The sequence below is a fragment of the Schistocerca piceifrons genome, chromosome 5 (genome assembly GCF_021461385.2).
Source record: "Schistocerca piceifrons isolate TAMUIC-IGC-003096 chromosome 5, iqSchPice1.1, whole genome shotgun sequence".
Classification (NCBI taxonomy): domain Eukaryota; kingdom Metazoa; phylum Arthropoda; class Insecta; order Orthoptera; family Acrididae; genus Schistocerca; species Schistocerca piceifrons.
This window is the reverse complement of record NC_060142.1, coordinates 384500442-384620542: the sequence shown is the minus strand read 5'-3', so window position 1 is coordinate 384620542 and position 120101 is coordinate 384500442. Positions and strand designations below refer to the sequence as shown.

General features: G+C 43.5%; 1 protein-coding gene across 1 annotated transcript; it reads right to left on the bottom strand.

Annotated features, from left to right (window-relative positions):
- Positions 1-37003: 37003 nt before the first annotated feature.
- Positions 37004-108866, bottom strand: LOC124799006. The gene is made up of 5 exons (XM_047262542.1): positions 108857-108866; positions 94367-94687; positions 80756-81007; positions 52347-52526; positions 37004-37134 (listed from the first exon to the last, which is right to left on the bottom strand). Exons 1-5 carry the CDS (start codon positions 108864-108866, stop codon positions 37004-37006), a joined length of 894 nt encoding a protein of 297 aa, XP_047118498.1.
- Positions 108867-120101: the final 11235 nt, after the last annotated feature.

The window sequence follows — 120101 nt, the reverse complement described above, 5'->3', positions numbered from 1 at the left end:
ACATGTGATGAATTTTATTGAAAATGAAAAATTTCCTCCAATAACCAAGAAGGATTTTGCAGAGATCTGTGAGATAGAGAGCAGCCTAGACAACGGTGTCTAGGTTGATGCAGTGTCCCACGACTTTCGAAAGTGTTTGACACAGTTTGAGCCTTATCCAGAAGCTTAGTTGTGAGAATGCGTGTTGAACAATATATGCAGAAACCTCGTAGATAGGGCAGCCACAGCTATGAGTAATCACTGCTTTAGCTGTTAGTGAATCCTATATTTCTAGATCACTGTCTGCTTCATGGAACTCATCTTCAGGTGAGCAAATAATTAGAACATTAGAGCTAAAAAAATCTTGGGTATTAATAAACAGCTTCAGTTGTATTCAATCTGAAATCTAGTCTAATTATTTTTACTGAACACTAACCTACAGAATTTTCCCTGAGAAAGAAAAGTCGAACTTAACCTATTCATTTACTGCTCACAATATACAAGCCTAACACAATCTGACTGCTATACATTGGCAACATGACTTCAAATAATTAACAGAAAAGAATGTCCTTGAATTGCTAGAAATCCTAACAAAAACACAAATCCAAAAAACATGAAATTAAAGAAATAAGAAACTACCTCCAACCTCTGTTAATTGCCTACACTCATATCAATCACAAATCCTGATAGTGGAAACCCCATTCTATTTTTATAAGTTACTTACCTCACAGAAAATCTTCATAACATGAACTAAAGCAATTACAGCAAGTAGCAACAATAACCAGCTAAATAAAAAGATATGAACTACTATAGATTCTAGCTACTAAGAGGCATATGGTTAGCAAAAGAAAGATTTTATTGAAGAGCAAACAACGTATTTAGAAAATTTTACCTTAATCATGTAACCTCCAGTTCCAAAAATTATGTAATTTTCAGTAATTCCACTACCCAAACATTATCAATAACATCCATCACCTTACATTTCCCTGCATATTTTCTTATAAACACATAATTTCATCTTACTTTATATTCCGTGTCCTACCAACCCAGTGTCTCCATTGAGAAAATCATGTCCATATACTTCCCTATCCACTCGCTAACTTCTAGTCTGTCCAACCACAGAACCCCTTGTTGAGGGCGCAGAGCGCTGTTAGTGATATTAACACAGTCTACAGCGCTGCCAACAAACAAACAGGTTACTTACAAATCTTTTATTTTTAGGTAACTAATGGATCATGATGCTAAGATCCATATCTTCAGGTGAACATATATTAGACCTAAAAGCTTGGAGCCAATGATCCAACATTCGCTGTTCAGTAAGAGACATTATGCAATCACTTACCCTGTTCTGCAACTGTGTACAGTCCGAAGAAAAGGCTCCGTACACAGTATTGGACTGGAATCCATGCATGAGGCTGTTTTATTCAATGAGGTTCCAAATTCCGAGCTTTTTAGCTCTATCATTGTAGTTAAATGATCACCTGATGACGTGGCTGTTAGTACCATGAAACTGGTAGTAATCTAAAAATAAAAGATTAAAGACAGCTGAAGCAGCTTATTAATACCCAAGATAAACATTATCTACCTGCTTACCTGTCTGTCTTGTTGGTGTGTGAGGCTATGCTCAGGAATGAACATAAATTGTGCAGCGATTCACCTTAACATTACAGCTGCTGCCATCAAGCAAATCTACTAGCTAAAGGTAATTTAAGCCAGGGAAGGTGATTGTCAAGCCTACCAGCAAGAACAGAACCAAAAATTTTACAGTTTATCATGGAGATCTGGTGACCACTAAATTCCTGGCTTGACAAATGATATTATCGCTTCGACTTAGTGTGTGCCTGGCACCATATCGCAAGAAGCCAACGTGGAAAACCATACCATTTCTTGGGTGTTCTGCATGAAGTTATGGAAAACAAGATCTGAAACTTACTCGTACTAATATCACTCTGTAAACGTTTTTTCTCAGCCATGCAGATCTCGAAATATAGCAATTCGAACACTTTAACTACCAGAAAAGAGTACACTGACCTAAAGGCGCCCATACTAAATTTTGTAGGAGAGGGGGGGGGGGGGGCTAGAACTGGGTGTAGGGTACATTATTAAAATGTTGGAAGGCGAATGGCGACTTCTAAGTAGCTATAAAAATTTTCAGATCCGACCATGTTAAAAACTTATGCAATACTGATTTTCAAATCGTTTTGTTGAAACAGAAAACCTCATTTCCCTGAGGGTTAGGGGGCGGCCGCCCATAGGTATGGGGGCCTTTACAGTGGGTGAAACAGCGTGAGAATAATACTCTGATGATCCATAACATTATGATGAGCTGTTTAATAGCCTGTTTGTCCGTCTTTGGAACGAAATGCATCACTGATTCTGCGTACCAAGTATCTGACAGTTCGTTAGTGGGTTTGTGGAGGTATGAGGCATTAGATATTTCGCATAAATAATGAGCCCCTGATGTGTGAACGCGGTGATGGCGCCCGATAGCGACCCGGATGGGTTCCATAGAATTTACGTTAGGAAAATGTGGCCACGTGGAGTGGCAGCACGGTTAGACGCGCCATGTCACGGACTGCGCGGCCCCTCCCGCCGGAGATTCGAGTTCTCCCTTGGGCATGGGTGTGTGTGTTGGTGTTAGTGTAAGTTAGTTTAAGTAAGTTTAAGTAGTGTGTAAGTATAGGGACGATGACCTCAACAGTTTGGTCCCTTAGGAATTCAGACACGCACACACACACACACCTTAGGAGCATGTGGTCTCGGAGACATCAACGTGAGTTCACTATAATGCTCCTCAAACCACTGTAGCACCTTTCTGGCTCCGAGACAAGGACAATTAGACTGCTGGAAGGTGACATGGCCATCGGGGAAGACAGCAAGTGTGAAGGGATGCAAGTGGTTCGCTGCTGTCAGCGTGTCTTCGATTGCTAACACAGGTCCCATGCATGCGCAAGAGAATGTCTCCCTTAGCACAATACTGCTCCCATCAGCCTGTGTCCGTGTCGCGCTGCACGCTTCGAGTCGCTGTTCGCGTCGATGACGACGCAGAGTGTAGCAAAAACGTGAATCACCCGAAGAGCCGAGATGTTTCCATTGATCGACGGTCGAATCGAGATGGCCCCGTGCCCACTGCAATAGTAATTGATGATGTCATTGGGTAAACATGTGAACACATAGGGATGGTCTGCTGCAGAGCTCCATGTTCAACAATGCAGTATGAACGGTGTGCTCTGAAACACTCTGCGTGCACCAACAATGTGTTCTTTTGCCAGAGATGCCACAGATCACCATCTTCCCGTAGATGCTCACGACAGCATTTCGTTAACATTCGACCAACTTCGTCGTTTTCGAGATACGCGTTCACGGGCTTTGTGTAATAATAATCTGTCCTTTGTAAAAGTCTCTCATCTCAATGGATTTCCCCTTTTGCAGCCCATATCTTCGCTAGGATGATCCCTCGTCCGTGTCTGCTCTGCTTACATACCTTGCCCGTAGCGCCACCAGGCGATCACCAACGTCGCAGCGGGCAGTGGTCATAATGTTTCGGCTGATCAGTGTGTTACGCATTCAGAGGGCGCACTGTACTCTTACCGTCTAGTCATAAATGGTGAAAATTCTTCTTCTTGTTATTATTCTTCTTCTTTTTATTTGCGTTGTCCCATTTCTCCGTGAGGTCGGTAAGTTGTATGGGTTGTAGCAATGTTAAGTAGTTCGTGGCCAGGGGCCCTTACTTACGTCACTTCTCCCCTGGGAATGGAATTTGTATCTCCCATCTGTCTCTGTCTGGAGTGAATCTCACGTTCAAGTGTGGGACTGCATTCTACATGTTGACATATCGTGTATCTAAGGTAGGATGTCGGTACCAGTCTGGTATTTGTCTAGGTAGATGTGGGAAATTGCTTAAAACCATAACCAGGCAGACCGACACCCCAGGTTCCGTCGACAACGCGGGGCCGGCTTGTCTCCCCGTCTCCCGGAAGCGGGTGGTATAACGCACTCCGCTTTTCGGGCGGGCCACCAGCGGTAAAGACACTGACACTGAAGAAAAACGACGTAAGCCAAAGTGTATAGCTATGCGTACTGTCTTTGTTAAGAGGAAGAAGTCTTCAATGTGCAGTTCCATTTCTAGCCATATTATTCGCTTTTTCATAATATACTGTAAACAAAACAAAACTCGCGAACTGAATCTAAAAGTTAAAGGCTATTCACCCTTTGAACTTGAGCAATGATACGGCGTGCATGTTGAAACAACTGCTGCATAATCTGTGCAGCCACTTGCCCAAACTCAATGGCAATTCCCCTCCCCCCCCCCCCCCTCCACGAAGGCGTCTTTCATCATTCTGCATTACTGCCTCAGATATAAGTTTAGATGTTTCTAACATCTTTCTCAGATTTCAAAACCTCCAAATGAAGTTATCACAGGGTTTAAACACCCAAGTTAGATGGACATTTCTATTCGGTTGGCTGAGAGATCCATAATACTTCTACAGACCTAAGTCCACCTACTTGGAAGTTTTTGAATCTTCTTGAAGCTCATATATCCCCTCTACGTGACCACCTTCCACTCACACACTGAGTGGGTCTCTCTTCCTCCTCCAGCGGTTCCCCTCTTACGTCATAAACATACATGGTTTCTGCTCTTTCGGACACATACCGGAAGAACGGACACCATTTTGATCCAGCAGCCATTATGAATGCAGACACAAAGGAATTACATATATCGGCTGCTTTCAATGGGGAAAGCTGAAAATTTGAGCATCAGAGCATGGGCTGCTGATTGTTAGTTAGGAGAGGAAGAACTTCTTAGTCGAGATCTCTACAAAAAGCTTTATTGTAGATAACCGATTTCGGTAAATCTAAGTTATCATCTTCAGATCTTCAAAAAGGTTATCACAAACATCTTGTGCCAGCTACAGACAAAATCTTTCCTTTTAATTTCCAGGTACGTAAAAAATGAAATGAGCGATGCGTTGCCACGTCAAAATTAAAACTACTGTGTACATCACAGTTTGCCAAAACATCTTTCCCATCAGGCGGGACAGCCAATACTGTCTTCAGGGCATATGCACACCAGGCCATTATGGGAATCGGCGAAATGCCGCGAGTAATGAGGATAATGGGCAAGTGGTGCTACATTTGTAGTGTGGGAATAGGTTGAGAATTTGGGTCCGCCAGGAGGTGAGCTAGGGTAGTCCACGCAGTTGCAGTGATTACTGTGTCCGGGTGGCTTAGTAAGCAGGAAATCCGGGTTCAAATCCCTGTTTGGCACAAATTTACAACTTTCCCCATTGAACAATTTTAATAAACATTTTTGGAACAGCGACCAAAAAATTTAAAAAATTTTTCTTTTTAAAATTCAGTCTTGATCGCACCACGTATGCTACAAGAACATAGGTGACCAGTTTCGGTCATGTCACATGACCATCATCAGACCTGTATGTGAGGTCTCATGATGGTTAGAAATACTAAATACCTTGGTGATGGGGACTCCTCTTCGTTCAAAGCTGTAACAGATAAAATCAGTACAATACAACTACAGAAAAGTTGGAATGTGTTGGCCACATCCAAAAGAGGCTTGGTGGTAAGCTTGCTGAAAGAGAAGAAAGGATGGAAAACCACTAGGAGGAAAAGGCAGGCTTACTCTGAAAGAAATTAATTCTCTTCAGTTATTTTATGGGAGAGCAATCAGGAAAACGCACATAATTTAGAGGCAATGAGGAGTGCTGTGCGGGCAATTTTTTTCCACAAACTATCCACTGGCCAGACACCAATGCACAATCTTAGTCGGGAAGACGATTTGTGCAACTTCAGAAACAGAAATGAGACACATAAACACACATTACTAGAACGTGTTATGAATGCAATTAAGCCCTCAACCAGGATTCTTACAAACCCTGTTTTATTGAGGAAGTCTCTTCACGGAAAGACACAAAAGCCAAATGAAAGCCTCAATAATTTAATTTGGATTACATGCTAAAAAAGGACATTCTGTGCACTTGAAGTGCTCAAAATAAGTGTCTATGAAGCAGTTTTATGTTACAATAACGGAAATAATGGCAGGACTGAAGTGCTATAGAGAGTTGGTATAGATCCTGGTGTGTTCACAACAAAAGAATTTTACACCATCGAAGAGAGCAGGTTCAAGAAAGCTAACAGTTCAGTATCTTATCTGCAAATACATGCCAGGAAGATTCGAAGAGGAGAGAAGATAAACATGGAGGATGAGGAGAATGGGTAAAGAGGATTTTAAAATTTAGGTAAGCTTATTACGTGTAGAAGTATGAGAAAAAAATCTTTGAACCTCATTTTCTCTGTTTTACATTTTTTACGCTATTGGAATCCTTTTCTCAAAGAGTATATGCACTAATGCCATAAAGTTTTCAGGAACTATTCGCAATGTGTTGCTGTCTCCCTGGAACTAAAAAATATGAGATCCTGCAATTACGTTCTGATTTTTAGATGACTGTATGTAGAAAAAAGTCAATTTTGGAAGTGCAAAATTAAAAACTATGTTAATGATACAAATTGTACCATAAATTAATTACTGTAGTTCAGTGGCCTTATAACCTTCTCATGACATTGCAATAAAATTTTCAGATTAATTGCTTGGTTAGAATTTCAGTTATGGCTTTTTATAAAAAAACACAATAAAAAAATAAAAATTCAAATATCTGGCAAAATATTAATCCTGCATGTTTTATTATATTTTTCTTTTAAAAGAGTCTCTTTTGCTATACACGTGCAATATTTTAGATTTGTACATTAATAAATATGGCTGTAATTATTATTTAAATAAATGTTTACATTTTCCGTTACATCTCCCTTAAGACATCTTGTGTATTTGCCTGAAATTATTTCTGTGGCTACTTCTGTCGTTACACATAAAAATGATTACATAAATCGACTGAGCAAAATGTAATCTTTCACAGAGATGCACAAAAATTGTTACATTTATTACTCTAGAATAAATATTAGTACCAATACGATTTGTTGAGTTCAGAATGCACAGAACGGACACTAAGACATTTCGAAAAGCCAATTCGTGAAAATACCAGAGTTGCCCCACTTCAAGTTGCGCACTTTCAATTAGCGAACAAAACAAGAGTTTACCAAATATCGGACCATGCCAGTTATTTGATTCAGAAATTTTTTCAGGTAGCTGGAAGAGACAGATGTGAAGGTTTATATAGGGTTTACAGTTTATATAGGGTGATTCACGAAGATACGCAAATATTTTAATACGTTATTCTACAAGTAAAACTAAAGAAAAAAGTTCGTATAAACATAAGTCCGCAAACGTTTAGTTATGGAGTTACGGCTAATAAAAAATTTTTCCTGAAATTTAGCAACGTCGCTAATATGAAGCCATCGCAAAACCGTACGAGGTTAAAGTAAAGCACGATTTCCATTCATGTTTTCTTGTTATTGATCTGCTGAATCTAATAAAATATGTCCCACACGTGTATCTGCACTAGTTTTCCAGAACTTCCAGAGAAGCAAAGAAAACTGAGACGAGCAACTTAATCTGTACATACACGTGCAGCTAAATGCACTGAACTCAGTGGAGACATTTTTGAACATTTATTGTGGATGTATTGTGAAATTGTATGTACATTGTACAACTTCCTTAAGACTGAGCTTTGTTTTTTTCCGGTTTTACATGAATTCACGTGTACTACGGTATTAATAAAAGCAGATCTGACACATTCATAGAGTTTCAACTAACGTTATTACCACCATTTACCGAAAATTAAATTCTCTACAACTTCTGTTGAAAACTTTGTGCAATCGTCTGGAATTAAAAAAAAGAAAACAAATTGGGTCAAGTAGCTAGTAAATTAAAAATTTGACGAAATTACTTCTTTGCTTCTCGAAAACTACTGCAGATACAAGTCTGGGACATGTATTATTGACGGCCGTGGTGGCCGACCGGTTCTAGGCGCTTCAGTCCGGAACCGTGCGACTTCTACGGTCGCAGGTAAGAATCCTTCCTCGGGCATGGATGTGTGTCATGTCTTTAGGTTGGTTAGGTTTAAGTAGTTCTAAGTTCTAGGGGACTGATGACCTCAGATGTTAAGTCCTAGAGTGCTCAGAGCCATTTGAACCATGTTTTATTTGATTCATCGCATCAATGACAACAAAATAAATGGAAATCGTGCTTGCAGTGACTTCATATTAACGAAGTTGCTAAATTTCAGGCATAATATTTTATTAACCGTAACTCCATAACGAAACATTTGCGGACCTATGTTTGTATGAACTTTTTTCTTTAGTTTTACTTGTAGAATAACATATTAAAATATTTGCATATCTTCGTGAATAGACCTGTATGGCCCGTGTGAATGCGCGGGATCGATAGTATGTATCAGAGCGTCTTTTATTAAATGGCGGGAATGCGTTTACCTTCCGCACCTCCAGGGAGCAACCGGCGCAACTTTGACGCGAGCGAACTCGCAGTCTGAGGCATATACTGGAGTGAGTTGTGACATAATCACCAGTGATGAGCTATGTCTGGTACATCGCCATTTGACTCTACGTTGCAGACGAGTGAGGAAGTTTCTCCTGGCGCCTTTCTACATCCTTGCGTTTCTTGCAGTCCGGGCCTGGCTGTTATAAACTTGGTGGATCACGTTGAGAAGGAAGTCAACTTGAGTAGATTAAGTATGGCACACTGGCACACGACATCGAAGGCTTTGAATCCATTACTCCAGGACGATCACAGAGGAAAATTATTTTGTGAGGACTATCTGTTAAACTTGTCTTTGTCAACGCTTCGGAACTCATCCGAAAACTGGCAGTGAAAATTTACGTTTTCTGCTTGCCATGGTTAATATCTAATCTGTGGGTATAATATCATTTGAATGTTATTATGAGTGATGACATTTCACCGATGTTTTCCGTGTACGGCTAACCTTCCTCTGGTTCGGTTCTAACGGCTTTGATTCGTGTTTAATGTTTTTAGGTTATTACCTCAGTTGGGGGCCATTAATACCAGTTTTTCCTTACGTTACTGTGATAATTCAGATAGTGCCAAAGCAGAACATAGTTTTGTGGTACTTAACTACAACTACCTTTTACTCATATCCTTTTGCAATCTTTTAAATGTTTTCAGAGAATATCTGTCATATTAAGCCTTGTGCTGTTTAAGCAAGAGTATTTTGGCATCTCTCGTGTTTTAGTGTAGCCAAATGTTACTACTTGTCTAAACTGGTGTCAGCTCTGTTTATCTCACTGTTATAGTTCTGCATCGTATGTTATCCTGAAATATATAACGATGTAAACAGGGGTTTTCCGTAAGAGCGTGAAAAAATTTAACAGAACATAGAGGATGCTCCACTGAACAATTTGAGGTAAGGAACCTGCAATCGGGGAAGCCAACTTAAAGAGATAATGGGAATAAAATCACATTACTGTGTATTTTTTATTTACATTAGTTACAGTTAACTGCAAATATCATCATTGACACAATAAACGTACCATTTGTACTGTATCTTACAAAAAACGCTGAAACTGACGGCCATCAACTTCAGTGCAACCATGACATCGGTGGTTCTGACGCATCCTGACAAATATCCCTGGTGTGTTTCGAATCACATCACAGTCAGCTATAGTTCTAGCAACTGATTCAATTTCCATATCCACCGGGGTCTCATACGCCAAGAGACTTTAGATACAGGAAATAATCATGGGGATTCAGGTCAGGTGACCTCTCAGACATGGAGTAGGACCATCCCTACCAATCCAGCGACCAGGAAATACGGCATTGAGACGGTTGCGGACATCCACACTGAAGTGAGGCGGTGTACTGTCGTGTTGTATCCACATCCTCTCAGAAACAGTCAACAACTCAGGTAGAATTCTTTCAGCAGCGAGAGCTCTGCAACGTACTTCCCCACACACAAGGCTCATGTCAGTGAGTTCTACGGAACTGTACCGGCACTGCTCAATCCTTTGTAATGTACGTCTCTGAACAGTACTGAATAATGAATGCATCTGTCGTCGATTCATAGCATGTTTTGTCATGGGGCAATGTACACTACTGGCCATTAAAATTGCTACACCAAGAAGAAATGCAGATGATAAACGTTTATTCATCTGACAAACATATTATACTAGAACTGACATGTGATTACATTTTCACGCAATTTTGGTGCAGAGATCCTGCCAAATCAGTACCCAGAACAACCACGTCTGGCCGTAATAACGGCCTTGATACGCCTGGGCATTGAGTCAAACAGAGCTTGGATGGCGTGTACAGGTACAGCTGCCCATCCAGCTTCAACACGATACCACAGTTCATCAAGAGTAGTGACTGGCGTATTGTGACGAGCCAGTTGCTCGGCCATCATTGACCAGAGGTTTTCAATTGGTGTGAGGCCTGGAGAATGTGCTGCCCAGGGCAGCAGTCGAACATTTTCTGTATCCAGGAAGGCCCGTACAGGACCTGCATTATCCTGCTGAAATGTAGGGTTTCGCGGGGATCGAATGAAGGGTAGAGCCACGGATCGTAACACATCTGAAATGTAACGTCCACTGTTCAAAGTGCCGTCAGTGCGAACAAGAGGTGACCGAGACGTGTAACCAATGGCACCCCATACCATCACGCCGGGTGATACGCCAGTAAGGCGATTACGTATACACGCTTCCAATGCGCTTTCGCCGCGATGTCGCCAAACACTGATGCGACCATCATGATGCTGTAAACAGAACCTGGATTCATCCGAAAAAATGACGTTTTGCCACTCGTGCACCCAGGTCCGTTGTCGAGTACACAATCGCAGGGGCTCCTGTCTGTGACGCAGCGTCAAGGGTAACCGCAGCCATGGTCTCCGTGCTGATACTCCATGCTGCTGCACACGTCGTCGAACTGTTCGTGCAAATGGTTGTTGTCTTGCAAACGTCCCCATCCTCGGGGATCGAGACGTGGCTGCACGATCCGTTACCGCCATGCGGATAAAATGCCTGTCATCTCGACTGCTAGTGGTACGAGGTCGTTGGGATCCAGCACGGCGTTCCGTATTACCCTCCTGAACCTACCGATTCCATATTCTGCTAACAGTCATTGGATCTCGACCAACGCGAGCAGCAATGTCGCAATACGATAAACCGCAATCGCGATGGGCTAAAATCCGACCTTTATCAAAGTCGAAAACGTGATGGTACGCATTCCTCCTCTTTACACGAGGCATCACACCAACGTTTCACAAGGCAACGCCGGTCAACTGCTCTTTGTGTATGAGAAATCCGTTTGGAAATTTTCCTCATGTCAGCATGCTTTAGGTGTCTCCAACCTTCTGTGAATGCTCTGAAAAGCTAACCATTTGCATATCACAGTATCTTCTTCGTGTCGGTTAAATTTCGCGTCTGTAGCACGTCATCTTCGTGGTGTAGCAATTTTAAGGGGCAGTAGTGTATATTCGATATAATAAAGACATCTTATGGGCAATTAAAGCAAACAAATCCTGCATCACGACTTCCGAGTAGTCAGGCTAGTCTTCTTTGTTTCCTTGCAGGAAATAAAGAATGTACATGTAAGTAAACAGAACAGTATGTGTAAACTTGTACGTTAGTTAGTTGTAAATAAGTTGGGAAACAGTAATGGTAGACGGAGTGGTAGACAAGTTTTTCCTCTACATCTCCTTAAGCTGGCTTTTCCGACCCCAGATTCCCTGCCTCAAATTGTTCACGGAAACACGTTTATGCAGACTAAAGTGACGAACGAGAATATTTACCAATGCTGGGATTGGAACCCGGGTCTTCTACTCTCTGGGATGATACACTAACCACTATGCCGCCCTGTCACAGTAGCTTTGGCACAAAATTTCGTTCGTCACTTCAGTCCGCATACACAAGTCATAGATGTTTGAGACTAGAATAAAGCACCTATGCCTGAGTTTCAGGCTGGCTACCCCGTTTAGTTCTATGCTAAGATGCTATTCCAATACAGCTGGCGAACCTTTGCAATGCTGTTCGAGATTAAGGTGGAATACAAAGTGGGTTGAAGCGTGAATGGGAATATGGAAAGAGGAGGGAGGCATGCTGGGATAGTCAGTGCTGTTGTGCAATGTTACAGTGTCGGGGTGGCGTAGTGGTTAGCGCATCTGCCTAGTGAGCAGGCGTCCTGGGTTGCAATCTCAGCCTTGGTACAAATTTTCATGTGTCGCTTCAGTCTGCATATATACATCATAGGTGTTTGAGACTTGAAAAGGTCTCTGGAACCACAAAGCTTTGTTTAATATAAAGACTGCTGTTATTGTTATTATTATTGGCTTGTTAAGAAGCAACTTATCATCAACAGGTTTCCTGGTTTAATGGTTGTGTCAATGCCCGTGAGCCTAATTATTTCAGAGATCCGTCTGTTTTGACTCAAATGGCTCTGAGCACTATGGGACTTAACTGCTGTGGTCATCTGTCCCCTAGAACTTAGAACTACTTAAACCTAACTAACCTAAGGTCATCACACACATCCATGCCCGAGGCAGGATTCGATCCTGCGACCGTAGCGGTCGCGCGGTTCCAGACTGTATCCGTCTGTTTTACCCAAGTATTAATAGAATTATTTTGCTTTCTTTGTGTTGAAGTAAGGTTTATTTAATCAAATGAAGTAGTCATTTAAAGACCTTCACTGCTTATTAATTCCAAAAATATTGTCAAACAAATGAACATAGTAAATGTTGTCCTATTCATTTAGTAAAAGGGAAAGCATTCTTTAACAAATTCTGTATAGACAAATTTCGTTATTTTAAGAAGGCGAAGCTAATTTCGGTTAGCAAATTTGTTTGTGTCGATATCCTGATTAAGAACTGTGCTCCTTTGTGCTCTAGCACTTAACAACTCCAACCTACCTGCCTGCTCCCTACCAATATAAATATGGATAATGTATGAAGCTCCCTGCGGCTGGTCGTGGAAGATGATGTTGTTTATAGGACGGCTGCAATACCAGAAGAACATGGCGAAATGCAGAAAGACCTGCAGAGGATCGGCAGTTGCGACAGAGACTAGAAGTTGACCCGGAAAGCAAATAAATGTAACGTACTGCGCATAAATAGGCGACACTATCCATTACTTTTACATTGCGCCATTGGTGATAAATCACTGGAAACGGCAACAACCTTAAAATCCCTAGAAGTAGCCATCCGGAGCGACCTAAAGTGTAATTATCACTCAAACTAGCTATGGGAAAAGCATATAGCAAGCTGAGATTAATAGGAAGAGTCTTGAGGTAATGTAATTCACCGACGAAAGAATTAACTTACAGAACACTCGTTCAGCCGGTTCTTGAGCATTGTTCGTCATACTGGGACTCTGATCAGGTTGGGTTAATATAAGAAATAGACAAGAGTCAACGATGAGTGTCGTGTTTCGTCACGGGATCGTTCAGTGACTGTGAGAGTGTTAAGGAAACGCTCAACAGATTCCAGTGGCAGGCGCTACAACACGGCCGTTATGCATTACGGAGAGGTTTACTGCTATGTTGCAAAAGAACCGGACACCATACTACGTCCTCCCACACACTCCTCGTGAAATGACCGTGATGAGAAAATCCTAGAAATTAGAGCACATATGCAGTCTTACCGATAGTCATTCTTTCCAAACATCATTTGCGAAATGAACAGGGAAAAAGGGCGGGGGGGGGGGGGAGGGGGGCGGGGCGAGGTTGCCAATGGTAGTGTTTCCTGAAGTTCCCCCTCCCAGAGTCCATATGGGTGTTTCCGTAAAAGCGTGCAAAAATGTAACATGACATAGAGAATGTTCCACTGAACAGCTTCAGATAGGGAACCTGGGGTCAGAGAAGCTAGCTTAAGGAGATATTGTCTACCTCTTCGTCTAGCATTACTGTTTTCCAGCTTATTTACAACAAACATGCGTGCAAGTTTACACGTACTGTGCTATTTATTTACACATGCATTCATTATTTCCTGCAAGGAAACATGGAGGAGGGGACTGATTACCAGGAAGTCACAATGTAGGCTTTGTTTGATTTATTTGTCCATAAGGTGGCTTTGCTGTATTGTATTTACGCTGTCCCATGACAGAACGTTCTATGAATCAACGACAGACCCATTCATTACTCACTGCTGTTCAGAGACGTACAGTATATTACGATGGAGCAGTATCGGTACAGTATTTCCTGGTCGCTGGGTTAAAAGGAGGGGGGGGGGGGGGGGACGGGGTCCAACTCCATGGCCTGCGAGGTCACCTGAATTGAATCCCCTTGATTTTTTCCTACGGGGATATCCAAAGTCATTTGTGTATGAGACCCCAGTGAATACAGAGATGGAATTAACTGCCAGAACTGTAGCTGCTAGTGATGTGATTCGAAACACACCAGGGATATTTGTCAGGGTGCGTCAGAACCGCCGATGTTATGCTTGCATAGAGGTTGATCACCATCAGCTTTGTAAGATACAGTACAAATGGTACGTTCATTGTGTCAATGATGGTATTTGCAATTAACTAATGTAGGCTCTGAGCACTATGCGACTTAACTTCTGAGGTCATCAGTCGCCTATAACTTAGAACTACTTAAACATAACTAATGTAATTAGTAAAGTACACAGTAATGTGGCTTTATTCCTGTCATCTCCTTAAGCTGGCTTCTCCGACCATAGGGTCCGCCTGCTCAGTAGGGTGGTAACGTGCATGCCTCCATGCACTGGGCTCGGGTTTGATTCCCGGCCGAGTTGGAGATTTTCTCCACTCGGGGACTGGGTGTTGTGTTGTCATAATCATTTCATCCCCATCAACAGCAGCAAGTCGCCCAATGTGGCGCCGAGTGAAATAAGACTTGCACTTGGCTGCCAAACCCGAATGGGACCTCCTGCCCAACAATACCATACGATCATTTCATTTCATTTCCGACCTCAGGTTCCCTACCTCAAGTTGTTCAGTGGAGCATCCTCTATCACTGTTAAATTTTTGCACGCTCTTATGGAAACACACTGTAGATGTAAATCATTGCTGATTCTTCCACCTTTTGCCACAGTTTCCCACCTGGAGGGGGAGAGAATGCTCAGGATTTCTACCAAGTGCTCTGCGTACAGTCATAATATTGATTGTTTGCTATAATACTGGTGCCATCAAGCAAAATAAAATTATTTGTTGTTTTATTTAGCGGTAATTAAAATCTATATCTGTATCCAAACTCTCCAAGCCACCATGAAGTGAATGGAAAGGGTTATTTCCATTGTTTCACATAATAGGGTTTATCCCCGTTCCACTCAAATGTGGAGCACGGGAAAAACGACTACATAAATGTGTCGCTGTGCTACGCAATTAACCAAATATTGTCTACAGCGGAACGATGTGTAGGGGCACTGTATTTCACAATAATAGTTCTAACAGTGTACGCTGTCTTTAAGCAGGATACTTGACATCTCTCTTTAGTCGTCTGCCAGTTCAGATTTTTCTGTTTTTAGTAACGCTTGCTAATGATTCAAACAGACCTACGACCGTTCGTGCTGCCCTACTTTGTATAGTTGAATATTCTCCATTATTTCGCGTGGGTCCCGTGCACTTGAGCAATATTGTGCGGTGGGGCACACTGGCGTTTTGTAAGCTGTTTCCTTTGTAGATTGGCTGCATTTCTCGCAATATCCTGCCAATGAACTTTAGATAGAAATGACATATAAACCAAGATGGAAGAGGAAATAAAAGTGTGGAATGTTCAGTGCTTCCAAAAAACATCCAACAGTTAAAATAATCTATGGTCTTTGCGGATTTTATTTTAGCTGAACTAACTTTGTTCTAAAGTAGTGTGCACTGAGATTGGCAATGCCAAAAGTTTTACAAGGAAATAAAAGGGAATTAACTATAAATGAAACGGTGAAAAATCGGGATTTGAGCAGACCTTTTACATTGTCTATGCTAGTGTGTGGAGATTTGAGAAATTTAAAAATCATCTAGTACAGGTGACTGCAGTTATGGCATGTTATAGAGAGAAAATCAGTATGCGTCCAAGCATGGTGTGCATGTTGAGTCGAGTTGCTAGAGATTTTTTTCCCTTTCCTGCATCACGATCCAGTTAATTTTCTATCCTTTCAGATGTTCAACTATAACTGTGGAGACATAACCAGATGTGTTATTACATTCCTGGCGATTGTTGTAGGTGAGAAAATTGTGAGGTATGGGTAGGAAGAATTAACTGGCGTTGTGTGGTGATAAATGAATTGTATGACCTACGCAGTGTTCGTCAACTATGTGTATAGATAAGCATAATATAATATTTTTCTAATACATCACGTATCTTATATTTGAGCTGTGTGATTAAAGAAATGAATAATTTTGTGTGATTTATTATTGCTTGATTGTGTTTGGTGAAGTATTTCGGAAAGCAAATGCTTACTTATGCATAATGTATAGCGAAGAAAGAACAATGAGTGTCAGTGATGATTACTTAAGTCAGCAGAGCTGGAGTAGTGGTGGCAATAATAAGGAAAATGTAAGCAAATGAGTGAGTAATACTAAAAGGTTGAATAGAAAGGGGGGGGGGGAATGAAGATGAAATAAAGTTGTTTCTGTTTACTGGTAACGATGTGAGCGTGCCAGGATAGGTACGTAAAATGAGAAGCTACAGATATTAAAATTATGATATGAGGTGGAAGAAATTGTATCATTTATAGCCCAAATTTGTTGTTAGGCATCTTGATGCAATGCAGCCAAGAGGATTTCAGGCTTTTCTATGCAAAAGTAAGAAACGCTAAAGATTAAGTGTTGAAGACTTAGAAAAAATGGAAGAACAGGGATTAAATGTAATGAAATCAGCCACGAAAAGTTTAAGGATGGTCGGTTCCCGTGAAATGTTCAAGTATGTTGCACAACAAGATAAAATTCCGTTGAATGACACTAGTAATGTACGCCAGTAAAAATTGGCGTGCTGATCACTAATGTCTGTGTAACCGTCTGGAAGCATTAAAACGAGTGGACCGACGGAATAAGATGGTAACATGTTAACTGAGACTTCAGGGGATTCACAACTCTGTTATGAATACGTTCTCGGCGAGTGCAGCGGCTTTAGCAGCGGTAATGCTATTTCTTTCATTTCGTTTTGTTCACTGACACTAGTTCACATAGTATTTTATACGCCTTTTAAAATGTCTTCAGCTCTTATATCTATCTTACTTGTAAGGACGGAACCCGGCCGCTGTGGTCGAGCGGTTCTAGGCGCTTCAGACTGGAACCACGCAGCTGCTACGGTCGCAGGTTCGAATCCTGCCTCGGGCATGGATGTGTGTGATGTCCTTAGGTTAGTTAGGTTTACGTAGTTCTAAGTCCCATAGTGCTTAGAGCCATTTGAACTATTTGAAAGGACGGAATGTAGCGATGATTTAAAACTACCACTGTCGCTGGAATGATGCTAATAGTCCTAAAACTGCTAACGTCGTAGGGACTGATTTTTCACTTTTTGTCCTTGTCAGGAGCCAGTAACTTGAATGTTTTTGTACCTTACTGCCTATACTGAAAGTGAAGGCAGCGTGCCAGCAGACCCAAAGGTCTGGTCAAGGTCCTGCGAGTGCCTTAGCACTGCCAGAGTAGCACTGGTAACGTCCCTGTTGGGGAGGGTCGATACACACGCGTATCAAAAGTTACACACTAAACTATTAAGGCAAAATGATATTCATATTCTCTCACTGATAGTTAAAGCTTCATAAACAATAGTGGGAACTTCTTACTAAACATTTAATAATGGCAAACTGTGCGAACGCAAATACACTCCTGGAAATTGAAATAAGAACACCGTGAATTCATTGTCCCAGGAAGGGGAAACTTTATTGACACATTCCTGGGGTCAGATACATCACATGATCACACTGACAGAACCACAGGCACATAGACACAGGCAACAGAGCATGCACAATGTCGGCACTAGTACAGTGTATATCCACCTTTCGCAGCAATGCAGGCTGCTATTCTCCCATGGAGACGATTGTAGAGATGCTGGATGTAGTCCTGTGGAACGGCTTGCCATGCCATTTCCACCTGGCGCCTCAGTTGGACCAGCGTTCGTGCTGGACGTGCAGACCGCGTGAGACGACGCTTCATCCAGTCCCAAACATGCTCAATGGGGGACAGATCCGGAGATCTTGCTGGCCAGGGTAGTTGACTTACACCTTCTAGAGCACGTTGGGTGGCACGGGATACATGCGGACGTGCATTGTCCTGTTGGAACAGCAAGTTCCCTTGCCGGTCTAGGAATGGTAGAACGATGGGTTCGATGACGGTTTGGATGTACCGTGCACTATTCAATGTCCCCTCGACGATCACCAGTGGTGTACGGCCAGTGTAGGAGATCGCTCCCCACACCATGATGCCGGGTGTTGGCCCTGTGTGCCTCGGTCGTATGCAGTCCTGATTGTGGCGCTCACCTGCACGGCGCCAAACACGCATACGACCATCATTGGCACCAAGGCAGAAGCGACTCTCATCGCTGAAGACGACACGTCTCCATTCGTCCCTCCATTCACGCCTGTCGCGACACCACTGGAGGCGGGCTGCACGATGTTGGGGAGTGAGCGGAAGACGGCCTAACGGTGTGCGGGACCGTAGCCCAGCTTCATGGAGACGGTTGCGAATGGTCCTCGCCGATACCCCAGGAGCAACAGTGTCCCTAATTTGCTGGGAAGTGGCGGTGCGGTCCCCTACGGCACTGCGTAGGATCCTACGGTCTTGGCGTGCATCCGTGCGTCGCTGCGGTCCGGTCCCAGGTCGACGGGCACGTGCACCTTCCGCCGACCACTGGCGACAACATCGATGTACTGTGGAGACCTCACGCCCCACGTGTTGAGCAATTCGGCGGTACGTCCACCCGGCCTCCCGCATGCCCACTATACGCCCTCGCTCAAAGTCCGTCAACTGCACATACGGTTCACGTCCACGCTGTCGCGGCATGCTACCAGTGTTAAAGACTGCGATGGAGCTCCGTATGCCACGGCAAACTGGCTGACACTGACGGCGGCGGTGCACAAATGCTGCGCAGCTAGCGCCATTCGACGGCCAACACCGCGGTTCCTGGTGTGTCCGCTGTGCCGTGCGTGTGATCATTGCTTGTACAGCCCTCTCGCAGTGTCCGGAGCAAGTATGGTGGGTCTAACACACCGGTGTCAATGTGTTCTTTTTTCCATTTCCAGGAGTGTATGATGACTCTAAGATGAGGGTCGCGGGAAACTGCGGATAAATAACGCAAGTACCGAGTGATCGTCGATAAATTAGTTAGGATAGAATAGAACTACTGACGGTAATTAAAATAACTGTTGAAGGTAATACGTAGAATCCTTGAAGGTAATAAGTGAAATCTGTTGTGGATTTAGGAAGACAATTGTTCATAATTTCAAAAGGCAAATCTTAATTGTGAAGCTCTGAGATTACAAAATTATGAACTGACTTGACATTCACTAGAGCCCTCGCAGCAGCACCTCGCTCTCACCATAGTGTAGTTGTTAGTGACTGATGTGCTGCAGCCTGAAGCGCTAGCGCCCTCTCCTGCGGCTAAGTGTTGGATGACCCAGAATTTTCGAAGTCCCCCAAACGCCTCAGATCAGCTGATGGCTGAAGCTGACGAAGATGACAGAGCTGGAGGATGGGAGGAGTGACGACTAGATCTGGAGTTGACTAATACGGAGTATAAGAAGAAGTGAAGTGAAGTGGTTCCTGTGAGAGAGTGTCTGACATGCTCAATTCGATTGTCTGGGCTCTGAATCTTCCGAGCTTCGTCTGATCCTTTTACCATTCTCCTGTGAAAAAAGTCGTTTTTCGCAATCCCGTCTCTCTCCTTGGCAAGTGGGGCAGCTTTACTCCCCCACCGCCGCTCTTCTCTGTCACTCAGTGGCGTAGCGAACATAACTGGCGCCCGGGGCACGACACCTTATTGGCGCCCCCACCCGTCAATCGGTGCCCGGGGTGCAATACTTTATTGCAGCCCCCGCCGCCCCTCCTCAGTGCCCGAGGTATGATACTACACTTTATTCGCGCCCTCCCTCCAGAAACAGATGAAGTAATGTAAACCAGAATCAGAAGTTTGGAAGGTAGGAGACAAGGTACTGGCGGAAGTAAAGCTGATAGGACGGGGCGTGAGTCGTGCTTGGGTAGCTCAGATGGTAGAGCACTTTCCCGCGAAAGGCAAAGGTCCCAAGTTCGAGTCTCGGTCCGGCACACAGTTTTAATCTGCCAGGAACTTTCGAAGTAATGTAATATTCAGAATTTACTCTAATAATAATATGTTTCAAATGACACAATTTCAGAGACCTTACTCGTCTCATACAGATATGATTTTATGTATATAGATTAAAGCGGCGAGTGAAAATTTGTAGTAACGCCAGGAATCGAACCCAGGTGCCGACTGTTGTGGCCGAGTGGTTCTAGGGGCTTCAGGCTGGAACCGCGCGATGGCTACGGTCGCAGGTTCGAATCCTGCCTCGGGCATGGATGTGTGTGATGTCCTTAGGTTCGTTAGGTTTAAGTAGTTCTAAGTTCTCGGGGACTGATGACCTCCGATGATAAGTCCCTTTGTGCTCAGAGCCATTTGAACCATTTGAACCCAGGTCTCGTGCTTAATAGGCAGGTGCATTAACCACTAAGTCACCTTGGCACAATAGTTACCCTGGCACGCCTCCCTCCTCGAACCAAACTCTCACTGCCGCCCCACTCTAAATTCCCCAGATTCAGTCTATGTACATAAAATCATATGTGTATGAGACAAGTACAACCTGTGTGTCACTTCATTTGTACGAGTACCTGCACCTGTGTTGCAGGCTGGATCTCCCATTTACTTTCGATTCTGAGGTGCTATTCCAGAACATGGAGAGCGTCAGCAGTGCTATTCGTGTGTAAGTATCAATTTGGACGTAGGAGGGAGGCGTGCCAGGGTAATCCATGTAGTTCTGTGAACCGCTGTGCCAAGGTGGCTTAGTGACTAATGCACCTGCCTAGTAAGCAGGACACCAGGGTTCGATTTCCAGCTTTGGTACAAATTTTCACTCGCTACTTCAATCTATATACATAAAGTAATATATTTTCAGGAAAATTGTGTTTGTGTTGGGGACCATTTGGCGTCCGCTGCAACCGGCGCCCAGGGCGTGATAGACTCCCTCGCTATGCCACTGCTGTCACTCTGGAAAAAGTTTAGGTGAATCAGTGTCCATAGTTTTTTAGGTCGATGGTGGGTATCTACTATAAAGTTATGTAAATTTGCATGTGATGTGTGACTGTTGCTAAAAAGTGTCCTTTAACACACTTACCACTAATATAATAACCAAGAGTAGTTCCACAGTCTGCTCTAACTTACAGGCGTAATCAACTCTGGAAAATACTGCAAAAAATTGGGCCACACAATAAAATGATGAGCTAATGAATGACGTTGTCAGAATTAGCAAATAAAATGGTTTTCACGGGTGAGGCACGTGATCCTCTCACAATTGGCAGTACATCAGTATATTACTTTTGTAATTACAGACATGTGCAGGACCAAAGTTATGATAGAACATGCAGGACGTTGATCTTAGGCATCCACATTTTCAATGCATCTTGACAAGATAGCCACCAAACATACTTGTGAAGTTATAAACATGATACTCCTAGATGGGAGATGGGGGAAGTTTGTGTCGGACAGGGTTAAACTAAAAAGACAATCAAAAGAATGGAAACCCTTAAATTAAATGAACTTGAATTGAATCTACCACCTACATCTACATATACATCTACCATGTAGGTCCTGTTAACATTCAAAAAGGACAGAACATGCACATAAGCAGTCTACAAAAGCTTTGATTCACGTGCGTTTTCTGCAAACACACACAGCAAAAAAAGTTTTGCATCACCTCGGTTCCGAGAGTTCCGGAACCTGTACAGAAAATTGGAATAAAGATCATCCAGCGAGACTGTCAGAGATGGTGGTCCAGATTACTGTACACACCGGTACATCTAATACCCAGTAGCACGTCCTCTTGCATTGATGTATGCCTGTATTCGTCGTGGAATACTATGCACAAGTTCATCAAGCCACTGTTGGTCCAGATTGTCCCACTCCTCAACGGTGATTCGGGGTGGATCCCTTCAGAGCGGTTGGAGGGTCACGTCGTCCACAAACAGCCCTTTTCAATCTATCCCAGGCATGTTCGATAGGGTTCATGTGTGGAGAACGCTGTCGGGCGATGTCGTTATCCTGAAGAAAGTCATTCACAAGATGTGCACGATGGGGGAGTGAATTATCGTCCATGAAGACGAATGCCTCGCCAGTATGCTGCCGATATGGTTTGCACTATCAGTTGGAGGATGGCATTCACGAATCGTACAGCTGTTACTGCGCCTTCCATGACCACCAGCGACGTACGTCGGCCCCACATAATTCCAGTAGTAGCCCTTGGGCGGCCTGAATGAGACATGTCATCGACAGTTCCTGTCTCTGTACCTCCTCCATGTCCGAACAACATCGCTTTCGTTCACACCAAGATGCCTGCACACTTCCCTTGTTGAGAGCCCCTCCTGGCACAAATAACAATGCAGACGCGATTGAACCGCGGTATTGACCGTCTAGGCATGGGTGAACTACAGACAACACGAGCCATGTACCTCCTTCCTGGTGGAATGACTGGAACTGATCGGCTGTTGGACCCTCTCCGTCTAATAGGCGCTGCTCATGCATGGTTGTTTACGTCTTCGGGCGGGTTTAGTGACATCTCTGAACAGTCAAAGGGACAGTGTCTGTGATACAATATCCACAGTCAACGTCTATCTTAAGGAGTTCTGGGAACCAGGGTGAAGCAAATTTTTTTTTGATATGTGTATATATGGTCCGTCTCGATAGCTGAGTGCTGCCAGCACGGTTGCTCAGCGTGTTCGGTCAGAGAGCTGGGTGGTCTCTGTAACAAAAAAGCTGAGTGACAGGATCAACAACGAACTTCACCGGATGTCATGTGACGTCCGCTACGACTAAATACAACGAACATTAAGGAACAAACTGAAAAAAAGTGCTCAGCGTTATGGAATGACATGCTAAGGGGTTTGGGTTCGATTCCCGCTATCTCCTGATTTTCTCCGTGTTGTGTCTAGACAAGACAGCCTAGACACAATGAGAGGAAGCCGAAAGGCACGCGCTTAAACTCACGCAGGCTGGCGTGAGGTCTGAAACAGGATACGTAATGAATGCTATAAAGAAAAGTACGTAGCTTCTGGAATACTTAACTTCAATCCATAATTGCAGAACATCGCTCTTGATGATACATGCTTCATACAATAAATATCAATTGAATACGGCGCCTTGCTAGGTCGTAGCAATTGACTCAGCTGAAGGCTATGCTAACTATCTTCTCGGCAAATGAGAGAGTCTTCGTCAGTGTAGCATCGCTAGCAAAGTCGGCTGTACAACTGGGGCGAGTGCTAGTACGTCTCTCTAGACCTGCCGTGTGGTGGCGCTCGGTCTGCGATCACTGACAGTGGCGACACGCGGGTCCGACGTATACTACCGGACCGCGGCCGATTTAAAAGCTACCACCTAGCAAGTGTGGTGTCTGGCGGTGACACCACACTCCGCTGAGGGAGCGGGTGTTGTGTTGTCTTCATCATCTCATTCCCATCGACACGCAAGTCGCTGAAGTTGTGTCAACTAAAAAGACTTGCATCAGGCGACCGGTCTACCGACGGGAGGCCCTAGCTACACATTTCATTTCATCTTCACATGTTGTTTTATATCAACAGTTTTTTATTTTTATATTAAAATATCTTGTGTTGCTAATTGTTGTTATTAACAAAATCGTAAACACTCTAAAAGTGCCGGAAAGAAACATTCTTTTAGGGGGTAGTGATGGGGGAGGGAGGAGTGGGGGTGTGTTGGGGGTGTGAGGGGGAAGGAAGGAACAGTAATAATCTGTGACCGCACCCAAACCCGAATCTAGATTGGCCTGGCAGTAACAACAGCTGGGCAGTCTCTGTTGAATGAGCAGTGCTCATGCAGCATGTGAAGTAAGGAATATGGAAGTATGTACGAGTAATGTACCATTGCAGACTACATTTACCGAGAAAGATAAGTCGGTGTATAATTTTGCGGTGTTTTTATTTGGCGTGCTGATACGCAGGTTGCTATAAATGTATTTATAAATCGTCATTTTTGTACCTGAGGTTTCAGTAAACTTTTTCGATAATGCATGGAATGCTGAACATTTGAATGTTACTAGAACTGTTTTTTAAGGACCAGAAAACTGAGGTTCGAATGGGAAAATATTTAACATTTGTAATACTTTGTTTAAAGGCAACGGAAACAGCTCGAAACATCTGTGCTGTAGGGCGAAAGATACTGAAATATCTGCATATATTTTCAGACATGGTATACTGCTAATGACCTTTAGTCATAAATTTTCAAGCAAGTAAGAACAGAAATAGAAGAACACAATAGCAAGCATTAGGAACAGTATGCAGTCATATTGATATAGCGTTTGAGTTACATAAATGGAGTTTCCGCAAGTTTCATTCGATTTCACAAGACTATCTTCAACGCGAATAAATACAGAAACTTGAAGTAATGTGTAACTATACCCTTACTTTGGCGTCAGTTATAAGTTTCCGGTACTTGATATTTGAGGTAGGAGTCTCTATGCAGCATCTAGCTCGCTCACTCCTTCATTACGTACTGTGCGTCGAGTAGAGATGGCGACAACACAGCAGCAAAAGGCGTTTTGCGTCCTCCGTTTCAACAGGTGCCATTAATTTGCAACTGTGAGGCGCACCTTCTGTGCATCTCGCATTTCACAACTGGTCTTCGAAGTCGTCTGGTCTCGCGGTATGGTTTTCCTTTCCATGTTGATAGTGGAGTGGGACTTTGGGTTGCAATGTCAAGAAATAATTATCTGGACCTGAAGGACAAATTATCAACTCAGTTCTTCCTTTAATTACTCTTATTTTGTCAAGGAAATGTAATTAAATTAATATGAAATGGTACATAGATGTAGTCAACTTCACCGTGAGGACGCCAGAGAAAACAGTCCTGTCACGGATTAAGAACGACCTGCGAGTAGTCTTTGAATAAGATACGTATTTCTCCGAGCTGAGCTCTTTTGTAGTGGTGGTTGTGCGTAGGCAGACATCACGGACTGTCAGTCGTGAGTTGTCAGTTAGAGGTGCTTTATGGAGATGGGAGGCAATGTCGCTTCGTATTACGTATAACCGCCATTGTGCGTACTGTTGTGTAATTAATGTTACAAGTGTGTACTTCCATGAAGTGAAATAACAAGTTAGTTACAGAAGAGAAAAATTTGTATCAGAAATTATTTCAGTTGTGTTCCAAAAAAGCCTTACAGAAAAAAATGATGCAAGTAGGAAACAAAGTCCATACAACTGCGCACTGACCCAACTTCCACAAAGGATCTGAGGAACAATACAGTACATACGTCATCGCCTCTTTGACAAAATAAGAGATACAAGGTACTGTCATAACTGATTAGCAAACCTTATAACAATAGAAAACAGTTCTTATTTCTAAAAAATGCTATTTAGGAATAACATCTCTTTAGCACTTATTTTTTTGTAATTTAATTGCATTTTTTAGATACTGCTACAGGAGGAGGGGTTTTCAAATTCCATATGTGAATCCCCACTTCTAAGAACATTTGGTAAACTGCGTCGCCGCATAACGAAAGCAATGAATGCGTAGCTCCAGAGATGCTATGAGACGAGTTCGACCGCAGACTGGACATTTATCGTGCGACGATTGAGTATTTGAGAAACATAAATGTGACTTTGATCCTAAATGTAATAAAATTGTAATCCTATCTCAAGGCTGTATGTGCAGTTTGATGTGTATTTTGACAATAATTACTTTGTCCTCCGTTTAAGTTAAAATCCACCTCCAACGAGCGAGGTGGCGCAGTGGTTAGACACTGGACTCGCATTCGGGAGGACGACGGTTCAATCCCGCGTCCGGCCATCCTGATTTAGGTTTTCCGTGATTTCCCTAAATCACTCCAGGTAAATGCCGGGATGGTTCCTCTGAAAGGGCACGGCCGACGTCGTTCCCATCCTTCCCTAATCCGATGAGACCGATGACCACGCTGTCTGGTCTCCTTCCCCAAAACAACCAACCAACCAACCACCTCCAGTTTCTATCTTCGCTTAAATAGAAGATACAGTATCGTGAAGTCGGATGAATATTTTTGAAACACCGTGTATTTATTTCTTTGATACACAATAACCAAGATAATGGAAAAATTCTTTCAGATTATCGTATTGTTTTTCTGATAACCGTAAATTGTAAACAAGTTTCTTTTAATATCACGCTAAGTGAGTACTCTTCATTAAGCACTTACTAGAATCTTTTCAGCATTATGTAACCATTTTGATGAGTACATCAGTACACTAATTTTGGTGCCTTTAGTTTTAATATAACTAGATTTAGACATTGGGTCGTGTAAAGAAACTTTGAACATAAATATATTTAGCAACTCACTTGTGTCATTTTTAGCGATAAATGTAGATGAAAATCTGGTATGGATGAAAATTAATCTGGAATTCGTAGATTATTAAGAAGAGTTTTGGAAACTTACCGGCACAACTTAACTTTTAATTATCACTCGCTGTGACCACAATTAAGCACTCAACTGTAGAAGTTTGTGGTTTTGTTTAATGTACACTGGGCAACGGCCTTGCCGCAGTGGATACACCGTTTCCCGTGAGATCACCGAAGTTAAGCGCTGTCGGGCGTGGCCTGCACTTGGATGGATGACCATCCAGGCCGCCATGCGCTGTTGCCATTTTCGGGGTGCACTCAGCCTCGTGATGCCCATTGAGGAGCTACTCGACCGAATAGTAGCGGCTTCGGTCAAGAATACCATCATAACGACCGGGAGAGCGGTGTGCTGACCCCACGCCCCTCCTATCCGCATCCTCCACTGAGGATGAAACGGCGGTTGGATGGTCCCGATAGGCCACTCGTGGCCTGAAGACGCAGTGATTTTTAATGTACACTGAGTAAACTGTCATATTGAACATTAATTCGTCGTGTGCCGCCTGAAGTCAATGAAGCCACGATCTTACATTTCTATAATTATAAGTTTGCAGTTTAGGTGGTGCGATGTGACGTCAATGCAGTGAAACCTATATTATATGTTCACTGTTCGTTTCGTAAGGCCTTTATTAACTCAATTTCTCTTTCATCCATGCTACAAGGGCTTACCGATCATTCAAGTAGGTAATCTGAAAATAATCTATGATGTTCATTTCGACTGTCGACATTTCATCTCCAGTTGCTAAAAATACTGCCAATTGCAACAGTTAGGTATGCCTTGTGATAAATGGTGTAAAGTCAGTTCTTCTACAAGTTTTTATATTACGTCCTCTTAATTCGTTAACAAGAGAAAGGCATTTTACAACGAAATAATTCACAGCATCTGGTACTCTTTGTTGTGGCGTAACAAGACAGCCACGCCACTCTGAAGTAGGCGAAAGGCACGCGCTAAGCTCACGCAGATGGGCGTGAGGTCTGAAACAGGATACGTAATGAATGCTATAAAGAAAAGTACGTAGCTTCTGGAATACTTAACTTTAATTCATCCTTGTGGTACATCGCTCTTGATGAGACATGCTTCATACGATAACTATCAATTGCTATGGCGCCTTGCTAGGTCGTAGCCATTGACTTAGCTGAAGGCTATTCTATCTGCTCTGCAAATGAGCGAGGCTTCGTCAGTGTGCATCGCTAGCTATGTCGTCCGTACAACTGGGGCGAGTGCTAGTACGTCTCTCTAAACCTGCCGTGTGGTGGCGCTCGGTCTGCTATCACTGAAAGTGGCGACACGCGGGTCCGACACGTACTAATGGACCGCGGCCGATTTAAAGCTACCACCTAACAAGTGTGGTGTCTGGCGGTGACACCACATTCCTCCCCCGCAAATCGGCGAACGGTCGTGTTATAAGGCTTCCGCCCGCCGTGGGGAGGACCCCATGTTGACGTATGCGATGGGGTGGGGAGCCTAACAACAGGCGAGGCTGTGCCACCCGCTCCCGGCCATTCGGTCCGAGGGGAGCTAGGAAACGCCTGAAAACCTAGTCCAGGGTGCACGTCAACATGCGGTGTTTGCGCCCTTAGAGATACAGGAGGGGCCAAAGGGTCGACCTCCATGTGGGCGGGGAACCCGACTGGCGAAGACGACATCTGGTCCGGAGCGGGCAAGAGTTCCATGGCGGAGGACATCTGGTCACGGGAAGCGATCGGCGGCGCGTGACCCAGGGAGGCGCCAGGCGGTTGCAGCGACGCGTCCACTGCGGGCGGCGCCGGCGGGAGAACAGGCGGCGGCGGCGGCGCTTCGCCATGGGGCAAAATGGAAGGCAGCGTCGGTTACACCTGGGGATGAGGCGAGCCAGTAGATGGGTCCCCAGGGCGCTGACCGGAGCGGCAGAACCCGCGCAATTCTAATTAGTTTAAAGTTCTTGCGACCTCATCACGCAATGCGTGGGGAACATTGCGCGCTCTAAAAAATTTCGGTTGCGCGTTTACTTTCAGTTCCAAATGTGCTTCATAGTTCGTAGCGCAGCCAAGGCCCGGTGCAAAAATGTCTGCAAATTCTTCACATAGACGAGAAACACTGGCTGAAGGCACAGTCTCGTTCACTGATAGTACCTGATTGACTATAGACATGTTAAACAATTGAAATAAATCTAAACCGAACAAGTTTACCGCAGTAGAAGAACGAAGAACGTAAAATGACACCAGTTTTGTTTGTCCCTTGTATGTTGCAAGAAGGTGCACTGTCCTAACACAGGGATAGGCTGTCCTGAATAACTAGTGAGCGGAACATTTGCGGCACACAACGGAGGTTTGCCCAGTTGTTTGTACGTGTCGTGATTGATCAATGAAACTGCAGCTCCGGTATCGAGCTGGAATGGTATCACTTTGCCTTCAAAGTCCAAGTCTACAAAAAGTTTATTGTCCTGCTGACGACAAGAGCGACTGTCTCGTGCAATTTGAACTGATACAGGTACAGAAGCACTTGCAACCTGACGGGATTTCCGTCGACGTCGACGCACACGTTTTGTGGGACGAACACAGTCACTGTTAGAGAAAGTGACACTGGACGGAGTGGAATTAACTACATGAATGTCCATGGGCGAAGGTTCATGAGCCTGATTATTCTTGGTTCGATTCCGGCGCGAAGCAAAGGGCCTGGAATGGTAGTGAGTGTCTGATCTGAGCTTTTTCTGGCAAACACTCTGAACATGTCCTTTCTGATTACAGTAAAAGCAAATAGCTTGGCGTGATGAGCAATGTTCACGAGAATGTCTAGTCGCACACCGCGGGCATGATTTCACTGCATTTGCTCGCTTACGCGGCACACGTGGAGAGCTAGGCGGCAGCTGCGCGGACGAGCGCGAGGGCTGTTTATCGTTCCGTGCAGCGCGCCCGGCGGGCCGGTTAATGTAACACACGGCTGGCGAAGGTTCAAATGATTCCTGTGCAAAGTCAAGTGTGTCTTGCCTATCCAATATGTCTATCACTTGTTGAAGGGAGGGATTAACTAGTTTCAAAATCTGTTCCCTTATACGAACATCTGAAACGTTCTGTGCAATTGCATCACGTACCATTGTATCTGAATAAGGGAGTCCACATTCACACTCAAAAGCACAATCCCTAGTAAGGCCTTGCAATGTTGCAACCCACTCCCTATTAGTCTGACCGGCCGTACGTTTTGTACGAAAGAACGTATACCTTTTTGCAACGACATTGACTGTTTCTTTGAAATAGGCATCTAACGCCGACAAAATTTCTTCGTAGGACAGAGTCGCTACGTCGCGTCGGGGAAACAATTTCACTATCACACGGTAGGTGGACACACCTACAAAGGCCAATAAAAAAGGCTGCCGCTCGTTACCTTGAATTCTGTAGGCGGCGAGATGGAATCCAAATTGGCGCGACCACTCCGTCCAGCCTTCCATAGTTGGGTCAAATGGCCAGAACGGGGGTGCAACAGCATGTTGTGGCTGTGGTAGCAGTGGAGCGGTGGCTGCCGCATCATTTTGCATTGCACGTTGACCCTGCACGAGCTGTCCAAGGGCATCCAATAACGCCTGCGTCTGCTGATTCTGCAAGCGATAAAATTCGGGCAGTACATCTGGAGATTGTGGCGAAGCCATGACACAAGCAAATGTAAGCAAAGCAAGTATAAAGAAGAAGACCGCTTTTACTCTCGTCGCCAACTGTTGTGGTGTAACAAGACAGCCACGCCACTCTGAAGTAGCCGAAAGGCACGCGCTAAGCTCATGCAGATGGGCGTGAGGTCTGAAACAGGTTACGTAATGAATGCTATAAAGAAAAGTACGTAGCTTCTGGAATACTTAACTTTAATCCATCCTTGTGGTACATCGCTCTTGATGAGACATGCTTCATACGATAACTATCAATTGCTATGGCGCCTTGCTAGGTCGTAGCCATTGACTTAGCTGAAGGCTATTCTAACTATCTGCTCTGCAAATGAGCGAGGCTTCGTCAGTGTGCATCGCTAGCTACGTCGTCCGTACAACTGGGGCGAGTGCTAGTACGTCTCTCTAGACCTGCCGTGTGGTGGCGCTCGGTCTGCTATCACTGAAAGTGGCGACACGCGGGTCCGACACGTACTAATGGACCGCGGCCGATTTAAAGCTACCACCTAGCAAGTGTGGTGTCTGGTGGTGACACCACACTCTTAATATTAGAAAATCTGCTATTGCGCTCATTTTCATCTTTGCGAATTTAATTAATTATCGGCCGGTTAGCTTCGTCGTGCGTTTGCGCACTCAAAAAGCGGAAAACTCTAGTAATCCGCTCGCCACGTGGTAGTACAAGTAGGCACCATATAACAATTTACTTGAGATACCGAAATCTGATATACCTCAATTTGTACCACTTTACATCTCCTTCAAACCAAGGGCGCCTATACCCGGGGTCAAGCGCCCCCTTCGCCCCCCCCCCCCACCCAATAGCTCTTAGGGAAAGGAAAAAAATATAGTGTAATCAGATATCTTTCTTTCACGAGAATCATTAAAAGTCGGTATTGCGCATGTTTTTAACAGGTCGGCACTGGAACTTTTTTTATGGATACTTAAAAGTCGCCATTCGTCTCCCAAAGTACTAAAAATATCTCACAACTCCCAGGTCCAGACCCTCCCCCCTCCCGCCCCACACATATAAACTATCGTATGGGCACCCTTGCTTCAAACATCACCCAACATTCAGTTCTGTAAATATCCACTATGGTTAACATTGTCATCCGGGATACCATAGTTCTCAGAGACAGCTATCCAATGTACGTGATTTTATCTCCGACCACGAATAACTAAACTGTTTTCACTGTGCCGACAGTCTGCTTGCTCTTCTCCGACGGGCTAATAACTTAATTAACAGAGACAGAGCATTTCAGCTCAGTAAAGCTTGGTAACCAGTACTGGCAGTACTAAGGAATCGTCGGTCGCAGACAAACGAACTCAGCGACATAACGACGGTGGGGCACCGAACGTAGGGCAGTTTAACCGACCACCACCTCATCGGCCGCGCGCGTTCTCTAGTGTCTGTGACTTGGCGACAGCTCGACTCGGCGACATGGGGCTCTGCGTATCAACCTTGTAGTTTTCGATGACATTACAGCCCCGCTTCTTGGGGACAGCGAACCAGTGTATAAACTGGCGAAACACAAGAGTCAGCCATAGCACCACTTGAAGATGACGGGCAACTGTATCGTAGAAGTATTGTGCATTTTACACAACACCATCCGCCGCAACGACCATGAACTATAAAAGCATATTATTGTGTAGTACCACGCGCTTCTAGCAGAGCTACGTAATACACTTGTGTGAACATTCTTCCAAACGTTCCTCAATCTCATTTTTCGTCATTTAGTCACGATCCAATTTAAGTGTTGCTCATCTGTAACTACCGTCTAGATCTCAGTCGTGTTGTAATTTCTTGTAAATTAATTTATAAACATTAATTTCAGAGTGGTGTGCAAATCCTGTTTGTCAAAGCTATTGTCAATGTGGTCTGCTAGAGCAAAAAGAGCTCATCACAGAATGGACGGCTGTTTTCCACTGTTTTCCTTGTGCGGTTTAGGTATCTCTATCACTTGGATCATTTGACGAAAATGGAGTTGGAATGCTTATGCCTTGGTTGTAGACGCTGGAGAAAGGCCATTACAACTAGCCACAATGCAGTGGCTGGCCTAGAGCTCCACCAAAAGCCCATTCTATCTCCTGACAGTTTCCCCCAGTTTATTTCATTGCTGTAATCGGCTAACGTGACCTTCCATATATATTCTCAGCTGATCCCAGCATCTTCTTCTTCGTCTTTTTACTATCACTTTTCCTTTCAGAGGTTTATGCTTTGAGCTGAAGTTGCTGCATCTGATGAAATGTCCTACAAACTGGCATTTCAGGGCTTTAGTTTGAGCATGTGTCCCTTGCTAACTTTGTTACCTACATTATTATTTCTTATTTTGACTCTGTGACCTACATTTACCAAGCTGTTCCCTAATGGCCTCTGTGTCAGCCTGATGACGTTTCTACAGGGTGTTTCAAAAATGACCGGTATATTTGAAACGGCAATAAAAACTAAACGAGCAGCGATAGAAATACACCGTTTGTTGCAATATGCTTGGGACAACAGTACATTTTCAGGCGGACAAACTTTCGAAATTACAGTAGTTACAATTTTCAACAACAGATGGCGCTGCAAGTGATGTGAAAGATATAGAAGACAATGCAGTCTGTGGGTGCGCCATTCTGTACGTCGTCTTTCTGCTGTAAGCGTGTGCTGTTCACAACGTGCAAGTGTGCTGTAGACAACATGGTTTATTCCTTAGAACAGAGGATTTTTCTGGTGTTGGAATTCCACCGCCTAGAACACAGTGTTGTTGCAACAAGACGAAGTTTTCAACGGAGGTTTAATGTAACCAAAGGACCGAAAAGCGATACAATAAAGGATCTGTTTGAAAAATTTCAACGGACTGGGAACGTGACGGATGAATGTGCTGGAAAGGTAGGGCGAACGCGTACGGCAACCACAGAGGGCAACGCGCAGCTAGTGCAGCAGGTGATCCAACAGCGGCCTTGGGTTTCCGTTCGCCGTGTTGCAGCTGCGGTCCAAATGACGCCAACGTCCACGTATCGTCTCATGCGCCAGAGTTTACACCTCTATCCATACAAAATTCAAACACGGCAACCCCTCAGCGCCGCTACCGTTGCTGCACGAGAGACATTCGCTAACGATATAGTGCACAGGATTGATGACGGCGATATGCATGTGGGCAGCATTTGGTTTACTGACGAAGCTTATTTTTACCTGGACGGCTTCGTCAATAAACAGAACTGGCGCATATGGGGAACCGAAAAGCCCCATGTTGCAGTTCCATCGTCCCTGCATCCTCAAAAAGTACTGGTCTGGGCCGCCATTTCTTCCAAAGGAATCATTGGCCCATTTTTCAGATCCGAAACGATTACTGCATCACGCTATCTGGACATTCTTCGTGAATTTGTGGCGGTACAAACTAAATTAGACGACACTGCGAACACCTCGTGGTTTATGCAAGATGGTGCCGGCCACATCGCACGGTCGACTTCTTTAATTTCCTGAATGAATATTTCGATGATCGTGTGATTGCTTTGGGCTATCCGAAACATACAGGAGGCGGCGTGGATTAGCCTCCCTATTCGCCAGACATGAACCCCTGTGACTTCTTTCTGTGGGGACACTTGAAAGACCAGGTGTACCGCCAGAATCCAGAAACAATTGAACAGCTGAAGGAGTACATCTCATCTGCATGTGAAGCCATTCCGCCAGACACGTTGTCAAAGGTTTCGGGTAATTTCATTCAGAGACTACGCCATATTATTGCTACGCATGGTAGATATGTGGAAAATATCGTACTATAGAGTTTCCCAGACCGCAGCGCCATCTGTTGTTGAAAATTGTAACTACTGTAATTTCGAAAGTTTGTCTGCCTGAAAATGTACTGTTGTCCCAAGCATATTGCAACAAACGGTGTATTTCTATCGCTGCTCGTTTAGTTTTTATTGCCGTTTCAAATATACCGGTCATTTTTGAAACACCCTGTATGTGCTAAAAATATACCGATTCACACCTTCGATTCACAATGAAGAGCCGGAATGGCAAATAAACTTTAGATCTTTGTTCCTTTTTAGGCAGAGAGTCTGCTTGCTTTCCGATAAAATTCGAAGATCAGTATAGTTTCCAGCTGGTGTTTATGCAGTCAGCAATTTCCAACTAAGTAATATAAAGCGTATAAGGTACGGTACGTCAATTGTTGTGTGACTTTTAAAGGGATTTTTTCGGTTAGTTCGCCTTGTGTTTAGTTTCTCTGATTTTCAAATGAAAATTAAATGCACTTTTAAACAAATTTTTGTCACTGAATGGACTGACTTTACACAACACTGTCTACCACTTGTGGTCTAGTATTCAGTGTCGCTGGCTATAGACCGCGGGATCGCGGGTTCGATGCCCGCCCGAATCAGAGATTTTCTTCGCTCGGGGACACGGTGTTTGAGTGGTCCTAACCGTTTCATCCCATCCTCATCGACGCGCAAGACGCCGAAGTGGCGTCAGATACACTGACGGAAAAAATCGTAACGCCAAAAAATAATTAATATACAGTAATGAAATTTCGGGAATACTTTTGTCTAGTAATATATTAACATCGCAAATATGAAATGGTGATACATTAATAACCGGTGCAACCGCTAGAATGTTGGCTGCAAACATGCAGAAGTGCATGCATTGTGTTGTACAGGTGGCGGAAGTCAGTTTATGGGATGGAGTTCCATGCCTGTAGCCTTTGGTCAGTTAATGCTGTTTGTGGATGACGCTGGAATTGCCGTCCGATGATGTCCCATATGCGGTCGACTGGAGACAGATCTGGTTGTCGAGCAGGTAAAGGCAACATCTCGACATTGGCTCCGAGCACTATGGGACTCAACTGCTGAGGTCATTAGTCCCCTAGAACTTAGAACTAGTTAAACCTAACTAACCTAAGGACATCACAAACACCCATGCCCGAGGCAGGATTCGAACCTGCGACCGTTGCGGTCTTGCGGTTCCAGACTGCAGCGCCTTTAACCGCACGGCCACTTCGGCCGGCTCATCTCGACATTCTGTACAGCATTGTAAGTTACAACTGCGGTATATAGACAAGCGTTATCCTGTTGGAAACACCCCTTGGAAATCTCTTCATCAGTGGCAGCACTACGGATCGAATCATCAGATAGTCATACAGTTTTGCAGTCAGGATGGGCGGGATTGCCACGAGGTTGCTCCTACTGTCATACGAAATCCATCTCAGACCAAACGTCCAGTGTGTCTAGCACGAAGGTTGGTTGCAGGCCTCCAACTAGCCTCCTTCTAGTCAGCACACGACCATCATTGGTACGGAGGCAGACCTCCATCTGCCCTCCAAATAAATCTCGCTTGACACGACTGAAGCCGCAAATGTCTGTGGTTTGGAGTCAATGGAATGCACGCTAAAGGGCGACTGCCACGGAGCTGTGCTTGAAGCATCCGTTTGTAACCTTACGTTGTGTCATTGTGGTGCCAACCGCTCCTCAAATTGCTGCTGCAACTGCAGTACGATGCGCCAGAGCCAAACGCCGAACACGATGGTCTTCCCTCTCGGTAGTCCGAAGGCCGATTTTCTTGTGACCGTATATTCTCGTGACCATCACTGCCAGCAGTCATGTACGCTCTTGCCAAGTATTTCTGCAACGTCGCAGAAAGAAAGAGCAGCTTCTCGTAGCCCTATTACACGTCCTCGATGAAGCTCAGTGAGGTGTTGATTTTGGCGTCTTTGTCGCCTTAAAGGCATTCTTGACTAACATCAACTCACCACGTCTAATCTTAAATGTAACTAATGCTCATGACCAGTACAGCGTTTATTTAAAGCAGATCTGATTTGCGTCTTCACAATGGGGCTACTAGCGTCGCACTTATGCCACTCGCCCGAAATTTAAATAGACGTCGTATTTCACATGTAGAAACACGCTTACTAACTTTCGTTTATGTCGCACAGCTCCTTGGCGTTGCGATTTTTTTCCCCATCACTGTAGAAGGACTTGCCCCAGGCGGCCTAACAACCCCAGTCATCAGAACATTAGTAATCAGAATCATGTAATGATATACTACAGGAGGCTGTGGCAGTATTTACAAATCAACCCCAACGTCTCTTCAAGGTGTTACTGTCTGGAGAATGGAAACTTTAAATATGGTCCCTCTTCATGATTTTGAACCGTAGCACATCACTTACCAGATTTGGGCTTCACACAGAGCATTAGTTTCAGGTCAATCGAGAAATCTGCGTTTCAAGAACTGAGAAAGTTGACAGCGAGAGTTTGAATACGTCAGCCCTTATTTGACCACTTGGCGCAGCCCCAACTTAATGTGAAGGGCATAACTTGAAGCGCAAAGTTTTTTTTTTGCTTCTGATAGTTTCTCAGATCGTTCTCATAAACTGAAATGACTTCTTTGAACCATCGTGTTTACTATCGATTGTTATATCGTTCACACACATTGCCACAACAGACTCTTGAAACATGTACCATTTGCTGACGTTACTTAGATTTTTTAGGAATGAGCTGACGATACATAGACAGTTGACACCTGTGTTACTCAGTGTTATGGTTACCGCTGGACGTCAAACTACATTTTGCTTTTAACTTTGATCAATTGTAGACCAGGAAAAAATCACGCTGCAGTGTAACACTGAAATTTCGAGGTCCCTATCTGTGAAAATTCATAGCACTGCCAGATAACTTAAGATTCTGTTGGTCCTTATCTTTTTAGACCAACGCAGCAGCACAGCAATCGGTTTATTCGTCCGGTATATCAATGAAAAAAGAGGTAGGAGCGACAATCAACAACTATTGTACCACAGTTTTTAGCAGGAACGTATCTTAAAGGCAATTTCTTCAGTTGACTGAAAATGTTGATCGTAGAAATTGAACACATTCTTAGGAAGTATAGTATTTCAACTGTTTTGGAAATGAATATGAGAACAAAGAACAAACTGGATCGTCTTTATTTTAGCTCTTTGGCCCATAAATCTGGCTCCTTTTTTCTCAACAGTGAGTCATTTTTACTGCAGTAATCCAGAACTGTTACGTCCTCAGAAGTGATTCCTCCCGCTGTCAGGTCACCTTTTACAGCACCTAAAAAGAAAAAAAAGGAATCAGTATTGTACTTGTGAGATCTTAATCCAATATGTTTCAATTTTTTTTTAAGGAACATTGCCATTTGACTGTGCATTACTATATTTATCTTCGGTGCTATCGAGATTTTGGCTTTTATTCCACTATCAAGCACAATGCTAAAAGTTGTTAGATCATTGTTACGTCATGTCTGTTGGGGTAGTCCAAAGCAAGTTTACCCACTTTGGACTGACATGACAGACATGATATCTTTTAGCATTATACTTGAGAGTGGGATCAAAGCCGAAATCTTGGTAGTACAGATGATAAATGTAGTAATACAGTCAAATGGCGGTTTACCGTTTCAAAGAATATCGCGTGACTGTGGCTCGACGCCATCGAAAATTTTTTATGTTTAAATGTTTTATCTGCGTTACCACAACCACAGACCAACAGCGAGGAAGGATATATTCTAATTTGCGGTAAACCGCCAATGCCCTTCGATAATTAATCTGTATCGGTACGTAGATGCCCAATGAAGACTGTAAACTACGATTTGTTACGCAAGGATTTGTTTTTATTAACGCTGAATTATGGCCCTTCAGATACCAGAAAGTGGTGGAATAGTGACTTTGTAATTTAATTTTGTGACCAGGCGAGATATGTGTAAATATTCCATTGTGTATTGTAAATACCCACAAAAACGAGTGCAGTAGTTGCGCTGAAGTACAACAAGAACATGTTTAATAACATCCTATTCACAGACAAATCATCGCAAGAACATGAAACAGTTACATGTAATTAAGGCTGGTAGAGATTCAAGACAAGGTGGGTTACTACATTATTAGCAAACTGATCCGTTTCCGCGGCACCCGCAAGCACGTAGAAGTGCCGCAACATGACGTGGCCTGGGCTCGACTAATGTCTGAAGCAGTGCTGGAGGGAACTGACACCATCAGTCCGGCAGGGCTGGCCATAAATCCGCAACAGTACGAGTGGGTGGAGATCTCTTTAACAGCAGGTTGCAAGGCATCCCAGATACGCTCAATAATGTTCATGTCTGGGGAGTGTGGTGGCCAGCGGAAGTGTTTAAACTCAGATGAGTGCTCCTGGAGCCACTCTGTAGCAGTTCTGGGCGTTTGGCGTGTCGCATTGTCCTGCTGGAATTGCCCAATGGACATGAATGGATGCAGGTGATCAGACAGGATGCTTATGTATGTGTCACCCGTCAGAGACGTATCTAGACGTATAAGGGGTCCCGTATAACACCAACTGCACACGCCCCACACCATTACAGCGCCTCCACCAGCTTGAACAGCCCCTGCTGATGTGCAGGGTCCATGGAGTCATGAGGTTGTCTCCATACCCGTACACGCCATCCGCTCGATACAATTTGAAACGGGACTCGTCTGACCAGGCAACATGTTTGCAGTCATCGACGGTCCAATGTCAGTGATGACGGGCCCAGGTGAGGCGTAACGCTTTGTGACATGCAGTCATCAAGGGTACACAGTGGGCTTTTGGCTCCGAAAGCCCACATCGAAGATGTTTCGTTGAATGGTTCGCACGCTGCCACTTGTTGATGGCCCAACACTGAAATTTGCAGCAGTTTGCGGAAGAGTTGCACTTTTGTCACGTTGAACGATTCTTTTCAGTCGTCGTTAGTCCCGTTCTTGCAGAATCTTTTTCCGGCCGCAGCGATGTTGAAGATCTGATGTTTTATCGGATTCCTGATATTCACAGTACACTCGTGAAATGACCGTAAGGGAAAACCCCCACTTCATTATTAGCTCAGAGATGCTTCGTCCCATTGCTCTTGCGCCGACTATAACACCACATTCAGTCTCTCTTAAATCTTGATAACGTGCCATTGGAGTTCTCACGGAAAGGACAGGTACTTTATTTCAGTTTCTATAGTCATGTAGCACATCACCAACAGCTTTAATCTTGGCACAATTCAGTGCACCTTTAACCCACACGGACACAGAATGTGATTCATTTACTTTACGACAATTCCTTGTCCTGAGAACCAACGGCATTGTAGGTATATAGTAAGATGAACCACGATCTCTGGCTCAAATTGGTTCAAATGACTCTGAGCACTATGCGACTTAACTTCTGAGGTCATCAGTCGCCTAGAACTTAGAACTACTTAAACCTAACTAACCTAAGGACATCACACACATCCATGCCCGAAGCAGGATTCGAACCTGCGACCGGAGCGGTCAGTAGATTCCAGACTGTTGCGCTCAGAACCGCACGGCCCCTCCGGCCGGCCACGATCTCTGTTATACACTTCACATATCTGAAATGTACGATAAGCAATAACTTATCGGCTTTTAGAAGTCTCCAGCCCTGATACAGTCTCCACTTCACCACCACGAACTAGTGCCACAGTAACCTAACCATTACCACGTGCACTAGCATCAGCATTAGTAAGTGTAAAATTCAGTTCGCATCCACAAAACACTGAAGGACCATGAAGAATAATTTGCGAACCTACTCCGCTCTTCGTAGTAATAGATATATTGTCAATAGCTTTATACACTGTAAGGAAGGACAAGGAATCGTCGTAAAGTAAATGAATCAGAGTCTGTGTTCGTGTGTGTTAAAGGTGCAATGAATTAGGCCAAAATTAAAGTTGTTGGTGATGTGACACTTTACTATAGAAACTGAAATAAAGTACCTGTCCTTTCCATGAGAAAATAAAAAAATAATAATAAATATTACACGATAGCAAAAAAGAAACCTATTGGGTAAATGACCCATCCCAAGTCATCCAGATACTGATTCACCAATAGACCCTGACATCTCAGAGAGGGGAACCATGGCAATGGGGGGAGCTGTGCTCCCATCTTTGATTTATATATATATATATATATATATATATATATATATATATATATATATATATTCATTTGCTGCCAGTTGCCACAATACATATCTTCGATATGCTAGTGTACTATGTGCGGCGCTCTAGGTACTTTACGTTGCCCACTGGGCGTTCTGGAAATGATCAAAGATATAATCAAAGTAGCAGCAGAAACCGATCTAATAACTGCGCCAGACACTTGTTATCTTATACAGGGTGGTCCATTGATAGTGACCGGGCCAAATATCTCATGAAATAAGCATCAAACGAAAAAACTACAAAGAACGAAACTCGTCTAGCTTGAAGGGGGAAACCAGATGGCGCTATGGTTGGCCCGCTAGATGGCGCTGCCATATGTCAAACGGATATCAACTGCGTTTTTCTAAATAGAAATCCCCACTTTTTATTACATATTTGTGTAGTACGTAAAGAAATATGAATGTTTTAGCTGGACCACTTTTTTCGGCTTGTGATAGATGGCGCTGCAATAGTCACAAACGTATAAGTACGTGGTATCACGTAACATTCCGCCAGTGCGGACGGTATTTGCTTCGTGATGCATTACCTGTCTTAAAATGGACCTTTACCAATTGCGGAAAAGGTCGAAATCGTGTTGGTGCATGGCTATTGTGATCAAAATGCCCAACGGGCGTGTGCTGTGTATGCTGCTCGGTATCCTGGACGACATCATCCAAGTGTCCGGACCGATCGCCGGATAGTTACGTTATTTAAGGAAACAGGAAGTGTTCAGCCACATGTCAAACGTCAACCACGACCTGCAACAAATGATGATGCCCAAGTAGGTGTTTTAGCTGCTGTCGCGGCTAATCCGCACATCAGTAGCAGACAAATTGCGCGAGAATCGGGAATCTCAAAAACGTCGGTGTTGAGAATGATACATCAACATCGATTGCACCAGAAATTGCATGGCGACGACTTTGAACGTGGTGTACAGTTCTGCCACTGGGCACAAGAGAAATTACGGGACAATGACAGATTTTGAAGTGGTATTGAATAGCATATTTCATGACAGGTGGATTGGTCGTCGAAGCACCATACCATGGCCCACACTTTACACGAAACTGACGTCCCCGGATTTCTTTCTGTGGGGAAAGTTGAAGGATATTTGCTATCGTGATCCACCGACAACGCCTGACAACATGTGTCAGCGCATTGTCAATGCATGTGCGAAAATTACGGAAGGCGAACTACACGCTGTTGAGAGGAATGTCGTTACACGTATTGCCAAATGCATTGAGGTTGACGGACATAATTTTGAGCATTTATTGCATTAATGTGGTATTTAGAGGTAATCACGCAGTAAAAGCATGCGTTCTCAGAAATGATAAGTTCACAAAGGTACGTGTATCACATTGGAAGAACCGAAATAAAATGTTCAAACGTACCTACGTTCTGTATTTTAATCAAAAAAACCTACCTGTTACCAACTGTTCGTCAAAAATTGTGAGCCATATGTTTGTGACTATTACAGCGCCATCTATCACAAAACGAAAAAAATGGTCCAACTGAAACATTCTTATTTCTTTACGTACTACACGAATATGTAATAAAAATGGGGGTTCCTATTTAAAAAATGTAGTTGATATCCGTTTGACCTATGGCAGCGCCATCTAGCGGGCCAACCTTAGCGCATCTGGTTTCCCCCATCAAGCTAGACAAGTTCCGTTCTTTGTAGTTTTTTCGTTTGACGCTTATTTCGTGAGATATTTGGCCCGGTCACGATCAATGGACCACCCTGTATATTCGTTGTCGACCGCACTGCCGTATTCTGACTGTTTACATATCTCTTTATTTGAAAACGCATGCCTGTACCAGTTTCTTTGGCGCTTCATTGTATATATGAGGGGCCAGCTACAGGTATTTTTGGGATGAGAATGTAGCAGTCTCACACTTATAGAATCCTCACATCTCACCTGCCGTGTTCTGTCGAGGGCATAGAGGCAAAAACACCTGTAGCTTTCACAGAGCAGAGTAGTGTCCACTAGTACATCGCTCTCCTACCGGCAGACTGCCGCCGTCTTCTCTGCATTTTCCGCCCAAGGCTTAACTGTTGGCCGTCTTCCGGGACCTTTAGCGTACGTTACAGCGCCCTCATCGCGGAAAAATGCTTTAGGAACGCGGGAGCGGTGATCATCTCGTGCAGAATTCCAGCGACTGAGTTACCTGATGTCAGAATTATGTCGGCTTCGGCTCACGACGGGCGTTCACTCAGTGTGTTCAGTGCACGCGACAGCCTTCGGCGTCACCTTTTACAACCTGCGTTAAGTTAATCGTGTCCTTCGGCCCACTTTGATCTGCTGTCTTGTCTGTGAAACTGCGAGTCCAGTCAAACATAATTCTCAAGAAATAAAACGCCTACAAGTACTTCATGTATTAGCAATCGCTATCGGATAAGCTTTCATAAAAATAAAGGACTAAGCTATTTTCGAATCAAATTAATTCGATCTAAAAATCATTATATATAATTTGCATCTCAGACATCGATAATGTGAAAATCGACGAAACCCTCAGTTCCACCATCTTTCAGCTTTTATGGTTTTTAACACATTCCTCCTGATAAAAGGCGAATCGTACAGAATAAGAATTAAAACAAATTTCTTTGAGGAGTTACTATGAGTGTCGAACCAATTTTTCCACACGCTGTAACCGAAAACTAAGTGAAAGACGTTGCACAAACATATATCAAATATTATAGCTCGAGAGAGAAGAAAAAAAGAATAACTGACAAGATACTAAAGATGACAGAAATGAGACGTGAGATGACAAATGATATTACCAATAAATAAATGGCCGTATATAGTAAAATAAAGTGATAATGCAAGATGAGAAAGGAAGAACGGCTAACATCATAGTAGCTAAGACGGACAGCACGTGAGATGAAAACAGCAATCACGAGTAGCCAAATAGAACGAAAAACCAAGAAAGCAGAGGAGCAGTAGTCGACACCAAAATGTGAAGAACTCTGAATAAGAAGACACTATCTGCTACCCTCATAACATATTCTAGAGCCAACGAATAATCGCCCCATGACGTTACATCCTACGACATTAATGGAAGAAGTCAGTCAAAATGACTCAATGCTACGACATATGCATTTGCAAAGTTAACGATTACATATAAAACAAAACTCGTTGAACGTACGCGGTTTTGAAAATCCTGTTCAAGCCTCTCATCAATGCGCACTCTAACAAATTTTGCAAACTCTCTTTTGTTTATTGATTTCTCTTTATGTAACACTATTGTGGTCAGGTCTAGTGCTGACCAGAATTGAATCTACTGAGTTTTATCTAATTTTGATGAAAGTCGAACCAAGACTCGCTGAACATATGCGTCTGCGAAGATCCTGTTAAATGTGCACTCTCACAAACCTTGTAAACTCTGCTTTGATACTGACTTCTCCCGATGCAGCATTCTTAAATGGGATGTGGTCAGGGCTAGTTCTGACCAGAATTGAATATATTGCGTTTTATCTAATTTGGGTGACAGTCGATTTGAAGAGAACACTTCAATACTTTTTAGCAAAGCTTCTACATCTACATCTACATCCATACTACGCAAGCCACCTGACGGTGTGTGGCATAGGGTACCTTGAGTACCTCTATCGGTTCTCCCTTCTATTCCAGTCTCGTATTGTTCGTGGAAAGAAGGATTGTCGGTATGCTTCTGTGTGGGCACTAATCTCTCTGATTTTATCCTCATGGTCTCTTCGCGAGATATACGTAGGAGGAAACAATATACTGCTTGACTCTTCGGTGAAGGTATGTTCTCGAAACTTCAACAAAAGCCAGTACCGAGCTACTGAGCGTCTCTCCTGCGGAGTCTTCCGCTGGAGTTTATCTATCATCTCCGTAACGCTTTCGCGATTACTAAATGATCCTACAACGAAGCGCGCTGGTCTCCGTTGGATCTTTTCTATCTCTTCTATCAACCCTATCTGGTACGGATTCCACATTGCTGAGCAGTATTCAAGCAGTGGGCGAACAAGCGTATTGTAACCTACTTCCTTTGTTTTCGGATTGCATTTCCTTAGCATTCTTTCAATGAATCTTAGTCTAGCATCTGCTTTACGGACGCTCAACTTTATAAGATCATTCCATTTTAAATCACTCCTAATGCGTACTCCCAGATAATGTATGGAATTTACTGCTTCCAGTTGCTGACCTGCTATTTTGTAGCTAAATGATAAGGGATCTATCTTTCTATGTATTCGCAGCACATTACACTTGTCTAGATTGAGATTCAATTGCAATTCCCTGCACCATGCGTCAATTCGCTGCAGATCCTCCTGCATTTCAGCACAATTTTCCATTGTTACAACCTCTCGATATACCACAACATCATCCGCAAAAAGCCTCAGTGAACTTCCGATGTCATCCACAAGGTCATTTATGTATATTGTGAATAGCAACGGTCCTATGACACTCCCCTGCGGCACACCTGAAATCACTCTTACTTCGGAAGACTTCTCTCCATTGAGAATGCCATGCTGCGTTCTGTTATCTAGGAACTCTTCAATCCAATCATACAATTGGTCTGATAGTCCATATGCTCTTACTTTGTTCATTAAACGACTGTGGGGAATCGTATCAAACGCCCTGCGGAAGTCAAGAAACACGGCATCTACCTGGGAACCCGTGTCTATGGCCCTCTGAGTCTCGTGAACGAATAGCGCGAGCTGGTTTTCACACGACCGTCTTTTTCGAAACCCATGCTGATTCCTACAGAATAGATTTCTAGTCTCCATAAAAGTCATTATACTCGAACATAATACGTGTTCCAAAATTCTACAACTGATCGACGTTGAGATATAGATCTATAGTTCTGCACATCTGTTCAACGTCCCTTCTTGAATACGGGGATGACCTGTGCCCTTTTCCAATCCTTTGGAACGCTACGCTCTTCTAGAGACCTACGGTACACCGTTGCAAGGAGGGGGGCAGGTTCCTTCGCGTACTCTGTGTAAAATCGAACTGGTATCCCATCAGGTCCAGCGGCCTTTCCTCTTTTGAGCGATTTTAATTGTTTCTCTATCCCTCTGTCGTCTATTTCTATATCTACCATTTTGTCATCTGTGCGACAATCTAGAGAAGGAACTACAGTGCAGTCTTCCTCTGTGAAACAGCTTTGGAAAAAGACATTTAGTATTTCGGTCTTTAGTCTGTCATCCTCTGTTTCACTACCATTTTGGTCACAGAGGGTCTGGGCATTTTGTTTTGATCCACCTCCCGCTTTGACATAAGACCAAAATTTTTTAGGATTTTCTGCCAAGTCGAATTCATTGAACGCCTCTCGCATAGCCCTCCTCACACTACATTTCGTTTTGCGTAATTTTTGTTTGTCTGCAAGGCTTTGGCTATGTTTATGTTTGCTGTGAAGTTCCCTTTGCTTATACTCATCTAACGCGCATTGTACGATGGTTTTGAACTTTGTCCACAGATCCTCAACACTATCTGTACTTGAGACAAAACTTATGTGTTGAGCCGTCAGGTACTCTGTAATCTGCTTTTTGTCACTTTTGCTAAACAGAATAATCTTCCTACCTTTTTTAATATTTCTATTTACGGCTGAAATCATCGATGCAGTAACCGCTTTATGATCGCTGATTTCCTGTTCTGTGTTAACTGTTTCAAATAGTTCGGGTCTGTTTGTCACCAGGAGGTCTAATATGTTATCGCCACGAGTCGGTTCTCTGTTTAACTGCTCAAGATAGTTTTCAGATAAACCACGTAAAAAAATTTCACTAGATTCTTTGTCCCTGCCACCTGTTATAAACATTTGAGTCTCCCAGTCTATATCCGACAAATTAAAATCTCCACCCAGAACTATAACATGGTGGGGAAATCTACTCGAAATATTTTCCAAACTATCCTTCAGGCGCTCAGCCACAACAGCTGCTGAGCCAGGGGGCCCATAGAGACATCCAATTACCACGTCTGAGTCTGCTTTAACCGTGACCTTCACCCAAATTATTTCACATCCGTCAATTTCCTTCGATACTATTGCACTTCTTATCACTATAAACATGCCTCCCCCTTCACTGTCCAGCCTGTGTCTGCGGTATACATTCCAATCTGAGTTTAGAATTTCATTACTGCTTACGTCTGGTTTCAGCCAACTTTCTGTCCCTAGTACTATATGGGCACTGTGATCATTTATTAATGAGAGCAATTCTGGGACCTTTCTATAGACGATCCTGCAGTTTATTATTAGCACATTAATATTGTTATTCCCTGTTGCATTTTGCCTACTCCTACCTTGCCGCGTCTCAGGAGGCGTCTTGTCGAGCCTAGGGAGGGAATTCTCTAGCCTAAAAAAACCCACATGTGCACTCCACACGTACGCCGCTACCCTTGTAGCCGCTTCCGGCGTGTAGTGCACGCCTGACGTATTCAGGGGGACCCTACATTTCTCCACCCGATAGCGGAGGTCGAGAAATTTGCAGCCGACCGGTGTGGCCGTGCGGTTCTAGGCGCTTCAGTCTGGAACCGCGTGACCGCTACGGTCGCAGGTTCGAATCCTGCCTCGGGCTTTGATGTGTGTGATGTCCTTAGGTTAGTTAGGTTTAAGTAGTTCTAGGGGACTGATGATCACAGATGTTAAGTCCCATAGTGCTCAGAGCCCTTTTGAGCCAGAAATTTGCACCCCATATCTCCGCAGAATCGTCTGAGCCTCTGGTTTAAGCCTTCTACTCGGCTCCAAACCAGAGGACCGCAATCGGTTCTGGGAACGATACTACAAATAGTTAGCTCAGATTCCACCCCGCGAGCGAGGCTTTCCGCCTTCACCAATTCCGCCAACCGCCTGTACGAACTGAGGATGACCTCTGAACCCAGACGGCAGGAGTCATTGGTGCCGACATGAGTAACAATTTGCAGTCGGGTGCACCCAGTGCTCTCTATCGCCGCCGGCAGGGCCTCCTCCACATCTTGGATGAGACCCCCCGGCAAGCAGACAGAGTGAACACTGGCCTTCTTCCCCGACCTTTCCGCTATTTCCCTAAGGGGCTCCATCACCCGCCTAACTTTGGAGATCCCAATAACTAATAAACTCCTCCCCCCGTGTGCCTGCTCGGACCTTGCTGAAGGAGCAGCCACATGTCCACTCACAGGCAGAGCGGGCGATGCCACACGGCCAGCGTCCACACTGACCCTCCGCCTCGTGCGCCGCGAACGACGCTGAACCCGCCACTCCCCTTGGGGAGAGGGTGGCCCAACCGCGCCCGGTACCCGCGAAGATGTCTCTACAGCAGGGACAGTGGGTGAAGCATGTGACACCTGGGGTGTACCATGCGACGCACCAGACTCCCCACTGCCGCTTCTCCGAGGCAGCAGTCTGAAGACGGCTGACCGCGGCCATCAACACGTTCAGCTGTTCGCGAACAGTGGCCAGCTCCTCCTGCGTCCGTACACAGCAGTCACACATCCTATCCATCCTAAGAAATCAGTTTACTGTAGAGAGTTAATCAACTTTTAACTAGACTGCTAATAGCTGACTAAACTGTGGTTACTAGACACTTCTTGTTGAAAACAATGAAAATAGGCACTACCTGTCTCTGGACTGTATTCAAAACAAACGCTAGCACTACTGGCACTACAGCTGACTAAAGGGACTCTCTCTGACTGTATTCAAAACAAACACGAAATCTATGGAACACTATTACTAGCACTCGACAATTAAAGCTTCCTAAAAGCAAAAACACACGGAAGAAGAAGTGACAAGTAAGAAAAATACAGGTAATACTTAAATTAACGAAGCTCGCTGCACAGCAGATGTGAAGCAGACGGCAGTTACGACGACACTGACGCTTCAGCTTCAGCTACAAGTTAATAGTTTTTACCAAAATTACATTTGTCTTTCCTAGTATTGACTTCATTCCGTTGGTCTCGATTATAATGCTCTCATCATCAGGAAATTTATGACAGAAGATGATTTGCACACAGGCTGTTAGGGATATAAGTGCAGATATTATTATTGGTGACTGAGGGCTGTGTACTGAACAACACTACATCAGTATTTACTTCATTTGCAGACTAATAATTATATATGTTGGGAATCATATGGTTTTAGCTTAGTACCTCCACGTAGACGTGGCAAGAGCAAACCATGAAAACGTACTTTGGCCGGGCAGCACGTCCGGTGCTGAAGTGTGGACAGGTGGACGCAAAAAGATTTGTCTGTACTGACATGTGTAGTGTACTTAGAGGTGCAGTTACGACCGTGCAGAAAACATCAGGTGGTAATTTATTTCACGTTTTTGCAGGAGGAGTGTTAGACACAGAGAAAAAAAAAACAACTAAGACACTGAAGTGGGTACATAGTAAGGTACCAGTGACCACAAGAGTTACACTTATACTCCTAGCACCACTTATAACAGGAGTGAACATAATTTATTTATTTTTTATTTATGGTATGATGATACAGAGCTTGGATCAAATATATAATTTTAAGAGTATACAGCGTAAGAAATGACAAGCAAAATACAGGTACAGAATCAAATGTCGGAAGTATTATACTAAATTATGTACACATTACACATGTTCTTAGATTTCTAAGTCCAATCTGTTGCAGTTAAGCCCTTCAGGTGATGGATGCATGGTGGATATCATTTATAGATTCCCCGAAGGCTCGTTTCGGGCATTCACCAACAATGTGATTTATTGTGTGCAGGGCAGCTCCACATTCACAATCTGGAGATGTTGCGCAGCCCCATTTATGCTTTAGATATCTGCAGTTCCCTTGTCCTGTTCGGATGCGGTTGATGGTTCTCCACTGGCGTCTGGGGAGTGTGAAACCTGGAACTCGCATGGAAGGCTTTTCAACCAGATGACCGTTGAACACTGACGATTCTTTCCACTGACTTCTCCATACTTCGTTCATGTTAAAGTCGGAGGCTTCAAGATATCGCTCAGCTCGCCAACGTGGTTTTCTTGATTTCAGACGCTGATGTTCTGCTGTTAGTATATCGTTGTGTACGGGTAGCTGGGGATTCTTCTGAATGTTTCTCCAGATCTTCAGGAGAGTATCTGATCTTCGTAGACATGGAGGTTGGATGTTACTTAAAACTGATAGTCATGCACTTTAAGTGCTACATATGCAGTCTGTGATAAGACGCATTGTCTGGTTGAGTTGCACATCTGCCTTGCTACAGCGAGCACTGCTCATTCAAGTTGAGCTACAGTATTCAGCGACTGAGTATGATAGTGCCAAAGCAGTTGAGCTTAGGGTTTGAGCACTGCAACCCCAGGAGGTACCAGCAAACTTTTGAATGACATTAATACGAGTCTTAACGTTTGTGGCCACGTTGGAGAGATGTTGTCGGAAAGTTAGGGACCTATTGAGTGTTATTCCGAGGTACTTCGGAGTTCTGCAGTACTGTAAGGTTTGTCCTTGGAGTTTAACTTCTGGTTTATAGGCAGAGTGTCTGTTCCGTAGGTGGAATGCTGAAGTAACAGTTTTCTGAAGTATGTGTCCAGGATTTACATGTCGGCAGTTAATGTGCTTTCAGCAGTGGTGAAACTGGAGCTCTGGGTTACCAAACAGATGTCATCAGCATATATGAATTTCGTTGAGGTTGTGACTGGGAGGTCATTAATGTATAAGTTGAAAAGGAGAGGGGCCAATACAGATTCTTGAGTTAGTCCGTCACTTAATTTGAAGACTTTCATTCTGTCGTTATCAGAGTAAATTTGGAAAAGTCTGTTGCTTAGCATGTTACTAAGTAGGTTAGTAAACAGACTGAATAAAGTTAAACCCATTTTTATAACATTTTTTTTGGCTTTGGAGAAAGCTTTTGGCAATGTTGATGGGGACACACTCTTTGAAATTCTAAAGGTAGCAAGAATAAAATACAGCGAAAGGAGGGTTACCTACGGTCTTTATAGAAACTAGATTAAAATTATAAGAAACAAAAGACATGAAAGAAAGGCAATAATTGAGAACGGGGAGGGATCTAGATAAAAAAGTAAAGTTTAGTGGTATGAGCGGGTGGGCGACCCAGAAGGGCAGGATCAGCTGCCTATTGAAAAGGTTTTTCCTATCCTCCGCGCTGGCAGGCACGTTTCCTTCGCTAAGTATGAGAGCAGTGTGTGTAAGTGTGTCTGTTAAGTGTAGATGACTGTAATGGTGTGTGTGTGTGTGTGTGTACAGTATAGTGTTGTATTCGTGCTGGAGATGATGAGTAAAAGGAAGAGGGTGAAACTCAATGCCGGTACATAGCCTACTCCTCCTGAAAATCACCAAGTGGTCCACCAGGCTTAACTTCCCCGTCTGACGGATGGATACCTATCAATAGTGTCGCGTGCGCTCACCTCAAGAGACACTGCGGAGAGGTTTTGAATTTAATTCAGGACTTTGACTGGAAGACTGATGATCATGGATTTTACGACGCCAACCCTCCTACCTTCTCTGCCTTAAACGCAAAGGGAAAATTGCCAACAGCATCCGGCGTACCCGGACGGTCACTCATCGAAGTACTGACCATGTCCAGCGGTGAATCCACCTCGGCGCCGCCGTTGACTTCCCATAGTTTATTATCTATATATAGAGCACCCAGGAACGGAACTTTGGGAGTAATGTCGACAAAGAATTAAAGTTTAGGGAGACGAAATGAAAACTTTACCTTAAAGAGAATATAAAACATAGACTGATTATACCACCAAATGATTTTCTGTATGGAATAAATATGTAATCTTAAATAAATTTAGATATTACGAAGTCTTTTCTAAAATTGTTCGTCTGGAGTGTGCTCTTATATGGAATAAAAAGGTCGACAATGAAGAGTATCGAAATGAAGAGATAAAGAGCTATTGAAATGGAGTGCTACAGAAGATTACTTGAAGATTAGAAGGATACATTCAATAGCTAAAGAACAGACACTGAAGCGAATTGGAGAGAAAATAAATTTTTGGCATAGCTTGATTAAAAAAGTTGATATGACACATCGCATCAAGAAAATAGTGAATTTGATAACGGAAGGAAATTCGTGTTTATTCAGGGGAGACGGGGCCAAAGGTTGCAGAAGGAGGCCAAAGCGCTTGAATGCATTAGGCAGATTGAATTGGATGACGGTTGCAGTAGTTGATTAAACATGAAGAGACTTTCACAGCTTAGAGAGCTGCATCAAATCAGTCTTCGGGCTGAAAATCACAACAACAACAACAACAACAAAAATGAAAGAGCACCCATTACTGATCCCTCTCGTGCATTCAGCAGTGCTGACTTCCCTGTAAAGATGCGACTCGCTACAGAGACTCGCGTAGCTCTCTAATCTTTTAGCTGACAAAGGTAATAAGCGATTAATTGTTAGATCTTATTTTACATTACATAAAATAATACCGTAATTGTTCATTGAATCGTCCAAAGTAGTCCACACTTACGAAATGGCAGTAAGACTTTATTTTTACTTATCCCGAAAGATATGAAGCAACTGAGGTTAAAGGATAATTCAGAAATTCCGGTAATTAATGAATCTGCAGCTTATATATAAATTTTATGCGTGATACATAACTGTTGAGGTATCCTGATTTTCGCCAGTTCATTACCTAGTTGTACTAAAAATATGCTAATCAGGTAAAGGGCAATATATAATTAGCTTTTACAAAATATTGATTTTTTTACGAAAAAAGTTAAGCGTGTGTTTAGAACATAATATTACTTTACTTTTTAGTAAAAAATAAATATCCATGACATATTACGCAAATTACATTTGGAAAAATATTCGAACCGTGTGGAATTTGTTACAACTCATGTAAAGTAAACTCTATAGGATAACTAATTTTGACGACCAAAAGCCTTTATATTGAAAGATACAAATATTTTTTCAATATATGGCGAAATAATTTGGAAAAGCTTAGAATTTTTGTAAATATTTTACTAAGTTATAATGTGTTAGTACAGTAGACATAAATCCTGTACTATATAACGGCAGTTAGAACGATCATTGCCGGAAAACGCAGTTTTCGGTAACCTAAGAATGCTATCACAAACTTTATTTGACATAGGAATCCCATAATTTTGGTTGTTATAACTTGGTATTGATCGTCAGTGCATGTTAGCAAAATGTGGAGTAATGTATTTAAGTGGTTTCAAGTTTCAAAATATAGATTTGTCACAATAATCCTAAAATGCAATTTCAGAATAATTGTATGATACGTATAAAATCAGCAAGCAATCGGTAATATTCTTCTACTGTCATAAATAAGTCTTATGTATATAAAAAACGGAATTCACTTGATATAAATTTTGATTAGGTTCAAAGGATTTGTGGTCAGATATTACGATCGACTTTACCTCGTTAATCGATAATCAATAACCGATTATGAAATAATATCACAACCATTACCGGAGCTTGCAGAACGGCGTTCAGGAGGCAAGAGCTCGCAGAGGAAGGCGTGTCGCTGGGCGCAGCGCGTGGTTCTCCAGCGGCCGCTGGAGTCCAGAGTGACGCAGCCATTGTCAGGACCGGTGGTGCGAGGGTGACGCGGCGCCCACGCGCGGTACAGGTAGCAGCTCAGCGGCACGCCTGCAACACGTACGGTGGTCCACAGATGCTACGGCTCCCGATCTCATCTTGACTGACCAGTCTGTCCGCGTAAAGGCACCATCATCTTACAGACATACAGCAGGATTACACACACGCGTAATTACAAGGGTTAATTATGAAAAGGTAGTCCAATTTTTCTTCAAATAATACGGCCGGCAGTCCTAAAGTGAACAATTTGTTCTTGAAAACCATTGAATTTCACTGAATTTAAGCGTATATAGCAATAACGATCATTACTCACACAGGAGCCAATTTTTATGAGCAAGTGATCACACAATAAGTGAGTCAAATCCAAGTATATATTCAAAACTTTATAATCACTTAAGTAATTTATAGAAAAATTCAGAACTGAAAGAAAAGATTGCATTATATGACGCGGTAATACATTGGCGGAAAAAATCGCAGTACTAGAAAATAGTTAACGCAGACTAATTAAATTTCGGGAATACATTTGTCTAGATAATACCATGTAGGTCAGAATGAAATTTTCACTCTGCAGCGGAGTGTGCGCTGATATGAAACGTCCTGGCAGATTAAAACTGTGTGCCAGACCGAGACTCGAACTCGTGACTTTTGCCTTTCGCGGGCAAGTGCTTGGTGGAGCACTTGCCTGCGAAAGGCAAAGGTCCCGAGTTCGAGTCTCAATGTGGCACACAGTTTTAATCTGCCAGGAAGTTTCAACACATGTAGGTGATTGACATTGCAAGATGACAGGTTAACGTAAGCGTGAGATAAGCCATTGCAAATGTGAAATGCTACTACATTAATAATGGGTGAAATCACCAGAATGTTGAATGCAAGCATGCAAACGTGTATGCATTGTGTTGTAGAGGTGCGGGATTTCAATTTGTGGGATAGAGTTCCATGCCTGTGGTACTTGGTCGGTGAATAAAGGGACAGTTGATGCTGTTTATGGAGGACGCTGAAGTTGCCTCACGTGTGCTCGACTGAAGACTGATCTGGTGACGGAGCAGGCCGAGGCAACATGTCGACACTCTGTAGAGCACGTTCGGTTACAACAGCAGTAAGTGGGCGAGCGTTATCCTGTTAGAAAAACCTGGGACGTCATTCATGAAAGGCAGCACAGCAGGTTGAATCACCAGACAGACGTACAGATTTGTAGTAAAGGTGCGAGGGATAACCACGAGAGTGCTCCAGACCATAACTCCAAGTGTAGGTTCAGTGCGTCCAACACGCACACAGGCTGGTTGTAGGCACTCGACTGGCCTCTTCCTAACCAATTCGCGACCATTACTGGCACCGAGGCAGAACTAGCTTTCATTAGGAAACACAACAGACCTCCACCCTGTCCTCCACTGAGCTCTCGCTTGACACCATTGTAATCGCAAATGACGGTGGTTTGGGGTCAGTGGAATGCACGCTAAATGGCGACTGGCTCGGGGCTGTCCTTGTAGTAACCGATTTGTAACTGTCTATTGTGTCACTGTGGTGCTAACTGCTGCTCAAATTGCTGCTGCAGATGCAATACGATGCCCCAGATCCAAACGCCGAACACGATGGTTTTCCCTCTCGGTAGTGCCACGTGACTGTCCGGAGCGCGGTGTCTTCTTGCGACCGTACATTCTCGTGTCTACCGCTGCCAGCAGTCATGTACAGTCTCTACATTCCTGCCAAGAGCTACTGCAGTATCGTAGAAGGAACATCCAGCTTCTCTTAGCGCTATTACGCAACACCGTTCAAACTCAGTGGAGTGTTGATAATGGCGTCTTTGTTGCCTTATAGGAGTTCTTGAATAACATCAGCTCACCTCGTCCAATATCAAAGGCAGCTAACGCTCACGACCGTTACAGCGTGTATTCAAAGCAAACTTGACTTGCATCCACATAGTGGCGCTACCACCAGCACTCTTATGCGACTGGTGCGAAATCTGAATAGACATCTTTCAAATGTAGAAACACGCCTACCAACTTTCGTTTATATTACACAACTCCTTCTTGGCACTGCTTTTTTTTTCCCTTCAGGTGTCATTACACAGCTCAGCCACACGTTTCTCTTTACTGTTACTGACTTTGTTTAACCAGCTCTTCCAAGTACTTATAATTCACTTTCAAAAATTTAACAAATAAATAGGAATGGTTCTGAACAACAACTAAACACCACAACACATACTGTAGTCAGTATAGTTGAGAGAAAGGTAAAATTCGTTACGATTTTCCAGATTCGGTAGTTTCAACAGATTTATAAATTTTACTTTAAAAAATTAATTATGATCGTTGTACTTCACAAGTAATGGCTTTGAGTAAGTAAAAAGAAATGAACTTCCAATTCAAGATAAATTAAATCTGTGCTGCCTGGCAAAATTATCTTGTTTTGCTAACTTCTGTCAGTCACGGTGTGATTTTCGGAATTTACGATAGTAGGCTACGGATCTTGTTCTTGGTTAAAATGATTTGGGTTAATGATCACTGTAAAATTATGATTAAAGTCACACAATTAAGACACTGGCAAGTCTTTTACAGAACTATTTCTCTGATGTGGATCAGTCTGCTGTACGATGTATTAGCTCTGCGGCGAAAATAGCAATAAACATATCTCATCTTCCAGCTGCAGATTTTTCTTATTCGCGCAGTGCTCTTCTTTTATAATGCTGTAGAAACTTCCTCTTAAATCATCAGTTTATTATGGCCTATGGAAAGTGCATTGCCTCTCACAGCTAAAAGGCACTGCTGCACGCATAGTCGCTATGCCGAAGCCGCATACACTCTTATGTCCTCTACACGACGTTACAGATATTCAGATTTGTATTGTATTGTATTGTATTGTATTGTATGTTAACCGGGGACCTAGAAACGACGAAGAGGCTCCGTCCCCGCCGCAGCCGTAGTGGTCCATAACCCCACGACGACTACCGCAGTCAACTTCACCCCTCCGCCGCCCCACTTCGAACCCAGGGTTATTGTGCCGTTCGGTCCCCGGTGGACCCCCCCCCCAGGGAACGTCTCACACCAGACGCGTGTAACCCCTATGTTTGCGTGGTAGAGTAATGGTGGTGTATGCGTACGTGGAGAACTTGTTTGCGCAGCAATCGCCGACATAGTGTAACTGAGGCGGAATAAGGGGAACCAGCCCGCATTTGCCGAGGCAGATGGAAAACCGCCTAAAAGCCATCCACAGACTGGCCGGTTCACTGGACCTCGACACAAATCCGCCGGGCGGATTAGTGCCGGGGACCAGGCGCTCCTTCCCGCCCGTAAAGATGTTCGGACTTAGGTTAAGACATGTTTGATGTGCCTGCCATCATTGGCGATGATGTGGCACAGAGGAATAGCGAAATTCTGAATGGCCTGCTGAAGTGTCGGAATATCGATGCTGTCAATGACCTCCTGAATGGCTGTTTTCAGTTCAACAATGGTTTTAGGGGTATTGCTGTATACCTTGTCTTTAATATAGGCCCACAAAGAGGTGTCGCATATGTTCAGATTTGGGTAATACAGCGGCTAATCGAGGCCCATGTCAGTGGCCTCTGGGTACCCCAAAGCCAGAATGCGGTCCCGAAAGTGCTCCTCCAGGACATCAAACACTCTTCTGCTCCGATGGGGTCGAGCTTGCTCTTGCATGAAGCACGTCTTGTCGAAATCTTGGTCACTTTGGATAATGGGGATGAAATCATCTTCCAAAAGCTTCACGTAGATTTCGGTAGTCACCATGCCATCAAAGAATATAGCACCGATTATTCCGTGACTGGATATTGCACACCACACAGCCACCCGTTGAGGCTGAAGAGACTTCTATCTTGAAATGCAGTTTCTCAGTCCCCCAAAATCGCAATTTCGCTCATTGACAAATGCACCCAAATGAAAGTGGGCTTCGTCGCTAAACCAAACCACATTCAGATAAAAGTACTGTTTGTCAATTCTGTGGACAATAGTGTTGGCGAACCACAACCGCTGTTCCATGGCCTTGGGGCTTAATGGCTGATGGGTTCGGATTTTGTACGGGAAGAGATGCAGGTCTTCAACAACAACTTGCCACAGTGTCTCCAGGTTGATTTCCATCTGTTTTTCAGTTCTTCTGATCGATTTCCTGGGGCTGGTTTGAAACACAATGAGTGTCTTCTCCAGGGTTTCAGGCGTTCTCACCCTTTTTGGGCGTGCGACATTGCCAACATTGTCATCAAGAACAATACCCTTTCTCTCAAACATGCGAATCAAATTCTTGATTGTTAGCACACTTGGACCGGTTGTCTCCAGCTTGAACTCGGTACACTGTTCGCATAGTAGGCCTAGGGGTAGCGTCTTTGATTCATAATCGAAACGTCTTCGGTCCAAGTTTCGAATCTCGCCGCTGCTTAAATTTTGATTAATACTCAGCATTGGCGGCAGAAGACTTCCGGCATAAGAAGTCAGCCTCATTCTGCCAACGGCCTTGTCAAAGAGTGCGGAGGAGCGGACAGAGGTTCAGCCCACTCTCTTGTCCTAGGAGTGGGAACTGCCCCTAAAGGCGGAAGAATCAGCAATGATCAATTGCATGAGGATGCAGAAGGCAATGGAAGCCACTGCATTAAAGACACTTAACGTGTATCCACAGAACATGTGGCCTGTAATTGAAGAAGTGTCATGATGACTCTCCATTCTCAAAAGATTCCGGAATAGTCCCCCATTCGGATCTCCCGGAGGGGACTGCCAAGGGGGAGGCTACCATGAGAAAAACATTGAATAATCAACGGAAGGATAACGTTCTACAAGTCGGGGCGTGGAATTTCAGAAGCTTGAACGTGTTAGGGAAACTAGAAAGTCTGAAAAGGGAAATGCAAAGGCTCAGTCTAGATATAGCAGGGGTCTGTGAAGAGAAGGGAAAATGGTGTAACAGGAGTAGGATTCGTTATGAATTCTGTGAACAGTTCAGTGACAGGGTCGTTCTTATCAGAATCGACAGCAAACCAACATCGACAACGATAGTTCAGGTATACATGCCGACGCCGCAAGCTGAAGATGAAGAGAGAAAGTGTATGAGGATACTGAAAGGGTAATACAGTATGTAAAGGGGATGAAAATCTAATAGCCATGGGGGACTGGAATGCAGTTGTAGGGGAAGAAGTACATGAAAAGGTTACAGGAGAATATGGGCTTGGGACAAGGAATGAGAGAGAAGAAAGACTAATTGTGTTCTGTAAGAAGTTTCAGCTAGTAATAGCGAATACCCTATCAAGAATCACAAGAGGAGGAGGTATACTTGGAAAAGGCCGGGTGATACGGGAAGATTTCAGTTAGATTACATCATGGTCAGACAGAGATTCCGAAATCGGATACTGAATTGTAAGGCGTACCCAGGAGCAGATATAGGCTCAGATCACAATATAATAGTGATGAAGTTTAGGCTGAAGATTAAGACATTAGACAGGAAGAATCAATATGCAAAGAAGTGGGATACGGAAGTACTAAGGAATGAAGAGATACGCTTGAAGTTTTCTAAGGCTATAGATATAGCAATCAGGAATAGCTCAGTAGGCAGGACAATAGGAATGGACATCTCTAAAAAGGGCCATCACAGAAGTTGGGAAGGAAAACGTAGTTGTAGGGAAAGGATTAGAAGAAAAGATTACAGGAGATTATTGGCTTGGGACAAGGAATGAAAGAGGAGAAAGACTAACTGAGTTCAGTGATAACTTTAGGATGGTAATAGCGAATACTCCGTTCAAGAATTACAAGAGGAGGAGGTATACCTGGAAATGACAGGGTGAAACGGGAAGATTTCAGTTCGTGTCATGGTCATGGTCACACAGAGATTCAGAAATCAGGTATTGGATTGTAAGGCGTACCCAGGAACAGATATATACTCCTATCACAATGTAGTAGTGATGAAGAGTAGGCTGAAGTTAAAGAGATTAGTCAGGAAGAATCAATACGCAAATGAGTGGGATACAGAAGTACTAAGGAGTGACGAGAACGCATGAAGTTCTCTAAGGCTGTAGATACAGCAATAAGGAGTAGCTCAGTAGGCAGTACAGTTGAAGAGGAATGGACATCTCTAAAAAGTGCAGTCACAGAAGGTGGAAAGAAAAACATAGGTACAAAGAAGTTAACTGCGAAGAAACCATGGGTAACTTCAATTGATCGACGAAAGGAGGAAGTACAAAAATGTTCCGGGAAACTCAGTAGTACAGAAATACAAGTCGCTGAGGAATGAAATAAACAGGAAGCACAGGGAAGCTAAGAGGAAATGGCTGCAGGAAAAATGTGAAGAGATCGAAAAAGTAATGATTGTCGGAAGGACATACTCAGCATACAGGAAAGTCAAAACAATCTTCGGTGACATTAAAAGCAAAGGTGATAACATTAAGAAAGAAACGGGAATACCACTGTTAAATGCAGAGGAGAGAGCGGATAGGTGGAAAGAATACATTGAAAGCCTCAATGAGGGGGAATATTTGTCTGATGTGATAGAAGAAGAAACAGGAGTCTATTTAGAAGAGATGGGGGATGCAGTATTAGAATCAGAACTAAAAAGAGCTTTGGAGGACTTTCGATCAAATAAGGCAGATGGGATAGATAACATTCCATCAGAAATTCTGAAATCATTGGGGGAAGTGGCAACAAAATGACTATTCACATTAGTATGTAGAATGTATGACTCTGCCGACATACCATCTGACTTTCGGAAAAATATCATCCACACAATTCCGAAGGTGGCAAGAGCTGACAAGTTGGAGAATTATCGCACAATCAGCTTAACAGCTCATGCATCCAAGTTGCTTACAAGAATAATATACAGAAGAATGGAAAAGAAAATTGAAGATGCGCTAGATGACGATCAGTTTGGCTTTAGGAAAAGTAAAGGGACGAGAGAGGCAATTCTGAAGTTGCAGTTAATAATGGAAGCAAGACTAAAGAAAAACGATGACACGTTCATAGGTGCTGTCGACCTGGAAAAAGCGTTCGACAATATAAAATGGTGCAAGATGTTCGAAATTCTGAAAAAAAGTAGGGGTAAGCAATAAGGAGAGACGGGTCATATACAATATGTACAAGAGCCAAGAGGGAATAATAAGAGTGGACGACCAAGAACGAAGTGTTCGTATTAAAAAGGATGTAAGACAAGGATGTAGTCTTCCGCCCCTACTGTTCCATCTGTACATCGCGGAAGCAATGATGGAAATAAAAGAAAGTTTCAGGAGTGGAATTAAAATTCAGGGTGAAAGGATATCAATGATACGATTCGCTGATGACTTGCTATCCTGAGTGAAAGTGAAGAAGAATTACATGATGTGCTGAATGGAATGAACAGTCTAATCAGTACACAGAATGGACTGAGAGTAAATCGAAGAAAGACGAAGGTAATGAGAAGTAGAGAACAGCGAGAAACTTAACATCAGGATTGATGGTCACGGAGTAGATGAAGTTAAGGAATTCTGCTACCTAGGCAGTAAGATAACCAATGACGGACGGAGGAAGGAGGACATAAAAATCAGACTAGCTATGGCAAAAAAGGCATTCGTGGCCAAGAGAAGTCTACTAATATCAAATATCGGCCTTAATTTGAGGAAGAAATTTCTGAGAATGTACGTCTGGAGTACAGCATTGCATGGTAGTGAAACTTGGACTGTGGGAAAACAGGAACAGAAGAGAATCGAAGCATTTCATATGTGATGCTACAGACGAATGTTGAAAATTAGGTGGACTGATAAGGTGAGGAGCGAGGAGGTTCTGCGCAGAATCAGAGAGGAAAGGAATATGTGGATAACACTCAGAAGGACAAGGGACAGGATGGTAGGACATCTGTTAAGACATGAGGGAATGACTTCCGTGGTACTAGAGGGAGCTGTAGAGGGCAAAAACTGTAGAGGAAGACAGAGATTGGAATACATCCAGCAGCCCGAATCTCGTGGTCGTGCGGTAGCGTTCTCGCTTCCCACGCCCGGGTTCGATTCCCGGCGGGGTCAGGGATTTTCTCTGCCTCGTGATGGCTGGGTGCTGTGTGCTGTCCTTACGTTAGTTAGGTTTAAGTAGTTCTAAGTTCTAGGGGACTGATGACCATAGATGTTAAGTCCCATAGTGCTCAGAGCCATTTGAATCATTTTTTTGAATACATCCAGCAAATAATTGAGGACTTAGGTTTAAGTGCTACTCTGAGATGAAGAGGTTAGCACATTGCTATTCTGAGATGAAGAGGTTAGCACAGGACAGGAATTCGTGGCGGGCTGCATCAAGCCAGTCAGAAGACTGATAATATTTTCAGGTGCAAATGGCCAACAACAAGAAGACGCGCGCATGCGCATACTAGTTCCCATCATGTCCCTCGGCCAGCCGATCAGTTTGAACGTCCAAACGCAAGCCGTTCAGAAGACGATTTTATTTCATATCGTTCAATAATTGTTATCCTGTATGACAACAGAGCAAACCGAGAAAGAGATTCCCATAAACAATCAAACGTCTAAGTGTGAAAGGATATCAGCAGATCAGGCTTCTAAGCAAGCAAACACGCAAGCGACTTGCGTGTGCGGCCACCTTACATCTCGTCACGATCACTAAAGGCTCTTTCCAGTACACACGGCATGGGTGCCCCATATTGACTGCCGCCGTAGCCACTTCGCTGGCCAGCACCGTTGGTTCTGCATCCTCCATTGCCATGGGATTATCAGAAGGCGCGGATATCAGAGAGAGGGAGCTGAATGTCACTCGTAACGTCATTTAACGGAAGTACAGAAGTATCTAGGTGAGACGAAACACTGAATTATAGTTGGAGCACGGTCGAGCATCTGCTACAATTCAGGGTCAGGATCTTATCGTCTGTAGACTGAAAGCGTCCTACAACAGCAGCACTTGCCTTGGCTACCTCTCAGTTTCATCTCAGGTCAAAACTTGTATTATCGGCTTAGAGAGGTTGTTAGTACGCCTCACGACACGCCATATGCAGTCCCCTCACATGACAGCACCCCGTGCCTCTGTGGATGTTGTAACATACCCATTGTGAGTGGACTTAGTTTTTTGAAAGCGCGAAGGCCCTAAAAAAAGTTGTATGTAGCTTGTGTCGACAGTGGTATGATGTAAGTGGAGGAACGTATAATACCCATAGTTATTTAAAACGCTGACACGAGCTTATTTCAGTACTGGCCATTAAAACTGCTACACCACGAAGATGACGTTCTACAGACGCGAAATTTAACCGACAGGAAGAAGATGCTGTGATATGCAAATGATTAGCTTTTCAGAGCATTCACAAAAGGTTGGCGCCGGTGGCGACACCTACAACGTGCTGACATGAAGAAAGTTTCCAACCGATTTCTCATACACAAACAGCAGTTGACCGGCATTGCCTGGTGAAACGTTATTGTGATGCTTCGTATAAGGAGGAGAAATGCGTACCATGACATTTCCGACGCAAATGATTGCCTCACGTTACGAGATATAAACCACAATTGGTCTTCTCTCTTCAAAAATTGTTGCAAAACAAAAATTTCCGACTTTGAGAAAGTCGGATTGTAGCCTATCGCGACATTGCTGGTCGTGTTGGTCGAGATCCAATGACAGTTAGCAGAATATGGAATCGGTGGGTTCAGGAGGGTAATACGGAACGCCGTGCTGGATCCCAACGGCCTCGTATCACTAGGAGTCGAGATGACAGGCATCTTATCCGCATGGCTGTAACGGATTGTGCAGCCCCGTCTCGATCCCCGAGTCGACAGATGGGGACGTTTGCAAGACAACAACCAGCTGCACGAACTGTTCGACGACGTTTGCAGCAGCATGGACTATCAGCTCGGAGACCATGGCTGTGGTTGCCCTTGACGCTACATCACAGACAGGAGCGCCTGCGATGGTTGTTCTCAACGACGAACTTGGGTGCACAATGGCAAAACGTCATTTTTTCGGATGAATACAGGTTCTGTCTACAGCATCACGATGGTCGCATCCGTGTTTGGAGACATCGCGGTGAACGGACATTGGAAGCGTGCACTGGTCATCGCCATACTGGCGTATCATCCAGCGTGATGGTATGGGGTGCCATTGGTTACACGTCTCGGTCACCTCTTGTTCGCACTGACGGCAATTTGAACGGTGAACGTTACATTTCAAATGTGTTACGACCCGTGGCTCTACCCTTCGTTCGATCCCTGCGAAACCCTACATTTCAGCAGGATAATACACGACCGCATGTTGCAGGTCCTGTACAGGCCTTTCTGGATACCGAAAATGTTCGACTGCTGCCCTGGCCAGCATATTCTCCAGATCTCTCACCAATTGAAAAGGTCTGGTCAATAGTGGCCGAGCAACTGGCTCGTCACAATACGCCAGTCACTAGTCTTGATGACTTGTGGTATCGTGTTGAAGCTGCATGGGCAGCTGTACCTGTACGCGCCATCCATGCTCTGTTTGACTCAATGCCCAGGTGTATCAAGGCCGTTATTACGGCTAGAGGTGGTTGTTCTGGGTACTGATTTCTCAGGATCTATGCACCAAAATTGCGTGAAATGTAATTACCTGTCAGTTCTAGTATAATGTATTTGTCCAATGAATACCCGTTTATCATTTGCATTTCTTCTTGGTGTAGCAATTTTAATGGCCAGTAGTGTACAATGATGGGTAAAAAAGGAAGATTTAAAGTACCAAAGGAAAATATATACAGGAAAATTTCTGAAGATAATTGTATATAAATATATCGAAGCTTTCTAACAGGAGCACAAGTGGGGGGAGAAATCATGTAGTAAACACCTACATTAAATTTTAGTTCTCTGGATGTTCTTGTAGTGTCTTCAATAATCACAGTCCACAATTTTAGGCATCTCTCAGTAAAAAGGTACTGCACCGACATAGGAGATACTACGTCGATTGCGAATTATCTTTGTGAAGATTTTAATGAAGTTTAGTAAAATCAAAGCTACTGTAGATCTGGCGTAATGGGACATATTCAGAAGTTCCTTTCGTCCTTGGCTCGGAGCTTGCGTTGGGTCGCACTAAGATACTCGCGGCAGGAGCCAGAATGCAGGTATTACGCGGACGCTTTAGGCAGTAGTTTTAGATGGATATTGTTTTGAACCATCGATTCGTAAAATACCGACACAGGCGGATCCGAACTACGTCGTTTACAACGCTGCCAGCTTCAACAAGAAACTGCGCGGTAGCCGTTGCCGAATTCCTTGTGTAGTCCATTTTGCTTTGGGTTGTGCGTTCTCGTCGTTTTCTGTTCTTATTTTCAAGAGCTTGAAGACGCTAATCTCTGTCTATCGCGGTTGGAGTACGACTCTCGCAACACAGAAGGCATCGGATATCGATGTGACCATGTGTGAAACCATGTGTCTGCATGAGTAGACTGCCAGAACTTCGAGAGGGAGGCGGGCGGCATTCCCCCCCACCCCCACCCCCCAAACCGCTCCTCTCCTGCGGCAGTCAAGATTTCCGTTCGTTTACGCACGCGGCCGTCTGTCGCCTCGTGGTGCCCGCACTATTCCCTTAGCTATGCGTGGCGCATGCGGTAGATTTCGCAACGTAATTCTCTGCAGACTTAATCTGAAACGCTTATTGGCGGATTCAGATTGACTGTGTGCACTGCTGCACATGTAAAATCAGTGTAAATAAGGATCGCAGAGAGCGTTAGACTTCTCACTATTCCGATGTAACCTTTGGTAACGCATCCACTTGCAGAAAGCTTCCGAGGTGCGACCACTGGACTGGAATGTGTACACCGCTAACAGTTCATACACCATCTTGCAAGAACTCTTCACTCGTACTAAACCTCCAGAAATGTCTCAGTTTAGCCGGTAAGTCTGTAAGTGAGCGTACAGTGTAACTGCCCACGCATTCCCACACCTGAGGTTGGCAACACTGCGCCGACACGGACTCTTCGAGTATTTGCTGCAATAAATAATTATAAAAAGCGTTGTTATTAAGCTGTTTTTAAACGTTTACAGCTGTTATAAATATAATCTAAGTGTTGTTAAATTAGTGGAAGTGTTAGTGAAGTATAAAATAAGATTAAACGGGGTAAGAAGCGTATTTTTCTTCTCGCGCCTGTAGCACGAATCCTAGGCCTAATTTCACTCGCGCGAATCGTAAGTAAGCAGTGAATTAAACTTATAGGTAAACGTTTCCAGTTGGTATAAATATAATATAAGTGTTGTTACATTAGTAGAAGTGTCAGTGAAGTGTTAAAGAAGCTTAAACGGGGTAAGAAGTTTATTTTCCTTCTCGCACCTATAGCACGGATTTTAGGCTTAATTTCACGCGCGCGTATCGTAAGTAAACAGTGACTTAAACTTATATGTAATCACCAGTCTTTTTATTCACTACTCTTTCAATTTATTTATATCTGCCTGAATAGTTTCTAGGGTCCTTTGTTTACGTTTTAGTCAGTACTTAAATCAGTTTATACCATTTCTGTTTTTACCATGAGTGAGAAGTGTGTGACATGCCGTAGGATCGTTAGTTCCAGGGTGTGGTGTGATGGGTGCTTTAGTTTCTTTCATTGGGGTGAATGTAATAGCGTGGGAAATGGGGACATAAATGAGGCTCACCAGTGGTATTGTAGGATCTGCAGTAGAGACAGGAAAATACTGGAACAGGAAGGGAAAATTGCAGCTCTTCAAGCTGACCTAGACAAGGCAAGGGAGGACCTCGACAGGTTAAAGAGGGAGAAGTGTGAACAGAGGCGGGAAGTGGCAACATGTTATAGGGGGAACAGGCAAAGGGGAGCATCAGACAGCTTTGTCATAAATCTTGAAAATAGATTTGACCTGTTGCCTCAGTCAGAATCGGATGAGCCTCATGCAGCTGAAGCTGTAGAAAGGGCACAACAAGCTTTCAAGGACTGGAAAGAGGTAGGGAAACTTGTAAAGAGAAAGCAAGTTCTGTTGTTAGGTAGCTCCCATGGTAGAGGCGTTGGCCAACTACTGCAGGAAAATCTAGGTCCAGATAACCAGGTCACAAACTTTTTCAAGCCTAGTGCAGATCTGGGTCAGTTAACAGAGGATGTAGGTTATTTATGCAAGGATTTCACAAAGGATGCCGTGGTTATAGTGGGTGGTCTGAGAAATAGCATTGACAGAGACTCTGAATATTCTATAGAGAGTGACCTGGTGAAGATAGCATCAGCAACGAAGCATACGAGTGTGGGATTTGTGTCTGTGTTGGGACGCCATGATCGGCCTCATTTGAACTCTTCCGTCGGGAGGGTGAACTTGGAGTGGCTGCTTCGGACGGATATAGGGTCCCATATTAGTTTGATTCCTGTGGATGCTATCGATAAGTGGGACTACACTAGGCATGGCCTTCACCTCAATAGGAAAGGGAAGGGAAAACTATCTGTGTTGATTTGCAGAAAACTTAAGGGGGGACACTGTCACAAGTGGTAAAATACCAGTGGTCACAGGTGTCAGAGGGATGCCTTTTTTAGGATAAGGAAGGGGGAAAGGAAACGAATTTTAAGAGAAATTGGCAGACACACTCAGTTTGAGAAAACAGACGAACAGGAGTCAGATTTTAGCATACAGCCTCCATTTAAACAAGGTTTAACAGCAAGTAATCAGAAACTGCCAGTTCATCTTCGCCAAAGCAATTATAATCCCATTAGTATGCAGTTATCTTTATTGCACCAGAACATTCTGAGACTAAAAAATAAAGTAGATGAGCTACTCATTTGTATTGATGAAATGGATTCATCTAACCAAATTTACATAATCTGCCTCTCTGAACATCAAGTGACCACTGGTATAGATATGTTAGGCATTTCCGGATTTAAGCTAGCTTTCTACTTCTGCAGAGTAGATATGGATGGAGGAGGAGATGCCACATTTATTAAAAACTGCCATAAATTCAAGAACATTGACATTAATAAATTCTGTTTAGGGCAGCATCTAGAAGCACGTGCAACAGAAGTAGAGTTCCATAACAGATCCTATATAATAGTAACTATTTACCGAGCACCTGCTTGAAATTATAATCTATTCATAAATAATCTAGAAGCTCTTTTGGGTTATTTAACAGGAAGAAATAAAGAAATTTTGATTGCTGGTGACTTTAATACAGATTTTCTAATGCAATCTTCCAGTAAACATTTACTGCAGTTAGTACTGTTGTCTTTCAAACTAACTCACACTGTAAACTTTCCAAGTACGATCACTAAATTCTCAAGGACAGCCATTGATATCATTTTTACATACAAATCAAAGGAACAAAATCATATCATAAAACCTGTAATAAATAGATTATCAGATCATGACATGCAGCTCCTTGTTTTAGATGTAAATAATAAGCAGATTATCAAGACTGCTAAATCTGAGTACAGGAGAGTAGTCAATCAACCAAAAATTGAGTGTTTTAAAAACTGCTCAAAGATATGAACTGGAAAGATGTTTATAGCGCTCATGAGATGAATGAAAAATATAACACATTCGTGAACAATGTCAGTACCATGTTTGAAAACTGTTTTCCTCTAAAAGTTACTCAAATTAAACAGAAGTCAATAATAAAACCATGGATTACATAAGGAATAAAAATTTCCTGTAAGACAAAAAGGAAAATGTAACAAAATTAAAAACAATATGGCATATAGTGAAGAGGAGACTGGTAGAACCAGAAAGGAACAGGAGCAAATAGCATTAAGGGTAGATGACACATTAGTAACCGATGGGTATAGTGTGGCAAATCTATTTAACAAGTACTTTATATCCGTTACTGATAGAATGGGATTGTTAGCATAAGTGAATAATGCCCTTGAATATCTGAAACTAGCCTTTACAAATAGCTTCATGTACATGAATATGTCACTCACTTCACCAAAAGAAATAACTTCCATAGTAAAATCTTTAAAAACAAAGGATTCTAGTGGTTACAACAAAATATCAGCAAAGTTAATTAAGGCATGTTCTTGTGAGCTTAGTAAAATTCTAAGTTACTTGTGTAACCAGTCAATTATTAATGGTACATTTCCTGACCGGCTAAAACATGCAGATATTAAGCCTCTATTCAAGAAAGGGGATAAAGAGATACATTCAAACTACAGACCGATTTCACTTTTGCCAGCAGTCTCAAAATTTTTAGATAAAGTAAGGTACAGGCAGCTTCTAAACCATATGACCGCAAATAACATATGACCAAGAACACAATTTGGATTTCTGAAGGGTTCTGATATCGAGAAGGCTATTTACACCTACAGTGAAAATGTACTTAATTCATTAAATAACAAATTACAAGCAGCAGGTATTTTCTGTGATTTGTCAAAGGCATTTGATTGTGTGAACCACAACATCCTTTTAAATAAATTAGAATTCTATGGTGTCACAGGCAGTGCTGCAAAATGGTTCAAACCATACCTCGTTAACAGGAAACAAAGGGTATCAGTGCAAGGGACTAGTGAATTGAATCATCAGTCATTATCAGAATGGGAAGAAATTACATGTGGTGTCCCACAAGGATCCATCTTAGGGCCGTTGCTTTTTCTTGTTTACATTAATGATCTCTCATCAGTTACACTGCCGGAAACAGAGTTCGTTCTGTTTGCAGATGACACAAGTATTGCAACAAATAGTATGTTGACTGTAGTTCTAGAAAGATCTGCTGGTGATATTTTCATGGATATTAATAAATGGTTTAAAGCCAACTCACTGACATCAAACTTCGAAAAGACTCACTATATGCAATTCAGAACCTGTAAGAGATTTCCACCCACCGTATGCATAAAGTATGAAGAAGAACAGATAGAAATGGTTGACAGTCTTAAATTCCTGGGATTACAACTTGATAATAAATTCAATTGGGAGGAGCACACCGCAGAACTCCAGAAACGCCTTAACAAATCTCAAATCTGTATTTGCAATTCGAGTGTTAGCTGACATAGGCGACATAAAAATGAAAAAGCTCGCATACTTCGACTACTTTCATTCCATAATGTCATATGGTATAATATTTTGGGGTAACTCCTGAAGTTAAACAAAAGTTTTCAGAGTCCGAAAGCGTGTAATACGTATTATTTGTGGAGTAAACTCATGGACGTCCTGTAGAAACCTCTTCAAAGAACTGGGTATACTAATTACGGCCTCTCAGTATATTTACTCCTTAATGAAATTTGTCCTAAATAATATACCTCTTTTTCCAATAAACAGCTCAGTTCATACACTACTGGCCATTAAAATTGCTACACCACGAAGCTGACGTGCTACAGACGCGAAATTTAACCGACAGGAAGAAGATGCTGTGATATGCAAATGATTAGCTTTTCAGAGCATTCACACAAGGTTGGCGCCGGTGGCGACACCTACAACGTGCTGACATGAAGAAAGTTTCCAACCGATTTCTCATACACAAACAGCAGTTGACCGGCGTTGCCTGGTGAAACGTTGTTGTGATGCCTCGTGTAAGGAGGAGAAATACGTAACATCACGTTTCCGACTTTGACAAAGGTCGGATTGTAGCTTATCGCGATTTATCGTATCGCGACATCGCTACTCGCGTTGGTTGAGATCCAATGACTGTTAGCAGAATATGGAATCGGTGGGTTCAGGAGGGTAATACGGAACGCCATGCTGGATCCCAACGGCCTCGTATCACTAGCAGTCGAGATAACAGGCATCTTATCCGCATGGCACTAACCGATCGTGCAGCCACGTCTCGATCCTTGAGTCAACGGATGGGGACGTTTGCAAGACAACAACCATCTGCACGAACAGTTCGACGACGTTTGTAGCAGCGTGGACTATCAGCTCGGAGACCATGGCTGTGGTTGCCCTTGACGCTGCATCACAGACAGGAGCGCCTGCGATGGTTGTTCTCAACGACGAACTTGGGTGCACAATGGCAAAACGTCATTTTTTCGGATGAATACAGGTTCTGTTTACAGCATCATGATGGTCGCATCCGTGTTTGGAGACATCGCGGTGAACGGACATTGGAAGCGTGCACTGGTCATCGCCATACTGGCGTATCATCCAGCGTGATGGTATGGGGTGCCATTGGTTACACGTCTCGGTCACCTCTTGTTCGCACTGACGGCAATTTGAACGGTGAACGTTACATTTCAAATGTGTTACGACCCGTGGCTCTACCCTTCGTTCGATCCCTGCGAAACCCTACATTTCAGCAGGATAATACACGACCGCATGTTGCAGGTCCTGTACAGGCCTTTCTGGATACCGAAAATGTCCGACTGCTGCCCTGGCCAGCATATTCTCCAGATCTCTCACCAACTGAAAAGGTCTGGTCAATAGTGGCCGAGCAACTGGCTCGTCACAATACGCCAGTCACTAGTCTTGATGACTTGTGGTATCGTATTGAAGCTGCATGGGCAGCTGTACCTGTACACGCCATCCAAGCTCTGTTTGACCTAATGTCCAGGCGTATCAAGGCCGTTACTACGGCCAGAGGTGGTTGTTCTGGGTACTGATTTCTCAGGATCTATGCACCCAAACTGCGTGAAAATGTAATCACATGTCAGTTCTAGTATAATATATTTGTCCAATGAATACCCGTTTATCATCTGCATTTCTTATTGGTGTAGCAATTTTAATGGCCGGTAGTGTACATACAATACCAGGAACAAAAATGATCTACACAAGGAATTAAAAGCACTTATTTTAGTTCAAAAAGGGGTCCACTACTCAGGAACACTCATCTTAAATAATTTGCCAGCAAACATAAACAATTTAGTTACAAATAAATATCAGTTTAAAAGGAGCCTGAAAGACTTACTAGTGGCCAACTCCTTCTACTCCATTGACCAATTTTTTAATAGAAACAACTGATGTATTGAGTATATTCATACTATTAGTATTGTTATTTCAGCTTAAACAATAATAATAATAATAATATTGACATGTTCCACATCCACGAGGATCTCATCAGCACGGATCTATGGAACGAAAAACTAATCTAATCTAATCTAATGTTACCCGTTTTGCGACAGTTAAGCCAGTCCGTCCGTGAACTGTCTTAGTGAGCCACCGCTAACGAATTCTTCCTACCTGTAATATGGAGATGCTCTCATAGTTTCATGTTCCCTTGCAGAGTCGTAGCAGCGCCGTCGGATTCTGAAAGTGCAATACTACTGTCTATGTTTTACGTAATGAAGCGCGAAGAAGTCTCTTTGTGTAAATAATTTTTGCACGTTATGCCATAATGGTGAGTTTATTTAAGAAACACCGCCAAACGAACTTGCCCACACTGTTTATAAGTTAACTGTTAACTATGAGAGCATGATCTACTGCATGACTAGATCGAAAGGCATCTTACGGGCGACTGCCGAGTACGGCGCACAGTCTGTAGCTTGAGCGTACAATTGATATGGTTTGTATAGGATGGTACGTCTTCGGTTATGCCAAAGCTATTCATTTATTTGGTAATATCAACGTTTCCTGGCATTGCAAAATTGCTGAAAGATGGCATTTACGACCATAGACTCTTCCTAATGTCTGAGTGGCAAAAGGCAACTTTTGTTAGCAAATATTTAATAATAGCAATGACTCGATAAGTGCCATAATAAATGTACATTCCCTATGTATCTATTTGATGACGTCAGGAGCGACTTCTGAATCGGCACCTCATCCCAGTGGCTCTGAAAGTGACAGATGGCCAACCGTCTCTGCTAGCCTGTACGGGAACCTATCGCTCGCTCCTTACTCCGTAAGTAAACAGCAAAACTAGAAATAAACGAAAATGCCCCCTTATCTGCAAAGAAGAGGTACCACACTATCCTAACAACTTCCGCCGGTTATCCACACACAACAAAACAAAAATGCAATTCGAAGTCAACAGCGAAAAAGTTACATAAAAGCAGCACCTGAAGTTTCCATAGAAACGAATATATGATTTGAGACTTAGGAAGCCTGGCATATATAAAATTCCGTGTCGTTGTGGGAAGGTTTACATCGGCCATTCGATTCGCATAGTTCAGGAGAGGTGCGTGGAACATCGTCGTCACACGCGGCTACAACAGCGGGAAAAATCGGCGGTAGCAGAACATTGCCTAAAAGAGGGTCTTGGTATGAAATTTGATGAGATTGGGATACTTTCAGTTCTTCCGCTTTTTGGAACCGTTTTTAAAAACATGCAACTGACATTAGGTTGGCTGACAGCTGACTAATAGAGACAAGGATTTTCCTCTTCGCGGGAAGTGGAACCCAGTACTATCCCGCATCAAAACGGAACGTTCGTCGGTGCGGTCAGCCCGAGTGTTTGAAAATAGCCTTTGAGTGCGGTATATCGTTCTCTGAAGGCAGCAACACTGGTATGCGACGCTTGTGCCATGTACTGTACGAAAGTCTGTATAGGACGACGATTTGTAACCTTGGTACCAGTTTTAAAGGGAACCCAGCAGCATCAGCGTTCTCCTGAAGATGGCGGACAGATGGATCGCCGAAACACCGAGTCATGTTGATTTTTAGGTTGCAGCAGCAAATCCGGGGAGACTACCAAGAACTATCACTATGAGAAGGCCTGTAATGTCAAAGAAAGGAATACAACATACTTGCTTAAAGTGAACATCGCCAAGTCACCACCTCCACCTACCTAATTGCTCAATGCTTTATAATAAGGCCAGTTTGTACCAAACAAAACCACACTCACTAAACTGTAACACTCGCCGAGGAAATAGGAATGTGATTGAGCCGAATTCTACGCTCGCGCACGGGAAAATACTTTCTAGTACTGTGTAGGTTCTCCGAACTGGAAAAATAGTATCGTTGGCCACGAAGGATCATTAACTGCCGACTTCTGAAACAATTTCTTTAAAGACAAACGTCGTTCAAGAAAGCCTACGACTAGCTACCTCAGTCCCAGGAGGGCTGGTAGCTGACTCCGCGAAATTATTTAACATTTACTCATTACAGCCGATCACAATCAGGAACAGAACGTAAGGATTTACATTGGTTATTTCGTGCTCCCGCTCGTAGCGCATCTGTAACTTGCAGTCTCCTGCCTGGACACTCAAGTTACTCTGCAACAGGTGTTGGAAAGCTCCGGGCGTCACGTCAAAACTACTCTCCCTTCAGATCGGCCTAGTCGGCTCCAACTACCATCCATTTAGGAGGACTATGGAAAGTGTGAACAAGAACGCTCTTCCTAGTACAACCGAAAACTAGCTTTTGCTGTCATGACAAGGAGCGGGACTAGCATACAGGCGCCACCAGGAAATTGTATGTTACACTATACCGAAATTCACGTAATTTATTTTTCTTCTGGGTATAAAGCTACTTTATACCGTCTTTACTGAAGATTTGTCAGATTCATTTTCTTTAACGTTGCTGCCAGAGTGGTCTTCTTGTCACTTCAGTCGTCAGTTATCTGAGGGAGGAAAGTCGGAGTGTGTGCCATCAGTTTATGAAATATGTGCATTTTGTTCTATGTGCGATCGTAATTTCACTGCTTGTGTATCGTGTTTTCTGAGGTGGAAATCGGGGGCCAGCCCACGATTTGCCTACTAAACGAGCGTGGGAAACCGTCTAAGAATCACATTCAGGCTGGCCGGTGCACCAGTGAAGACTGTTAATAGGCCGTGCGGGTTTGATTCGGGTCTAATTCACCTTCCCGTCTCGTAAGCTAGCGCACTAGGCGTTTCGCTATACGACCAGGTGAAGTCCTTTAAATATTTAGTATCGCACTGTTACAGATTTTTATATGCTTTGTAGCTATGCAGTAATTTTTACTAGTAGAGAATTAGCTGATAATGTTCTGACTTACAAGAAGACCACATAAGAAACGGATTTTCGTAAGCTTTTATATTTATGGTACGTGAAGTTCAGAACTCAAATGTCAGTTTTCCAAAGTTGTTAGAGCCACGCGGAGTGGCCGCGATTTTTGAGGCGCCATGCCACGGACTGCAAGCCCCCTCCCGCCGGAGGTTCGACTCCTCCCTCGGGCATGAGTATATGTGTTGTTCTTAGCATAAATTAGTCGTGCCCGAGATAGGATTCGAACCTGCGACCGTAGCAGTCACGCGGTTCCGGACTGAAGCGCCAAGAACCGCTCGGCCAACGCGGCCGGCTCTAGACGGTCAATACCGCGGCTCGATCGCGTCCGCATTTTTACTTTGTGCCAGGAAGGGCTCTCAACAATGGAATTGTCCAGGCGTCTCGGTGTGAACCAAAGCGATGTTGTTCGGATATGCCTCGCTCAGGTCGTCCAAGGGCTACTACTGCATTGGATGACCGCAGTGGATGACTGCTACCTACGGATTATGGATTGAAGGAACCCTGACAGCAACGCCGCCATGTTGAATCATGCTTTTCGTGCAGTCACAGGACGTCGTGTTACGACTCAAACTGTGCGCAATAGGCTGCATGATGCGCAACTTCACTTCCGACGTCCATGGCGAGGTCCATCTTTGTAACCACGACACCATGCAGCGAGGTACACGCGGTACAGATAGGCTCTACAACATGGCGAATGGACGCTCAGGATTGGCATCACGTTCTCCTCACCGATGAGTATTGCATACGGCTTCATCCAGACAATCGTCGGAGACTTGTTTGGAGGCAACTCCGTCAGGCTGAACACCTCAGACACACTGACCAGCGAGTGCAGCAAGGTGGAGATTCCGTGATGTTTTGTGGTGGCGTTATGTGGGGCCGACGTACGCCGCTGGTGGTCACGGAAGACACCGTAACTGCTGTACGATACGTGAATGCCATCCTCTGGCAGACAGTGCAACCATGTCGGCAGCATATTGGCGAGACATTCGTCTTCATGGACGACAATTCGCGCGCCCATCGTGCTCATTTGTGAATGACTTCCTTCAGGATAACGACATCGCTCGAATAGAGTGGCCAGCATGTTTTCCAGACATGAATCCTACCGCACATGCCTGGGATAGATTGAAGAGGGCTGTTTATGGACGACGTGACCCACCAACCATTCTGAGGGATCTATGACGAATCGCCGTTGAGGAGTCGGACAATCTGGACCAAGAGTGCCTTGTGGATGGTATGCCACGACGAATACAGGCATGCATCAATGCAAGAGAACGTGCTATTGCGTATTAGAGGTACCGGTGTGTACAGCAATCTGGACCACCACCTCTGAAGGTCTCGCTGTATGGTGGTACAACATGCAATGTGTGGTTTTCATGAGAAATAAAAAGGGCGGAAATGATGTTTATGTTGATTCTATTCCTATTTTCTGTAGAGGTTCCGGAACTCTCGGAACCGAGATGATGCAAAACCTTTTTTTTTTATGTGTGTAATATGCCATTGATAGCTAAAGATTCTAGGCGCTTCAGTTCGGAACTACGACGCTACTACGGTCGCAGGTTTGAGTTCTAAGTCTTGGGAAGTGATGACCTCAGATGTTAAGTCCCATGGTGCTTAGAGCCATTTGAACTATTTTTGACACCCAAAGAAACCGAAACAGGTCTAAGGTCAGTTGTGAAGAAAAAGATGTAGCAAGAAAATGTACCAACCAAGATAAAGAACATGTTACCAAATTGTCAAATACATATCATATAACAATGTGACAAAAAACTTCTCAAAAACTATTCCCTATCACATAGAAAAAATAGATGAAAGTGAAGCTTGCAAACCAGTATGGTAATCAGTAGTAGCAAAAAAAAAAAAAAAAAAAAAAAGAAAAGCCTGGTGGGTCAAGCTGGCTGGCCTGCCACCCTTTTAGATTAGCGCGCGAGATAGAGGTCGTGCCGGCTGACACTCGAGACGCAAACGATATTTAAGGAAACAAAACAAATAAAATTTCGGAAACCACAAAAAATTGAAAAGGAACAGGTTTAGATCGGATTGATGCAGAGTTAATTAAGTATGGAGGACAATCACTACAACTTAAATTGTTACTTTTTTTTAACATGTCTGAAAGCAAAAAGACGGAAGAAAGCAAAACTAATAACGATATGTAATAAAAGGAAAAAAAAATATGTGTGAAAACTACAGAGGGATACGCTTACTTAACCCAGCATACGAAAACTATGCAAGAATTTTAGAAATAAAACTGATAATTAAGTGTTTGCTAGTGGAAGAACAGGTCGGATTTAGGAAGGGGCAATCAAGGACTCATGCAGTTTTTATTTTATGATAGCTTATTGGAAAGCAGAGAGTGTTGAACACAGAGACGCATATTGCTTATATAGATTTCGAGAAGACGTTCCACAATATAGTTGGAGAAAAGTTACTGAGAGCAATGGAGAACAGAGGCTACTCTTTACAGCTTGTAGCAGCTGTAAAAAGTCTTTGAAAGGAAGTACCAGTACTCTTAGATACAGAAGGCGTGTATGCAGAACCGATACAAACAAATAATGAGGGCAGACAAAGCTGTGGTTTTTCACATACGCTGTTCAGTCTTTATATTTACGATGCTGGTGACAGGACAATCACTGGGATCTGTCTCTCTGCAGTGTTCAACCCTGAGGTCGGTATGCAGCAGTGCGCCGTTTTCTGCTGTATGCCTTCCTCTTAATTTCCATCTATGTTTTTCTTCCCACATCGCACCTAATCTGCTGCATGTATGACATTCTTGATCGCCTCGGCGATACTTTCCCTCAGTAGCTCCTTCTGCTATTGTTCCAATGATGTTGTTGAGACTTGAAATGTGTCCTAAAAGTTTGTCTCTTCTTGTTTGGTCGTGCCTCCTACGAATGAAATTTATTGAGAATGAACAGCAATTTTGGTGGGCACTAAATGTTTGGGAACTGATTAACCTTTGCTGCCTAGCGGAAACAAGCGGTAACACCCATCACAATCAGGGTCCTAGTGCCGATCGTGCGTATTTCATCTCGAGCAATTACACCTGTCTGTCCAAATTTGTACTTTGAATGCAGAGCGTGTGAGGGGCCATATCTGTATTGTAGTGCCACGGAATAGTAAAGAGTTGGAAACGCGGAATATTGTCAAAGTTTCGTTGCCTATGCCGAGAGCCAGCAGGTTAGCCAAGAGGTAAGAGGATTTCGCATATATCGGAATGAGTCGTCTCGCAGGGGCAATGGCCGAGTTACACACAACAGGCGAGAGACGCGGGGTTGTGTTAGACGGAGACTTTCGTAAAATGTAAGACGGAGGCATAGCGTCAGCTGTACTGCATTTCGCAACTTCGTGTAAGTCTGCCGTAACAACACGTAACTCTGTCGCAAGAACACCTAAGGGGCGAGTGCGACAGATCAATCAGCAGTATAAGTGGAACGAATGTGTTCATTACAAACGAGCATGGCTCAGGACGTCACTCGTGCTTCCTTTAAATACGCCAGCTTTGATAGCAACGAGGCACTCGCAGTTAAACTTGCAGTTAGAATTGTACTGGGCCGCTGCGTAGCGCTCAGCTCGGTGATCGACATGTTAATCTTTATTAAGGAGATGTTGCAGTAAGGGCGGCCCATCCAGCAGCAGACGTGAGGGGACAGTACCAGCTCTGGTCCTCTCTGCTGCCCCTGTCAATCATCAACCCAGGATTAGCAGACATCGCGGCAGACTCGCTCGCCGCCAATGCTAACCACATCAGTGAGCCGTCGTCGAGATCGTGCGGGGCCTAGGCCCTGTGCATCCACCGTCACAACCGGGTGATCCGACGACGCTGGGGGACTGCAGCCCGTTCCGCCCGTCCACCACAGACGAGCCACTAGGAGGAGCAGGGAAGAAGACGTGGTGGGATAGAGTACACTCCGCACTATGAGAACGCCTCTCATGCTGACAGCGCCGGGACTCCAACCCAGAGCCTCATACGCGCAGCGGCTTGCTGTCCGCAGCTGAGCCGGCCGGCCAGCCGGGCGCCGCCAGCCACGTGCAGCCGAAGTATGGAGTAAGGACATTCCTTCGCTACGCCACAGCACGCGGCGCTGCGATAGCAAGACTGTGTGGCCTGGAGCTGGTGTCATCGCTATGAGTCAGCGAGGGCTCGGGAAGGTCGTTGATATCACCAAGCCACATTGTACTCGGCAGGAATAAAGGTGTCGTGAATTAATAATGTTTCTTTGGCGTTTCTGACGCGTCCACAGTCATTTGCTTGCATCCTGGCAACTGGAGAGGTCACCGCTCGGCCATCCAGTCTACCGTAGGCGACCGGGACCACCGGGGCGCCTACAGATTTGGTGTCAGAAGTCCTCGCGCCCACCGCCTACAGTATTCTAGAACGCACAGAAGTTCTAACTTCCCACAAACCTGGAGTCTTGATGATAATGGTGTCCCAGCACAATGATAACGCGTAGGTCGTGGTGTCTGGCTCCCTTGATGAGATGCTGAAATGAAAGTTCCTAGCGGGTGGGCTCAGGCTCTATAAATACCGAATGGTAAGTGCAATTTAAAATTCAAGGTTGCCAGCAGCTTTACTTAAACGGAATAAATGAGCGGACAGAGCAGTAAACCGCTTACAATCAGTGTAATTAATGTCTGCCTACAAAGTCACACATTAAATTGTTCGCAGTTAACAATGCTGTACCACAAAATTTTATCTATTACATTGATAAACTTACTCGTAAACACAACCTGCTCTGTAGTGTACACAGAGCCGCAGCACATCGATATTTACCTACTCAGTGAAGAAATAACATCTTATCCATGGGGCGTTGGCTACGCCGAAACGCCTAGCTGCTAAACGCGCTCTCACCGATCATGTCCCATGCTCAACTCCCAGCTACCACAGCCCGAATAACTTCATTCGCTTCTAATTGTTGGCGCACCGAAGGCTCACTACGTTAATAGATATACAGAGATATGTAAACAGGCAGAATATGGCGCTGCTGTCGGCATCACCTATATGAGACGAGCACCTGAAGATAATTTGAATATTGTGCGTGATGTCTTACTATTGAGAGTCGGTACGACGGTTGTCAATCACATCATATTTCGATCTAAAAGGATATTAATAAACGGAGGTTGTCTTTTTGAAATGTAGGAGTGAACGCTGTGACTTCCAGAGCCAGGATTGTCGCACTCCACAGAGATCTGGTTTCCTGTAATCTTCTCAGTACCTCCACGTTGATAACTCTCTCTCTTTCTCTCTTCAGTTGTTCTTCATTATCGTTCTGTAACACTAAATCTCCAAGCCTTCTCACCGCCTGCTCTGTTGTTTTCCTGTTTGTTCAAGTTTCGCACTGCGATACAATTAAACAATTTGGTGAAGTTAAAATCACTCCTATAAGCTCAGGTTGTATTGTATGTTAACTGGGGACCTATAAACGACGGAGAGGCTCCATCCCCCGCCGCAGCCGCAGTGGTCCACAACCCCACGACGACTACCGCAGTCCACTTCACCCCTCCGCCACCCCACACCGAACCCAGGGTTATTGTGCGGTTCGGCCCCCGTTGGACCTCCCAGGGAACGTCTCACACCAGACGAGTGTAACCCTATGTTTGCGTGGTAGAGTAATGGTGGTGTACGCGTACGTGGAGAACTTGTTTGCGCAGCAATCGCCGACATAGTGTAATGAGGCGGAATAAGGGGAACCAGCCCGCATTCGCCGAGGCAGATGGAAAACCGCCTAAAAACCATCCACAGACAAGTCGGTTCACCGGACCTCGTCACAAATCCGCTGGCCGGATTCGTGCCGGTGACCAGACGCTCGTCAACGCCCGGAAAGCCGTGCATTAGACCGTACGGCCAATTGGGCGGGCTCCAAGCTGAGGTTTCTTACACAAATCTTTCAAGAAGACGATTTACGGAATGAAATTTATGCACAAAATACAATACATATAGAATTCAATATGACAATATCTTCTAGTAATTCTAAGTCATTGCTATTTTGCGGAAAATGTTCAGTGAGAACTGAGGCAGTAGTTAATCACAACACAAATTGAGCAGATAAAATGTTTTAACTATCCTGAATGTAAAATATCTTACGAGTGCGGAAAGAAAAGGGACTGTAATTTTACAAAACTGTTGCATTGCCAGCTCCATTATATAGATGTGAATCGTTTGTAGTGGATAAAGAAGAAAATCGTAAGAAACTTCCTGGCAGATTAAAACTGTGTGGCGGACCGAGACTCGACTCGGGACCTTTGCCGTTCGCGGGCAAGTGCTCTACCAACTGAGCTACCCAAGCACGACTCATGCCCTGTCCTCACAGCTTTACTTCTGCCAGTACCTCGTTTCCCACCTTCCAAACTTTACAGAAGCTCTCCTGCGAATCTTGCAGAAATAGCACTCCTGAAAGAAAGGGTATTGCAGAGACATGTCTTAGCCACAGCCTGGGGGATGTTTCCAGAATGAGATTTTCACTGTGCAGCGGAGTGTGCGCTGATATGAAACTTCCTGGCAGATTAAAACTGTGTGTCCGACTGAGACTCGAAATTGGCACCTTTGCCTTTCGCGGGCAAAGTGCTCTACCAACTGGCTAAGCCATGTCTCCGCAATATCCTTTCTTTCAGGAGTGCTAGTTCTGCAAGGTTCGCAGGAGAGCTTCTGTACAGTTTGGAAGGTAGGAGACGAGATACTGGCAGAAGTAAAGCTGTGAGGACGGGGGGTGAGTCGTGCTTGGGTAGCTCAGATGGTAGAGCACTTGCCCGCGAAAGGCAAAGGTCCCGAGTTCGAGTCTCGGTCCGGCAAGCAGTCTTAGTCTGCCAGAAAGTTTCATATCAGTGCACACTCCGCTGCAGAGTGAAAATCTCATTCTGGAAGGAAATCGTATACGAGGAATAGAAATGAGAAGTGAAAAAAAAGATGAAAAACGAAACAACGATATTCAAAAGCAGTTAAAAATTAGGTGTGTGAAAGAAATACTCGCTGAAGAAATAATAAAAAATGAAATGAACATCTATAAAAAAAATGGATCTAGAGAGGATACCACGTCAGATAAAGAACTGTAAACCAAAATGGAAAAGAAAGATCCAGGATGACCGAGAAAAAGATGGCATCAGTCACATCACAGCTGGTCTAATAACGGAAGTGCAGAAGAAAAAGGAAAAGTAGAAATCAAATGCCAGAACAAAAAAAAAAAAAAAAAAAAGACATAAGTAGTCAATAATTCAAAAACAGTTTTCATCGCATTTATTATTATACCGCCAACCGGTTTCAATATGACGTAGGGGTCATCTTCTGAGCTTTCACACCATTGGTCGACTAACGGTGATGTCACTCCTGTCTACATAACTGCAGTGAGTTTCCTGCAATTATGTAGACCAGCAGTCGACCAAAGGTGTAAACGCCCAGAAGATGACCCCTACGTCATATTGAAACCGGTTGGCGGTATAATAATAAATGCGATGAAGACTGTTTTTGAATTATTGATTAATCATACTAATCGCTGCTTCTCTCCACAACCATGTTGTCCAAGAAAATAGTTAAGTAGGGTGAGTTGGAATACGAGTGGGTGTGAGGCTAGCGGTGTGGGCGCCTCACCGGTGACGGTCTGAAAGCTGGGGCGCGCGCTGTGGTTGCCGTGCTCCACGGCCCTGAGTCCGACGAGGGCGCGCCGGCCCGGGGGCAGCAGGGCGGCCAGCCCCAGCGAGCGGCGCGAGGAGGCGGCGGCCACGTGCGCCAGCCGGGCGCCGCGGCGCGCGCATGCGCGGGACGCCTCCGACACGTTGCGCGCCGGCCGCAGCTGCAGCCGGAACACGCCCTCGCCGGCCACGCACTGCCACGAGTCGCCCGCTGTCGATCGAACACGCTGTTGTAGCCGATTATGTCTGCCTGCATTCGGCACAGAAGATACACAGGCCTCCGATAGCAAGCAAATACCCGTTTCCAATCCCTGGCAATCGGCATTAAAACACGAGCTTTCGAAGATTAACATTTTCTTCGTTAAGAGTTGACTGTATGCTGATAGCAAGTCTGTTCCCTTCATGGTGGCGTACAAGCTTGTCATTAGGTGACGGCGCTTAAAATTCTAAGTTCTGCTGGCAGTGACTTCACTTAGAGAGTGGGATTCGCATACACAAATGCGGGAAATTGACAGTTTGGTGGTACGCCAATCCACTCCCCACCGGGCTGCGACTGTGCGGCAGAAGGAGAACGGAGACTACCCCCAGCATCACCTATAACCTCATGAGTTATAATACACTACATCTGCATCTGCATCCATACTTCGCAAGCTACCTGACGGTGTGTGGCGGAGGGTACCTTAAGTACCTCTATCGGCTCTCCCTTCTATTCCAGTCTCGTATTGTTCGTGGAAAGAAGGATTGTCGGTATGCCTCTGTGTGGGCTCTAATCTCTCTGATTTTATCCTCATGGTCTCTTCGCGAGATATACGTAGGAGGAAACAATATACTGCTTGACTCTTCAGTGAAGGTATGTTCTCGAAACTTCAACAAAAGCCCGTACCGAGCTACTGAGCGTCTCTCCTGCAGAGTCTTCCACTGGAGTTTATCTATCATCTCCGTAATGCTTTCGCGATTACTAAATGATCGTGTAACGAAGCGCGCTGCTCTCCCTTGGATCTTCTCTATCTCTTCTATCAACCCTATCTGGTACGGATTCCACACTGCTGAGCAGTATTCAAGCACTGGACGAACAAGCGTACTGTAACCTACTTCCTTTGTTTTCGGATTGCATTTCCTTAGGATTCTTCCAATGAATCTTAGTCTCGCATCTGCTTTACCGACGATCAACTTTATATCATCATTCCATTTTAAATCACTCCTAATGCGTACTCCCAGATAATTTATGGAATTAACTGCTTCCAGTTGCTGACCTGCTATATTGTAGCTAAATGATAAGGGATCTATCTTCCTATGTATTCGCAGCACATTACATTTGTCTACATTGAGATTCAATTGCCATTCCCTGCACCATGCGTCAATTCGCTGCAGATCCTCCTGCATTTCAGTACAATTTTCCATTGTTAAAACCTCTCGATATACCACAGCATCATCCAAAATAAAGCCTCAGTTAACTTCCAATGTCATCCACAAGGTCATTTATGTATATTGTGAATAGCAAAGGTCCTACGACACTCTCCTGCGGCACATCTGAAATCACTTTTACTTCGGAAGACTTCTCTCCATTGAGAATGACATGCTGCGTTCTGTTATTTAGGAACTCTTCAATCCAATCACACAATTGGTCTGATAGTCCACATGCTCTTACTTTGTTCATTAAACGACTGTGGGGAACTGTATCGAACGCCTTGCGGAAGTCAAGAGACACGGCATCTACCTGGGAACCCGTGTCTATGGCCCTCTGAGTCTCGTGGACGAATAGCGCCAGCCGAAACCCATACTGATTCCTACAGAGTAGATTTCTAGTATCCGGAAAAGTCATTATACTCGAACATAATACGTGTTCCAAAATTCTACAACTGATCGACGTTAGAGATATAGGTCTATAGTTCTGCACATCCGTTCGACGTCCCTTCTTGAAAACGGGGATGACCTGTGCCCTTTTCCAATCCTTTGGAACGCTGCGCTCTTCTAGAGACCTACGGTACACCGCTGCAAGAAGGAGGGCAAGTTCCTTCGCGTACTCTGTGTAACATCGAACTGGTATCCCATCAAGTCCAGCGGCCTTTCCTCTTTTGAGTGATTTTAATTGTTTCTCTATCCCTCTGTCGTCTATTTCGATATCTACCATTTTGTCATCTGTGCGACAATCTAGAGAAGGAACTACAGTGCAGTCTTCCTCTGTGAAACAGCTTTGGAAAAAGACATTTAGATTTCGGCCTTTAGTCTGTCATCCTCTGTTTCAGTACCATTTTGGTCACAGAGTTTGTTTTGATCCACCTACCGCTTTGACATAAGACCAAAATTTCTTAGGATTTTCTGCCAAGTCAGTACATAGAACTTTACTTTCGAATTCATTGAACGCCTCTCACATTACCTTTCGCGTAATTTTTGTTTGTCTGCAAGGCGTTGGCTATGTTTATCTTTGCTGTGAAGTTCCCTTTGCTTCCGCAGCAGTTTTCTAACTCGGTTGTTGTACCACGGTAGCTCATTTCCATCTCTTACGATCTTGTTTGGCATATACTCATCTAACGCATATTGTACGATTGTTTAGAACTTTGTCCACTGATCGTCAACACTATCTGTATACTCGAACATAATACGTGTTTCAAAATTATACAACTGATCAACATTAGAGATATAGGTCTATAGTCTTGCACATCCGTTCGACGTCCCTTCTTGAAAACGAGGATGACCTGTGCCCTTTTCCAATCCTTTGGAACGCTACGCTCTTCTAGAGACCTACGGTACACCGCTGCAAGAGGGGGGGGGGGGGGGGGGGGAAGTTCCTGTACTGGCGATTAAAATTGCTACACCAAGAAGATGACGTGCTACAGACGCGAAATTTAACCGACAGGATATGCAAATGGTTAGGTTTTCAGAGCATTCACACAAGGTTGGCGCCGGTGGCGACACCTACAACGTGCTGACATGAGGGAAGTTTCCAACCGATTTCTCGTACACAAACAGCAGTTGACCGGCGTTGCCTGGTGAAACGTTGTTGTGATGCCTCGTGTAAGGAGGAGAAATACGTACCCTCACGTTTCCGACTTTGATAAAGGTCGGATTGTAGCCTATCGCGATTGCGGTTTATCGCATCGCGACATTGCTGCTCGCGCTGGTCGAGATCCAAAGACTATTAGCAGAATATGGAATCGGTGGGTTCAGGAAGGTAATACGGAACTCGGTGCTGGATCCCAACCGCCTCGTATCACTAGCAGTCGAGATGACAGGCATCTTAACCGCATGGCTGTAACGGATCGTGCAGCCCCGTCTCGATCCCTGAGTCAACAGATGGGGACGTTTGCAAGACAACAACAATCTGCACGAACAGTTCGACGACGTTTGCAGCAGCATGGACTATCAGCTCGGAGACCATGGCTCTTGATGCTGCATCATAGACAGGAGCCCCTGGATGGTGTACTCAACGACGAACATGGGTGCATTTTTTCGGATGAATCCAGGTTCTGTTTACAGCATCATGATGGTCGCATCCGTGTTTGGCGACATCGCCGTGAACGCACATTGGAATCGTGTATTCGTCAAGCCATACTGGCGTATCACCCGGCGTGATGGTATGGGGTGCCATTGGTTACACGTCTCGATCACCTCTTGTTCGCATTGACGGCACTTTAAACAGTGCACCTTACATTTCAGATGTGTTACGACCCGTGGCTCTACCCTTCATTCGATGCCTGCGAAACCCTACATTTCTGCAGGATAATGACCTACCACATGTTGAAGTTCATGTACGGGCCTTTTTGGACACAGAAAATGTTCGAGTGCTGCCCTGGCCAGCACGTTCTCCAGATCTCTCACCAATTGAAAACGTCTGGTCAATGGCGGCCGAGCAACTGGCTTGCCACAATACGCCAGTCACTTCTTTTGATGAACTGTGGTATCTTGTTGAAGCTGCATGGGCAGCTGTACCTGTACACGCCATCCAAGCTCTGTTTGACTCAATGCCCAGGCGTATCAAGGCCGTTATTACGGCCAGAGATGGTTGTTCTGGGTACTGAGTTCTCAGGATCTATGCACCCAAATTGCGTGAAAATGTAATCACATGTTAGTTCTAGTATAATATATTTGTCCAATGAATAGCCGTTTATCATCTGCATTTCTTCTTGGTGTAGCAATTTTAATGGCGAGTAGTGTATTTGGTTGTATTTCTTTGAAGACGGTCCGTCGCAAGTGCTCATAGTCAGACACCGATGAGAATATACATTTAATTTTATAAATACTTATGCACTGTAAACATTAATAAAACCGACAAGGACGGAGTCCTGACTAGAAATGGAAGAAAAAAGGTCCTATGAACATGTGTCCGGAAATCAATGGTGTGCGTGCAACGACAACAAATCGCCACAGAACACGTACAGAACTCCATCGCATCCATGTCACAGCACATGTTCAAAGAAGCCTCCGTGGGTGTAATATCATGGAAGACACACATAAACGTACATCGGGTTTCTCCATTTTGGCGGACCCCTTCCCTGGAGCTTGTACTAGGGTTCCTGCAGAACCTGGTCCTCCAAATCCGGTGTAAGTACAGTCCGCCGCATCCCTGCACAGTCGTCTGTCTGAGAGGAAGCATGATCACAAAAACGCCCAAAAAGGGCTTAAAATGTTGTGTGATACGGTTGGTCTCTGTGAGGGTACTAGTCTTGGTACAGTCATGTTGCCTCTCAATCGTTTCCATACGCTTGGCCGTAAACAAACACAGACTCGGCTTGTTCCCGACATGAATACCGGACCAGTCTGCTGCTAACGGTACTTTGCGTCACACACAGCCTGCAACACACAAGGGTCCCGCGGAGTGGCGCGCGGTTAGAGGCGCCATGTCACTAATTGCATGGCCCCCCCGCCGTTCGAGTCCTCCCTCGGGCATGGGTGTCTGTGTGTGTTTATTGTGCTTCACATAAGTTAGAATAAGTTAGTTTAAGTAGTGTGTAAGTCTAGGGACCGATGACCACAGCAGTTTGGTCCCTTAGGAATTCACACACGTTTGAACATTTTTTGAACACACAAGGCACACGCGACACATGGTCAGAGGAACAGTCAATCGTCAGCGCCATCTATAATGGCAACGACGCATTTACGGACACGTGTTCACAGGGCCTTTTCTCCTCCATTTCGACTCAGGAGTCTGTCCCTGAAGTTCGTAGATTTTACAAGTATTAATTTCCATCCTGTATACTCTAAAACACATTCACATTTCACTTTTCAATACGGGAATCTATAAGAAATTGTTTGTTGAGCTATTTCTTAAGGGACACTTTTGTAGAATCAACTTTATAGTTCTCTTTCTCTCTATCTTTATGTGTGTGTGTGTGTGTGTGTGTGTGTGTGTGTGTGTTTGTGTGTGTGTGTGTGTGTGTGTAAGTAAGTACGCATGGTTTTATGTCAAAATGTTCTCGTGAGCTTTACATACAGTAATCTTGAAAAAATTCTCGTATGTAATAACTTATTTTGCATGACAGGTACATCCTCGTATTCATCCCGCAAGTATGTCACTCTCCGTTAATTTAAGTCCAATAATGGCATGAATCGTGAGCGTCATGATCGACGTTGCTGTGTGTCGTTTTACTTTGAAAAACGGTTTCCATTTGGGGATCATGACGTTAGGGGCCATTATACTGTGTATGTTCATTCTATTGATCAGTCGAATCATGTCCCTTTCCGTGCCCCATAGCGCGAGAGATTTTGGACACTCAAAACAATGTCAACTATGTCCTCCTAATTACTATTTCAACATACAGTCAACGGTTATAAATTGATGGAATAAAGCTTGGAGTTGGTCGCTATAGTCCGGTTTATCTTTTTGTTCCAATCAACAATAGTCATCTTGCGTTCTCAGTTTCAATAGGTGCCAGTTCAGTTACAAGTGTGCAGCGACATTACATTATACCTATTACAGCTCAAAGCATTCTGCGACGCCACCAGCAGCTCCACGACATTAGTTATTTATGTGAGGTGGTCAGATCAAACCTCCATCTTCTCCCACTGTAAATGTAAATGTCGTATGGCATTGCCGGCTGGGATACTGCACGAGGAGAGTTCAGCTGTCTGCACACATTGGCCCCATTCCTTCCGGATATGATAGAGTTGCGTACTTAGCCAATGCTTAAATTTCGAATAGAAATCATCAGCATTGGCCGCTGAACACTTCTGACATAAGAAGCCACCCATGTTCTGTCAGCGGCGTAGTCACAGAGGGCGGAGGAGCGGACAGAGGTTCAGGGCACACTCTTGCCCTTAGCGTGGGAAACTACCCCTAAAAGGCGGAAGAATCACCAATTATCCACGGTTTGAGGATGCAGAAGACACTGGAAACCACTGGATCTAAGACACATAATGTATATCCACAGCACATGTGGCTTGTAACTGAAAAAGTGTCATGATGCCCTCTCCATTGACAAAAAATTACGGGTTAGTCTCCCATTCGGATCTCCAGGAGGGAACTATCAAGTGGGAGATGACATGAGAAAAAAGTTCTATACCCAACGAAAAGGTAATATTCTCCGAGTCGGGGGACTGAATATCAGAAATTTGAGTATGGCAGGAAAACTAGAAAACCTGAAAAGGGAAATGCTATGACTTAATCTAGGTGTAGTGGTGATCAGTGAAGTGAAATGGAAGGAAGACAAGAATTACTCGTCAGAAGAATATAAGGTAATATCAATAGAAGTAGAAAATTGTATAAAGCGCCTAGAGTTCAGTATGACTAGGAAGCTACAGCAGAGAGTGCGGTACTGTGAACAGTTCAACGATAGGGTTGTTCTCATCAGAGTCAGTAGCAAACCAACACCGACAATAATAGTTCAGCTTACATGCCGAAGTTGCAAGTAGAAGGTGAAGAGATAGAAAACTGTATGAGGATATTCAGTGAGTAATTCAGTATATAAAGGGAGACTAAAAACTAATAACCATGAGGGACTGGAACTGAATTCTGCAACAAATTTTAGCTAGTAACAGCGAATGCTCTGTGCAAGAATCACAAGACGATGAGGCACATTTGTAAGAACTTAGGGAGACACGGGACGATTCCAGCTGGATTGCATCATGGTCAGACAGAGATACCAGAATCACACATGGGATACCCAGGACCATATAGACTCCGATCACAATTTAGTAATGATGAAGAGTAGACTTAAGCTTAAGAGAATCATACGGAAAGACCAGAGTGGAAAGAAGTGGGATTCTGAAGTAATCAGGAATGATGAGACCTGTTTGATGTTCTTTGAGCATATGGATACGACGGTAGGCAGCTCAGTTGAACAGGAGTAGACGTCTCTAAGAAGAGCAGTCACAGATGTTCGGAAGATAAACATAGCTGTTAGGAAGATAACTGCGAACAAACCTTGGGTAACGGGAGAAACGCTTCAATTGATCGACGAAATAAGAAAGCACAAGAATGTTCAGGGAAAGGCAGGAATGCAGTAGTACAAACCACTCAGAAATGAAACAAACAGGAAGTGCAGAAAAGTCCAAATGGTTGCAGAAAAAAGAAATAAGCGTCGGAAGGCCTCACTCAGAATACAGAAAAGTTAAAAAGCAAACTTCGGTGAAATTAAAATCAGGGGAGTGGGGAGCAACATTAAGGGGCTTTGAAAGTCCAAGCGTTATATTAAGAGAAGAAGGCATGTAGGTGGAACTATTACATCGAATACCTCTATGCGGAGGAGGAACTGTCTCATGACGTGATAAAAGAAGTTGGAACCCATCTGGGAGAGATAGGGGATTTAGTACTAAAGCTAAAATTTAAGAGAGATCTGGAAGGCTTCAGATCAAATAATGCAGAAGCGCTAGATAAAATTCCATTAGAATTTCTAAAAGCATAAGGCAAAGTGGCAACCAAACCAAGATTCAAGTTGGTATGTAGACTCTATGAGACTGGCGATATACCATCAGACCTTCTGAAAAATAGCATCCACACAATTCCAAAGATATCAAGGACCGACAAGTGCGAGAACTATGGCGCAATCAGCTTAACAGTTCATGCATGCATGCAGGTTGTTGAAAAAAATAGTATACAGAAGAATGGGAAATTGATGATCTGTTAGATGATGATCAGTTTGGCTTTAGGAAAGGTAAAGGCACCAGACAAGCAATCCTGACTTTGCACTCTATAGCAGTCCTGACTTTGCACTTGATAATGGAAGCAAGGCTGAAGAAAAATCAAGAGACTTTCATAGGATTTGTCGACCTGAAAAAAGCGTTCGACACTGTAAAATAATACAAGATATTCGAAATTCTGAGAAAAATGGGAGTAATCTATTGGGAAAGATAGGGAACATACAACAAGTTCAAGAACTAAGAGGGAAAGTAAGACTGGAAGATCAAGAACGAAGCGCTCGCATTAAAAAGCGAGTAAGACAAGAATGTAGTCTTTCGCCTCTATTGGTCAATCTTTACATCGGAGAAGCAATGACGGAAATAAAAGAAAGGTTGAAGAGTGGGATTAAAATTCAGGGTGAAAGAATATCAACGATAAGATTCGCTGATGGCACTGCTGTCTATAGCGAGTCTGAAGAAGTACAGGATCTGTTGAATGGAAAAACAGTCTAATGAGTATAGAATATGGATTGACAGTAAACCGAGGAAAGACGAAAGTAATGAGGAGTAGCAGGAATGAAGATAGCGAGATGCTTAACACCAAAATTGGTCATCACGAATTAGAGGAAGTTAAGGAATTCTGTTATCTTTTGAAGAAAAGTAGCTCAGCTGGTCGGGGCACAAGCATCTGGCCAATAGATGTCTACTAGTATCAAACGCAGGCCTTAATTTGAGTAATAAATTTCTGAGAATGTACTTTTGGGACACAGAATTATATGGTAATGAATCATGGACCGTGGAAAAACCGTAAAAGAAATCTGAGACGTGACGATACAGAAGAATGTTGAAAATTAGGTGATACAACACACTGACGAAAGGACTGGTGATCAGGAGCTTTACACTATCACCTCTCCCCCCTTTCTGGCAAATTCAAATTCCTATTTCTTTCTTCTTTCTTCCTTGCCCTTAACCAGCGTATTATGTTGCCTTAAGGAAGTAGAGTGACCAGCTTCAGGCTTGTGGAGACAGGGTGGGCAAGGAATCGAAACCAGCGGCCTGGCCACGATGCTTTTCCCTTCCAGTCCCTGAACAGCCCCCTTCAACTCCAAATTTTGGGATATTATTTTAATACAAATTTTTTCTTGTAGACAAGACATTGTAAAAAAATTTAAATAAAACAAAATCACATCAGCACGAAATAAAATTTAAACACACTTACGTCGCGCGCAGTCTTACAACAACTAGGTGAATTCAAAACATCCAAGAACAAATAAGAAAATAGAAATTGCTACGGTTATATTGGTTAGACAATTACCACACGGACGAAAGGTAATGAAGCTAATGATGTAAACGAAATCCTGCTCGTCATTACGTGCATGCTTCCCATCTGTGGACAGCGTCTATTGGTACCAAGTCGCTACCATTTCGCCTCTTGTCAAGGTCCAGTACGGGGGCGTTCCCTGCCCAGTACCCCCCAGCTGTGAGGGGAGGTTTACAGAGACACTGCGCAAATAATTTGTGTAGAGATGTTGATAGCGAGGTGTGCGCTATGCTTGCCTTGGAGATACTGCCAATAGTCAAAATGTGGTAAATGAAAATGCCTTTAAACCATGTGAGAGAATGAGTCTCTGTGGTCAGGAAGTAAGTATCTTCCGGGCGTAGGAGGAGCCGGGGGTTAGTCGTGTGCGGCAGGGCATGAAGGTAACAGGTGAGGATCTTGTGTACCAGCATCCATTCGTCAAATGCTGATCCACATATTAAATGGTTTTCATCAGTGTCCGGGAGATCGCACTGTGGGTAGAAGGGAGAATCCGTCAGCCCAACAGCTTGCATTGTGTTTCTCGTCGCGTATTTCTGGTTGACAATATGGTACCACATTGCTCGTACCCATATTAGGGAGGAAGGGCCGTTGGACTGCTCTTCACACCAGAGGCCATGTGCGGCCAGGTTTTAAACTCTCAGTCACGTTGCAAGGGATGTATCTCAGCAGTGAATGATAAATATCTCTCGCCTTTGGAGCTCTAGTGTTGGGGAGACTGGGCTGCTCTTAACTTTATTTGAGTTAGAATGCCGAGATGTGGGAAACAGAGGGACCAATGAGCGCAGTCGTAACAGGAGGCAGGATGGATGCCTCTAATAGACGGCCTGCATTTGAAGTATGTTGATGGGTCCATAGTTTCGCCATTGGGCACTGATATAAAATTGCAGTCCTCACTCATACATTTATACCTTCAGTCCACCTTCACGTGAAGGGAGGGTAAAGGAGCCGAAATGGACGTTAAATAGGAATTTAGCAGTAAAGTAATATCTAAACACCGCCCACAGTTTGCATGCTATCACTGTCGGTTGTGGGTGTGAAGATTAAGGTACTGGACACACTATAGTAGGTCCATGCGTCGAAGTAGGGTCTGCGTATCGCCTGCAGGAGTCGTTGTTCTTCGCGGTAGCCATGTGACCCACGTCCCATGTAAGTGAAATGCCTAAACATATGGTTACATCCACCTGTGGGAAGGGCGCCACATAGCCCTCCTGGAGGCCCCTTTCCAATACGTATTGCCTCCGATTTGGCTACATTCATGTGGCTTCTTGCCTCGAATCCACATCGCTTCATACATTCAAGCATGAAGCACACCTCATCACCTGATTTGGCCAGCTTTAGAAGGTCCTCAGCATTCGCTCTGTAGGGGAAGGTGTGGCCTCTCAGTATAATCACCAAGATCCTTCGTTTCAGCCCTCCTATGAGCGATTCCAGTTGGTTGGTTGTTGATTTGGGGAGGGGACCAAACAGCGAGGTCGTCAGTCCAATCGGATTAGGGAAGGATGGTGAAGGAAATTGGCTGTTCCCTTCCAGAGAAACCATCCCGGCATTTGCCTGAAGGATTTAGAGAAATCATGGAACCTAAGTCAGGATGATTGAGCCCAGGTTTGAACCGCCGTCCTCCTGAATGCGAGTCTAGTGTACTAACAACTGCACCAACTCGCTCGGTGAGCGTTCTCAGTGCGGTCGTGTAAAAAAATCATGGAGCGTGGGCATCCTTTTTCAACCGATCGCTGGATCGGCAAGGGACATGCCGTATGTCCATTTACCAATACATGGAATGATGCTCTGTGTAAGAGGTGCAAAACTACTGTATATTGAGGATCTCAGGCGGAAAGCTCATGTGGGCCAGAAGTGATGTACGAAACTTGTGGTACACACTATCGAAAGTGTGATCGAAATCTATTGAGAACATAGCAGGTCGAACGTGACAGGATGTGTTGACATCAAATATCTACATTCGCCTGGACCCATACACATGTTGGTCTCTCCTTCTGTGTCGTTTGCTCCTTTGAAAGGATTAGTAGCACGACTGTCTTTATGCACGCCGCCAGAAGCCAGCCGGAGATCTTATAGTCTGAATTTAACATTATAATCAGGTGGTAGTCCTCGATCGTCCAACCTATTGAAGGTTTGTGTATAAGGATGAGTAATCCGTCATTGTAGGCAGGTGGCACGCAAAAACCGGGGCACATCAGACTTCGATACATGACGATCCTATGTGGCATTATGCGGAAAGTTCGATAGAATCCAAGTGGCAGCCCATCTGATCCAGACTAGACCCTCCTTGTCTAGTGCGTCCTCAATGTCATCCTGCACAATCTCAACTAAAAGTGAAGATGCTGCTGTGTCGTCGAGAGTGTGCGACACACGCTGCAAAATGTCGTTACCGTCCCTCTCCTCTATATTCTGCTCCCAGTAAAATCATCGATAATGGTCTTCAGAGACTCTCACAGTTAACACCTAGTTCGTTAAGGTTGAGTAGCTGGCAAAGTGAGGTCTGTGATTATTTGTCGATGGATATCTAGCAAAAAATCGTACATAAATTACATTTCGCCATTCACTCAGTGTTGATAACTCAATTGCACAACGATCATTTCCGGTTTTTGCTGTGTAAGAGACAATATTTTGGCTTTAATCTGGCTGCTTGCCATATGTTGATTGGGATGTGAGTTTGTGAAGCATCGTGTAATTAAAGTCCAAAGTATGACAATGTCATGCAGTGATGTCCTTTCCATACTGTATTAGCACCCACCGGAATGCCATTTTTGCATATTCCCTTCAGAATCCCAAAGTTGAAGGGTATTGCAGATGACATCGTTCACAGTTTGCCTACACAGTGGCGATAATCTGATGGCATTCCGGGTCCTCGAGGTGTGTTGCATTCATCTTCCACAGCCTGCGGCTGCCCCATACCCGTTGTTGCTGGAGGATGACCATGGACATGAAAGTTCTATGGTCTGAGAAAGTGAGAAGGCCATTGTTTGGGGTCCAACACTCCCAGCACAAGATCATGAGAGACACAGATGTAATTTCAGAGTACGGTAGAACGCGGTATTTCGAGTCTCGGAGTTACGTGTTTCTCATAAATCGGAACCTCTTAACAATTAGAAAACAGAAAAATTACCTGTTTCTCTCACCCACTCATAGCATAACACCTGTAGAACCATTCATTGCTTCTAGTTGTGTCAGTGCCAATGGCCCCACAAAAACGCTTTTCCCGGTTCGTAACTGTTTACACAAGCAAAACTTTTGTTGAAAGTGGTATTTTAGGTATGTCATTGTCGGTACAGTACAGTCTTGTGTTCCGTTTCCTTTCTCGACTGTTTTTATCTGTACACCTAAAAGTAAAAGCTGTAACAAACGGAAGAAAATTTTTGACTTTGAATGTTAAGTTAGGAGCATTGACACGACTTGAGAAAGAAGAAACAATAAAAAAAAATCTTACCCTCGAATCATTGTGGGCGAAATTACTGTTGGCTTTTGGGCGAAGAAACAGACTTAATATGGAACTGTTTTCCTGAAAAAAAAAGCTATTGAATTTCTTAACTGAGAAACTATAAAGAAGTCGGAGTCTGAAAAAAAAGAAGCAAGTGAGGTGTTGTTGATGTAGTTTGTTCAAATAGTTCACATGGCTCTAAGCACTGTGGGACGTAACATCTGAGGTCATCAGTCTCCTACACTTAGAACTACTTAATCGTAGCTAACCTAAGGACATCACACACATCCATGCTCGAGGCAGGATTGGAACCTGCGACCGTAGCAGCAGCGCGGTTCCGGATTGAAGCGCCTAGAACCTCTCGGCCACAGCGGCCGACTGTGGTTTGTTTTTTTCAGCGTCGTTTTATTTATTTTTCGCACATAAATTTCGGTAGCCTGAGGTTTCAATAGTTCTAGGTGGTCCCGGTTCCAGTCATCTGGAGCTATCGAGACTCTGGTGCAGTCATGCAGAAGTAGATGTGGACGCACTTGCATTTGCTCCGATGTAAACTGCGTTTAAAAGATATAACCTTATAAAGTCGGAAGATTCTTTCGACAATGCGAATTTCGTGGTCATCTGCACAAGTTAAAACTCACCTTAAGTTTGTTTGTTGTTAATACTGCGTATTTTGTGGATACCCGCCTGTGAGCCGGAAAATTCAATGGGACGTATTAATGGTACTGGAAACGTTCTCTTTGGTACCCTGTCGTACTCACGAGCCCTGCCGGGGTAGCGGCTGTAGTAGAGGAAGCGGCGGTCGGCGGCGAGGCTGGCGCGTGCGCCGATCTCGGGGCAGGCGTTGACGAGGCACTGGCGGCCGCGGCTGCTGTAGCTGAAGGCGAGCGCCTCCTTGCGGGCCGCCAGCAGCTCGCACTGGCGCCGCGTGACGTCATCGACCATCGCGAGCTGTGAGTGCTGCGAGCGCGCACACCGCGCCGCCAGTCCGAAGTACGGCGCTCCACTCTGCTTCTGGGAGCCGCGCCGCAGCAGCTGCGAGCACTCGGGGGACGACAGCTGGCCGAGGGTCCATGGCGCCACTGTGTTGCCACGAATAATCAGGGGGGATAAGAAGAAAAGTTGTGGTATCTCACAACATGTAATGTTTTGGGGTGGTTTGTGAAAGACTGTGTGTTTGTGTCTCATCCTACAATAACTCTGGCTGAAATGTGACAACGTTCAGATTAGATTAGATTAGATTACATTAATTATTCATTCCATAGACCCATAAAAGAGGGAATCCTCCTGGGTGTCGAACATGTCAGATAAACACATTACAAAAATGTAATTAGAAAAACTTGAGTTCCATTAATTTTAATGATCCTCAGTCAATAACAGTAAAATTATGTACATGAATTAAATTTAAACTTCTAATATTTACAGGTTTAATACATACATCGGCTTTCATTAAATCCATCATTCAGACATTTGCTAGTTTCTTGGCTATTACAACCTAGTATTGTCAAAAATTAAAGTAAATTATTCATTTCAGTGATCCTCAGTTAAGAACTGTCAGATTATGTACAAGATTTAAAATTAAACTTCCACTATTTACAGACTTAAGACTTACATCTGCTTTCCATACATCCATCATTCACACAGTAGGTAGTTACTTGGCTGTTACAACCAAGTATTGTCAAAAATTAAAGTGTAATAAATTTTCATTGAAATGGTCTTCTGCACTTATTGAGAAACTCATGGATGGAGAAGAAGGAGTTGGCCACCAAAAATTCTTTTAATTATGTTTAAATTGTGCCATGTATGAAACTAAACTCTTAATGGTTGCTGGTAACTTATTGAAAATATGCGTTGCTGAATACTGGACTCCTTTCTGGGCAAGAGTAAGTGATTTTAAATCTTTATGCATATTTTTCTTATTCCTAGTATTGATACTGTGTACTAAGCAGTTAGTTAGAAAAAGAGTTGTATTATTTGCAACAAACTTCATTAAGGAATAAATATACTGAGAAGCCGTGGTCAATGTGCCCAATTCTTTGAATAGATTTCGACATAATGTTCTTGGATTTACAGTACTCATTACTCTTATTATACGCTTCTGTACTCTAAAAATGTTTTCTCTGTTTGTGGAGTTGCCCCAAAATATGATACCATATGACATAATGGAGTGAAAATAAGCAAAATATGCCAGTTTTTTTTATATCTCCTATGTCTGACATCATTCGCATTACAAACACAGGCGCTTTAGCAGTTCGTTAGTATGTTGCTCCCAACTGAATTTATTATCAAGTTGTAATCCCAAGAATTTTACACTCTCAACTTCTCCTATTCCCATGTCATCATATTTTATACACACACCAGAAGGAAATCTCTTGGAAGTTCTGAACTGCATATAATGGGTCTTTTCAAAGTTTAATGACGGTGAATTGGCTATGAACCACCAGTAAAAATTTGATTAGCTGCCCTTTATAAATTAGTGAATTAGTAAAATGTGTGTGTTGTAAGCTACTCCTTTCATGGATGAATTAAACTTTCTTAGGATTCTTCCGACGATTTTCAACCAGTCATCCACCTTCTGCACAGCTAAATTCATATGGCTGTTCCGCCTTAAAGAACTCAATAAATATTCCTAGTTATTTGTAAGTTATTGACTGATTTCATTGACTGATCGCCAGTTTTGTAGTCAAACAGAAACGGATATATTTCGTCTGTTTACACAAATTGCATTACGTTAATTTACACTAAACCACATCACGAAGCAATTGTCCAATGGGACAGAAATCAATAGATATGATGTCAATGTCACCTATAGACAAACATATGATCAAAATTTCAGAAAAATGGAATGATTTATTCAGACAAAGACGTTAACAAATTGAGCAAGTTAATAACGCTTTGATCCACCTTGGATCCTTATGCAAGTGGTTATTCGACTTGGCACTGGTAAATATAGTTGTTGGATGTCCTCCTAAGAGATATCGTCCGAGGTTCGGTCCAATTGGGGTGTTACATCATCAAAATCCCCAGCTGGTTGGACGGCTCTGCCCATAATGCTCCAAACGTTCTCATTTGGGGAATGAAGTTGCTGGTCAAGGTGAGGTTTGGCAAGAACGAAGACAAGCACAAAGACAAGCAATAGAAATTCTCGCAGTGTGCGGGCCGGCATAATCTTCCTGAAATGTAAGCCAAGGATAGCTTGCCATCAAGGGCAACAAAACGGGGCAAAGAATATCGTCGACGTAAGGGTGCCGCGCACGACAACCGAAGGGGTCCTGCTATGGAAAGAAATAGCACTCCAGACCACCATTCCTGCTTGTCGGGCTGTACGGCGAGCGACAGTCATGTTGGTTTCCCACTACTGTCCAGGGCGTCTCCGGATACGTCTTTGGCCTGGAATCTCATTGATCGGACTAGAACTGTCTTCAGTGATGAGTCTTATTTTGAAATGAGCCACGATGCTCAGCGGAGACGTGTCTGGAGAAGGTCCAGAGAGTGGTGGGACACCTATCTGACTGTCGCCCCCCATTCAGACTGACAAGTATGTGTTATGCTCTGGGGCGCCATTTCTTTTCATAGCAGGACACCTTTGGTTGCCATCCATGGCACCCTAATAGCATAGCCGTACGTCGACGATATTCTACACTCCGTTTTGTTGCCCTTAATGGCAAGCAATCTTGGGATTACATTTCAGCAAGCGACAGTTTCTATCGCTTGTCTTTGTGCTTGCCAAACCCTGTCTTGACCAGCAAGACCGCTGGATTTCTCCCCAAATGAGAATGTTTGGAGCATTATGAGCAGGGCCCTCCAACCAGTTCGGGAGTTTGACGATCTAACGCGCCAATTGGACATAATTTGGCACGATATCCGTTAGGAGGACATCTAAGCTGAATAACTGTTTGCACAATGGCCAGAGGTGGACCAGCGCTTTATTGACTTGCTCATTTTGTGAAGCTCTTTCTCTTGAACATATCATCCAATTATTCTAAAAGTATAATTTGTTCGTCTGTACATGTACATCACATATACCGATATCCATCCCATTCGGATGATTCCTTCATGGTGCGTCGCTTTTTTTTGTTTTTACTTAGAGTGCCGTTATAATTCAGTTGCTAGTCTTTGCACTCAGAGTCGACCATGTGCAAGACTGTTCTTTTACGCATCTACATCTATCGGCCTACTACTGAGAGATATAAGACTCTAGGCACGTATTCGGGAGAATGGCGGTTCAAATCCCCAACCACCATCCAGATTTAAGTTTTCTGAGATTTCTCTAAGGTGCTTAAGACAAATTGAAGGATGGTTCCTTTGAAAAAGAGTATGGACAATTTTCTTCCCCATCCTTCTGTAACCCAAGGTTGTGCTCCATCGCTAAAATGTTCAAATGTGTGTGAAATCTTATGGGACTTAACTGCTGAGGTCATCAGTCCCCAAGCTTACACACTACTTAACCTAAATTATCCGGAGGACAAATACACACACCCATGCCCGAGGGAGGACTCGAACCTCCGCCGGGACCAGCCGCACAGTCCATGACTGCAGCGCCTTAGACCGCTCGGCTAATCCCGCGCGGCACTCCATCGCTAATGATCGTTTTTTAATAAAACGGTCTGGATTGCTTATTGGAATCTGTTTATTACGAAGTTTAGAACTTATAAAAAAATTGGTCCTGTGTCATTCAGAGAACCGGCATTTGAAACTGACTCCCGAACGATTCTACTGTCGCCAACATACATTGCGCATAAGGACCACGAAGGTAAGATATAAGAAATTAGGAACCACATGGAGTCATTTTTCTCTCGCTCTATTTGCGACTGGAACAGGAAAGAAAACGACAAGTACTGGTACAGGGTATCCTCCGCCACGTACCGAACGGTCGCTTGCAGAGTATCTATGTAGATGTACGAGGGTCATTCAATAATGAAATGAACAAATTGGTCTGTAAAAAAAAAAAAAAACCTGTTAGTAGGGAAACTTTGGTACTTTTATGGCTTTAAGTTGGCATAACTGGGATGAGCCCTGATTAGCTGATGTATCAACATTGTTTTGTTTATAACCTCAAAAATACACTTCAAGATGGCGGGTCCGCTTGAAATGTCCACATTAGTTGAACAACGTTCTGTTATTCGTTTTTTACTTGCTGAAGGCGAGAAACCAGTGAATATATACTGTAGAATGTCTAAAATTTATGGTGAGGGTTGTATGATTCGTGCAAATTTTTACAAGTGGGTAGAGCAGTTCAAAAATGGCCGCGGCTCAGTGACTGACGAACACCGTTCTGGTCGACCAGTTGCAGTTTCAACTCCCTCAGTTGAAAGTCGAATTGATAACATTATTCGTGCCGACGCCGTGTGACTTTGGAAATGATAGTTGATAAGGTTCAAATTAGTACTGGTACAGTTCATAACATTATCTGTAACTAGCTGAAGTACCGCAAAACATGTGCAAGTTGGGCCTCAAAGCAGTTGACGTGGCTACACAAGGAAACAAGGTTGAGAATGTGCGCAAAGCTAAAGGAACGTTATGAAAGAGAAGGTGAGCACTTTCAACAAAATTTTAACTTATGATGAAACTTGTGTTCACTATAATGAGCCAGAATCGAAAAGACAAAGCATGGAGTGGAAGCACACCTACTCACCTGTCAAGAAAAAATTCAAAACCCAAGCATCAGCAGGAAAAGTCATGTTGACTGTGTTTTGGTAGGCTGAAGGTCTAGTTTTTTGTGATTATCTCGAAGAGCAGCGTACAATGAACAGCCAATACTACTCGAATTTGTTTTTAAACAAGGTGAAGCCAGCGATGAGAGAGAGTTGTCGAGGATCTCAGAGGAGAGGTGTGTTTCTCTAGAAGACAACACACGTCCTCTTATTACTCAACTAACCCGTGAAACCATCGACAAAATGGGTGGGAAGAATTGCCTCATCCCTGTTACAGTCATGATTTAGCAACTAGTGATTTTCATGTGTTTGGTGCACTGAAGGCGGCATTGCGTGGGAAGAGGTTCCAGGACAACGAGGGCGTGAAAAAGTTTGTGGTAAATTGATTCAAACATCAAGAGGAAGAGTTCTTTGCAGCCGGAATAAAAATACTTGTAGCCCATTGGAACAAGTACATAAATGTTCAAGGGAATTATGTTGAAAAGTAGAAAAAAGTATTGTTTTGTAAAAATAAACGCTTTTTTCTCCAGACCAATTTGTCTCTCTAATTACTGAATGACCCTCGTGGATGTAACAGCAATGGTCAATTGGGATGTCAACGAACAGCTTACATGTTTTACGAATGTGTTTGTTTCTGTCGACAGGTGTGGTGGGCGTTACTGTATATACCTCTTCATACTTATGAAAAGAGGGATAGTCCTTAAAACGTAAATCATCAAGGTCAAATTATAAAATACGATTTAAATGAGTGTAATTCCGTACTTTTCAAGTTAGGTATTCAGATGGAGTCCTCCAAACTAACAATAAGTACTCATTAAATCTGCTACAGAGTAATACCTCTATAACATAAACATGAAATTTGGTATTATTTATACTTTTTAATAAACATGATATAGCAATTATAAAAGTTATACTTGCTGTTATAATTTGCACTTCTGATAAATAAAATGCTGTTCCCTTTGACTTGAAATAAAGCTTCTTGTTATTTTGGAGGATTCCACATAGGCTAATTGGTGCCATCTGAATAGCTAATTTGACAAGTATCGGATTATATTCGTTTAAATCACGTTTTATAATTTGATTTTGAATGTTTATGTTTTAAAAGCGATCTGTCTCTTTATAAGTACGAAGACGCAAGGATATTTTGTAGGAAAGTTCTGGTAGAATGTAAATACTATTGGATTAAAGGAGATCACTCCCCAAAAACAAACATATTTCCCATCTACATCCTCACACACCCTCAAGCTCCGACCACCCCTAAGAATCAGCTACAAAGGAACATTTCCTCGTGACCCAGTTGACCTGGGACAACTGAACCACATGCTTTGTCAGGGCTTTAATTATCTCTCATCATGTCCTGAAATGAGGCACATCCTACTTAAGATCCTTCCCAGCCCTCCAAAAGTGGTGTTCCACCGCCTATCCAACCTGTACAACATCCTAACCCATCCACATGTCACTCATATTCCCAACCCATTGCTGCAGCGGTCGTATCCCTGTGGTAAAACCTGTCCAGCCCACTCATCAAGCGCTTCAAACTCGAGTCCTGTCAAAGGCTTATCCTATCCATCAGACGCCATGCCACCTGTGAAAGCAGCCATGTCACATACGAACTCTGTTGCAAACACAGGACAGCTTTTTATGTCGATATGAATATCAATCAGTCGTTCAGCAAGATGAATGGCCATCACCAAACTGTTACCAAGCAGAAAGTTGACCACCTGGTGGCACAACGTGCAGTTCAGCACAATGTGCTCAATTTCAATGGCTGCTTCACTACCTGGGCCCCTGTCATCCTCTCCCAAGTCACTCAGTGCCACTAGTCACCCATCATCAATCCCTCTGCCTACATCCCACCTCTTCCTCCCTCTCACCTCTCCACCCACTCCACCCAACACAACTCCCACCACAACCGAGTCCACCCAACAAAACGCAGAATTTTTGCTGTTTGGCCAGGCGGCATCACACTGCGTGTATTTTGTCCTAGCTCAGAAAAGGCTTAACCGATAGCAAGTTTTCATTCATTTTATGTGTGTGCCCACGACGACTCAATATTTCTGCTTTTCGGAGTGTAGTCTCCTTCAATCCAAAAGTATTTATAAGAGGCAAAATAAATAATAAAATAAAACGAAGTTTGATGGCAATGTCCTCCCACACAAGCACCACCTGTGGACTAAAACTTATATCTTTCTAAAATATTTAAACCAAGTTGTTAGTTGACGCTCTGATTAGGGATACTTTTTAGTATTGACACAGACCCTTCTTTATAAGTTCTGAGCTTTATGGCGACGTAACTTCAAAATAATTTTTAATCATTTAATTTATTATATTTTGTTAGCTTGTTGTATAACAAGCGCTTGTCTTTGTTTATGTTCCTTTCATCCTGAGTGCAGATATGGTGACATGAGGCAAAACTTCGTAATAAATAAAGATTTTTCAATAAGCGTTCCAGACGGTTTTATTCACAAAATATTCATCGCATGACATGCCATTGATACGTCTCCATTTAGTGCAACAACCTCATCCACGGATCGACCCAGTACCGCAGTAGATTAACATTCTACCAGTTTTAGGAGAGTGACCATTTGCATTCGTGCATTAAGTGCCCTGGTATACAGCTTGAAGTCAACATTAAGGAGGCGCGCGAAGGGTCGATAACGCCGCAACATTCCCGTATTGGCTCAAAGGGCTCTGAGTACAATGGGACTTAACATCTGAGGTCATCAGTCCCCTAGAACTTAGAACTACTTAAACCTAACTAACCTAAGGACATCACACATATCCATGCCCGAGGCAGGATTCGAACCTGCGATCGTAGCGGTCGCGCGGTTCCAAATTGAAGCGTCTAGAACCGCTCAGCCACTGCGACCGGCTTTCCCGTATTGGCCTGCTCCGTTAAAAGAATGGTGATTATATTAGTGATAGTCTCTGGTACTCATATACCATTTAAAATTTCGTTCAAGAGCTGCAGGAGTTATTTCATTATGTGCCAAGATCTCTAACAAAAGCTCGTGATAATACCGTCTGCTTCAACTGCCTTGTTAGGTGGAACTTTTTGAAAGATTTGCTTTAGTTCTTCTAGATCGAATGGTTGAAAAAATCTTAGGTTTGCGTCCCCCATCTTCTGCACGTGGGCAGTGGTTCGATCACGCCAAATCAGAAGCAACAACGATGCAGCACTAAGAAATTGTCTATCCGAAAGAAGAAGTCGGTAGATGTGATTTACATGTGCAGATAAGCGACTGGTCGCAATTTCAGAAAAAAATATGATTTATTCAACAGAATGTGCTTCATATTGAGCACATACACTATGTGATCAAAAGTATTCGGACACCTCCAAAAACATACATTTTTTATATTAAGTGCATTGCGCTGCCACCTACTGGCAGGAACTCCATATCAGCGATCTCAGTAGTCATTAGACATCATGAGAGAGCAGAATGGGGAACTCCGAGGAACTCACGGACTTCAAACGTGGTCAGGTGATTGGGTGTCACATGTGTCATACGTCTGTACGCGAGATTTCCATACTTCTAAACATCCCTAGGTCCACTGTTTCCAACGTGATAGTGAAGTGGAAACGAGAAGGGACACGTACAGCACAAAAGCGTACAGGCCGACCTCGTCTGCTGACTGACAGAGACCACCGACAGTTGAAGAGGGTCGTAATATGTAATAGGAACGCATCTATTCAGACCATGACACAGGAATTCCAAACTGCCTGAGGATCCACTGCAAGTACTATGACAGTTAGGCGGGAGGTGAGAAAGCTTGGATTTCATGGTCGAGCGGCTGCTCATAAGCCACACATCAAGCCGGTAAATGCCAAACGACTCCTCGCTTGGTGTAATTTACGTAAACATTGGACGATTGAACAGTGGAAAAACGTTGTGTGTGTGACGAATCACGGTACATAATGTGGCGATCCGATGGCAGGGTGTGGGTATGGCGAATGCCCGGTGAACGTCATCTGCCAGCGTGTATAACGCCAACAGTAAAATTCGGTGGCGGTGGTGTTATGATGTGGTCGTGTTTTACATGGAGAGGGCTTGCACCCCTTGTTGTTTTGCGTGGCGCTATCACAGCACAGCCCTACATTGATGTTTTAAGCACTCTCTTGCTTCCCAATGTTGAAGAACAATTCGAGGATGGCGATTGCATCTTTCAACACGATCGAGCACCTGTTCATAATGCACAGTCTGTAGTGGAGTGATTACACGGCAATAACATCCCTGTAATAGGCTGGCCTGCACAGAATCCTGACCTGAACCTGTAGAACACCTTTGGGATGTTTTGGAGCGCCGACTTCGTACAAGGCCTCACCGATGGACATCGATACCTCTCCTCAGTGCAGCACTCCGTGGAGAATGGGCTGACATTCCCCAAGAAACCTTCCAGCACCTGATTGAACGTATGCCTGCGAGAGTGGAAGCTGTCCTCAAGGCTAAGGGTGGGCCAACACTATATTGAATTCCAGCGTTACCGATGGAGGGCAACACTAACGTGTAAGTAATTTTCAGCCAAGTGTCCGGATACTTCTGATCACAAAGTGTACACTGAAGAACCAAAGAAACTGGTACATCTGTCAAAATACCGTGTAGGGCCCCAGCGACCACGCAGAAGTGCCGCAGCACGACATTGCATGGACTCCACTAATGTCTGAAGTAGCGCTGGAGGGAAGTGACACAATGAATCCTGCAGGGCTATCCATAAATCTGTAAGAGTACAAGGTGGTGGAGATCTCTTCTGAACAGCACGTTGCAAGACATCCCAGACATGCTCAATAAAGTTCATGTCTAGAGAGTTTGGTGCCCAGCGGAAATGTTTGAACACAGAAGAGTATTTCTGGAGCTAATCTGCAGCGTTTCTGGACATGTGGGATGTCGCATTGTACGGCTGGAATTGCTCAAGTCCGTCGGAATGCACAATGGACGCGGATGGGTGCAGATGATCAGACAGGATGGTAACGTACGTGTCACCTGTCAGAGCCATATCTAGATGTATCAGGGGTCCCATATCACTCCAACTGCACACACGCCACATAATTACAGACCCTCCACCAGCTTGAACAGTCCCCTGCTGACATGCAGAGCCCATGGATTCATTAGGTTGTCTCCATACCCGTACACGTCCATATCCGATCGATACAATTTTAAACGAGACTCGTGCGACTAGGCAACATGTTTCCAGACATCAACAGTCCAATGTCGGTGTTGACGAGCCCAGGCAAGGCCTAAAGCTTTGCGTTGTGCAGTCATCAATGGTACACGAGTGGGACATCGGATCCGAAAGCCCATATCGATGATGTTTCGTTGAATGGTTCGCACGCTGGCAGTTGTTGATGGCCCAGCATTAAAATCTGCAGCAATTTGTGGAAGGGTTGTACTTCTGTCACGTTGAACGAGTTTCTTCAGTCGTCGTTGGTCCCGTTCTTGCATGATCTTTTTCTAGCCGCAGCAATGTGGAGATTTGATGTTTGAATGGATTGCTGATATTCACGGTACAGTCGTGAAATGGTCATACGGGAAAATCCCCATTTCATAGCTACTTCGGAGATGCCGTGTCCCATCGCTCGTGCGCTGACTATAACACCACGTTTAAACTCACTTAAATCTTGATAACCTGCCATTGTAGCAGCAGTGACCGATCTAACAACTGGGTCAGACACGTGTTGTCTTATAGAGGCGTTGCCGACGCCAGCGGCGTATTCTGCCTGTTTACATATCTCTGTGTTTGAATACGCACGCCTATACCAGTTTCTTTGGCGCTTCAGTGTAAATAACGCGTTGGTCCACCTCTGGCCCTTATGCAAGCAGTTATTCGGCTTGTAATTGATAGACAGAGTGTTTGGATGTCTTCTTGAGGGATATCGAGCCAAATTATATCCAATTGGCGGATTAAATCGTCAAAATCCCGAGCTTGTTGGAGAGCCCTGCCCCTAATGCTCCAAACATTCTCAGTTGGGAAGAGATCTGGCGACCTTGCTGCCCAAGGAAGCACGAAGATAGCAGTAGAATCTCTTACCGTGTGCAGAACGGTATTATCTTGCTGAAATGTAAGCCCAGGAAGACTTATCACTAAGGACAACGAAACGAGGTGTATAATATCGTCGGAAAACCGCAGTGCTGTACCATCAATGCCTGATACAGAACCCCCGCCACGTTAGGCGTCGTCATACTTCGTTATGTCAAGTTACATGGAGGAAGAATCGCTCTATATCAAACGCAATTGCCCTGGTGTAGCGAGTTATGTAGTCTTTAAAACGGCTTTCGTGTTTTATGAACTTGGCCATGTGAATCCATCAAGATGGCGATGAGTCACTGTGTGGCTCGACTGCAATTTTTAATCGCATGGTATAAGGTTGTGGTCTGACTTAACTCTAACGCTGTACCCGTCAATCTAATTGCCTATCGTCTTGTAGCTAAACTAGTAAGGCGGAGATTCTTAGCCGTGAATTGTCTGATGAGTGTTACGTTCTGTTGCAGATGGTCAGAATCTTAATGTAGTCGTCTGAGCGCTGTAAAATACACTGCCTGACAAAAAAGTTAAATATCCAGGAGGTATGGTCGGGTGTCAATTTAATTTTGTACACCATCGGTGGGTATGTAAATTATTGAAGTTACAATTCTCCGTAACATTTAATACGTCCAGCAGAGTGCATTAGTGTTAGTTGTGTGTAGTGTTGTTACCAGACCTGATAGGATATATGAGGGACGTGAAGAGCGTCAGATGTTGAGTGATCACTGTGAACGACACGAAGATGTCACGTACTCATGTGAGACAGCGTCATCAGCGCATAATAGAGTTTAAAAGTGCCCTCGTCTTTGGACTCCTTTTGGTCACCTCGTCGAATTTTGCAGTGTCCAGATTAATGGGGCATTCGGATGTGATAGCGGCTATATGTTGAACTGGTTGGGAATATGGGGGCTGGCATACCCTCAAGGCGCTGATCGACCACTCTGATCACCACATGGAAGGATCACCATGTTGTGCAACAACACATCGTAACTGCTTAATATCTGCACCTGCAATCCGAGAACAATCAATGGACTCCCTTCAACAATCTGTATTATCGCGCACCACTGGCCGGAGACTAACAGCAGCCGTACTACGGAGTTATCATCCAATGCTAACGCTGCCGTTAGCACCACAACCAACACAAACGGCTCTGTTTATAGTTGTGCCGCGATCTGGAAGCAAGGACAAATGATGATTGGCGATTATTGTGATCTGATCATAGATGGGTTGTTGTTTTGCACTACCCTGGATGGCTATCATCGGGGAGTATGTGACAACCTGGGGAGAGGTTCCATTCTTCCAACATTTTGCAGAGACCCAGCAGTGTTGCTCCTAGTGTTTTGGTTTGAGAAGCCATTAGGCCTGACTTCAGGGACTGGCTGGTAGAGACTGACGGACCTCTGGTGACACAACGGTACGCCATGGACATCCTGCATACTCATGTGTTACCTGTCACGCGAGAGTATCGTGGTGCCGTTTTCCAACAGGACAATGCTCATACATACGTGGCACATGTTCCTATGAACAGTCTGCATGAAGATGAGGTACATCAATGGCCAGCGAGATGCCCAGATCTGCCTCCATAGAACACGTGTGTGACCAGCTCGCACGTCAACGCTGTCCCCGTGCCAGTGTACAGAACATCAAGGACCAGTTACAGCAGCTGTGGGTCAGCTTCCCTCGGGAGAGGATATAACATCTTACCGACTGAATCAATGCATGCATGCATGCATGCTGCATTGTCATACTGATAAATGGGCTCATATCGCCCAGTTCTTTGTAAATGTGACTCTATATTGTAATCATCGAGATAACATCACATACCGTCTCAGTCCGTGGAGCTCCATCTCGTTTCCTCCTCACTTTCTGGATGCTTCAGTTTTTCTGGACAGTGTAATGCTCCTGCGTGGATCATCTTCACTGAGTCTTGCTTAGAAGTGGGTTTCCTTCTGAGCTCTTGATATTCATGCAAGTGGTTCTCTTTCCTCCAAGTAAAATGCTTTAATAGTTGAGTGAATTTTCGGTCTGATACAGTTCAGCCATCTTTCAACTCAATTTAAGAAACCTGTTTGTCCCAGAGTGATACCACCCTGTGTAGTAGTTCACCGTCTGTCAGGTGGTTTGTGTTTAGCTGCCATGTTCCTTGCTCTGCAATCAGGTTGTCGTTTATGAAGCTGCAGATAGTGACAGGCGGGGTGACCCTAGAAACTGTGTGGTAATATGTCACAGTCTACTACATCCTGCAGTATTTGCTTATGAGCGTATACTCGATAACCGCGGTACCTGTGACGTTGGTGAAGGTTGACTACAATGGGTGTTATCTGCGCCACACATCCACTAAGTGAAGGTTGCTCGTAATTATTGCAGTTGCGTGCAATAATTAAAACAGGATTTGGGCCCCGTTGTCCAATCACGAAATTAAAAAAAAGGCAAGCCCACTATAATCGTATGCATTCCGAAGTTTGTGAAAAGTTATGTTAGCTCTACTTTGAAGATTCTTTCCTCTCGCTCCGAGCCTGATTTGGCTTCGATATTACTTTTTGCATGTCAAAGAGTTGGCAAATTACCGCGTATGAGCAAATCTGTAGGTATGCACGGTATTTATTGCTTGAACAGAACCGCTGTACCGGCGTCTGGTCCGATATTGATAACTAAGTCAAATCCGATGGCGTTTGCAGAGTCAGGAAAGCATACTTCCTGCAAAAAGGTTACATCGGCTTCTTTTTCCTGTAACTGCCTCCGTAATTCACGTTTTTTCAATGGCAGAAGATATCCCATTTACATTTGTTGTAGCTAAAAGGTATGTTGTGTGTTCATCACGTTATCCAAGCAGATATGTCTGCAGACTAAGGAATCTTTGGATCATACGGCAAGTCTGGCGGTATTATTTTACTTTCTGGTTGTGGTTCAACTAGCGAATGCGTGTTCACAGCTACATTCGCGTCGGTATCCCTTTGAGCTGACGTTGGAAGATCTCCAGTTTGTTTTTTACCTGATTTTGCTAATTTTGATTGCCTTTTTCCCTGCTCTTTTAAGTAACCTCTTGTTCTGAAGCTAGTCCTCGTTTGAGTCTCGACTGTCTTGGACGTGTGGCTGGTTGAGATATTATGAAGCCTTTGCACAGATTGTCTAACGAATTCGTTTTAGGTACGTCCGGGATTGCACGCTTTTCAGTCTCCATGGTTAGAGGTTATTTATCATTAGTTGGTGGTTCAGTGGCAGTCATGTCTATCTCGAGAAAGGAGATTTCATTTGTCCTTTACTGATATTCTCCGGGCTGTGAATGTGTTTGCGGTTGGAACGATGGTTGGTGTGTCAGTGACTCGTTCATCTGTGCGCTAAGTGGTTCAGCTGTAGGCGTGGTGGGTTGTCTTAATTTTATTCGCTTAGGTGTAGTTGTGTTTGGTCTGTGCTCTGTTCTTCTAACTTGTTTCTAGTAGGGTTTACTAGTTGGACTGAAATGGTAGTTACGGCAGCATATATTGATTCTCTTATTTTGTGAGTGTCTTCCATGCTTCTGTCTATTGGTAGCTGAAGAAATCTACGAACACGAGTACGTATCGCCCATAAATGACTAACCTGTCCACATGCTACAAACATTTTGGGTTGATCATATAATTATGGGCAGGGTTCGAAAATCTTTCACATTAATGCAAGATGGGACATGTTTTTCTAAATCAATGTGGGATCATCGAACTCCCTTAAAACATTTAATTGGTATTCTTTGTCCATTTATCTTGTTTTATTTGGAAAAATCCAGTCATAAGACCTCAATACATATTGAATGTATTCGTACAGCTTCCGAAAGGGACTATTATATTCCCTAACGGTATGTAATCGCAATCCAGCCATTGATATTGACATGCTTATGATATCAGTCAAGCGTGTCGCGATATCGGCGTCTGCTTTAGTCTTGTATGTGAGTCACTGCATGTTGCTTCTCAGTTTACTCTAACAAAAACTGCGTCCTGAAGTAAATCAAATCGAAATCCAAATATATACTCTAAAGGTAAACCTAGTTTTTCAATAATCCAAGCATCAACCTCAGATATCCGCTGTTTGGTATAAACATGTGGGAAGTTAAATCTCATCATATTCTCCCGAATTTCTTGTACATTCATTGAATGCTGTCCAGGCGCTTACAGGCTGTTGCTGCCGTCGAACGATTTAGCTGCAATTCTCTCCTGTGGTGTGTTTGCTTTGCACGACCACTGCTGTATGGCTTGGTTCAGATGACTCTTGAGAACTATGCGACTTAACTTTTGAGGTCATCAGTCCCCCAGAACTTAGAACTACTTACACCTAACTAACCTAAGGACATCACACACATCCATGCCCGAGGCAGGATTCGAACCTGCGACGGTAGTGGTCGTGCGCTTCCAGATTGAAGCGCCTAGAACCTCTCGGCCACCACTGCTGTACAGTTAGGACATAAACACAGCACGTCTGCACACGACAGCTGCCATAGACAGACCTGGCCACAAAACTACACATTTGCCTGAGTCGTGATTTTGCCATAATGGAGAAAGTGCCACAGTGGATGAGAATTCTTACATCCTGATTCGCTGGAGGTGGCTCACAACCTGTTCAGTACTTTCATTTCCTTATATGACAACATCGCCATTCACCAGCTGCCTCAGCTATCCTATGCGTACTTTCTACTGGATTTTGCAATCACTGCATAAAAATCACATATCGACCAAGAACACGAACTGGCAATACTGTGGGATGTTGAAGATACTGCAGGAAGTGTTGACTTGCACTTTAGTATTTCTGGTGCTATATTTATTTGGGTCTTCTTGTAAATGATGTGCAGTGTAGACATGAAGCTGAGCTACTTACCTTTTAAATCATGTTTCGTCTGTCTGCTGAAAGAATCAGCCTGATGGAAGCTCACAAATTTACTTTATTTTCTAACGTCCTAGTAACAACGGAACATTGCAGAAACATTTCTGTGAAACAATTTTTGGTTGGCTATCAAGACGAGAAAAATTTGTGGGCACCAGCCAGGACCACAGGCTGCCTGATCTCAAGTCTACAGTGCACTGGAAAGAATAAAACGATTTAATAGTGAATATAATTTAAATCTGCAGTTTCTTTATCAGCGCGAAATACCTTCGATAAGGCGAGCGAATAACACGCCGTATAACAGTGCTGTGGCTTAAGCTCTCGCAGCATGTGATGTGAAGAACACTGATTAACATAATCTGCTGCTGTAGGCAAAAGTTGCCTTTCAAAAAGTAGGTTGGTGCGTAGGTTCGTGCTGATTTTGTTTGGTGTGTTGTCATGCAGGTTGCTATATATAAGTGTAGGTAACAAATCTGGGGTTCTAGTACCGTTCGTGTGGTGACTTATTGAATGTTGCACATATGAACGTTATGAGGAGCGTTGTTTAAGCGTTAGCATACGGAGTGTAAAACGGGGAAAAGTGTTACATTGGTAAGATTTTTTCTCGTTAGATTTAATAGAGGGTGAAGGCAATGAAGACAACTCGAAACATTTTTGACGTGTACAGGACAATGTCCTGGAAGAAATGATGTCAAAAAATAGTTCTCATTTCAAGTATGGTTGTTTTGATGTGAATTATTCGGCACATTCATGATGACAACGGGCTTTTTTGTAGGACGTTTTGGCGGTTTACCACTTTGGTCGACGTCAGTGTACCCAGTAACTGTCAAAGATGATGAATTAAGACCATTTAGCCTTTGTGCCGGCACTTGAATTGAGTGGGAAATACTGAGGAGAGAAGGGAAAGGAAGGAAGATTAGATTTAAACAGCCTGTTGACGTGATCATCAGAGACAAAGCAGAAGCTTAGACATGGAAAGATAGGGAGGAAAATACGCTGTTGCCTTAATCGATGTAAAGAAAATATGGAAAACCTAATTCACGATCGTCAGATGGGGATTTGAAACACAATACGTTAACCTATAAAAATAAAATAATGGTTGAACCTTTAAGAGAAGTCTTAAGCAAAGACCAGTGTGATTCCACAAAATATAATGTTATTCATCTGGTGGTAAAAAGAAGGTGGTGATTGGTGTTAGAACTGTTTCCTGGGGTGTGTCCATTGCAGTTGGTAATTGCTGCCAACACTGAGGCTGCTCGCGCTCACAACATAAGAATAACGACCAAGAAGACAGCATCAAGAGTTGCTGTTGCACGAGAACACACGCCTGCACTCTGGTGATTTCACAAAAGAAGCTATCTAGAGGACTTTTTTGTTCAAATGGCTCGAAGCACTATGGGACTTAACATCAAAGGGTATCAGTCCCCTAGACTTAGAACTACTTAAACCTAACTAACCTAAGGACATTACACACATCCATGCCCGAGACAGGATTCGAACCTGCGACAGTAGCAACTGCGCGGTGTCGGACTGAACCGCCTAGAACCTCTCGGCCTCAGCGGCCGGCAGGACTTTTTGGGAAGCCATCCCTCACTATAATTATTCTTCTAATCTTGTACCTCATTTTTTGCCTTTTTGGCTCCCTACTGAACAACTATCAACAAAATTTCCTTAAGGGCAAAAATGCCCATTTCAACTTAGCTTGACGACTTCTATAACTCTTAACCAGTTTCTACGGACATGGGAACGAAAAACTGCTAGAGCATTTCAGACTTAGATAATGTGAGAGAACATGTTGTTGTTGTTGTTGTGGTTTTCAGTCCTGAGACTGGTTTGATGCAGCTCTCCATGCTACTCTATCCTGTGCAAGATTCTTCATCTCACAGTACCTACTGCAGCCTACATCCTTCTGAATCTGCTTAGTGTATTCATCTCTTGGTCTCCCTCTACGATTTTTACCCTCCACGCTGCCCTCCAGTACCAAATTGGTGATCCCTTGATGCCTTAGAACATGTCCTACCAACCGATCCCTTCTTCTAGTCAAGTTGTGCCACAAACTCCTCTTCTCTCCAATTCTATTCAATACCTCCTCATTAGTTATGTGATCTACCCATCTAATCTTCAGCATTCTTCTGTAGCACCACATTTCGAAAGCTTCTATTCTCTTCTTGTCTAAACTATTTATCGTCCATGTTTCACTTCCATACATGGCTACACTCCATACAAATACTTACAGAAACGACTTCCTGACACTTAAATCAATACTCGATGTTAACAAATTTCTATTTTTCAGAAACGCTTTCCTTGCCATTGCCACTCCACATTTTATATCCTCTCTACTTCGACAATCATCAGTTATTTTGCTCCCCAAATATTAAAACTCCTTTACTACTTTAAGTGTCTCATTTCCTAATATAATTCCCTCAGCATCACCCGATTTAATTCGACTACATTCCATTATCCTCGTTTTGCTTTAGCTGATGTTCATCTTATACCCTCCATTCAAGACACTGTCCATTCCGTTCAACTGCTCTTCCAAGTCCTTTGCTGTCTCTGACAGAATTACAATGTCATCGGCAAACCTCAAAGTTTTTATTTCTTCTCCATGGATTTTAATACCTACTCCGAACTTTTCTTTTGTTTGCTTCACTGCTTGCTCAATATACAGATTGAATAGCATCGGGGAGAGGCTACAACCTTGTCTCACTCCTTTCCCAACCACTGCTTCCCTTTCATGTCCCTCGAGTCTTACAACTGCCATCTGTTTTCTGTAGAAATTGTAAATAGCCTTTCGATTCCTGTATTTTACCCCTGCCACCTTCAGAATTTGAAAGAGAGTATTCCAGTCAACATTGTCAAAAGCTTTCTCTAAGTCTACAAATGCTAGAAACGTAGGTTTGCCTTTCCTTAATCTTTCTTCTAAGATAAGTCATAGGGTCAGTATTGCCTCACGTGTTCCAACATTTCTACGGAATCCAAACTGATCATCCCCGAGGTCGGCTTCTACCAGAGTTTCCGTTCCTCTGTAAAGAATTCGCGTTAGTATTTTGCAGCTGTGACTTATTAAACTGATAGTTCGGTAATTTTCACATCTGTCAACACCTGCTTTCTTTGGGATTGGAATTATTATATTCTTCTTGAAGTCTGAGGGAATTTCGCCTGTCTCATACATCTTTCTCACCAGATAGTAAGTTTTGTCAGGACTGGCTCTGCCAAGGCTGTCAGTAGTTCTAACGGAATGCTGTCTACTCCCGGGGCCTTGTTTCGACTTAGGTCTTTCAGTGCTCTGTCAAACTCTTCATGTAGTATCATATCTCCCATTTCATCTTCATCTACCTCCCCTTCCATTTCCATAATATTGTCCTCAAGAACATCACCCCTGTATAGACCCTCTATATACTCCTTCCACCTTTCTGCTTTCCATTCTTTGCTTAGAAGTGGGTTTCCTTCTGAGCTCTTGATATTCATGCAAGTGGTTCTCTTTCCTCCAAAGGTCTCTTTAATTTTTCTGTAGGCAGTATCTATCTCACCCCTCGTGAGATATGCCTCTACATCCTTACATTTGTCCTCTAGCCATCCCTGCTTAGCCATTTTGCACTTTCTGTCGCTCTCATTTTTGAGACGTTTGTATTTCTTTTTGCCTGCTTCACTTACTGCATTTTTATATTTTATCCTTTCATCAGTTAAATTCGGTATCTCTTCTGTTACCCAAGGATTTCTACTAGCCCTCGTCTTTTTACCTACTTGATCGTCTGCTGCCTTCACTATTTCATTCCTCAAAGCTACCCATTCTTCTTCTACTGTATTTATTTCGCCCATTCCTGTCAATTGTTCCCTTATGCTCTCCCTAAAACTCTGTACAACCTCTGGTTCTTTCAGTTTATCCAGGTCCCATCTCCTTAAATTCCCACCTTTTTGCAGTTTCTTCAGTTTTAATCTACAGTTCATAACCAATAGATTGTGGTCAGAGTCCACATCTGCCCCTGGAAATGTCTTACAATTCAAAATCTGGTGCCTAAATTTCTGTCTTTCCATTATATAATCTATCTGAAACCTTTTAGTATCTCCAGGGTTCTTCCACGTATACAACCTTCTTTCATGATTCTTGAACCAAGCGTTAGCTATTATTAAGTTATGCTCTGAGCAAAATTCTACCAGGCGGCTTCCTCATTCATTTCTTAGCCCCAATCCATATTCACCTACTACGTTTCCTTCTCTTCCGCTTCCTACTGTCGAATTCCAGTCACCCATGACTATTAAATTTTCGTCTCCCTTCACTACCTGAATAATTTCTTTTATCTCATCATACATTTCATCAATTTCTTCATCATCTGCAGAGCTAGTTGGCATATAAACTTGTAAACTTGTACTACTGTAGTAGGCTTGGGCTTCGTGTCTATCTTGGCCACAATAATGCGTTCACTATGCTGTTTGTAGTAGCTTACCCGCACTCCTATTTTTTTATTCATTATTAAACCTACTCCTGCATTAACCCTATTTGATTTTGTGTTTATAACCCTGTATTCACCTGACCAAAAGTCTTGTTCCTCCTGCCACCGAACTAATTCCCACTATATCTAACTTTAACCTAGCCATTTCCCTTTTTAATTTTTGTAACCTACCTGACCGATTAAGGGATCTGACATTCCACGCTTCGATCCGTAGAACGCCAGTTTTCTTTCTCTTGATAACGACGTGCTCTTGAGTAGTCCCCGCCCGGAGATCCCAATGGGGGACTATTTTACCTCCGGAATATTTTATCCAAGAGGACGCCATCATCATTTAATCATACAGTAAAGCTGCATGCCCTCGGGAAAAATTACGGCTGTAGTTTCCCCTTGCTTTCATCCGTTCGCAGTACCACAACAGCATGGCCGCTTTGATTAGTGAGAGAACTTAGTGTTGATTAATTTCTTATTTTTATCTGTTTTGTTCAAGAAACTAACGAAAAAATGCTATAAAAGATGCACTCCACTAACACAAATGAACTACAGCTTATCACTATAACCTTAGGACGAAAGTCGGTCTTAATCAAACGTGAAGTATCTGTAACACTTGGATGTCCAAAACGCTACATATTAGGAGGATATTACACGCTTTTGATCTCAAAATAGTCTGTGAAGTCCTATGCATTATGTAGCATTGCAGAAATATCACGGAAGTTTAGAAATGCGCCAGTGTGAGGAGATGCCTAAGAAAACCCAATTAACAACTTATTCTGTGCTACGATGGAACTAACAATATCCTCCCTTTAAGGCGATCATAAACAATCATAAAACAGGGAATTGCGATAGTGTAAGTTTACTGGCTGACCAGTGACATAACAACCTGTAATGTTTCATTGTCATTTGTACTTATAATAACAAATAGTTCCGATTTTTCCAATGGACAGTCGTGGCTTCTTCAAATAAAAAAACCCTGTTGTTCTTATACCTAGTATAAAACAGGGAATTTCTGATATTAGAGACAAGGAAAAAGGAAAATCAGTTAGCGAGTGAGTTTAACTGTGGAAAAAGTCAAAGACAGGATACATCTGCAAATCGCTGCAGATATATTAAGAAATGGGAGGAAAACGCCAACAAAGATTCAAACAGAAGACGTTGGCAACCATTTAAAGACGTTAATAATGCTGTTTTACAGTGGTTTAATAGAGCAGATGCGAAAGGATTGCCTATTATTAGTGGACCGATACTACAAGAAAAAGCTCTTTAAGATGTTTCTGATCTTTGAATTCCTAATTTCAGTGCAAGCACCGACTGGCTGAGCAGATTTCGTGTTCGACACAGTGGTGTTTTCCGAGCAGTCTGTAGTGAATGTTTAGAAATTAATGAAGATGTATCCGACTGGAAGTCGAGACTTGGTATAATTACAGGTGGCTATTGTGATAGTGACATACTGTGGATAAAACTGGTCTATCTTTTTAAAGCTGTTCCTGACAAAACACTAACTGTGAAAGGTGATCAGTGCAGAGGCGGCAAAATGGTGAAAAAAAAACAAACACTAGTGATACATTCAGCAAATCATCCACGGTGCTTCAAAAGCAGTGACATTTCCTTGCTTGGAGTCTCTTGGCATGCAAATAAAAATTCATAGATGACGTGTGACATTTTTCGTTCTTGGCTGAATAACTTAATGGAAAATGAGCATTCAGAAACGTAAAGTCATACTTTTCATAGATAATGTATCATGTCATTACAGAGAAAAGTTATTAAAGGTGGAAGCAAATTTTTTTCCTGCTAACACAACAACGTACATTCAGCCTCTTGAACAAGGAGTGATCCGGTCTTTTAAATTAAATTAATGAAAGAAGTTTCTGCGTTCCCTATTTGCGAAAATGGTCAGCGCTACATCCGTGTGTGACCTAGCTAAGTCTGTGACCTTAGATGATGCTGTCAGCTGGATTAAAAGTGCGTAGGACGAAGTGAAAAGAGAAACGAATTAGAAAATGTTTCATTAATTCTGGTTTTCAGACCTCCCAAAATATGGACGCTGGAGATGAAGAAGGTGGCGATAAATCAATAAATACCCTCAGTCACCTGTGCGATGCTGCCAATATTGGATTGGACATATCTACAGAGAACGAAGAAACTGAATGCCTTAATAGTGGTGATAATTGGTAAGATGTCGTTGCGGAAATGAACCCAGATCCTCAGTGCTTTTTTTATTTTTTGGGGTTTTGGGTCATCAGTCATTTGACTGGTCTGATGTGGCCCACCGCAAATTCCTCTCATGTGCCAACCTCTTCATCTCAGAGTAGCACTTGCAACCTACGTCCTCAGTTATTTGCTGGATGTATTCCAATCTCTGTCTACCTCTACAATTTTTTCCCTCTACAGCTCCCCCTAGTACCGTGGAAGTCATTCCTCGATGTCTTAACAGATGTCAGTGTCTCGTTGTCAGTGTCTTCCGCATAATCCTTTCCCCTCTGATCCTGCGCAGAACCTCCTCATTCCTTACCTTATCAGCCCACTTAATTTTCAACATTCGCCTCTATCACCACATCTCAAATGCTTTGATTCTCTTCTGTTCCGGTTTTCTCAAAGTTCATGTTTCACAACCATACAATGCTGTGCTCCAGACGTACATTCTCAGAAATTTCACCATCAAGTTAGGGCTTACGTATGATACTATTAGACTTCTCTTAGCCAGGAATACTCTTTTTGCCAATGCTAATCTGATTTCGATTCCCCCTTGCTCCGTTTGTCTTTCTTTGTCTTTTTTTTTCCTAGGTAGCAGAATTCCTTAACTTCACCTATGACGTGACCATCAATCTTTATGTGAAGTTTCTCGCTGTTCTCATTTCTGATACTTCTCATTACTTTCGTCTTTCTTCGATTTACTCTCTGTCCGTATGCTGTACTCATTAGATTGTTAATTCTATTCAGAATATCATGTAATTCTTCTTCACTTTCCCTCGGGATTACAATGTCATCAGCGAATAGCATCACTGATATCCTTTCACCATTAATTTTAATTCGACTTTTGAACCTTTCTTTCATTTCCATAATTGCTTCTTAGATATATAGATTAAACAGTAGGGGGAAAGACTACATCCCTGTCTTACGCTATTTTAATCCGGGTACTTCGTTCTTAGTCGTCCACTCTTATTATTCCCTCTTGGCTCTTTTAAATGTTGTATAAGTCTGTCTTTACGTATAGCTTACCCCTATTTTCCTCAGAATTTCGATATCTTGCACCATTTTACATTGTCGAACGCTTTCTCCATGTTGATAAATCCTATGAACTTGTCTTGATTTTTATTTAATCTTGCTTTCATTATCAGCCGCAACATCAGAACAGCCTCTCTGGTGTATTTACGTTTCGCGAAGCCAAACTGATTACCATCCGACAGATCTTCAATTTTCTTTTCCATTCTTCTGTATATTATTCCTGTCAGCAACTTGGATGCATGAGCTGTTAAGGTGTTGTGCGATAATTCTCGCACTTGTCTGCTCTTGCCGTCTTCGGAATTGTGTGGATGATATTTTTCCGAAAATCAGATGGTATGTCGCCAGACTTACATTCTACATAGCAACGTGACTAGTCGTTTTGTTGCCACTTTCCTCAATGATTTCAGAAATTCTGTTGGAATTTTATCTATTCCTTCTGTCTTATTTGGTTTTAAGTCCTCCAAAGCTCTCTTAAATTCTGGTTCTAATGCTCGATCCCCCATCTCTTCTAAATCGACTCCTGTTTCTTCATTTATCATACCAGACAAATCTTCCCTCTCATATAGCCCTTCAATGTACTCTTTCCACCTATCCACTCTCTCCTCTGCTTTTAACAGTGGAATTCCCGTTGCACCCTTAATGATACCACCCTTGCTTTTAATTTCACCGGAAGTTGTTTTGACTTTCCTATATGCTGAGTCAGTCCTTCCGGCAATCATTTCTTTTCGATTTCTTCATATTTTTCATGCAGCCATTGCGTCTTAGTTTCCCCACACTTGCTACTTGTTTCGTTGTTCAGCGTCTTATATTTTTTTATTCCTGAATTTCCCTGATCATTTTTGCACTCCCTTCTTTAATTGATCAACTGAAGTATTTCTTCTGTTAACCATGATTTCTTCGCAGTTACCTTCTTTGTAACTATGTTTTCCTTTCAAACTTCTGTGACTGCACTTTTTAGACATGTCCATGCCTTTTCGACTTTACCGCCTACTGAGTTATTCCTTATTGCTGTATCTACAGCCTTAAAGAACTTCATGCGAGTCTCATCACCTCTTAGTACTTCTGTATCCCACTTCTTTGTGTATTTATTCTTCCTGACTAACCTCTTAAACTTCAGCCTACTCTTCATCACTAATACATTGTGATCGGAGTACATATATGTTCATGGGTACGCCTTACAATCCAGTATCTGATTTCTGAATCTCTGTGTGACCATGATCATGGTCATGACTCGAACTGAAATCTTCCCGTATCACCGTGTCTTTTCCAGGTGTACCTCCTCGTGTTGTAATTCTTGAACGGTGTATTCTTTATTACTATCTGATATTTATTACAGAACTCAGTTAGTCTTTCTCCTCTTTCATTCCTTATCCCAATCCAATATTCTCCTTCAATCTTTTCTTCTACTCCTTCCCCTACAGCTGCTTTCCAGTCCCCGGTGACTATTAGATATCCATATCCCTTTACGTACTGTATTACTCTTTCAGTATCGTCATATATTCTCTCTATCTCTACACTTCAACTTGCGACGTCGGCATGTGTACCTGAAGTATAGTTGTCGGGCTGGCTTGCCGTCGACTCTGACAAGAACAACCCTATCATGGAACGGTTCACTGTAACACACTCGTTGCCCTACCTTTCTACTCATACGAATCCTACTCCCGTTATACCATTTACGCTGCTGTTGATATTACTCTGTACTCATATGACCAGAAATGCTTGTCTTCTTTCCATTTCAATTTATTAACCCCTACTCTATCTAGCTTGAGCCTTTACATTATCCTTTACAAATTTCCTAGCTTCCATACCACATTCGGGCATTCCATGCCCGACTCGTAGAGCATTATCCTTTCGTTGATTATTCAATCTTTCTCTAATGGTAACCTCCCCCTTGGCAGTCCCCTCCCGGAGATCCGAATGGGAGACTATTCGGGAATCATTTGCCGTTCGAGAGATCATCATGACACTTTTTCAATTACAGGCCACATGCCATGTGGATACGCGTTATATATGTATAGTGCAGTGGCTTCCATTGACTTCTGTATCCTCATGTCGTTGATCACTGCTGTGTAGTGACAATCAAAACAGTGATAGTGAAGATGACGCGATTCCTGTAGAGGCAATCCCATTACGTGAAGCCTTACATAGAATTGCTAAACGTAAGTTCCTTGCTTCTGAGCTTTGCAACCAGATACTGATGTACCTGCAATCTGAGGTGGTAAATGAATATGAGAATGTGATTGTAAACAAACGCATGAAAAAGTATGGGAGATGCCAATTTCCGCGTATTTTCGTACATAAACAAC

Coding starts and splice junctions, on each gene's coding strand:
- LOC124799006 (XM_047262542.1), bottom strand. Junction 81,008..94,366: donor CCGCTACCCCGGCAGGGCTC/GTGAGTACGACA, acceptor TTCGATCGACAG/CGGGCGACTCGTGGCAGTGC. Junction 52,527..80,755: donor CAGCTTTCAGACCGTCACCG/GTGAGGCGCCCA, acceptor TACGTGTTGCAG/GCGTGCCGCTGAGCTGCTAC.